Source organism: Onychomys torridus, chromosome 3, assembly GCF_903995425.1.
Source record: "Onychomys torridus chromosome 3, mOncTor1.1, whole genome shotgun sequence".
NCBI classification, from domain to species: Eukaryota; Metazoa; Chordata; class Mammalia; order Rodentia; family Cricetidae; genus Onychomys; species Onychomys torridus.
Window position 1 is genome coordinate 5,844,569 of NC_050445.1, and position 144,179 is coordinate 5,988,747.

Sequence of the window (144,179 nt, forward strand, 5' to 3'; positions counted from 1 at the left end):
GCAGTTCTGCATCCATTTCTCACTCTCAAAAGAATGAGAGGTCTGTTTCCACGGCCTTCTTATCCATGGGACGGTGTGACTCTTCATTTGGTCAATAGGAGCATGTATGGATAGGAATTTGACCTACCTCTTCCTGCGGCTTTTAGTCATTACGTATTTATTCAAACAATATTTGGGGCCCTGTTACTTAGCGCTGTTGCCAGTACAGCACTAAGCTTGAGGCTGGCAAGATGGTGAGAAACGTGCTTGTCATCACACCTGATGACTGAACTCAGTCAACCTCTTGAATCCTCACAGTAGAAGTAGAGAGCAGACTCTTGCAAATTGTCCACTTGTCCTTTGACTTTCACATATGTACACACACACACACACACACACACACGGGGAGGGGGGTAAAAGAAAATGGAGCTGGTGAAATGATTCAGCAGCTGAAAGGTAAAGGCTACTTGCAACCAAGAGTGATGACCTGAGTTTGATCCCTGGTATCCATATGGTGGAAGGGGAGAATCCACATTGACAAGTTGTGCTCTGACCTCCACAGGCACTCTATGGCACGTGCCTGCCTCTGCCCCCCACGGACACTAAATACATACAAATATAATACTTTATTTTTTATTAAAAAAGGGGGCTTGCCTCTCATGCTGTGCACATCTTTAATCCTAGCACTTGGGAAGCAGTGGAAGGAGAATCTCTGTGAGTTGTAGGCTAGCCAGGGCTGTACAATGAGGCCTTATTTTAAAAAACAAAACAAAACAACAACAACAACGAAGTAAACTAGACTAGAGAGATGGCTCATCAGTTAAGAGCACTTGTTGCAGAGGACCTGGGTTCAGTTTCCAGCACCCACATGGTAACCCAGTTTCAGGAGATCCAATGCCCTCTTCTGGCACTAGGCACACATGTGGTACACAGACACACATGCCAGCAAAATACTCATAACAGAAATAAGTCTTTTGAAGAAAAAACCAAAAAGATAGCGTTCTCGATCATGTGTGCATGGCATATACATTATATAAATGTGTATATTCTATATATTTGTCATGTATACACAATACACATACATTTGTATGCACAAAGAACATGTTATATGACATACATACTATTCATGTATAAGACATATATGTGGATATGATATTTATTTTCTATGCTATGGTATGTATTTATATACTTGTGTTTATCAGACTCTATGTATATGCATACTGTTTATGCTAATGTATGTGTATATACATATGTACATATATATCACGTGTACATGATATATATTTATGGTGCTTTGTATGATGTGTGTGTATATTTTATATTGTATATGGTGTAGATTCATCTGTATTGCTTTGTGTATAGTTATGTTTGTGTATATATAATAGTCTATGGTGTTTTTATACATGTGCATGCATATATTAGATATACATTAATGTATATAAGTGTATGGATATATGTTAGGGTATATTTATGTGTTATGTAAGTATCTATGATGGCTTATACATGCATTTATGTAATTAGATATTCATATATACATAGTGTGATGATGTATATTTGTGTATCTCTATGAGACTGTGATAACTTAAACATGTTTACGTGTTTATATGTATATTAGCTATATATTCATGCATGTGGTGTGGTATAACTTACGTGTGTTGGTATGCATTTATGTGTATCTGGATGTGCATGGTGTACATTTATGTGTCTGGTGTATGTTCACAAATACTTTTGTTCTTATATCATATATTATTCGTCTCTGGCTGGGTCATAGTGCAGATTCTCGGTGTTAGTAACTTGCTCCCGCACATCTAGCTTAAGGGCGGGTGCGGCCTCCTCCGCGGGGCTCTCAGTCTCCAGGAACGTGCGCGACCCCGTCGTTGTCGCTGGGGGGGGGCTCGGCCGGCGACGTGACGCACGTACGGAAGGGTGGTGCGCCCCCGCGGAGCCGCGCACGCAGGCAAGCCCAGAGGCTGCTGGGAAGAGCGCCGCGCTACTGATGGCCAGCGCCGGCGCTCGCGCTCGCGGGGGCTGCCGGGAAGAGCGCCGCACTGTCGATGACCGGGCCGCGCACGTTCACAAGGCCGCGCGCGCAGCGCGGGCGGTCACCATCTTGGTTCCGACGGCAGCGCGGTGCAGGCGCGAGTCGGGGCGCCCCTCGCTCGGCGGTGGCGCGCCGTGGATGAAGCAGCGCGGACGGGCCGGCCTCCAGCGTCGCCGCGCTCGCGCCCGCGGGCAGGGCGGAGAGCGCAGAGTCGCAGGCGGGGCGGCGCGGGACAGCGAGGCCGCGACCCTGCCGGGCCCCGCCCAGCCCGCCGGGCCCGCCCCCGGCCGCTCCGCCGCCTGCCGGGCCGCGCAGATGGGATAGGCGGCGAAGATGTTCAGCTTCGAAGGCGACTTCAAGACGAGGCCCAAGGTGTCTCTCGGTGGCGCGAGCAGGAAGGTGAGGCGGTGCGGCCCGAGGTGTTAACCGAACCCGGGCCAGAGGCGAACGCCGGCCTGTCAGCACCCGGGTGGTGTGTGCTCGGCAGGCCGCTGCGGAGCGAGCTCGGGCTGGGCGGTGCTGGGGCGCAGTCCTGACCCGGCTGTGAGGAGGCTCCTGAGGAGCGCTGTGGAGCCGCGGAGAGAGCGACAGGGTCATTCATCGCGACCTCGCCGCGCCTGTCCAGGGGCCGCAGTTTTGACCTGGAAATACACGTGCACCGGCAGTCTCCCGGTCGGGGCGTTACACGGTTAGCTCTCCAGCTGTGCGAGACATCCCCCACCCCCCGTCCTTTAAATAAGAACTATTACTTGACGTACCCGCTCATCACAAGCGTAGAGTGTCCACAGCCTAGGGAAGAGTCCCTCGTGCCTGTGAAGTGGCCGGGGGCAGGTAGGCAAGGTCTTCGTAGCCAGCGCCTCGCTTTAGCCTGTCCCACTCAGGGCATTGCAGAGTTGTGCCTGCCTGAGACCTGGGGCCCGGCCGCATCTGGACGTTCCCCCGTGAAGGTGGAATGAATGACACTTCTGGCATTCTGGGCAGTCTGAAGAGGAGGGCAGCCAGCCCCGACGCTCTAGGCCGAGTCCGGAATCCAGAATCCAGACAGGACCCCTAGAGTTAAGTTAAGAGGTTTTTTTTTTTTTTTAAAGCAAGTTTTTAAAGTTTTATTTAAAAACACTTTTATGGCTAGGCGGTGGTAGCGCATGCCTTTAATCCCAGCGCTCGGGAGGCAGAGATAAATGGATCTCTGTGAGTTCGAGGCCAGCCTGTACAGAACGAGTTCCAGGACAGGCTCCAAAACTACAGAGAAACCCAGTCTCACACCCCCCCCCCCCAACCCCTCATTTTTTATGTTTGCTGGCATATATGTATGTGCACCACATGCTTGTTTAATTCCAGTAGAGGTCAGAAGAGGGTTTCTGATCCCCTGGAATTGGAGTTAAGGACAATTGTGAGCTGCCATGTGGTTACTAGGAACTGAATTCAGGTCCTTTGTGAGAGCAGTAAGGATCTTAACTGCTCAGCCATCTCCTCAGCCCCTTAATGTAAATTCTTTTCAAAATTTATTATTATTGTGTATGAGCAGTGTGCTGGACCATTGCTGCAGCTCAAAGGATTTTTATGTGGACACACCCATATGTAAATGATCACCTCCTATTTCTCATAAAGAATATTCCTGGCATTCCAATCCATAGTTGTTCTTACTGGGAGGTGACTGCTTTTCTGACTTCTGTTAACCACAGGTCAGTTTTAACTGTTGAATTTGGTGCAGGTGAGGCCAAATGAAGTGGGTGCAGCTTGATCAGTCTTGCTTCTTCAGCTAGGTATTGTTTTTGATAGATCCTCTCATCCCACTGTGTCCCCATTGGTCCAGGACAACACAGTTAACCCAGGTTGGTTTTCATGGATGCTTGTTGCATTTGTCTTGTTGAATGTTGCTAGTGAGCTGGCTCATACCTTACACATGTTTTTCTGCTGGTGTTCATTGCCTGTTTGTGTCCCTAGCTGCTGTGCCCACTACCCTGCAGCCAGCAGAGTCATAGGGCACCAGTGGCTCACATCCTTGCCAACATATGGTATTGAGAGTCTTTGGAATTTTCACCATTCTGGGGGGTGTACTTTTTTCATGTTAAAATTTATTTGAAATCTTCCCCTTCTTGAGTTTAGTGGAAAATGGGAATTTTTTTTTTTATTGAATAGGTCTTTTCCTTTTTTAAAAATTAAATGAATATTTTTATGCTTATTATCTGTAAAGGGTTTTATGTTGGAAAAGTCCAAGACTTGATGAGTTTATAATAGTTTTGCTGGGGAGATAAGACATATTCTGAAAAGTTAAAGAATGGTATACTAATGACTGGTTTTTTATTTCCCTCAGGCTGATACAGAAATGCAGAATTGGTTGGCTTGGTCTAGAAAGGTGGGAAGAAGTAGGAGGGGGTTGAAGTAGGTGTGTGCTGGGTTCCACTGCTTCAATTCTACCATCTACTTATATTTTGTTATATTTGAGACAGGGCCTCACACTGTAACCCTGGCTGGCCCGGGACTCACTGTGTAGCCCAGCCTCAAGCTTACGTACAATCCTCCTGCCTCTGCCTTCCAAGTGCTGAAATCACAGACAGGAATGTAGCAACACTCACAGCTACAAGTCAGTGTTTCTGAAATCAGGATACATCCTTATGGCAAGGTTTATTTGGCAGGTGTGTGTGTGTGTGTGTGTGTGTGTGTATCTTAGCAGTCATTTGATTGCAAGTACACTGAAACTAAGTGCAGAAAAGCAAGCAAACAAACAAAACAACCCCTGAGAGGCATGATGCTATTTCATAGAATGTACAAGTCAAAAACTGGCCAGTTTCCATGCTGCCAGTACCATGGTAGTTTAGCTCAGCCATTCTCCTTGAGCTGCATTCTTGACTCTGTATATAGGTTCTGTTCATTTATTTCATTCTAGTCAGCCAGTGGCCATGTATGACTTCTTGGTTGAGTGCGTTGGTCTCCATTCCTGAATCTCTGGAGAGGAAATGCTTGACTGGGTCATGGTTTCCATTTGTGAGCTGAGTCCCAACTTCTGAGGAATATGGAGATGGGGTCTTTCAGCACAGATTATTCTAGGTGTGTGCCCAAGCCAGGAGAAGGCTACAGAACAGGGCTTGAGAAATGAATGCTGAAGTTCCTGTGGGGTTCAGGCATGTGTGCCCAGAGGAATCTGGATTGACATGCATGTATGGGGGATGTCAGTGAACTGGTGGCTTAGTTGCTGAATAAAGTTTGAGACAGGAAGGAATACAGATAAACCTTGGAGATCTAAGGAGACTGATGTCTGGGGAGTGGGTTTATAAGAGGGAATAGTGGGCCAGAGGTGCTGAATGCCGAATAGGTGCTTCCAGATAACATCATAATCTAGATTTGGAACTGGAAAACTTTGGTGACTGGAGAGTGTGCCCCTTAGGGTAACAGGAGCTGAAGTCCAGACTTGAGTTTGTGAGAGATGGAGGGAAGGGTGCATTGCCTCTCTATAAAAGACTAGAAGATTAGATGACAGGAAAAAAGAATTTGAAGTCTAAGGAAGGTTTGGGTGATGGGGTAATTTGACCAAGTTTTACAGAGTGAGACAAAGCAAGGAGAGGGGAGACAGGGCATAAAAAATACAGGGAAAAGACTGGATAAACCAGATGTATCTAGTTGGGAACTACTTTCCGATTGAAAATGAGAATAAGCTGAGCAGTGGTGGCGCATGCCTTTAATTCTAGCACTTAGGAGGCAGAGGCAGGTGGATCTTTATAAGTTCGAGGCCAGCCTGGTCTACAGAGTGAGTTCCAGGAAAGGTGCAAAGCTACACAGAGGAACCCTGTCCTCGAAAAACCAAAAAAGAAAAAAGAAAATGAGGATAGATGTGGATTTAGAAAAGTTGTAGGTGGGAGGAATGACTTTAACATCTTTGCAAGTTTCCATAGTTACTTAATCTAATAGTGGTAGTAAAATTATAATCACTTCAATGTTTGTTTGTTGCTTTATCCTTCAGAGCAGCTTTAGGCTTCAGTCAGTGGAGCAGGTTGTAGAGTACCTATGTGTTGATGAAGTTTTTCCTGTGTAGTATTGTCAACTGAAGTCCACAGTGTTCTGCACTGTGCATCTTGATTCTGCCAGTGACTACTATGATGACCTAATGCTAACCCTGTATCATACAGAATAGTTTCCATGGCCTTTGAACCCCATTGTTCTCTATGTAGCCACTGTCCTCCCTCTCCGTACGCCTAGCAACTGCTGATCTTTTCCTGTCTACATAGCGTTGCCTTTTCCAGAATGTCAGTGTTGGAATCGTATTTAAAAAAAAAAAAAAAAACACAGCCTTTCAGAATGACTTCTTTCACTTTTATATGCGTTTTAAGGTTCCTCTATATCTTTTCATGCCTTGCCTGCTATTTTAATTTTTAAATTATATTTATTTTATCTGTATGTGCATTTGTGTGGTTTTATGAGCACCATAGAACTCCTGTGGAGGTTAGAGGGCATCTTGTTGAAATCAGTCCTTTCCTTCCACATGTAGGTCCCAGAGATCAAACTCAGGGTGTTAGGTTCAGCTGCAAGTACCTTTACCCACCAGCCTGCATTTTATTTTGTATTAATTAATAGTATTTTATACACATATATAAAGTACATATTTTTTTAAGAGTGGTTTAAGGTTTATAGAAAATGGGTGGGAACATAAAGTTCTCAAATATCCCTTCTCACTTTTTACTATTTACTACAGGTTTTTTTTGTTTCTGTCATTGGTATTAAACATTTTCTATGGTTTGACTTTTGCATATTGTCTGGGTTTTTTGTTTGTTTGTTTGTTTTGGTTTTGGGGTTTTGTTTTTTTTCCCGAGACAAGGTTTCTCTGTCATTTTGGTTCCTGTCCTGGATCTTGCTCTGTAGACCAGGCTGGCCTCGAACTCAGAGATGTGTCTGACTCTGCCTCCCGAGTGCTGCAGTTAAAGGCATGCGCCACCACCGCCCGGCTTGTTTGTTTTGTTTTTAAGACAAGCTCTTCCTATGTAGCCCAGGCTTGCCTAAAGCAGTTCTCCTCCTTTAAGCTTCTCATGTGAGTCACCACACCTGGCCCTGCAAATGGACTTCTTGCCTTTAGCAATCTGCTTGTCTTTTGTATCTTGATAACTCTTCTCCTATTTAATATTTCATGGTATGTACCAGTTTGTCTTACTCAGCTGTATTGAGTGACTCATGATTGCTTCCAAATTCTGGGCAATTATGAGTAAAGCCACTATAAACATTTGTGTGTATATATGTTTTGAATTGGGGTAAATACCAATGAGTACCCTTTTTATTCTTACTGTGTTTCCTGCAATGTTGGGGACTGAACCCAGAGCCCTGTGCATAGTAGACTAACTAACTGTTCGACTGAACCATGTCTCCAGCCCCTGGTTTTTTTAAACAGCTTCTCGATATATAGCTCAGGCTGGCCTGGAACTCCTGATTACTCTGCTGGAATTACAAACAAGTGCTAGGATTGTAAGTGTGTGAAGTGTGCATCACCACACCTGGATGCCTGTATGGTTTTTTTTTGTTGTTGTTGTCATTGCCTGGAGGCAGTGGTAGGCGGATCTCTGAGTTCTAGGCCAGTCTGGTCTGCAGAGTAAGTTCCAGTACAGCCAGTGCTGTTATACAGAGAAACCCTTTTTTGAAAAACAAAACAAACGAACAAAAAAAAAAAAAAAAAAAAAAATCCCTAAAATTGTATTTTGGTTTTGTTTTGTTTTGTTGTTTGTTTGAGTGTATAGATTCTAAACATTAAGTCTTTGTCAGATATTTCTTTCTGTTCTGTAAGGTGTTGCCTCTTTTTGCTGGTTTCTTTTGCTGTACAGAATTGTTTTTATTTAAAAAATTTATTTATTTATTTTGTGTGTGTGTGTGTGTGTGTGTGTGTGTGTAGCAATATCCTAAATAAAATATTTCTGTTCTAGAGGGAGGGTCAGTAAGACATGGAAAATAAACAACTTGCAACTCTCTGAACCTTGTTAAGATTCACAAGATCCCTTCCTGTTTATATAAACAGTAAGGAGACTCTCTAACTTGTTGAGTGGTCAACATGTCCTGCAGAAAGCTCCAGGGATGCTACTTCTGTGAGGGTCTATAATGGGATGAGGGGCTTGGGGATTTAGCTCAATGGTAGAGCACTTGCCTAGCAAGCGCAAGGCCCTGGGTTCGATCCTCAGCTCTGGGGAAAAAAAAAGACAAAATACAATGGGATGAGGTTTTTTAGTGATACCTTTGAGCTGTCCATATTCTACAAAGAATCAAGTAAACTAGTTGGTTCATCAAGTTAGACTTTGGTGGAATGTTTCTTTGGTTTGTTGTTGGTGTCCAGTCTGCAGTGAATAGACATTTGTTTAGTCTCTCCAGGAAAAGTCACACAACAGAGTGTGTATTTAGGGGAATTGTGTATACCATGGTGGATGTGTGGAAATCAGAAGAGATATCTACCTTAGTTTGAGGCAGGGTCTCTCTTGTTTCTGCTACTGGGCTGTGTATTCCAGCCCCCCCTGTTTAGTTTTACATAATCTTGTTTGTCCACTATTTTTTAAAAGACTTTTAAAAATTGTATGTGTATAAGTGTTTTCCTGCATGTATGTTGTACGTGCATTATGTGTGTGCTTCATGCCTATGGAGGTTAGAAGACTTCAGATCCAATGGCACTGGAGTTATGCATGGCTGGGAAACAAGAAGGTGCTGAGAATGAGAACCAAACCTGGGTCCTCTTTGAGAACTTCCGAGTGCTTCCCCCCACCCCCTTTTTTGAATTTTTTTCAAGACAGGGTTTCTCTGTAGTCCTGGCTGTCCTGGAACCCACTCTGTAGACCAGGCTGGCTTTAAACTTAGAGAGATCACCTGTCAAGAACAAGTGCTCTTAATCACTGAATATCTTTCCAGCCCCAATATCTTTTCTTGTAAGGTCTATTGTCTGTTTTTTTTGTTTTGTTTTTAAGATTTATTTATTATGTATACAGTGTTCTGCCTGTGTGTGAGATCTTATTATAGATGGTTGTGAGCCACCATGTGGTAGCTGGGAATTGAACTCAGGACCTCGGGAAGAGCAGCTGGTGCTCTTAACCACTGAGCCATCTCTCCAGCCCTATTATCTGTTTTTATATTTTTAATTTTTATTAATTTTATTGCGTGTATGTTTTGCCTGCATGTATGTTTGTGCATACGAGCATGCTTAGTACCTGCAAAGAGGGAATTGGATCTCCTAGTGTTGGGGGAGCCTCAGGGCATTTTCTTTGGGGGTTGCTTACTTCTGTTTCCTTGTATATTGCACTAGACAACTGTTGCCCTCAGTTGTCTCTTCTGCTGGATGCTCTCTTTCATTGACTTTTCTGTGAAGCAGAGCTGTTAGTGTCCTATAGAGGAAGCAATTAAGGGTAATTAAGCAGAACCCACTATAAACTGGGATGCTTGAGCCCTGGTCTGCTCTCAGTCCACTATGGGACAGTACTGTGCAGCTTCCTTGCTGTGAGCACTGCTGTACCTGTGGTTGGATGTTCAGGACATAAGAAAGGAACATTTGGCTCTAAATCTGTCTGAATGTGATTTCCTTAAGTCTGGCAAATAGCTTGGTGCCTGTGTCATTTATGTGTTGTGGAACTATTTATTACAAAGGATGAAACTGTCAAAAGTACCCTGGGAACTGGTCTTTGGCTTAGTTGTGTGCTTTTTTGTTTGTTTGTTTTTTGTTTGAGACAGTCTCACTATGTAACCCTGGCTGATCTGGAACTTCTTACTTACCAGGCCTGCCTCTGTCTCCCAAGTGCTGGATCTGGAGACATAAATTGCCATGCCTGGCATGACAATATAAATTTTACATTTTACTTTATTTTATGTGACTGAATGTTTCACTTGTGTATGTCTGTTTACCACATGTGTGCCTGGTGCCACGAAGAAAATGTCAGATCCCCTGAAACTGGAGTTACAGATTATTGTGAGATGTGTGGGTGCTGAGAATTGAACCAGGGTCCTCTGGAAGAGTAACCAGTACTCTTAACCACTGAGCCTTTTCTCTAGTCCCTGAACCTGTAATTCTTGGTAATGAGGAAGTGGGCTTTCCTTGTTTTAATTAAACATTTCCAGGGCTAAGGAGATGGTTCAGGTAGTGGTAGGTAAAGTACCTACTGTACAAGTTTGAAAACCTGAGTTTGGATCCTTAGAACCAGTGTTAAAATTGGTTGTGGTGGTATATGTGCGGAGAACATGGACCTGTAACTGTAAGGCACTTGAGTAATTGGGATGTCCACATGATATTTGTCTTTTGAATGTGCTCAGTCTATTCATACAAACATTTCTTGTAATGTCATGCTAATATAAAAGTTAAACAGACATCAAGTGGGGACAGTTGTTTGGGTAGAAATGCTGCTGCAGGGTCCCGCTGGGGAATCTTTTTTGGTGAGAGTGCTTCGGAAACTTGCAGGCTGGATGCACGTTCTCTGAAAATCCTCCAGCTGTAGCAAGCTGGGAGGGTGGCACTGATAGAAGTCCTGTGTGGGCCTGGCCACAGTGCCAGAAGCTCAGTGGTAGCTGAGGCTAGGGCCACTCACAGAGTGTCAAGTCCTCTTGCTGATAGGTATCAGTATAGAGGCTAGAGAAGGCTAGAGACCATTACCAAGCCACACAAAATGACTTTTAAGTTACGTTCCTTACAGCATGCCTATAACTAACCCTAATAATGGAGGGAGAAAGGACAGGTGAATCCACAGGACTTGCTGGCTAGCCAGTCTATCAAAGCAGGGAGCTCTGTGTTCAGTGAGAGGCCCTGCCTCAAACAAAGACAGAAAACAAAAAACAAAAAGAGAGTGGTAGAGGAAGGTACCCAAAGTTGATCTGGCCTCCACATTTGCATGCATGTTCACAAATACAATATATACACATTTCCAATTTCTAGTCAATGGTCTTTGAAGTGTGTGAGTGTGTGCATGTTGTGGTATTTTTGAGGAATTCAGAGATCATCTTTTGGAAAGTGGTTCTGTTGAAAACGAAGATAATAACAAATTGAAGAGAGTAGTGAAGGCTAGGTATGGTGGTGCATGACAGCATTTGGTAGGTAGAGGCAAGACTATTTCTGTGAGTTAAAATAATAAATAGCAGGCAGATCTCTGTGAGCTTGAGGCCAGCTTGCTCTACAGAGTGAGTTCCAGGACAGTCAATGTTACACAGAGAAACTTTGTCTCGGTAAAAATAAATAGATAAATAAATAAGCAAGCAAATAAACAAATAAGTTCAATTAAAAAAGTAAAAAGTAAGAAAATAACTAGTTTACATGGGCAATAATTAAAACAGTGGGAATAAAATAGTCTGCTTATCTTTTTATTCTTCCTCCCCTTCCCTCCCAGGTATATATTTTAGACTTGACTTCTAGACTTTCCACAACCTCCCAGTGTTGTGCTCTCTGTGTTTAATCATGTAGGTATCCACGTTCCTCTCCTTTTTTACAACATAGTCTGAAGCTCCTTGAGCCGTTCTGCCTGACTCTTCCACCTAATCCAGCTGGGAAAGGAAAGGCAGGCAGGTCCACTGCATTCTTCTTCTGAGTGGCTCTGGGACTGGCTGCAGTGAATGTTGCCACTGCTGATGGTTTAAATGGCCATTAAAGTTGCTTTCAAGATTAATTAGATTAGTTGATTAGTTTAGGGGTGTGTGTGTGTGTGTGTGTGTGTGTGTGTGTGTGTGTGTGTATGTGTGTATTTTAATTGTTGATTAGTCAAACTTGCTGTGTATAGATCCAGATTGTCTGAAATTTATAGCCACCTTCCTGTCACTACTTTTTAAATGCTGACATTATAGGCCTGTACTACCATACCTGGCAGAATTTTTCATCTTCTCTCTAATTCAAATAACATTTCAAGGAGTATTTTTGTGACTCATTACTGTCTGTAGACTAAATTCCTCGAAGTGAAACTTCTAAGTACAAGGCTTTGGATTGAATAGGTATTTCTAAGTTATCTCTGAGGAAGTTATGCCAGTATATAAAAGAGCCTGTTCTTCCTATCTGCCCTGCACATTGCATTAGTTAACTTTATATAATCACAAACACGTTAGAAATAAGTTCAGGATCGCAAAGAAAGAGACTGCTAAGCTGGACAGATGGCTCAGGGGTTAGGAGGTCCTGAGTTCAATTCATTACAACCATTACAACCATCCATAATGAGATCTGGTGCCCTCTTCTGGTGTGCAGATATACATACACACATAACACTGTATACGTGATAAATAAATCTTTAAAAAAAGAGACAGACTTTACTCCTGCTCTCTGGGAGAGCAAACATACACCAAGACAGGAAGTGCATTTGGTTTTTATACTAAAGAAGGTGGTGACTGTGCCTTTTCCCAGTTGGCTGAAGTCGGACCTTACTATCTTATTCAGTTGACTAGTCTAAAAGAATTGGTGCATAGGAAAAGGAGGAAGGGGGAAAGGAGTCATTTCTTCTAGGAGAAAAGGATCAGACAAAAAGATCTTAATTCCTTGTCCTACACGTAAGTTTTATGGTATTAGAAAAGACCCATATTTGATATTTCTTTATAATTTTTCACTTTTTTTCTTAAAATAAGTGAAGTTGAAGTTCTTATGCTTAAGATTTTTGATGGGTCGTGGTGGCACACACCTTATTCCCAGCACTCAGGAGGCAGAGGCAGGTGCATCTCTGAGATCGGTGCCAGCCTGATCTACAGATCGAGTTCCAGGACAGCCAGGGCTGTTACATAGAGAAACACTGTCCCAAACAACAACAACAACAACAACAACAACAACAACAACAACAACAAAAGATTTACTTTCTATTTGGTGCATATACTTTTTGCTGATTTCTCTCTTTGGTTATTGCTTTTCATGTTATTTCTGAGTGAGTTACATTTGTGCTGTTACACATATTTGTTCCTGCCTTGTCACTTGTCTTGAATTTTGGTTATGGTTTGCTTTGTGAAAAATCTGAATTCTATGATCAGATTTACCATTCAAAGCTAAGCTTTGCAGCTGTTGTAGAGAATGTTATCCTCCATATTGAGATTTTTAACATTCAGTAGCAGTGGTTTGTGATGCGGCCACAGGATGGAGCTGCATAGCCCATATTACTTTGTGATTGGAATTTCTGTCTGCCTTGTTTCAGGCTGGTTCATTTTCAGCAACATGGTGAAATTGCACTTTTACTAGTATGAGTCATATTGGAGATTAGGGTCATGCCTGTGCTTGACTAGTTAGATATTACAGGAAAATAGATCTTTTTAAAGTTTGAAGGTGAAGATGGTTATGTAAACACAGGTATTGATTATAACTAGGAGTGTTGTGTGTCTTTATCACATTTCTGACTCTTGGAGGCATCTTTTAGTCTTTGTTGTAAACTTGCCATCTACAAAGGAAAAACACAAGTCAACAAGCAGATTGAGCTTTTTGAGTGTTTTGGGTTTTGTGTATGTGTGTATGTATGTGTGGTGAGTGATAGAATGAACTTGTCCTTTTATGTACCCCAATTCCAGGGGAGGCCACCTACATAGGTCTTATTGTGCAGCCATTTCAAAACCTCTATTGGATCCTGCTGAGCTGTAAAGGTTATGGCTGCAAAATTGTTAAGTGGATAGCTTGCTGCCTAAGTTAGGATTGGAAGTGATGACTAGTGACAAAGCAAATAAGATGGCCAATGAGAGTCCTCTCTGATGACACAGTTGCCATCTATGTGATAGACAGGACCAGATTGTGGAGCCATTGTTCTTCAATGCAGACAGTTGATCTGTTCTCTGGGAAGGAGCAGCCTGTGATAAGCTGCATCAGTGGCTCCTTTACTGAATAACCACAGCTGTGAAGACTTTTCTAATCCCTAAACTAGAGGAAATCCTTTTCAGTTTATTGATGACGCATGACCAGAGCATGCTGTGTGTTGGCTAAACTAGAGGGCACGGTTTGGTTTGTTCCAGTACTGGAAACTATCCAAAACTAAATCTGCTTCCTTCTGTAGGCAGCATCTCTGATCTTGATGTGCAGGAACATTTTAAATTATAACAGTGTCAGTGCATGGCATGTCCACTCTGGTTAAATGCAGATGACAGCTCCAGACTTGTGAATACAGGCCCCTGCTTCTCTCTCACACTGGAGCTGTTAGAGAGCTCTCCTTTGTTCAGGAAGATGCCAGATTTCTGATGTGTAGGGTTTGTCTGATTTGTATTGTTTTTTGTTTGTTTAGGGGTTTGTTTTAGTTTTATTCCTAATCTTTCGTCTATCTTCAAAGTGCTGGTATTACAGTTCTTTATTTTAAAAAAAATCATTTTGGAGCTGGAGTGGGAAGAAACAGCTTAGTTGGAAAAGTGCTTCTCATGTAAGAATGAGGGTCTGAATGTAATCCTCAGTCATGGTAGCAGTGAATGAACTTGCAGTCCTAGTGCTGGGGAGGTGGACCTGCTGGCCACACAGTTTAGCCAAATCAAGGAGCTCCAGTTCCTAGTGGGAGACCTTGAATCTCCAGAGGCAGATAGATTGCTGTGAATTCAAGACTACCCTGGTCTACATAGTGAGACCCTGTCTCAAAACAAAATAAGGAAACAACCAAAAACCCCAAGGTGGACACCTCGTGTGGGATAACACTTTATATAACCCTTAAAATTAAATTTAAAAATTGCCCAGCTGTGGTGGTACTCACCTTTTATCTCAGCACTTGGGAGGCAGAGGCAGGTTGATCTCTGAGTTCAAAGCCAGGCTTGTCTACAGAATGAGTTCCAGGACAGCCAGGGATACATAGAGAAGCCTTGTCTTGAAACCCTCCTCCCCCAATAATAATAATTTTAAAATTATTTTGCAAAATATGGTGATGTGTACCTTTGATCCCAGCAGGTGGATCTCTGTGAGTTGGAGGTCAGCCAGGGCTACATAGAGGGAACCCCTGCTTCAAAAAGTCAATAAAAATAAATAGATAAATAAATAAATATAAATATCTGAGTTGCTTGTGCTAGTACTAGAGTTTGAACTGGAGGCTTCGTACAAGTTAGAAAGGCATTAAGATATATCTCTCCAGATGCCTTTACCAAACTTTTTTTTTTAAAGATCTCACTAAGTAATTCAGGCTGCTCTTGAACTCACCCTCCTAAATAGCTGTGATTATGGGCCTTTGTCTGGTTTAAGATGTAATTTTAAAGGTAATGTATTTTGTTCATGTGTTTATTACAAGTGTTGTATGTACATTTTCTGCCATAGAGATGTAAGATTTTTTTCTTCAAATAAATGCATATACTTAGTTTTTGGTGAGATTATAAGAACAGTCACATTGTGTCCTCTGTTCTAAGCTGGAGTTGATGGCCTCTGAGGTTTTATTTGAGTAATGCTTCTCTGACTCCTGGGTTGGTGTTTACAGGGTTTCTTTGTGGGAGGCCTGCTCCCACCTTTTACAGGGTTCCTATGAAGAGGAGAGAGAAATAAGGAATTAGCAGATAGAAAGATAGCAGAGATGAGACAGACAGAAACACAGGATAGCTTTGGGACGACCTGGATCAAAATCCACTGGCCCCTTCTGTCTTTTCAAAAGGGCGTTTTATAACAATGCCAAGGGGCAAGGGAAAAGATCTCCCCCTTGTTAGATCAAAGCAAACCACACAGCTCAAGTGCAGACCCTTCCACACATGGTACCCATGCACCTGGTCAATCCATCCCCTTATGCAGTCCTACTGGGTAAATGGGCCCCACATTTCTTCCTTGTGATTTGCCATCTTTCCCTTGGTAATTATGAATATCATGAGATTGAGGCCAGGGAAACCCTTGTTCTTAAGCTTTGGGTCACTGGTATCAGCATGCTTCAGTGGGTCTTAGCTGCAGCAGTTACTGCCTGGTATTTAAGACTGTTTATTGACTAGTTGTAGTGAGGATGAGATTGGTTTTTTTGGTTTTTTTGGTTTGTTTTGTTTAAAGATTTATTTATTTATTATGTATACAGTGTTCTGCCTACAGGCCGGAAGAGGGCACCAGATCTCATTATAAATGGTTGTAAGCCACCATGTGGTTGCTGGGTATTGAACTCAGGACCTTTGGAAGAGCAGTCAGTACTCTTAACCGCTAAGCCATCTCTCCAGACCTTGTTTTGTTTTTGAGACATGGTTTATCTGTGTAACCCTGGATGTCCTAGAACTTGCTCTGTAGACTAGGCTGGCCTTGAACTCACAGAGATCCATCTGCCTCTGCCTCCCTGAGTATTGGGATTAAAGGTATGTAGTACCACTGCCTGGCAAGGACAAGATTTCCCCCCCCTGTATTTATTTTATTTTATTTTATTTTTGGTTTTTCGAGACAGGGTTTCTCTGTAGCTTTGGAGCCTGTCCTGGACTAGCTCTGTAGACCAGGCTAGCCTTGAACTCACAGAGATCTACCTGCCTCTGTCTCCCGAGTGCTAGGATTGCAGGCGTGCACCACCACCACCCGGCATCACCCTGTATTTATTCAGTTATTTGTGTAAGTATGGAGTCATGGAGATAGACCTGATCCTATGGATTAAAACAAAATAACTATCATTATTGGGTAATGTCACTTGAATCATGAGAAAATGTTGGAAACCAAAGCAGGTAGACAGGGTCAAGACATAAATTCAAGACAGGAACTGTTATGGATGAGTGTTGGGGTGCAATTAAGTGCTTTGTGAGATGTTGAGAGGGCTTTGGGATCAGGTGAAGTCCATTGGTAGAAAGCTTACATAGTTAATGTTGTACCTGAGTTAGTTTCCTGTTGATAGTCTGGTTGTATAGGGACGTGGAGAAGGACTATACAGACAAGGGAAGCTCAATTTGAAAAAGGACAAGTTTTGATAGCTTTTGTAGCTTTTCTTTGTCTAAGGAGTTGAAAAGGCCAATTTCAAGAACAACTTTTAGTGACAATGGGGAATCCTTTAATAAGTTTAAAGCAAATTGTGTGTCCTTTGGACATGTGTTGATAAAGGCTTTTATTTGAAGTTATCTATGATGAAACTGTAGGTTTTCTTTAGCTTTGCATATTGGTGGAGAAGCTCGGTTCTATATATTATGTGTTTCATATCAATATATGCTGATTTCACAGTACTCATTTGTATATGTGATTCTTCATGTGTCAGAAAAAGCTGGGAGTCTTAACTTTAAGTAGATCTTTGGGAATCCCTTTTGGGTCAGAACATTCTGTAATCTTTGTATTATAATGTTTCAGGCTTGAAATTATAGTCCTAATCTTGTGTCTTTGGATTTAGGAAGAAAAGGCTTCTCTTTTACATCGGACTCAGGAAGAAAGACGGAAGAGAGAGGTAATGGTTTTGACTTGTCTGTAGAATACTCTTTACAAACCTTTTTCTGCAGCTTTTTTTTTTTTTTTAAAGCTTTGCTTTACAAGTGCATGTATGTATGTTATGTGTGATTAACTTCTGCAACAGTTTTGGATTGTGTTAAATTTTGCAGTAAGCTTTTCATTCTGGAACCACTGTAGGAAAAGATAAGATAGATTTAAAGGTTGAGTTCTAGCTGGAGAGAAATGTTGGGGGGTGTTTAGTTGGCCTTTTTGCTTATATGTATAGTGTTCGTATTTCTCCATATAATGCGAAAACTCAACTTTAAGGTATTTGTCTTAGCTGCTTATGAAAAAGATAAAAGGAGCTAATGCCATTCTGTTCTTTTTTTTTTTTTTTTAATGCCTGTTTCCTGCCAGCCTAGCTATGCCAGACTGGTTTCAAATACCATTTTCCTGCCTCCTGGATCGCTGGAATTACAGTTGTGTGCTGTTATATCTGGCTTTGATGTTACACCTTTTGGGGATAGTTACTTCAAACAATTTTGGTGGTTTTATCATAATTCGAGGCCTGCTTTTCTAGATAAGAATTTTGAGTCTTGGTATTTTATTTGTTTGTTTATTATTTATTTATTGGTTTTTTTGAGACAAGGTTTCTCTGTGTAGTTTTTGTGCCTGTCCTGAATCTCACTCTGTAGACCAGGCTGGCCTCAAACTCACAGAGATCCGTCCAGCGCTGCCTCCCAAGTGCTGGGATTAAAGGCGTACACCACCACTGCCCATTTGTTTGTTTATTATTTGATTTTTTTGAAACAGAGTCTCTTTATGTAGTCCTGGCATGGGTTTTGTTATTTCTGTGTAGCCTTGGCTGTCCTGGAACTTGCTATGTATACCAGGCTGGCCTCAAACTCCTAGGTCCACCTGTCTACATCACTGCCCTGGGTCTTTGTAGAGGCCCACAAAGGTTTCCTAGTGAGATCTGAGCTTGCTTCACCCATCAGGGCTGCATTAGAGGATTGCCTGATCATGTGTATGGTTACTAGGTAATTGGAAGGGTTTGCACTTGATTGTGCTAGGGGGAGGGCTTTGATCCATTTCTGGACATTATTATAAAAAAGCCCTTTAGAAGAGACAGAAGGGGCCGGTGGATAATGATCCAGGCCCTCCCAAGGCTATCCTGTGTTTCTATCTGTCTCTCTTCCCTCTATATTTCTATCTAAATCTCTTATGCCTCAATCCTCAAGAGTACACTGGGGAAAAATATGGGAGATGGTCTCCCACAGGTCTTGTTATTTCAACAACTCATTCCTGTATTTAATAGATGTCTGGGAGCTTGTGGTTTTGTCAGGTACTGTTGTGCTTGCTGGAGATACAGATAGTAAACAAGACAGATAAGGACCCTGCTCTGTGGTGGTTACTCACGGGTAACAGCCGAGGACTAAGATGGTATTGAGAGCTGTTAAGACAGGAGACTCATGGCTACTCACTGAGGAGGCTGAGATAGATGGGCACTGGAGGTAGGTTCCTGAGAAAAAGGCAGAGTGGGTGATACTGAAGGTCTAGAGGAGGCTGCTGTTCAGTATCTCCTGCCTGGGGAATGGTGCCACCCACATGGTATGGATCTTTGTACATCTACACAACATAACCCACAGACCAACCTGAGCTACATAATTCATCATTAAGATTCTTCCCAGGTGATTCTAATTGTGTCAAGTTGGCAGTTAAAATTAACTAACACATGAACTAACATCATTTTTGGTTAACTAAATTACTAGAACTGATTCAGCTTAAAATTTTAGGGATTTAAAAATTAAATTTAGGGCAGTGGTGTCTCATGCTTTTAATCCCAGCACTCGGGAGGCAGAGGCAGGCAGAGCTCTGAGTTTGAGGCCAGCCTTGGCTACAGAGTGAGTTCCAGGAAAGGTACAAAGCTACACAGAGAAACCCTGTTTCGAAAAAACAAAAAATAAAAATAAAAATAAAAATAAATAAATAAATTTAAATTTAAAATTTAAAAATCCTAGCATTTTAAAAGATAAAGCCTTTCTGTATGCATTCCTAGTAAGGGGACATAACAATAGCAGAAACTCATTTCCAGCCTCATCACTGTTGACATTCTGGCTAGGACATTCAGTTATGAGGACTGCTGTCAGAGCAGCATTTCTTCCCTCCAGTTAGGACAGATCACAGGTTACACAGGTAAAGTAGCCCTCAGTTGAGATTCAAATGCTCAGTCAGGAAAGGTGTTTACTTGTTGATGTTTTCCACTGTCTGAGGAAGTTCTATAGTGTGTTCTTTTCTCTGTATTTATTCTTTGATATGTCTATGATGGGATTATAAAATGGTTATAACCATTTTAGAAAACCTGGTCACAGAAATGTTAATTTACTCCTAGGTTTATAGTCAAGAAATGCAAGCCTATGTCCTTCAAAAAAGGTAGACATAAATTTTTATAGCAGGATTGTTCATAATAGCCCACAGTGGAAACAGGGCAATTGCTGACCAGCTGATGTGCAGATAAACAGAATATGAGATATGTATATAGTGAAAATTCATTTGGCCGTAAAAAGGAATGATGTATTAACACATACTACAGTGTATATGAACCTTGAAAACACCATGCCAAGTGAAAAAGGCCAGAGAGAAGACTACAGATTGAATGATTCCATTGTATTAGCTGCTCAGGCTAGGAAAATACATTGAGAAAAGTGTATAAGTAATGGCTTGGAGGTCCAGGCAAGGAATGAGGGGTGCCCCTTGAAATAGGTAAGGGGTTTCTTTTGGGGAATGATAAAATGCTCTCAAATAAGACAATGGCACATGCCTTTAATCCCAGCACTCAGAAGGCAAAGGCTGGAAGATCTCTTAAGTTCAAGGCCAGCCTGGTCTAGAGTTTCAGAACAGCCAGAGAAACCTGTCTCAAAAAAAAAAAACCACACACACACACAAAAATAAATAAAAAATAAAAAATAAAAAAAAAATTAAAAAAAAGATAGTGGTAATGACTACACAACTCTCGGCACATTAGGAACATGTTCAGTGATGGGATTGGAATGATGGCGCAGTGTCCAAAACACATAGTACTTTTCAGAGGACCCAAGTTCAATTCCAGTAGCCGTGTTGGGCAGCTTACAACCACTTGTAACCACAACTCCAAGGGATCCAATGCCTCTGGCTTCTAGGGGGCACCTGCACTCACAGGCACAGACAGTAACTTAAAGTAATAAAAATGCTGGGAGTGGTGACACACATCTTTAATCTTAGCAGTTGGGAGGCAAAGGCAAGATGATCTCTGTGAGTTTGAGGACATAAAGAGACCCTGTCTCAAAAAAACAAAACAACAAAAGTAAAAATAAAATGAATTATGAAAAACAAACAAAATAATAATAATGATTAATCATTAAAATACATGTTCAGAGAGTAGTACATTTAAAGGAATGAATTATATGGTTTTTGGATTATATAGCTAATTACCAAAAAAAAACTTTATTAAATGTCATTTTCACCAATTCTAACCAATTGTTACTTCTTTCCTTCCTCCATTCAGGAAGAAAGGCGAAGATTGAAAAACGCAATAATAATCCAGTCATTTATTCGAGGCTATAGAGACAGAAAACAACAAGTAAGTTTGTTCTTAAAACAGAGGTGGCGTACGCCTGTAATCCCAGCACTCGGGAGTCAGAGGCAGGTGGATCTCTGTGAGTTTGAGGCCAGCCTGGTCTACAGAGCTAGTCCAGAACAGCCTCCAAAGCTACAGAGAAACCCTGTCTCGAAAAACCAAAAACAAAAACTGAGAGGTGGGTACTTGTGGCCCAGCCTGACAACCTGAGTTCAATCTCCACAACTCACATGGTAGGAGACAACCAGCTACTTCAACCTCCACAAAACATGTCATCACAAGCATACCCACACATATACATAAAAATCAATAAATATAGTATAAAAATTAAGAAAAATGAACCAGGACTGGAGAAATGGCTCAGAGGTTAAAAGCACTGGCTACTCTTCCAGAGGTCCTGAGTTCAGTTCCAACAACCACATAGTGGCTCACAACATCTATAATGGGATCTAGTGTCCTCTAATGGCATGAGGGATACATGCAGGCAGAACACTGCATACTTAATAAATAAAAAAAATTTTTTTTCTTCAAGACAGGGTTTCTGTGTGTAGCTTTTGGAGCCTGTCCTGGAACTCATTTTGTAGACCAGGCTGGCCTCAAACTCACAGAGATTCACCTGGCTCTGCCTCCCGAGTGCTGGAATTAAAGGTGTGCACCACCACCGCCCTGGCAAATTTTTAAAAGAAGTAAAACATATAAATGTATACAACCATACCCTTAAGGAAAAAAAGAAAAATGAACCAGGTGTGGAGCATACCTCTAGTCTCAGCATTGAGGAGGCAGAGGCAAGCAGATCTCTGAGTTCAAGGCTATCCTGGCATACATAGTGAGTTCCAGGACAGCCAGGGCTATGTAGAGACCCTGTCTCAAAACAACAACAGATGAACAAACAAAAAAAGAAGAAAAAACAGGATTTATTTGAAGAAGAAAAAAAAAAAAACTGAGAGAGAAATAGAAGGCTGTATGAGAAGTTATTTTAGATATAGTATTGTTTGTATAAGTAGAATCTGTCCAGTCGGATCTCTGAGTTCGAGACTAGCCTGGTCTACAGAGCAAGTTCCAGAACTTATGCAGAGAAACCCTGTCTCGAAAAACAAACAAACAAAGTAGCATCTGTCTTGTATGAATTTTGTATGCCTACTTTATAAAATTTAGTGTTAATAAATAGTATTTTTCCTAATAAATAATTGTACTTGTTTTACTTGAAGATTTATGAATAGGTGAATTTTTGGGAAATTTTAAGTAAGACAACTGGTAATTACAGAGAAGAAAGGAGTGGGTGGTCCTGTTAGTAGACATTTTGGATTTCCTCTGCATCCCAAGTTAGGAAATTTTGTTTCTGGATTATTTTTCACTTTATTTTAGAACATCACTGTCTTCAATTTAATACACACATATAATGTATGGTGATTGCATCCCACCTTACTTTTTTAAATGAACATATTTGCAATTGTAACCATTTTTAAGTTCACAATTCAATGGCATGAATTACACTTAAGATATTAATTACACTTATGATATTCATTAATTACACTCATGATACTAAATTACATTTGTGGTATTCATTGATTACATTCACAGTATTCATTCAATAACTATATTTATGATATTCATTAATTACATTAATTATATTGACTTATTACATTCATGATATTATGTCCTGATACTACTGTCTGTTTGTGGGGTTTTTCCATCACACAAAACAGAAATTCTGTACTTAGGAAACCATTGTTCTATATTCCTTTCTTCTCCATCTTGAGATAATTTGAGTCTAATCTTTCTGTCTCTATGAATTTGTATATTCTGTGTATTTCGTGTAATGAATTCTATAGTATTTATCCTTTTTTTAATGTAAAGACATTTTATGTACAACTGTAGGAGAAATAATACACAGATAGCTTGAACATAAAAACAGGTTATAATTCAAAAGTCCAGGGTTATTTGAAACTGGAAAATATTTTCTCTGTAGAAAATAGTAAAAATAATATTTCCTAATAAGCCCTTTTAAGCCAAATAATAGCTGAATTATACATATAAATATTGATTAAATTCTAGGATACAGAAGAAACCTATCTTCATCTGTTCAGAGAGTTACATTTTACTTAAGTTGTGTGAGATTCCTATTCATCTTCTCCTTCACTATTTGATTTACAGCACACATTTTTCTATAGGCTAATCCACAATCTAAAAGATTTTAGCCTCCCCTGGAAGTACAGCCAGTATATCCTTTAATCAGCTAGATACGGTACAAATTCTTATCCTAATAGTGTTTTTTTTTTTTAAATCTTTAACTGATGGTCCAGTAACTACTTCTTAGTTGTTGATCACCATACCTATAAAACACTCAGTGCTTATTTCCATCATGACAACTATGGATTAGTATGTTGATACATGGCTTCCTGTACTTACAGTATTCCATCCAAAGAAGTGCATTTGACCGATATGCTGACTCAGCTCAGCCTGGTGGCACCTTCTGCCTTGCTGATGGTCCCAACCTTACCCTCTTGGTAAGGCAGCTTCTATTCTTTTACAAACAGAGTGAAGACTCCAAACGTTTGGTGAGTATAGACACATTTTCACTTAGGTTTGTTTACCTATTTTTCCATCTCCTTTTTGGGGTGTGTGTGTGTGTGTGTGTGTGTGTGTGTGTGTGTGTGTGGGAGAGAGAGAGAGAGAGAGAGAGAGTGTGAGAGAGAGAGTGAGAGAGAGAGAGAGAGAGAGAGAGAGAGAGAGAGAGAGAGAGAGAGAGAGAGAAAGAAAGTGGTACGTGTCTGATGATCAGGAAGCCAGATGACCCCTCCCTGAGTTTATGCCTTTTTTTTTTTTTTTTTTAAATCCAGGTGACCTCTGTGTTAGTGTATTTTACTTTTAAAAGTCAATGTACAAGCCAGGCAGTGGTGGTGCATGACTTTAATCCCAGCACTTGGGAGGCAGAACCAGGCAGATCTCTATGCGTTCGAGGCCAGCCTGGTCTAGAGAGGGAGATCCAGGACAGGCACTAAAACTACACAGAGAAACCCTGTCTCGAAAAACCAAAAAAAAAAAAAAGAAAGAAAGAAAGAAAGAAAGTCATTGGATGTTTATTCTTTTCTTTAGTTTCTTGAGACAGGGTTTCTCTGTGTAACCACTGTGGCTGTCCTGGAACTCAATTTGTAGACAGACCAAGCTGGCCTTGAATTCATGGAAATCTGCCTGCCTCTGCCTCCACAGCCCAGAGACATATATTATGTATATATTAAAGGCATATACACACATAAAATAAATAAATAAATAAAATGGGGGGAAGCGGTGGGGGGGGCACAGTAGTCCACCATTCTGGACTTTGCTTCTGGGCAGCTGTCTGGAATCCTGTCTGAAGTCCAGGAGAAGAGGAATAAAAGAGTAGCAGGCATCTAACTTTGCCTCTCAACAGACTGGACTTAGGGTTTCCTATTCCTGGAAACATGTAGGTGTTGTGAGTGTCTCCAGAGCACCTTGGTGTATGAGAGCTCATTTGTGATCTGGTTCTAAAGAGGCATGCACAGATGTGCTTCAGAAGCTGGACCTTGGGGTGAAGTGGAGGCTTTGACCCCAGCCCAGGCACATGAAAAGCAAATAGTTCATGTGCAGATTGTGAAATCCTAAGTAGAGCAAAATGTCATCAAACACAGTTCATACAAGGAAAGAGTTTAGGGACTGGAAAGATAGCTCAGTGATTAAAAGCACTGGCTGTTCTTCCAGAGAAGTGGGTTCAATTCCCAGCACCCACATGGTGGCTCACAACTGTCTGTAATTCCAGTTCCAGGGTACCTGACACACATGGCAAAACACCATGCACATAAAATAAAAATAAATAATTTTTTTTAAAAAAAATACCTGCAATTAAAAAAAGAAAAGTGAGTTTAAACAGATGTGATGGTGAATGCCTATGATCCCAGCACTAGGGATTGTGACAAGTTCTGACTGACTGAGCTACAACTGAGACTCATTATCAAAAATAAATAAATCAGGAAGTTCAGAAGAGATCCTGAATATTTTCAATTTGCTAACAAAAGTGCAAGAAGTTTTCCTGTGGCAAAAGTCACCACATTAGTTCCTCAATTCCCACTTAGAAACAAGCAAGATGCCACCTTGGGTAATTGTTTAATGATACTAAATTCAGAGTTAATGTTTACATCTACCCTTAACCCTTTATCTATCTCTCTCTCCTTCTCCCTCTCCCACTCCCTCTCTCTTTCTCTCAGCATGCTCCCAAGATAGGGTTTATAGCTCTGGCTGTCCTGGAACTTGGGACCAGGCTGGCCTCTGTCTGAGATCCACCTGCCTCTGCCTCTGCCTCTGCCTCCCAAGCACTGAGATTAAAGGTATATACCACAACTACAGCACAACTATATTTCTTACTATGACTTTAATATGGTCCTCTGTCAAGACAGTAATATGCTATGATTGTGGTTTTTTTTTCCTGTATGTAGCGTACTTTTAACTTTTCTTAAGTTAATATGTGCCTCACTTTTTAATTAAGTGATTTTCTTTGAATCTCTTAATCTCTTCCGCCTGGCAACAGTTCTATGCTCCATTTTTGGTGCAACTTTTCATAAGACTTGGGCTGTTCCTGTCTTCATGCTATTCTTCCTAGCACTCTCTAGGCCTGCAGTTGTCCTGAGAAAGCTTTTGTTTTGCTTCTCCTGATTTCTCTTTGTCTTTCTACTCTTCTTGTTTGTTTTTTATGTTACTGATACTTATTCATCTTTGGTTGACTCTTAAGACAAGATATGTAAGGACAGTATGGGGCTCTGAATTGGTAGAATACTTACCTCGAATGTGTGAAACCATCCTTTCTTAGGATTTCTATTGTTTTGATGAAACATCTTGGGAGGAAAGAATTTATTTCAGTTATACTTCCATATCACAGTTCATCATTAAAGGAAATCAAACAGGGCAGGAACCTGGAAGCAGGAATGATGCAGAGGCCATGAAGAGGTTGCTAATTGGTTTGCTCTTTATGATTTGCTCACCCTGCTTTCTTATAGAAACCAGGACTACCAGCCCAGGGATGACTCTACCCATCTGAGCCATCCCACATCAATCACCAATTAAGGAAATGCCTTATAGGCTTACCTGCAGGATCTTTTGGGGGCATTTTCTCAGTTGAGGTTCGTGTCAGATTACTAGCATACAAACTACCAGCACTACAGAAACAATCACAAACAAAAAAGCAAAATAGTATTAAATACTCATGTGCCTTTATTAAAGAAATATTAAGCAAAACAGATGTTTAATTAGTGCAGTTTTTTTAGATAATAACGTCACTTGTCAAATTCAGGGTATGGCAAAATGGCTTAGCAGGTTAAAGGTACTTGTGCCCAAGCCTGATGACCTGAGTTGGATTCTTAGGACCAACTTGGTAGAAGGAAAGAACTGACTCCTGCAGGTCATTCTAAACTGTATACACATGCCATGGTATATACTCACATACCTACAACACGTAAATAAAAATGAAAGAAAATAATTTTAGAAAAGATTGCCAAATGTAGAACAGAAACTAATTCAGAAAGTGTTGAAGATAGTATAGTTTTCTTACTTTGAGATTTTTAAATTCACTTCAGATACTTGGTTAATAAAGTAAAACTTTATTCTTGGAGTTCCTACAACTATCCTCTAGCTTTTTTTGGGGGGGTGGGGTGGCATTTTGAGACAGGGTTTCTCTGTGTTGCTTTGCGCCTTTCCTGGAACTCGTTTTGTAGACCAGGCTGGCCTCAAACTCACAGAGATCCGCCTGCCTCTGCCTCCCGAGTGCTGGGATTAAAGACACGCGCCACCACTGCCCGGCATGTCCTCTAGCTTTTTATCATGCTTAGTTTTTGTATGTCTAGTTTTTGTTAATAGGAGCCACAAAATTTAAGATAAGCCCTGTGTCAGGTAGTATAAAAAAGTTTATATCATGTTGGTTCCCATGAAAATGGACAATGTGGCCCCAGATCAGAGTGATCTTCTATACTTTCAGACAGTATTAAATAGACCTTATGATTTGAAAGCAGAATATAAGTCTATTTTATAAAAATATAGTGGAGAAAATAGAAGAGAGTTCTTGTTAGGTATTGAAGTTTCAGAGTCATTTCAGAATCAGCCACATACATGCTGTTTACAGCCAAACCTTGTGAACACAAGGGACAGACTCTGACATTCCACTTTACTGAACTCACAGGCCAGTCATCATTGTGTCCAAAAGAGTGGACTCCTCTGACCAGCCCAGTTATGTGATTGTCCTTGGCCTGAGAACCATGTGATTGCCTTCCTGTGAGGAGTGTGTAGGAGAAATTTCTCTTTAGTAAATCTCTGTGTGTAACATAAAAACAACAACAAAAAACCCTTAAATGGTGCATGGAGTTAGGGAAAGGAAACAGAAAGAAAGGATGCTGAAGGAGACTGCACACCTAAACACAAGAAGGGCAGAGTTGTTCATGCAACTTAAGGGTAGTGCTCTATTTCCTGTGTGGTGTTCTGGTATATTGCTTCCTTTTGCTTATGAATTGTTGTTTCAAGTAGAATGAGCTTTATGTATTCTTTGTTTAGAGACTAGTGTAGTAATGTAAATTAACATTGATGTTATTAAGATAGAGAATACAAGTCTTTTTTTTTTTTTTTTTTTTTTTTTTTTTTAAGCTGAGGACCGAACCCAGGGCCTTGTGCTTGCTAGGCAAGCACTCTACCACTGAGCTAAATCCTCTACCCAGAAGAATACAAGTCTTGTTAAGAAAATCCTGACTTAAAGCCTTACTCTTTATCAAGTTTTGATTAAAGTGTGGAAACCATGTAAAGATTTTTTTTTTTAATATTATCTAAATAAGCGAGCAAATTTTATGGGTTAAACGCTGTATTTTTATGTTTCACTCTTACAGATATGGCTGTATCAGAACTTAATTAAACACAGCTCTCTGTTTGTCAAGCAATTGGATGGATCAGAGAGACTCACATGCTTATTTCAAATAAAGAGGTTGATGAGCCTCTGTTGCAGGTAAGTTTTTAATCATAGTTGGAAACTTAGAAAATGTGTGAGATATCTATAGGGGCTAAGTGCTTTGGGAAGCAGCTTTGTTTTGTTTTATTGGTTTACTGTTTTGTTTTGTTTTTCTTAATGTGTATGGATGTTTTGTGTAGTTGCTTGTTTTTGCTCTTTTGGGGGACCTGCCACCCAGCAAATAAATCACATGGAGGCTTATTATTACTTATAAATGCCTGGCCTTAGCTTGTCTTGTTTCTTGCCAGCTTGCCTTAACTTAAATTATCCTGTCTACCTTTTGCCTCTGAGCTTTTACCTTTTTCTTACTTCTGTCTACCTTTTACTTTTCCTCCACGGCTGGCAGTGTGCTGGGTGGCTGGCTCCTAGCATCCTCATCTCCTTGTTCTCTTGCTCTTTTCTTTCTTTCTCCCAGATTTCTCCTTCTGTTTATTCTCTCTGCCTGCCAGCTCCATCTATCTTTTCTCCTGCCTCTCTATTGGCCATTCAGTGCTTTATTAGACCATCAGGTGTTTTAGACAGGCACAGTAACAAAGCTTCACAGAGTTAAACAAATGCATCATAAACAGAAGTAATACATCTTAAAATAATATTCTGCAGTTTTGCTATGTATAATTCTATGCACCATGTGCATGCCTGGTACACACAGATACTAGAAAAGTGTGTGAGATCCCCTGAACCTGGATTTACAGAGGTGAGCCACTTTATAGTACTTGGAACTGAACCCCAGTCCTCTGGATGAACATCCAGCACTCTTAACCACTGAGCCATCTTTCTAGACCTATGGATTTCTGGGTTTGTTTGTTTGTTTGTTTGTTTGTTTGTTTAAGATAGGATCTTGTTTTTCAGCTCATACTGGCCTTGAATCAAAAGTAATCTTCCCTGCTTTGGCCTCTCAAGAGCTGTAGTAAAAATATAGATACCTTTATAGGAAGACATAGATGTTAGTAAGTACTGACGGGATTAAAAAGGAAAAGAGAGGATATGAGGTACCTATTGGGAAGGTCTTTGTAATGAGATCAGTTAGAGGTGGGGATGGCTCTTGATGTGCTAGGTCAGAATCAGCCTGTAGGGGAGAGCATCTTGGCTTTGTATGAGCAAGTAGGGAGCCAAAGGAAACTTTTGGCCAGGGTCTCACAGCCTGAATTTTCTCCTAAATTTTTCAACCTAAAAAAAAAAAAAAAGGTTCCCCAAGTGCTCATTGCCTACTGTCTTGAGTCAGCAGTTCCTTTTTGTTTGCCTGTTTGTTTGCTTGTTGGTTTGTTTGTTTGAAACTGACTATGTAGACCAGGCTGTCCTTGGGATTTACACCACCACACCCAGCATGGAGTCAGTACTTACTGCAGTCAACCAGTTGAATGTTTTGCTGAACCATTGTAATTTCTTTCTCATAGTGGCACTCTACTCCCCAGGTACTTCCACATCTAGTTCTAGAAAGAAGGGTCCTTCCTTCTACAAACCCCAATATCATGATCAGTCTGAAAAGGACTTGAGATTAATGTTGCCTGATCGCATCTGGGTTGACAGGCCCATTTGTAACAGCTGAAAGGCCCATTTCACTCAGCAATAGGCATTGGGTGAAATGCTCAGTCCATTCTCAGGTTCCTGAGTTATCATCACAGACGGAATCTGTGATTACATAATACCACTGATACCTGTATCCAGACCTGCACCCTCCAACATGTTCCTCCAGGTAATGCTTCAAAAATGTGTTGGAAATGACTGGAGAGTAGAGATAGCTGAATCTGATGGGTATGGGCTATAGGATATAGCCAAAACAGGTAGTAGTGAAGCCTGGGGCTCTGATGAAGGTGAGTTCAAGATACATGTGAATTTTCAGTGGAGCTATTTGAAGTGAAGGGTTTTAGAGACTACGGGAACATCAAACTGGATAGGGCTCAATGGATTGTGAGAAAGATAACAAAAGACTGGTCCTTTGGGGACTGCTGAAAAGAGCAGAAGGAACCAGCTGATTGAAACTGAGGTGGAGAGGGGGGATAGGTCAAAATGAACACTTTCATCTGACCCTCAATGAGGTTAAAGCCCGATTCTCAGATGAATCAGTCTGAGTCAGGTCTTAGTGTTCTAATGTAAGGCAGGTTGGATGCTATAGTGGACTCAAATACACTTTCTCTTCCTGAATGAAACCTTTGCTTTGTGCAGCCTATTTAGCTCTTGGTGGGAGCCATGGTTCTGTTCTCAGGTATCTGCCAAGTAAAGAAGCAGCCTGTATGAGCTGGGCAGGATGCTCAGGAGCCTGTTTGGAGCTGTTTCAGTTATTCATTTTTCCTTCAGCAGTACCCTTGGTCTGATGCAGCAGTGCAATGTGGAGTGGCAGAAGCATCCACAGAGAGAAATAACAAGGAACGGATTGAGGGTAGTAGTTGGGGAAAAATCATACTTGGTCTTTTGAGGAGTTAGCCTTGATGGTACAGAAGGAAGAATTGCCAAATTAAGAAAAAAGAATATTATATAGCTCCAGGGCCATGCATGACATATGTCCTTGGAAAGGTGAAAAGGCAGTTTATCCATACTGTCAAGAGGCAAACAGGGAGAAATAGGCAACAGGTGTGAGCCTCACTTTGAAAACAAAACCTCTCTCTGAGTTGGATCAGCACACACTTGAAAGTACTATCAGTATTAGAGAAATAGAAATCCATGTTGTGATACATACTCATAGACTCAAGAGTTGAATTCTAATGCTTCCTACCAAGTGCTAGGATATGGTGCAGTGGGGACCTCTCACAGTGTCTGTGGGAACCTGGTGGCTTCACGTGCAATTTAGACCCATTTAGGATCCAGTAGTTGTGTACATAGAAAATACCCTGAGGTTGGGTTTAGCACAGTGGTAGAGCGCTTGCTTGCAAGGCCCTGGGTTTGGTCCTCAGCTCTGAAAAAAAAAGAAAGAAAGAAAGAAAGAAAAGAAAGCAAAGAAAATACCCAAAAGAGATGAGGCATAGTATATACACTGGAGCTTATCCTTAAACACCAGTACCAGCCTCACTCTGAGACACAATTTCCCAACCCCAGATACAACATTTTCACATGGGAGACAATAGTAGCAAGAGGAGAGGCTTCAGTCAAGATAGTACAGAACCAAAGAGAACATGTCTATACTGTTGGGAACCGTAGATCTGAACAGACCCAATGTCACTGGTTGCAGAGGCACTTTTCCTAGAAGCCTTACCTTCTTGTGTTCAGGTGTGCAGTCTCCTTCAGCATCCTTTCTGTTTCCTTTCCCTAATTCTATGCACCATTTAAGGGTTTTTTGTTGTTGTTTTTGTTTTTATGTTACACCCAGAGATTTACTAAAGAGAAATTTCTCCTACACACTCCTCACAACTTCTCTTGCAACAGTCCATGAGTTATGATTTTCTGCCACTGTTTGCAATCTTTGGTCCTCTGTTGTCTCTCCCTCTGAGATTGTATATTTTTCATGTCTACCTGATAAAGGATACTATTAACACGTAATAAAAGACTCAGGAAGTCTGAACATTGTTGCTTGAGCCCTGCCTGTTTTCAGAGACCCTGGCAGTGGTGCAGTGGCTCACGTACTCATTACAGGAACTGGAGGAATCAGGGAAACTTGCGGCCCTGGCTTTTTAATCAGTGTGTGAATTTGTTTTTACAGGTTGCTGCAAAACTGTAGTGATGACAGTTTGAATGTTGCACTTCCAATGCGAATGCTTGAGGTGTTTTCATCTGAGAATACATACTTGCCTGTTTTACAAGATTCCAGCTATGTGGTGTCAGTGATTGAACAAGTTTTGCACTACATGGTTCATAGTGGTAAGTGGCTGGGGCAGACCTGTAGAGGTGGACATTGTTGTAGAGGCATGCATTGGCTTGTGTGTTATTGAGGGATGGTACTGCTCTGAACAGCACACTGTGATCTTCAGAATAGAAGCTATGTGAGCCTTCTGGGAGAGTGACAGCAGCCACAGTCTAGTGTTGTTACCAGCCTCTGGAAATGCAGAAGCCTTTTTTTCACTGTCTGTACTTAATTATTCCAGTTCCTCTGGTTAATCATAAAAGGAGCTGGTTTGAGGCCAGGCGTGGTGGTGCATTTCTTTAATCCCAGCACTTGGGAGGCGGAGGCAGCTGGATTTCTGTGAATTTAAAGCCAGCCTGGTCTACAAAGAGTTCTAAGACAACCAGAGTTGTTAGAGAAACCCTGTCTCGGAAAAAAAAAAAATATATATATATATATATATATATATATATGGGAGCTGGTTGTTGGTTGTTCTTGAAAGTCATAAGTTAAAGAACTTGCTTGTTTTATTGAAGTATTAACCTATATAGATTAATTCTAGCTGATTAGATTAAAGCCACAAAGATTAATGTCTCATGCATTTTCACTGTAGAACTTAGTAAGTGTAAAAAACTTAAAACTTTGTTAAAAATCTCAGAAAAGTAGTGACTTAGTTAAAATCACAGTGAAATTTATAGAGTTTGATTTTCTAAGAAAAAGATTAATGATGGCAGTGAACTTAAGTGAACTGGAGTACTGTATATACTTAATTCAGGCTAAGCATTTGATGAGAATTTTATCTTTCCCATTTTCTAAAACTGTTTGGAAGATAATCATGAGCTGTACCTTCTTTGAACTGTTTCTAAAAATAAAAAATGATTGAAAATCTTCCATCAAAATTGCTGCTTCTGTTGTCTGCAGTGACACAGCTGTTTTTCACTTGTTTTAATGAATTATTTTGTGGCGTTACTGTTGTATGTATAACCTGTCTTCAAGTCACTGAGTCCAGGTTGTAGTCTTTAAGTATGTTGTTTCCTCTAAAAGAAATTCGGAAGCCCCTACAGACAAGCAGGTCATGGTCAGGCTAGCAAAGTGAGACAGGAGACATTCCCTCCATCAGAGCAAACTGCCACCAGCAGCCACTGGATAGCATGAAGGTCTTGAGGAAGACATCTACTGTCAACTCAAGCATATGAATGTGTCTGGACCCATGAATTCATTGTAACACTAAGGGAGCCCACAACATTAATTCCATACTGAGGTGTTTGGGAGAGGGATCACAAGGTCATATTATGGACCTTACTGGGATTATGGGACTAGGAGTTAAGCCTGTTGATTAAATTAATAACACCAGACAGTTGGCAGTTTTATTACTTAGTAGCTATTTGTGATATTAAGAAGTGTTAATTCACTTTTAGCTTTGATAATGGTCCTCTTAAAATATTTAATCTTGCCAGTATGTGGTGGCGCACATGGTAATCCCAGCACTCAGAGGCAGAGGCAAGCGGAACTCTGAGTTCAAAGGCCAGCCTGGTCTACAAATCGAGTTCCAGGCCAGTCAGAGCTGTTACACAACGAAACCCTGTCTTGAAAAAAAAACAATTAATCTTTATCTTTTCATGATATACTGAAGTAATTATGTCTTAGGTTTGCTTCTGAATGAGTGGGCAACAGTGGGTCAAGACTGGCATAGTAGGCATTGTTGGTGCTAGCTAAGCACTGGATGTGAGTCTATGTGCTATTCAATCTTAGCAAAATGAATGTAGCCAGATGTCATGGCTCACCTGTTACCATAGCTCTTGGGAGACTGAGGGAGGAGGATTGCTGTGAGTTTGGTACCAGACTGAACTAAAGAGTGAGACTTGCTGGGCGGTGGTGGCACACACCTTTAATCCCAGCACTTGGGAGGCAGAGGAGGCCAGCCTGGGCCACAGAGTGAGCTCCAGGACAGGCTCCAAAGCTACACAGAGAAACCCTGTCTTGAAAAACCTTTAGAGAGAGAGACAGAGACAGAGAGAGAGACAGACTCTCTTCTTCCCCTTTCTACCCATATAGCTTTGTAAAGACGTTTAAAAATTGATGATGGCAAGTGAGATAGCTCAGTGACTAAAGGCACTTTCTGCCGAAAACTTGATGATCCGAGTTCAGTTCCTGGGTTCATCAAGGTAGACGAAGAGAACAAATTCCTCTAAGTTGTCCTCCGAAAGTTCCCAAAATAAATGTATTTTAAAAAATTTTAAAATATTTCTCTATTGTTGTAAAAAATGGCACTAAATATAAATGTATTCCTCCCCCTTTTTTAGGGTATTATAGATCTCTCTACTTGTTGATTAATAGCAAGCTTCCATCAAGTATTGAATATTCCGATTTATCGAGAGTTCCTATAGCAAAAATTTTGCTGGAGAATGTCCTAAAACCATTGCACTTTACATACAGCTCCTGTCCTGAAGGTGCAAGGTGGGTGAGTGGAGACAGTCACATGTTTTCTTTATTAGTTTGTCATGGTTCACAGGGAAGTGTGCAGTGTACTCGTCTCTGTCTTGCTTGTGCCTAACATAAATTTGTAATTCTGATGATCTGGCTTTTTATTTCCTGCTCTTTAGTACCCATCATGAACAAAATTATCTTAATAGAAAAGATAAAAATCAAATTCTAGTCTCTACTTTAGAATATAGATTGTTTACTTAGGAGGACATTTGGGGAAGTGATTTTAATCTGTGATTTGATGGATAGAATGTTTTGATTCTTTTAAATTCCTCTTCCTTTCCAGACATCAAGTTTTCTCAGCCTTCACAGAGGAGTTTCTGGCAGCACCTTTTACTGATCAAATTTTTCATTTCGTCATTCCGGCGTTAGCAGATGCACAAACCGTGTTCCCTTATGAGCCCTTTCTGAGTGCATTATTGTTACTAGAGAGTCGAAGTTCAAAACGGAGTAGCGGAGTGCCATGGCTCTTCTATTTTGTTTTAACTGTTGGCGAGAACTATTTGGGTATGAAATGCAAGATGTATTTTTCTTAACTCCTGTATAGGTAGCTGGGCAGATGAGTCAGGAGGAGATTGCAGTGACATTTTAGCATGCATTTCACAGATCGTTGTAAATCTGGAAATCCAGGCTGTTTTCCTAGTCTATGTGCCACATCTTGGACCCTCAGCACTTTAGTTCTGATACTGGACTTGAAGAGAGGGTCAGACCCCACAAGTCAGGCTTAGTCCTGTGAGCCTGCCTGCACTTCAGACCCCGTTGCACAAAATGTGGTGACCAAGTAATAAAAACTGGGGTTCCTGCAACCCCTTCCTTAAACCTCATAGTTTACTAGAGTCTGAGAATCATGTTGACTAATGTATTATAATGGTTACAACTGAGCAGCCAATAGAGGTCTGTGGGGAGGGTATGGGGCTTGAACATTTATCTGGTATGTTCAGGGGCTCAGAACCTTGTTCCAGTTTCAGTAGCCCTTCTCCTGATTGCTTCTCCTTAGAAGCTGGGATTGGGCTTAAAATTAAAACTCTGGCCTGTTTATCACTTTACCTGTCTAGGTATTAGCACACCTTTAGACTGTTTAAGCCTTCAGTAACCTCTAGCAAGAACTCAGTGGGTGTGGCCAGAAGGGGCTTACAGGAGTAACCTTGCTGGTACTCGGGTCAAAACCAAATACATTGCATAATATGTGGCAGTTTGAATTTAATTAAACCAGTAAGGCCCGTTCAGAAGTACCTCTCTGGATGAAGAAAATGATGGCCAAACGTCTGAAGTAACTCTTAGTAACTCGTGTGCTGATTGTCTGTCTCTCCAAGGAGCACTCTCTGAGGACGGCCTGCTGGTTTACCTACGAGTGCTCCAAACCTTCCTCTCTCAGCTACCTGCTTCACCCACCGGTGCAGGCCGTCCTGACTCCACCAGCGACTCTGAGGATGATAGTGAGGAGACTGACCAGCCTACCAGCCCTGTAAGCCACTATACTAGAAGTATTCTTCTAGCTTCTTACCTTCAGTTCTACAGCCAGGGGAGCAGGCAGCTCTGTTAAGATAAACTGGTCAGTCTTCTCTCCTGTATGCCCTTATTTAAAGTAATCCCAACCCCAGAATCAACTTGATGTCTCAGGTTGCCAGTAGAAATGAAAGAAGTAAATGCTGTGCTTACAGCTCAAGCAGCTTCCTCAGCATTGCATGAGCACCATCAGCTCCCTCTGAGAGAGGCTGGGGAAGTAAAGTTGTATACAGTCTGTTTCCTATCTATGCTAAGATGTGGCATAGGCTTTGTTACAGAAAGCTCTTCCTTCCTGTGAGCAGAGCTGGTTTAGGAACAGAAGCATGTATTAGCCCCTGCCTGATTACGTTTGGTTACTGCTTCCATCTATAGAAAATATTACTCCACTTGCAGACATCCCCTTCCCATTGTTCATAATTGTTTTAGGGGATCTCTTATACAGTTTTGTGTTTTAATTCCCTTTTTCTTCTTCCTTGGAGATTATTCTTTAGGGTGAGAACTAATTATCCAATTACAAATAAGCCAAGAACTACTCATTTCTGGGGCAGGTGCCATGGCTCACTACTATAATAATGGGAAACTGAGGCAGGAGGATCTTAAACTTGATCTCAAGACCACCTTGTGCTACCTATTAAGTTTGAGGGCAGCATGAACTATATAGGAAGACCATGTCACAAACCCTCCCCACCAAAAACATTCATACTCAACTCTTTTTGACTTTTAGATTGCAAAATTATATGTATCAAAAACAGCAGTACTAGCAAAATGTTCTCAAGGTTCAAGTTTAATGGCTGGAATTTAAGGCTTTTACTCTGAGAGTGTTAGATTTGGTAAATTACTATAAATTGAATATTCAAGTTTTCAGATAGTCAGTAGTACTGTCACAGATAATCTCATTTATACACATACATTTTCATGTACATACATCAGGAAAAGGCGTATATCTTCACTTAATACTCTAAATTAGTAAACCACATGGCATAGGTTTTATTCAGTAAATTAAACCTAGAGGAAACTAATTTATTATGTGTTTTACAAAACTTTTGAATTTTTTTGTTGTCTCATAATCTAAAGTAAAATGTCATGAGATAATAGTCTCATTGGGTTTGGTTTCTTAGTACAGCTAAGAACAATGATCATGGAATGAATTTTTCGTAAGCTATAAATGCTGTAAGTAAGACCTGAGCATTCATAGTTGCTGTGTTTCTGTGGAGAACAAAGTGGATGCATGATAGTGACTGTTACTCGAGGAGTTGGATTACCTCAATGGGTATGTTAGCAAAACTATTGGGAGGTAATGGGATGTGGCTCGTTGTTAGGGGAGGCTTGTGTTTCCTCTTCAGAAAGATGTAAAGTGATTGCACTCAACTCACTTAGACTCATTTCTCTGTTGTGTTTAGGAAGATGGCAGGGTCTCAGCCCCATACATAACCGAAGAATGTCTGAGAAAGCTGGATACGAAGCAGCAGACCAACACTCTGTTGAACCTGGTGTGGAGGGACTCAGCTAGTGAGGAGGTCTTCACGAGGATGGCTTCCATCTGCCACACACTGATGGTGCAGCACCGTATGATGGTGCCCAAAGTCAGGCAGGTCTCTTTGGGTTGGTGTGCACAGGTTGGGGGAGTGTGCCATCTCCCTGTGAATCATGGAGTGTAAACTGTGACCTGTTTGTCTGTTTTCTGATAAAAGAGGACAGAGGATACTGGATTCTCCAAACCATTTCTAAAAATGAGAGTCTGTTTTCCTTTTTGGAACCATTTATTATTATGTGTCCTTCCTGGCCCTGAGTATGGTATAGTAACAAATTCGTTAAGCTAGCTTTGCTTGCGTATGTCTTGCATATGAGTGTCTTGCATATGAATGTTTAGGCCTCAACATCCATTTTTAAAATTACAGCTCATAGCTATGTGCCAGTATGCTGATTTCTTTTTAGGTTTTCTTCATGGTGCCTTATTTTGTTTTGTTTTGTTTTTTGGGGGTTTTTGTCAGAAGGGTTTCTCTGTAGCTCTTGGTGCCTGTACTGGATCTCATTCTGTAGACCAGGCCAGCCTTGAACTCAAAGAGATCCTCCTGGCTCTGCCTCCCAAGTGCTGGGATTAAAGATGTGCACCACTGCCACCCGGCTCATGGTTCCTTTTAGTTTATGTTACCTGTAGTCAGTAAAAATGAATGAATGAATGAATGAATGAATGAATGAATGGAAGGAAGGAAAGAAGGCAAGAAGGAAGGGAGGAAGAGAGATGTTTTAACCAGGTGGTGGTGGTGCACACCTTTAATCCCAGCACTTGGGAGGCAGAGGCAGGTGGATCTCTAATTGTAGTCAGCAAAAAGGAATGAATGAACAGATAAGTAAACAAACAAACAAACAGATAGATAGGTAGGTAAATGAAAATGTAAGCTATGAAAGAAACTTTTGACTGGGCAGTGGTGGTGCACACCTTTAATCCCAGCACTTGGGAGGCAGATCTCTTAAATTTGAGGCCAGCCTGGCCAAGTTCCAGTACAGTCAAGGGTACACAGTGGAACCCTGTTTCAAAAACAGGAAGGAAGGAAGTGAGGGAGGGAGGGAGGGAGGGAGGGAGGAAAGGAAGGGAGGAAGGGAGGAAAGAAATTTTTGGAACAAAACAAACAAAATGTGTTAGTTTTTAAATGCAACCTGTCACCTGGGCTCTGTGCTCTAATGAGCTGTTCACCCCTTGTAGTCAATTGCAGTAGAGCAGGTGTGAGACCCGAAGGCTCTTCACCTTGATAGGTACACATGATCTATAATAGGAAGGAATCCCTTGCTTTGGATGATAGTTTTTGGACATACAAGCATTGCTGCCTTGGTCGTGCTTAATTCCAAAGGTGTTTAAAGAATAAAGCAACTTTCTATGTTGGCTTAATTTTATGAGTACAGCCCTGTTCCCTCTCAGAGCAACTTATCCAGGATTTTTATTTATGTTCTAAATATAGTAGGTTTTAAAATTTAGGCTGGGTGTTTGTTTGTTTGTTTTTGCAGCTCATGAAACAGCAAATGGACTTAAGGCTTTAACTGCTTTCAGTCTGTTTTTTGAGTATTTTCTATTTTTAGAGCTGAGATTGGTGGGTTTAGTTTATCTTTAGCGTTGACTATCAGAATTATAAAGGGTGTGGTAGTCTTTTTTTTATATGATAGAGATTTCTAAGACAAGCATGGGTGTGCAGAAAAGAGACAGAGAACTCTGTATGGGAGGATACAGTTCTGCATAAAATTTTAAAAAAGGATGATAGTGTATTATTCTGTGGTTGTATAAAGAAAAATTGGTTGCATCTACAAAAACTCAGAAAAGTATTAGCTAGTTGGAATGTTCCAGAGATGGGGAGAACTCTTTTAACTGCTGTTTTATGTTGAGTTTGCCATCAAGTCACCTAATATTATCTGATTAAATTATAAAGGTGGCAGAAGTACCGTTGTGTCCAGAGATCTGAAGTTAGGGAGGGAGTATCAGCAGAAACATGAGGTGCTCCAGCCTTCCATTTCTAGCAGCACTGAATGGATCTGTGCAAGTTTGCAGATGTGCTGCACTGTTGGCCTTTGACTATCACTGCCTACCCAGTCTGCATAGCTGCTTCTCTTGATATGTCCATATGGTCAACCCGGGCCCCCATTAGCTCACTCCCAGGTTTGCCTGCCTTTCTCAACAAACTGTACCATTTGTGATGGGCTTAGTGTGTATGTCTTGAGGAGATATATAGGAAGTATCTGTCTGCTTCTGAATCAGGCTAGTGCTCATAAACTAGAAAATTACTCTAACCAGGCTAACTTGATGAATAAATGAGCTGATTAGGGAAGGCCTACACAGCTATGGACAGCATGCAGGCAGCTATATTCACTAGTTACAAGCCCAACCCATGCTCGTTTATAGAGCCCGGCGTTTAAGTAGCACCTACCAGAAGGCAGAAACAAACCAGATTTAGAAGAGCTACATGCTGTTATGAGGTTATCCTTATTCTTAGAGTTCATTAAAGGTCTCAGTGAATGCTAGCATTGGGAGGTTTGTTTGTGTTCTGCTGCAGTCTGGCTCATAGTCTCAGTGTGTGAAACAACTGAACAGTGGCCTCCTGCAAAACAGCAATGCTTTTACTGGAACTCAAAAGACTGTTCCCCCTACATTGTCCTGACCTCTTTTATGGGCTCCCTTTCATAGAGAACTATATTTTCATTCTTTGTAGTGGTGGCTGGTGGTAGTTTATTTTTTAAATAGTTGTGGGCTTCACCTGCTTAGTTTCCCTCATGGGTTCTTTTTTTCTGACTCTTTTTACTAAACTTCACTTTTTCTATTTACCTTTATAGTTCTTCTCTTTCAGCTGGTAGTACTCTTGACCCCCCTTTTTTGGGGGGGGCAGGTTTTTTTTTCTAAGACAAGGTTTCTCTGTGTATCTTTACACCTTTCCTGGAACTCACTTGGTAGACCAGGCTGGCCTCGAACTCACAGAGATCCTCCTGGCTCTGCCTTCTGAGTGCTGGGATTAAAGGCGTGTGCCACCACTGCCCAGCTTTTTTTTTTTTCTCCATAATATATTTCTTTTCTTTTTTTTTTTTTTTTTTTTTTTGAAGATTTATTTATTTATTATATATACAGAAGAGGGTGCCAGATTTCATTACAGATGGTTATGAGCCACCATGTGGGTGCTGGGAATTGAACTTAGGACCTCTGGAAGAACAATCGGTGCTCTTAACCTCTGAGCCATATCTCCAGCCCATGCGGGGGTGGGGGGTGGGGTGGGGTGGTTTAAGACAGGGTTTCTCTGTGTAGCTTTGCACCTTTCCCGGAACTTACTCTGTAGCCCAGGCTGGCCTGGAACTCACAAAGATCCGCCTGCCTCTGCCTCTTGAGTGCTGGGATTAAAGGCACACGCCACCTCTACCCAGCAGTACTCTGGCTCTTAAATTTCATCATTCATTTAATGACTTCCTAGGGTTCCAGAATCTTGTTGAACTGCTAGAGCTGTGTCATGTGGGACTTAGACATGCTCTCCACCAGGAATCCCCCATCTCCCAGAAACTTCCTTCCTTCTTCATCCCAGTAAAACTGAGCTCATCTTTTACTTCTCCGTGCCCCGACATTGAACTACTATCCCCTACACAGTATAAGTATTATAAAAATATTCAAATCCTCAGTCACATTAGTCAGTGTGGTTGGGGATCACTGCATAGACAGCAGATTAGAAAAGCCCTTCCTGGAAGCCCATTGGACACACTGTCCTAGTTTAAGCTGGATCTGTCTTCCTCAGTGAGCCCCATGCATGTTGAGTCAACATACTTTGTCAGAACTTCATTCTTCAGGCCATGTTTTGACAGATAGATGGGTTAACAAAACCAGAAATAGTTTCATAATCTGAAGGCTCATCTGTGGATCCCCTTTGCTTTCAGAACAATTTCACATTCTTTGCATTGTTGCCTTACAGGGTCATGTCTTCAAGCATTATCAGTTACCATCCTAACTTTACTTTTGGCTACAGAATGCCTTTGCCTAAACACCCTTAATCACTTGCTTTCTTTTTTTTTTGATCCTGGTACTCTGTGCACGTGATCTCTGAATGCCTCTTCTTTCTTTTACCTTAAATGGGGCTACCATGCTCTTCATGCTCTTGGAGACTTGGCTTTTTGCTCTCTTGACTGAGCTCAAAAGCTGGGAGTAAAGTTTTGGATGTGTGCAGTAGTCAGTAAGGTTGCCTGTAGTTTCAACATTTAAAATGTCTATGAGGCACCCAAGTTAGTTAGTCTCAACATAAACTTAATTTTTCTCTAAAAACTAACAGACTGAGCCAACTTAATTGTGGGAATTCACTCTTCCAATGAACTTGGGTTATCTGGCTCAGAGGCGTTGTTTTCTGGGTACGAGACTGCTTAAAACTGAGGAGACGGTGTCTGCACTCGCTTGCGTTTCTCTCTCTCTCTCTCTCTCTCTCTCTCTCTGTCTTCAGGGACTTGGACGGCTGGTTCCATTCACCCCCTGGGCAGAACCAGGGTGACAATGGCTGTTTATTTTGTTCTGTATCCATGAGTGTATTTCTCTCCATTTTATATCTTATAAAACTTTGATACCCTTTGAGAGACTCTTGTGGATTTGCCTACCACTTAATTGGATCTTTTGTTTATTCATCATTGTAACTCAGACAACTGTGTACCATGTGTCTTCTCAGTGCTCTCAACATGCCATGGTAATGACTACTCTTTAGCTCTTGGGCCACAGGTTCATGTCTTGACCTTTCATAATGTAAGGTAAATGGTTATACTGGTGTACAGTTTGTGTTAGGTTGTGTGTTAGCTATTATATAATGTGTATGTGGTTTATAAACATTTCTATAATGCTTTAAAGAAAACAGTAAGGAGACAAATTTTATTCTTTGCCTATAATTTTGTGTCTTCTAAATTATATTGTCAGACTATAGCCATAGATTTAATAAACTCTTTACTCTTTAAAATTTGAGTCCTACTTCATGAGTGAAGATCATATAAAACTAATAAACTTAAACTTTTTTTTTTTTTTTTTTTTTTTTGGTTTTTCGAGACAGGGTTTCTCTGTGTAGTTTTGCGCCTTTCCTGGATCTCCCTCTGTAGACCAAGCTAGCTTGGAACTCATAAAGATCCGCCTGCCTCTGCCTCCCGAGTGCTGGGATTAAAGGCGTGCGCCGCCACCACCACCATCCGGCAAACTTAAAGCATTTTACCAATTCTATTTTGGATTCTTATCAATTTTAAGCTAATTTCATGTAGTTTATTGTTAAACACAATAGAAATAGGACTGTTTTGTCAAGGTTAGCACCACAGTAATGTATTATAAGTTTTGAAAACTACCAAGTAGTCTTTAAATATTTGTGAGAATGAATTCTCAAGGCATAATTTACTGCTGATGTGGTAGCATATACATATAGTGCTGGCACTAGAGAGGTTGAGGGAGGAAGATCAAGAATTCAAGACATCTTTGGCTATATGAGACCCTGCTTTCAATATAAAAAGAAGAGGGAAAGACATATGTAAATATGGAAGAACTGTACACCAGAGTCATTTTAGAACCCCATCCCTTTAAAGATTTCATTTAGTAGTGTTAAAGAATAGTAAAGAGTGGCAGCATCAGACAGCACCCTGAGTGGTGAACACTACCTCTCAACTAAAACAGGTTTATGTGCTGGGTCTAGATGTGTGTTTTGATATGTTGTTTGAGACGGGGTCTTTTTATGGCCCCCCCCCCCCATTTATATATTTTTTTTAATTATGGGATAGGGGATACCCATGGAGGCCAGAAAGAGTTAGAAGTGGTTATAGGCCACTAGTGTAGCTGCTAGGATCTGAACTTAGGTTCTCAGCAAGTGCTTTTAACCTTTGTGCCATCTTTTTAAGCCCTTAGGTTTTGCTCTCAACACAGGCTTGCAGATTCCCATGTAGCCCAGGTTGGCCTGGAACTCCCAATAACACTTAGGACATTTGGGATTTATTTTTAATCTTGCATATCTCAGAAGTGAATTGTTATATATCTTATTTTAATACTTCTTTGTCAAGAAGTGATACCTTCAGCAGCAAAATGCAAAGTGTGGCATACTTTTTTTTTGTTTTTGTTTTTCAAGACAGGGTTTCTCTGTAGTTTTGGATCCTGTCCTGGACTAGCTGTGTAGACCAGATTGGCCTCGAACTCACAGAGATCCACCTGCCTCTGCCTCCCGAGTGCTGGGATTACAGGCGTGCACCCCCACTGCCCGGCAAAGTGTGGCATTTCTACTCACATGCTAGAAGAACTGCAGATGTCTAGCTGTGTTTCTAAAACCTATAAGGCTACCCACTGAGGGTCTCAAGAGGCCAGGGATGTCTTGGATATGAGCCATGTCTCCACTGTGTTCACCTCTGGCTTCATATGCCCCAGAAGCACTGGCCTGAGTTTATAAAGTCATTCCTTCCCTAATTAACTTAGAGGGTTGTTACAGTGAATACAGTATGAGTGCTTTTAATCTCTCTCAGTACAGGGAAGGACAAGTCACTTCTTTACCTCTTGGAAATAGAGCCCCAAACTTAATTACCTTAGTAATTGAATTAGAAGGTCTAATAATTTTTTTTATTATTGCCCATTGAATAAATACAGATATTTCAAAATTAGCCTTAAGTACAACTTGAACTATGTGGCCATTAAAATGGTGTTTCAGAGCTGGCTGTGGTGGTATACACCTTTAAGGCAGATCTCTCGGAGTTTGAGTCTGAGGACAGCCAGGGCTACACAGAGAAACCCTGTTTTGAAAAACAACAACAACAGAAAAAGATGTTTCAGAAAGATCTTAATCTTAGTAGAATTGCCATAAGATGTTGTTTGAGAAGAACATCTAGTATGAAGTATACACAAGGGTATATATTAGAGAGGATTATTAGTTTTGAATATTTCTGAATGGATGAAGTGAAACACTGCTGTTTTGTTTGTTTGTTTGTTCTGTTTTGACTTTGCAGTTTCAGATAAAAGCTCAAAAGAAACATGCATTTTGAAAACATAAAATTACTATACATTTTTAAAATTTAATTTCTTGATGAGAAATAAAATAAGGAAATATGGACTATTAGGATGTTTTCATGTAGAAAGTTTATTTTTTTTCTTTTGTTTACTTATTTATTTATTTGCGGGAAGTGGCATTTGTGTGCCATGGAGTGCTTGTGGAAGTCAGAAGACAGAAAACCTTTGTCAGAGAATCAGATCTCTCCTTCTACCATGCGGGTCCTGGGGTTTAAGCTCAGTTTGTCAGGCTTGGTTGGCAAGTTCTTTTACTACTGAGCCATCTCATTACCCATTTAAGGAATAACACTCTTGTGTACATATACACAGATAAATACATTGAGTGTATAACTATTTTAAACATCTCAGATACAAGGTGTGTGTGTATATATATATAATTTTCAACAGAATGACCTCCCCCCTATTGGTGAAATTATTAAGGCCACTCCACGTAGTTAAAAGGGAGGTTTATTTTGTGGGGTAACTTACAAATGAAGGGGTAGGTTGCAGGGTCTGGCAAAGGTATAGGGTAGTCCGGCTGAACTCTGCTCGGTCCACCTCCAGCGTCCGGCGTCCCGGAACCAAGAGAGCCACCTCCTCCTGCTCCTCGGTCTTCCGCTCCCTCCTCTGCCCTGCCTTGTGGGCGTGATCATTACTGAAGCCTCAATGGAGGTTGGAACTTCCAGGCCAATGCTGGGATGGCTATCCACTACACCCCCCCCCCTTTTTTTTTGAAGGTAGTTCTATAGCTTGGGCTGGCTTAGAGCTCATTGTGAAGCGTAGACTGGTATCAAACTTGATGACAAGCCTTCTGCCCCAGTGTTAGGATTATAGACATGAGCCACCAGACCCAACCCCTTTTTAAAATTGTCTTTTTCTGTTTAGTACAGTCTTTCTGAAGTAGTTTTTCTTGGATAATAATGCCAGGAGCCTGTATGCTTAATTGGTCTCATGGGTTTTTTCAAATTTTTATTTTGTTTTGAGACAGGTTCTCACTATGTAGCTGTAGCTGGCCTAAAACTGTGTAGACCAGGCTGGCCTCAAATTTACAGAGACCCACTTGCTTCTGCCTCTTAAGTTCTGGGATTAAAAGAGTGCACTGCAATGCCTGGCAACATACACATTTTTAATATTTTTTCTTGCTTCCCTAGGATTCTTTAAAGGTTCCCAGTATAATTTTGAGTCTCATCCAGTTGTGTTTCAGTGTGGAGTTTCATTGTTGATACCACTTCATCATGGACCTTTGATAGACATTTTTATGTTTATAATACTTTTGAGATGGGTAAGAGTTGCCTTTCTGATACAGGCAGATTGTGAAAGACAGTTGTGCAAAATAATCTTTTTATAAAGATTTATTTATTTATGTACTTCATATTTAATATAGGTGTTTTATCTGCATATACATTTGTATACCAGAAGAGGACTTCGAATCCCATGAGATTACAGTTATAGATGATTGTGAGCCACCATGTGGGTGTTGGGAATTGAACCCATGTCCTCTGGAAGAGCAGCCAGTGCTTTTAACCACTGAGTCATCTCTCTCTCTCCAGCCTGCAAAATAATCTTTTTTTTTTTTTTTTTTTTTGAGTTGAGGATCGAACCCAGGGCTTTGCGCTTGCTAGGCAAGTGCTCTACTATAGAGCTAAATCCCCAACCCAAAATAATCTTAATAGAGCCTTGCCTGTTCAAGATTTTATGATTGCTCTGTGTGGGTGCACAGGCTTGAGATCCTGATTCTTAGGCAGCTGAGGTGGAGATCATGAATTCTGTTTTGTTTTGTTTTTTTCCAAATAATTTATTGTATTTTGTGTACATTCATGTTTGCCTACATATATGTCTGTGTGAGGTTGTCGAATCGCTTGGAAAAGAAATTACAGACGGTTGTGAACTGCTGTGTAGGTGCTAGGAATTGAACCCAGGTCCTCTGGAAGAGCAGCTACAGCAAGTGCTCTTAACCTCTGAGCCATCTCTCCAGCCCAAACAGGCATCTCCTCTCCTATTAGGGCTGGCCAAGGCAGCCCAGTAGGAGGAAAGGGTCCTAAAAGCGGGCAACAGTGGCAGCCTCTGCTCCTGTTGTTAGGAGTCCCACAAGAAGACCAAGCTACACAACTGTAACATATATGCAGAGGCCCTAGGTCAGTCCCATGCAGATTTTTTGGTTGTCAGTTCAGACTCAGTGATCCCTTATCAGCCCAGGTTAATTGATTCTGCCTTCCCTTTTTCCTATGATTATTCCCTTAAATCTCATTTTTTTTCTCTCCCATTCTCCCTCCCTCCCTCCCTCCCTCCCTCCCCCCTCCCCCCTCTCGATTTATTTATTTTATGTATGAGTGTCTTTATGAATGTATGTGTACCACATATGTGCCTTGTGCCTGAGGACAGAAGAAGGTATTAGATTCCCTGGAACTACAATTACAGGTGATTGTGAACTGCTATGTGGGTGCTGGGAATTGAACATCAGTCCTCTGCAAAAACAGCCAAATGCTCTTAATTGCTGAATAGCTCTCCAGCCCCTCTTAGGGCCATTCCTTATTTTTTAAAAAATAAAATTTAAAAAATAGTATTCATAGTTCTGATTGTGTACTCAGAAAGTGCTAATACCGAGTAGTATGTATGAAATACTGGATTAAATGCAGGATCTCCTCTGGAGACTAGGCTGGCCTTGAACTCACAGAGATCCACCAGCCTCTACCTTGCGAGTGATTAAAGGCTTGTGCCACCACGCCCGGCTGTACTTGGGATTTTTATGTTGAGATGCCTTGTATATCCAAGCCTTACTATTAATTTCCTTTTATGGGCTTTTAAATTAACACTCTTCTTGCAAAATGTAGTCAATTAAAACATCTTTCAATATTGTAAGTTGTGGTACTCACTACCTAGTATTTTTACTCATTCTCACTGCTGTTTCCAGGAACAAGGGGCATCTGAAAAGTGTGGGCCAGTGGTTTGGTTCTGAGACATTCCAGGCAGGATTAACTCTGGGCTTGCTCTGCCACAAACTGATGTGTGTGCTAGTTAGGCTCAGTGAATGACGGGAACAGAGGTATCATAAAAAGGATGTGTGAACTAACTGTGAGGAGGGACCTGCTTTGGGGAGTAGGGGAGGCCCAGGGAGTGGGGCAGGGGCTACATATCCCCTTGGGGATTCGCCATGGACACATCTCAACTGTGCAAGCTGCTCCCCGTTTCCCTGCTCCCTCACCAGAGCTCTTTGGGCCTGCTCAAGGGTAGGTGGGCACGGGTAGTAGGAGGGCTTTTTTTCACCCAGGGCTCTGGAAGGACACCCAACTGTTGCTTGCCTCCTTCCTGTCTTCTCCCTGCCTTTTGCAGTAGTCCCTGCCTGCCTGCTCCTGTCCTGCCAGGTCTCCGCCCACCCTCCCCTTCTTTCCTGGGGCTCCCTGCCCCTCCAGTGGCCTGGTGATCTATTTTGTTCCTTTTGTGTTTCTTTTTCTGTTTTGAGTGTCTGTCTTTGCAGGTTTCTGTAGCTGGAAGATCTCGCTCGCAGGGGCTCCAGTGTAAATTCCCCTTACCCCTGGGGAAATGCACTACTTTGTTTTGGGGAGTTTTGGGGTGTTTTTGTTTTTCAGGTGTTTTTGTTTTGTTCTATTTTTTTTCTGAACCTTTTTTTCCCTTTTATTTGGAGGGAATGGGAGGAAGTGGGAACAGGGAGGTGGGAGGTGGATTTTGTTGTTTTTTTTTTAACTCATTTCCAGGGAATGGGAATTTTTTTTAAAATAATGTCATGAATAAAATTGTTTATGAAAAAACAAAAAAAAAAAGGATGTGTGATTACTGTGTTGATATTTAAGATAGTCTTCCCTTGTGCTGACACATTCTTAATGTATCTTTATTCCATTGTGAAAATTGTTGTCTAGTTGCATTTACTTAACCAGTTGGTGTTTTCCTACTTTGTTTTAAAGTGTGTCTAGTAAATCACATTCCTGTTTTACAATTTTTCCATCATCATTAGCCTGTGTTTTGTTGGTTTCATCTCACATACAGGGGTTGATTTTTTTTTTTTTTTTTTTTTTTAAGTTTTAAATTCTTGGTTTTTTTGTTTTGTTTTGTTTTTGTTTCTGAGACAAGGTCTCATATAGCCCAGGCTGGTCTTGAACATATGTTATGTAGCCAAGACAGACCTTAAACACTTGGTCTTCCTTCTTCTGCTTCCTAACTGCTGGGATAAAAGTATATGCCACTGCATTAAGCAAATTTAAATTAATATTATTGTATTTTAGCAAGCCTTATTGTGGGGAGGTCGGCCTAAGCTTAAGTGAAAGCAGCCATGAATCCTTGGGGCTAATGGTTCTAGGAGTCAACCTCAGGGCAGTAACAGTAGTTGAGAGCCAGACCTTTGCAACTGGGCACGTGGTTTTTTTTCAGTTTCTTTACCAAGGGTCCTGTGTCAGATATATTTTATTTTATTTTATTTGTAGTATTAATATGTGTGTTCTAAATTGTATACTGTCTTTTTTTTTTAAGTTTTCAGAGCTTTATTAGGAAGGAAAGAGGGGGAGGGGAAAGAGGAAGAGGGCCAGGCCTGGAAAGAGAGATGAGGGGTGGGAGTGGGGGAGCAGAGCGGAGAGAGAACAGAATGAATTTGTGTATTGTCTTTACTGCATAGTTGTATAGCTTTTTTTTTTTTTTTAAGTTATGATTTGAATGAATAATTTCTTACTTTTTCTGTTTCTCTGCAGGCTTCTCTACAGTTTAGCCTTTAACGCCAGATTTTTGAGGCACCTCTGGTTTCTCATCTCTTCAATGACAACACAGATGATTACAGGGTATGTGCTACACAGGTTTACAGATTGAGCTTAAGGGCATGAAAAGTGGCAGTTTAAAGAAAGTGTTGTAAGAGTATTTTAAATTGGGGATTTAGCTCAGTGGTAGAGCACTGTTGGGTTCGATCCTTAGCTCCAAAAAAAAAAAAAAAAAAGGCATTTTAAATTACTGCTTACACTTGTTCTGTCATGTTAGAAAATTGTATTCTGAATGGCCTCAGTTACATACACACACACACACACACAGAGAGAGAGAGAGAGAGAGAGAAATCAGTGCCTAATTCTACAATTACCTTATTTCAATCACCTTATTTGTAAACTTTATTAGAATGTGGCTTTATCTGAAGAGAAATTTGTTTTTTGTTTTTTGGAGCTGAGAATTGAACCCCGGGCCTTGAGCTTGCTAGGCAAGCTCTCTACCAATGAGCTAAATCCCCACCCCCTAAGAAATTTCTTTTTAAGATCTCAGACATTGGGGTTTTTCTCTGAAATTTTTATTTCATTTTGTATGGGGATGTTTTACCTGCATGTACATCTGTATACTACATGTGTGGTTGGTGCCTGTGGAGGTCAGAAGCGGGTGTTGAATCCCCTGAGACTGGACTAGTGGTTGTTAGCTGCCATGTGAGTGCTGGGAATCGAACCCCAGTTTTCTGGAAAAGCAGACAGTGCTCTTAACTGCTGAACCATCTCTCCAATTCCTGCTCTGCTCCTGTTTTTGGTTTTTTGTTTTATTTTATTTTGTTTTGTTTTGTTTTAACTTAAAGCAAGAAACTAATCAAGTCTCACTGTGCAGCTAGCCTGGCTTGGAATTTACCTGTCCTGCCTCAGCTTCTGGAGTACATCCAGAAAACCTCTTCTTAGTGGTAGGGAAACTTCCTTTCATGTGTACCATTACACTCTGAACTACTTGGATGTTTTTCATTGACTCTTAATGATTCTTACATGAATAGAGTTTTTCTCAGCCCACTATGATTGGTGACTGTCATGAAGGCCGAGTGATTTATCTGGAATCAACAGATGAGAGAAACCTAGAATAGATTCATACTTAGAAAATTGAATATAAAAGGTTTGGATGCATTTTAATACCCTGATGTGACCTTGACTTTCGAGAACAACAGTTTACTTAGGGCAAGAGGAGATTGGAGATCATTAGGACAGGAAATTACCATTGACCTGTAAGTATCCCAGCTTAGCAACATAGATAATGCTATGGTCTGCTTGATAAATTGCCTGTTTGTTTATGATGTTTGTCTTTTGGTGAGGAAATGGAGTCATGATGTGTGAAAGAAAAATGATAATGTTGATTATATTAAATTACTAATACTATTTTACAATGGATAAAGCTATATGGGTTTTTTAAAAGCAATTTTGAAAGGTAGTTGAGAATTTGGAGTTTCTTGTTACTTGTTTACTTTATTAAATTTCAGGAACATAAACAATGTATTAATATAGTCCTACTTAACATCTCATCATACTACTTTTGGGAATAAAATTAAAAATGAAACATCTAATTTTTCTGAAAATAACAGTGAATTTAGTTGGAGAATAGTCTCACAGCAAGACTAGGTCAGCAGGGAGCCCTGGGTCAGACCTGGGAGCCTGTCTCTGTCTCATCAGGTAACCAGGAGGTTCCAGGCCCAACTGAGATGCACCCCAGGCCAACAAGTTTAGGAGTGGGGGTGGGTAGATATTTTGCAAGGCTTAGGTGTTTTGTTTTTTTTTGAGACTTGGTTTCTCTGTGTAGCCTTGGCTGTCCTGGAACTCACTTTGTAGCCTAGGCTGGCCTTGAACTCAGAGATCCACCTGCCTCAGCCTCCTAGTGCTGGGATTAAAGGTGTGCACCACCACCACTTGTCTCAAGACTTGTTTTTATTCCAGTGTGTTCTTTCCACTATTTCCCATTGAAACGAGACAGTTTAGTTTCTGACTTACTAAAGCTAAAGCAACCGACAGCCAGCAAATAGCAACTCTGCCAATGGCTACTCTTCTTGTGGTCACTGCACTGTCCATGGAGGCCCCCAGGACATCCTTAGACAGGAGCCCATTCAGCAGGAAAAGTTGAAAACTCTTCAATGGGGGGGGGGGGGAGTAGTCTCCACAGAGAGGTGCAAATCCTTATTCTGAGGGTGGATACAGATGGCAGGGATTCATCTGAAGTCTGTAATCCAACCAGCTTTCGATGTCCTACCCGTCACATTAAATTATAGATTTTTTATTTGCTTCCATGTCTCTTGAGATTAACCTAATTTCAGAAGGATCATTGAGTTTGTGTTTATAACAGTAAGAATGGCCTGTTTTCATTTGTCCCTGGCCTGAGAGTCCACTGGTGCACTGGTGACTCTTACTTTCAAGTTCCATTTTCCATCATTCAGGTGAGAGTAATTAACTTCTTTTGCTCACCTCATGGAATTAAGGAGAGAACAAATACGTTAATATAGCTTAGTCAACTGCCTGAGTGGTCCTGCTTATGGTAGTATCAGGACCAGGATTCACAGCAGGAGTGACTCTTCAGTGCTGTCTCAGCACTGCTTAAATGTAGGAACCATTGGCTATTCAGCAACTGTTAACACTTGCTGGGCCTTGTTCCCTTAAAAATTATATGCTCCTTGGTTTGATGTGATTTTTGTGGCTATGCATTGATGGGCTAGTGAGCTAAAGGGTAGTGACCATTATCTTTACTTGTATCAACAAAATATATGGCAGTGAATTAATTACTTTTGTGTATGTCAGGAAAATTTTTGTGGGTGGCCTTGTGGCACAATAAGGACTCTCTCTCTCTCTCTCTCTCTCTCTCTCTCTTAGAAAGTGGAGTTTAGGACCTGTTCTCATGGGACTGGGCAAGGGAAGAAACCACTATTGTGCATGTTTAAGTCAGTCTCCAGCTTTCCTGACTGGTAGTGAAGTTGGACAGTATCTCTGTCTGCATGGGTGCAATGCCCAAGGAGGCTGAAAGAGGGCATCAGATCCCCTGTGACTAGAATTAACTAGATTGTTATGACCTACCTGCATAGAGTTCCTGTTCTCATTCCAGATCCCCTGAAGGCAGTACCATGCAGATTCAGAGTCCCATCTTCATCTGCCTCACCCCCCAAGTTACACACCTCCAACCCCACCCCTTGTAAGAAATAGAAGGCTTCTACTCTGCATCATGCATGTGTGATGTCTGTTTCTTGGTCTTCACTCCTGCTCCTGTCTCTAAAATGTATCTTTTAGGGGCTGGGTATGGTGGGGCACACCTTTGATCCCAGCACTCAGGAGCCAGAAGCAGGGGGATATCAGTGAGTTTGAGACCAGCCTAGTCTACAAAGTGAGTTCCAGTACTATCAGGGGTGTCACACAGAGAAACCCTGTCTTAAAAAACAAACAAAAAGAACTTTTGTGGAAAAGATCCCCAGAGAGGCAAGAAGGTCTCCATTAGAAGGGACATGATGCTTCCTTGTTTGGAAAGAACTAGTCGCGTTTTTCACATGACAGACTTCTATTAGAAAGAAAGGAACAGATCACAGCTTGTAATAGGTAGTAGAGGCACAGTTTTCTACAGACCCATTCATGTGACATGCAAGGAAGCCACTTATAAACATGGACAGAAGCAACAAGGTACCCGGAGGAGCAGAAGCTATAATTCCTGAAGGTTCTAATTTGGCTTCAATGTAGAACTGTTATAACCCTTCCTGAAAGCAGGTGACTAGGTAAAATGTTCTGTGCTGCCACTGACATTGGCCTTTGTTAAGTGGAAGTTTGGGAAGAGAGGGTAGTTCTCTATGTAGGAACCAAATCTTCAGCCAAAACTCTCCAGGACTTTGGCTGGGGACTATGTCTGCCCTCAGTAGCTGCCTAGTCCAGTGGGCAGAAACAGGGACCCATCAAACATGTTCATCTGGTGGACTCTCTTGTCATTTCTGGTACCAGTTACTAACTTGTGTTGTCTCAGGGGGGAGACGTTTCTTTCCTTTAAGTAGTTTGATTGTTGATGTAAATTTCTTTTCATTGAATATGTTTATCTGCTATCTTAATTCCTAAGCTAAAACTCACCCTGAAATATCATTTTGTTTCTGCTTTAGGTCTATGGTGCCGTTGCTTCAGGTGATATCAAGGGGTTCACCCATGTCTTTTGAAGACTCTAGTCGGATCATCCCACTCTTCTATCTCTTCAGCTCCTTGTTCAGTCATTCACTGATTTCAATACATGACAATGAATTTTTTGGTGATCCCATAGAAGGTGAGAGTTTTGAAAAATGGGTTTGCTGCTGGTGTCAGTGCCTGTCAGTTTGAAAGAGGCTTTTCTTTTTTTTCCCCCTTGCTGTGTATATTGATTTAAAAAACAAACCAAAAAACCTGGTGGAAAATTGGGTTGTTTCAGTTGTAGGTCAGAGACAATCATCCATGATGCCTTTCACTCTGGAGGAGCTAATCCTGCTGTCTCGCTGCCTTCGGGATGCCTGCTTGGGGATCATCAAGCTAGCATATCCGGAAACAAAGCCAGAAGTTCGGGAAGAATATGTCACCGCATTTCAGAGTATTGGGGTCACTACTAATTCTGAGATGCAACAGTGCATACAAATGGAGCAGAAGCGATGGGTTCAGTTGTTCAAGGTATGTGGCGTGTGGGAGAATGAGTCTAGCACAGACTTGTTTGGAGGTTGATTTCAGGCGTAATTTTAACTTATAAAACTTTTAAAGAAAAGCCGTGTCTTTATTTTGTATCTGCTTTAAGACTTTGCTTTTGGGCTGGTGAAGTGGCTCAGTAGGTAAAGGCTTTCTGCCAAGCCTTGAGACCTGAGCTGAGTCCTGAATCACACACAGTAAAAAGAGGAAGCTGACTCCCAAACATTGTCTTCTACCTTACACATAAGTGCTACAGCACAAGATGGAAAAGGGGGAGGAAGGGAGGTGAGAAGAGAGGAGGGAGGGGAAACTACAGTTGGTATGTAAAATAAATGAAAAAGTTGTTATTTAAATAAAAATTTAAAGAGGAAAATGGGAAAAAAGATAAGTAAAAACCTTGCTTTCACAGTTAATACATGTGTAAAATGTCTTAAGACTTCCTTTGACAGGCTAAAGTAGTAATAAAAAATTTAAATATTTCCATTTTTATTTTTCACTAAAAGATCTTTTTTTGGTAGTAAAAATTATTTTTGAATCTTTTGTAAAATGGAATCATAAAGGTAGAATTCGTCTTAGTTCTTGATGCATACTGTATATAAATTACTCTAAATGTGTTGGTTTCTCACCACGGAGAAAAAGAAGTGCTGGGGTACTGTGGATGGCATGCTGGCAGGAGACCGCTACTGACTTGGAGTGGGGAAAAAAGAGCAGGAAAAGGGTGCTTGACTCTGACCCCCATGCAATTTCTGCTGCAAACACATCTAGTCAGCTAAAATTGCTCGTTAAAGAGTGAGAGCAGAAGAAATGCATCTTCCAAATTGAATGCTAGATTTACAGGCCCTTTAGTGCCAGCGACCTCTCGCACACTAATGTTCCATGAGAGTCATCAGCTGTCCCTTCAGGTCTTTTATCACGGCTTTTGTCAAGCTATCTATTTAATTGAAAGAAGTTAATTGAATGAAAATGATCAACTAAGCTTGTATTAATATTGCTAATGGAACTTTCTTCTTGGCCATGTTTGGAGAAAGATGTCAAGCTAGACTTTAGGAAAGACCCATTAATGCTTGCACTTAACCTGATGGGCTAATTAAGGACTGCTTATTCATCCTACAAGTCCATGAGAGTCTCTCTGTAGCCCATTCTGCCTGATTTTACAACACATTTCACTTAGAAGCATCAGCATTAGCAGCAGTGAAAGTAACTGATAATGTTTTGATTGCGTGAATACAGGGCTAATGCATCATTGAATTCATAATTTGTGCAGATTGATGTAATACATGTTTGCACAATTTATTTTAATCACCTCTCTGTACGTTTGTAAGTAAACTTTAAAAGTTGCCTGCTGTGCCCTCCCTTGAACGTGGGATATTTTGTACCTTTTCTTGGTTATAAATAAGCTATCTCACCTACTTCAAACTTGGAATGCTTGTATGAGCGTTCATGGATTTGGGCCATATGGTACCATATATGTTTTCTTGTCTATGTAATTAATTAAGCTCTGGGATCTTTGCTAGTAACCCTTCTGTGGGACACTGGGTTTTGTGTACACTGGAAGATAACTTCACTGTTTTACAGTTTCTACTGGGTGTTTTATAATTTCATGTGATAGTCTTATCATTGGGGCTAAGGAATATCTGAATTTAATAATGCTCCATGAGATATTTTTCACTCTGACCCTATTTTGTTTTGCTTAAACATTAAATAAAAATTTTGTGGTGCCAAGTGTAGTGATGCATGCTAGTAATCCCAGATCTTAAGTTGCTGAGGCAGAGTGATTACAAGCAAGGGCCAGCCTGGGTTATATTGAATTCAAGGTAAATTAAGCAAGACCCTGTCTCAAACACACTCCCCTCAAATTTAGGTCAGTGTTCACTCTGTGTACTTGGACCTAACCCCATAAAGAGAAACAAAATCCTGCTTGATATGTCTTTGTGTCTGGCTACCACATTTAATAGGCCTTATCAAAGGCAGTGTGTCAGGGAGGCAGGCACATCTGTATGCGTTGCCACAAAGAGAGCAGAGAGTGCTGTGGTAGATGATTTTGCTTTCTTGATGTATGTGTAAGTGAAAGAGAGAATGAACCCAGGGCTTTGTACATGCTAGGTAAGCATTCTACCACTGAGCTACATACAACATCTTAATAGTTTGCTTTTCTTTTTGATATGGGATTGGTTTAGATTTGAAATTGTGTTTTAACAAAGACCTTTGGCCTTAAATAGAATTAAATAGGGAGTTGCCATGCTAATGATTCTGTGTGGGAGATGTTAAATGTTGTCCCTTTGCAGAGCCATGTTCTCCTGAAAGTACCAAAATAAAATGTCAGCACCATTTATGTATATTACTATACCAAGTTAGAGTTGAAATATTCGTAATAAAACCAACCAAAGGAGGTGAAAGCATTTGCCATTGATTTCTGGCTCTGTTGACTGACAGAATTGTAAGCACTGGGCTTTGTCCTTCAGTGCATCCATTTTCATTCTTCAGTCAGAGATGATCCTCTTGAATTAATTTGAGTGAGAGGCTCTGTTGGCTGGTCACAGAACATAGAATTTAAGTGCTTAGAGTCATCTTTATTTGTCACTGTAGGAACTGAGGTTGGTTCCCAAGTTCTGCATCAACATTGTTAAAATAGATCATGCATTTATCAACTTTATGTAAACCTCTTTTTGAAGTGTAATTTATGGTTATAATCACTTTAACCCTGTGAAGAGGCAGTAAATCGTGCTTGATATGTCTTTGTAGCTAGCTACCACATTTAATAGGCCTTATCAAAGGCAGTGTATCTGGGAGGTAGGCACATCTGTATGCATTTCCACAAAGAGCAGAGAGTGCTATGGTAGATGATTCTCTCTTGATTGTCAGTTTCTATTTTCCACTTGAAAGAAAAACCTACACTGGGTGTGGTGGTGAACCAGGTACATCCCAGCACTCAGGAGAGAAGGCTAGCTTGCTCACAGGACATAGAAAAACAAAACTGAAAAACTTGTCTATTAGCTTCCTTTCTGCTGACTAGTCCTCATACTGTAGACCAAGTCTAAAGCCCATGTCTAAGGAAATCTTATGCCATAGTGGAGAAGCTACTGTTGTTCTTTGCTAACTGAACATGATGTACCTACCTATCATGTTACCTTCTAAATATATGCCTATAGAATAGTGCTGCTGTCAGCTTTGGTCAGTGATGAACGATTACTGCAGAGACTCATAACTGGCCAAATTACTGAGAATAAATGACCCATAAATGGGACATCCATATCTGTCTTAGGGTTTCTATTGCTGTGAAGAGATACTATGACCACAGCATCTCTTATAAAGGAAACCATTTAATTGGGGGCTGACTTATAGTTCAGAGGTTTAATCAGTCCATTATTGCCATGGTGGGCAGCATGGCAGCATGCAAGCAGACATGGTGCTGGAGAAGTAACTGAGAGTTCTATGTCTGGATCTGAATGCAGTAGGAAAAGAGATTGACACTGGGCCTGGCTTGAGCATTTGAAGCCTCAAAGCCTTCCCACAGTGACACACTCCCTCCAATAAGGCTACACCTCCTAATAATGCCACTCTCTATGGGCCTATGTTCATTCAAATCACTACAATATCCAAGGCTATGGAACATAATGGAAGAATGGTCAGAAAGAATACAAGAATTAGAGGAAGGGAATAATAGGTGTGGAATACTGATTTCCGGGCATGACATGGCTACTGCACTCTTGAACTCACAGCAGGTGTGCTTGTCTTTATAGTGTTAGGTCCTTCAATAGCCTATCATTGAAATCTGAGGAGCTCCTGAAATGTGATTTTAGATGTGCAGTTAATGAAAGAAAGAGTAGGAGAAATGTTCTTCAATAATATAGTCACTGGTAAGGTGCTCAGGATTCTGTAATCAAACTCACCTGTGCTCCTGATAACAACTATAGCAGATCTTATTGGTGTTATGCCCAGATCACGGAGACCCCCAAAAGACCACCATGGAAACCAAATCCTGTATGTAAAAGCAAAGAGCCTCTATTTTCAAGCTCGGAGCTTGGACTCTCTGTCCAACACAGCAGTGAGCAGAGAGCCCAGAGCCCAGGCAGGGTGGGCTTTTTATCATAGCAGAGGTTGGGTGAGGGGGTATAGGGAATGTTTGGAATGTCAGCTATTTCCTCTTAGATGAAGGCCACACTGGGTGGGGTCAGCTTATGGCTTTTCCTGGGTCCAGGTGGTGCCTGCCAGAAGCTGTATCTGGGTCTCTAAGCCTGTCATGGCAATTGTGTGGTCAAGCTGTTTTGGTCCCCTCCCCCCTTCCCTCCACATGTACAACTAGGATGCTTACATGAGAAAATGTGAAAGGAGTAGGGATAAGGAAAAGTAATTGGGGTGGGGGGGAGATTAAGGAGATGAATGTGCTTGAAGTATTATGTGTATTATGAAATGTCATAAATAAAACGCAGTTTTAGCCAGGCAGTGGTGGCGCATGCCTTTAATCCCAGCACTTGGGAGGCAGAGCCATGCGGATCTCTGTGAGTTCGAGGCCAGCTTGGTCTACAGAGCGAGATCCAGGACAGGCACCAAAACTACACAGAGAAACCCTGCCTCAAAAAAACAACAAAAAACCCAGTTTTGCAGGGCATGGTGGTGCAAGCCTTTAATCCCAGCACCCGAGATGCAGAGGCAGGTGGATCTCCGTGAGTTCAAGGCCAGCCTAGTCTACAGAGAGAGTTCCCAGGACAGGCTCCAAAGCTACACCAAGAAACCCTGTCTCAAAAACCAACAAACAAAACTCAACAACCCAGTTTTATTTGAATTAATGCATACTAACTTCAGAAACATTATGAAGATGTGGCTTAGCAAGTAGAACGTAGGCCTAGCATGGACAAGCTTTGGTTCTGTCCCCAGTACCAAAGAAAAAAGATAGGAAGCAACAACCCAAATTTTTAACAAAGTAAATGGATGCAACACAGTGTCCTGGCTGCAATCCTGATGTGCACTTTTCACCAGGAGTCCCAGGGTGGTATACCTGTGTTCTGTTCTTTCAAAGCTAGGCCTGTTCTTATAATTGAGGGTTGGCTTGGTGACTAATTGAAATGAATACTTAAGGAAACAATTTTGTGGTATTTCAGACATGTAACAAAGTTGTGACTCTCAAAATACACCATCTTTAACAAGTGATAGCTGAGGGCTATGTAAAACAGGGTCATTAGTAGGGCAGCTCACACCTAGCATTCCAAGCCTTGGCCGTTGATTCTTTTTGGTTTTTTTGAGGCAGGGTTTCTCTATGGCTTTGGAGGCTGTCCTGAACTAGCTCTGTAGACTAGGCTGGCCTCGAATTCACAGAGATCCACCTGCCTCTTCCTCCTGAGTGTGCCACCACTGCCCGGCTCACCATTGATTCTTTTTTAAGATTTATTTATTATGTATACAGAAGAGGGCACCAGATCTCATTACAGATGGTTGTGAGCCACCATGTGGTTGCTGGGAATTGAACTCAGGACCTCTGGAAGAGTAGTCAGTGCTCTTAACCTCTGAGCCATCTCTCCAGCTGGGTTTAAGAAACCCCATGCTGACTGCCCTGTGCTAGAGAACAAAAGATGAACTCTGTCTGGGCCCTGGGATTATGATTGTGTAGTGATGGCTTTCAGTAAACTCTTTGGGTTCTTCCCATTCCCTGTAGGAGAACCTCTTCTGTCTGGTGATGCTCCTATAGCTGCTTGCCACTAGTGTTCTCACATTCCTGTGAATAGGTCCTTAATCTGAAAATCAAATCTTTAAGAAGTTCTCCTATCGTGTGTTTATCAACATTGTACGTTTGTCCCCTTTGGTACCTAGAAGTTTTTTTTTTTTTTTTTTTTTTTCTGGACTACCAAGGGAGTTGGACTACCAAGATCCTCCTAGGCAACTTACTAAGACCCTGTTTCAAAAAGTACAAAGAGAACTGGGAATGTAGTTCGATGACACAGCCCTTTTCTAGAAAGCATGAGGCTCTAGATTAAATTCTATCATCAAAAAATGAATTAGCTATGCTGTTTGGTTTTAATTAATAATTATAGTTTCATCTTGGAGTTGCTTTTCAAAATAGGGTACACACATACCTTCTTATTTATTTTTTAGTTTTTCGAGACAGGGTTCTTCTATGTAACAGTCCTGGCTGTCCAGGAACTCGCTCTGTAGACCAGGCTGTCCTTGAACTCACAGAGGTCTGCTTGCCTCTGCCTCCTGAGTGCCAGGATTAAAGGCGTGCGCCACCACCCGGCACTGTGCTTTCTATGGCTACCTTTGCAGACTTCTCCTTCCTTTTTGCTAAAGGTTGCATTGCAGTTGGATGTTCAGTGGATGAGAGTGTGGACAGAAGCAGTGTGAGAATCCAGTCATATTCTCATGGTTTCATAAAATGTATATTTTTCTTTACGTCTCAGAAGAAAAGTAGCTTATATAGAGGAGAGTTGTGCCATATAAAAATACAGATTATCGCCGGGCGGTGGTGGTGCACACCTGTAATCCCAGCACTCGGGAGGCAGAGGCAGGTGGATCTCTGTGAGTTCGAGGCCAGCCTGGTCTACAGAGCTAGTCCAAGACAGGCTCCAAAGCTACAGAGAAACCCTGTCTCGAAAAAAAAAAAAAAAAAAAAAAAAAAAAAAAAAAAAAAGCTTTTTTATCTGGTTCATTTGAATTTCTGCTAAATCACGAATACTTTAATAAAAGGTAAGTTTGCCTCTTAAAATTTTGGACAAACTAATTCTACTTATATTTTTTCCCAAAATTTTATTTTTAATTATGTCTAAGTGTCTGGATATGTGCATATGAGTGCATGTTACATCAGAAATAGAGAAAAAGATGTTAGATCCCTTGGAGCTAGAGTAACACGCAGCTGTGAGTCATCCCACTAGTGTGGACGTTAGGAACTGAACTCAGGTCCTCTGGAAGAACAGTATGCAGTCTTAACTGCTGAGCTATCTCTCCAGCTCCTCTACTTATCTTTTTAAAATATTAAATTGGTACTAGAAGATTTTATAGATAATATATGTTTACACATATTTATTTGGTGGGTGTACCTGCTACAGTGTATGTATGAAGGTTATTATACAACCTGTGAGAATCAGTTCTCTTCATAATGTGGTTCCTGGGGATTTAAACTTTGTTGTCAGTATTGGTAATAAACATTGTTGTTCAAATCTTAGATGGTCTTTTAATTAAAAAACAAAACAAAACAAAAAAGAAAACAACAACAACAACAACAAAAAAAACCCAGAACCAGATAATGGGATGAAAGCTGAAAGATCAGAGAAGCAGAGCAAGCCACAGCCAACCTCACCTCGCCAGATCTTGTTTCCTCAGACTGAAAGCCTCTGAGGACCCAAAAGGATCTCAGCTGAACTGCTTTAGTTCCTGTTTCCTCACACTTTATATACCTTTCTCTGCCCTGCTGACACTTCCTGAGATTAAAGGCTAGTGTGCTTCCCAGTACTGGGATTAAAGGTGTGAGCCACCACTGCCTGACTCTGTTTTCAGTGTGGCCTTGAACTCACAGAGATCCAGAGAATCTCTGCCTCTCCAGTAATAGGTTTAAAGGTGTGTGCTGCCACTCTCTGTCCTCCTATGTCTAATCTAGTGGCTGGCTCTGTCCTGTCATCCTCATGCAAGTTTATTAGGGTACCTAATATATCACCACAAAGCATCTTTATCCACTGAGCAGTTTTGCCAGCTCTACAAAGTGCATTTCTAGGTAGTATAGAGAGTAGACCTTTTTTAGATAGTACTGCTAGATTTCTTTAATCCTATCAAATAACTTTTGATCCCAGATTTGTAACTGAATACCAGTAGGTGCCTAGATAATTTGTTGGGCTCTCTTCTCAAGGAGCTCATAGCATAGCCAAAACAGAGCTCCAAGAACATGCAAAGGACACATATAGCTGTGATGTTGCAGTTGAGCAATGTGGCCAGCTTGGGAGTTATACCAAGATAAAAGACTGGAAAATTGATCAGAGGCATAGGCAAAGTGTGTGGGGAAAATAAAGATTTAGGATACTATTTCACCCACATCCCTCGTGTGATATTTCTCACAAAAAGTAGAAAAAAAATTCTGAATAGTGGTAGAAATGAGCTTCATTACAGTCCAGGTAGCTATTGCACTGCCAGAGTTGTGTCTTAGAAGCTCTAACCAAGAGGTGGCGCACGCCTTTAATCCCAGCACTCAGGAGGCAGAGGCAGGCGATCTCTGAATTCCAGGCCAGCCTGGGCTACAGAGTGAGTCCCAGGACAGGCTCCAAAGCTACACAGAGAAACCCTGTCTCAAAAAATGGAGGGAAAAAAAAGAAAGAAAGAAAAGGAAAGAATTCCAAACAAAGTGTTGTGATGCAATGCCTGTAATTACTGGCACTTGGGAATTAGAAGCAGGAGGATTTGGAATTCAAGAAGATGTAGACTGAGCTGTATGAGACCTTTTTTGCAAAAAGAAGAAATAAATAGCAATTTTACCCACTTGATTGTGTTGCGGGGACACATTTAAAATGTGTGTATGTGACATGTGTAGAAGGTCTAGATATCCTGGAGCTAGAATTACAAGTGTTTGTGAGCTACCTGATATGAGTGCTGTGAACTGAACTTGGATCCTTTATAAGAGAGGGAAGCCATTCTTAATTGAGCCATCTCTTCAGTCCCCTGGACTCATTTTTAAAGAGCACTTTGGTGTGCACTTGTGTTGCTTTTTTGTTTGGCAGACAACTGATTTACTCCTCTAGCATGTTCTTGTGGTCCCTGAAGGAGGTTTTTTGTAAGCTTGGGAAGTCCACATCCATTTTATCAGGTGGAAAAGCACCTGTGTCGGTGTCTACTAGCATCTGGTTGGTGATGCTGGCTCTGTCCCTGAGTTGTTTGTGTGACAATGCCCTGTTCTTCCTCTTCAGGTTATCACCAACCTAGTGAAAATGCTGAAGTCTAGAGACACGAGGAGAAACTTCTGTCCTCCAAACCACTGGCTGTCAGACCAAGAGGATATCAAAGCAGATAAAGTTAGTGGAAAATCTCCCTAATAGTTTTCATTAAAGGTGGTTTTTCAGCTTTTGTATTTCTGGGGAGAGTAAGTCTTTTAAAATTGTTTAATTCTTCACTTAACTTTTGAATAGTGTTGTCTGAATTGCTAACTCTTGGTCAGAGGGAAAGATATGTAGCAACAACATTAGCCTAGACTGATTATCTTTATCTGATTGTTTTTTGTTTTGTTTTGTTTTTACCTCTAGCCCAATAATTATCTGTTAGTTTAAAACAATTTCACTTTTAGTAATGCTGCTAAATGAGTAATTTTTAGTAATGAAAAAGTATTTTCATTAGTTAAAAGAGATGGGCTTTATCCTAGGTTTTCTGAGAGGGCAGACGTAATAGAACATTGCTAAGATTGTAACCTAAAGCAGACCACATCTTTCAGACCATCAGAAAGAGAGTATATAGCAGAGGGCATCAGGTACTCCCAGAGAAAGTCTTGACTCAAGCATTTTAGTCTTTGAGAGTGGAGAGCTAGAGGAGAAACAGGGATATGAGTGCAGCTAGAAACCAACACAGGAGTGTGGCAGGACAGTGGAGGTATGACTGGGTCCTTGGGGAAAAGTTATCTTCAAGTTGAGCCTGAGGCTTCCAGCTCTGCCCATTGGCAGAGTCTGCAGATGGGCAGATTTTGCAAAGTGAACAGCTCCAGGGCCCAGCTAGGTGACTCTAAGGAACTTTTCCCACCAACACAAAATGTTTTATTTAGCCCAGTAGTAGTTCTAGATTTGAGGTGTGGTGACCTGTCATAAGTAGAAGCTGCTGGAGTATGAAGAAAAGTTGGGGACTCCTGGGAACCCTGAGCAACACTGAAACTAGCTGCATGGATTGGTCTCATAAATTCATAAATTCTCCACAAATTCACAGTGGCACTACAGAGAAAAAGACCTCCATCCGTCAGTTTCATAGAGTGGGAAGGAACCATCTCATTATTTTGTAGAAAGAAGTAGTAAACATTTGACCTGCCTCTCTAAGACTATCTAGATAGCATTGATGCCTTCCTGTGGTATGTCTTCCAGATAATGGGTATCCTGTCTTGTGGGTTCAGGGAGAGTACATACTGGGCCCGCTGCTCTAAGCTTCTCCAGGTACCTCTGTGAGTAGAGAGTATGATCTAGACTAAAAGCAGAGCTTGTGCCTTCATTTAACAACAACAACAAAAATTTACAAAGTCCAAAACTACAGGATGAGAAAAACTTATAGATTAAAGCAGAACTTAAGAGAAAATAGCATCTGTTTATCTTACTTAAATACTAATTCAACCAAATTAATTGGAAAAGAAAAGCTTGAGGTAGGTAAGTTTAATGGTTGTTATTTTTTTAAATGTGATATGCTTTGTTTTGTAATTATATCATTATGTTAATTTACTCTGCCCAGATACTTATCAATTTACTTTTAAAGTACTCAAGGCTAGGGGCTGGAGAGATGGCTCAGAGGTTAAGAGCACTGGCTGCTCTTCCATAGGTCCTGAGTTCAATTCCCAGCAACCACATGGTGGCTCACAACCATCTGTAATGAGATCTGGTGCCCTCTTCTGGCGTGCAAACATACATGCCGACAGAACACTGTACACATAATAAATAAATCTTAAAAAAAAAAAAAAAAAATTCAAACTAGAATATGAGGACATGAGAGGCACCCAGCACTGGATAGGGATAGACAGCCCGCTCCTGGCAGAATTGTAGGCCATGCTTCTGTTCAGATGCCATCAGGCAGTACTGGGCAGAGGCAGATGCTGACAGTAGTTGGTCCCACAGGTCACCCAGCTCTATGTGCCTGCATCTAGACATGTGTGGCGGTTCCGGAGGATGGGCAGGATTGGCCCACTGCAGTCTACCCTGGAGGGTAAGTTCTTCTCAGTTGGAACTCCTTTTCACAAGGGTGAATACGCTGCAACATTCACTCCTTCTACTGTTAGCTCTGTGATTTTTGCTGAACACTACACAGTATTTTCATCATCCCAATAAAACTTAGCTTAGGTACCTGAAAGGTGGAGCTGCAGGGCAAGCAGCAAGAAACAGTAGGGTTAAGTGGATCATAGCTGTTTCTTTTGATCACTCCATAGGATTTCACTGAGTAATTATGCCATAAAAAAGATATTTTGTTGTTTTGTCAGTTTGGTGGTTATGTATGTAGCTAGTATTATTATCAGTGTACAAGTATTTGTATGAACATAAATACTAGAAGAATCCTAAGTCACTGCAAGCATGTGCTTAACTTTATAAGAAACTACAGAACTGTTTTCTGAAGTAACTATATGACCTTACATTCAGGCCAGAGATGTATGATTTATGCTCTGGTACTTTGCCATCCCAGTCAGTACTTAGGGTTGTCATGTTTTGTTTTGGTTGGTTGGTTTTTGCTTCTTTGACACAGTCTCACTATGTAGCCTTAGCTGGTGTAGAGATCTCCCAAATACTGGGATTAAAGGTGCACCCCACCATGTCCTCCTGGGATTGTTGTTTTAAAAAGAAATTATCTTATGGGTATGGCTGGCCATTTCAGTAATGAATAGTAGTTGTGGTTGCCTGGCCCTTCAGCATACTACCGGCATCGATGAGGGAGGAACTCATGGGGCTTCACAACTTCCTGAGGAGCTGTTAGCGCTTAATGTTTGGTGAGAGAGTGGGAGTCATTTTCTTTAGTAATATAACCTGTGACAGGTTGCCATGCTCCAGAAAAGATGAGAATTGGGAGACTAGTTGTGAGGAAAGTGGTCAGCAGGAGTGGGAGGAAGATAAGAGAGGATAATGGACTATGAATATCATCACCGTGTATTGTGTACATTTGTAAAATTGTCACAACTTTTTAAAAAGAAATGAAAATTAACTATTTAAAAGTTCATGTTAGCCGGGCGGTGGTGACGCACGCCTGTAATCCCAGCACTCGGGAGTCAGAGGCAGGTGGATCTCTGAGTTTGAGGCCAGCCTGGTCTACACAGAGCTAGTCCAGGACAGGCTCCAAAGCTACAGAGAAACCCTGTCTCGGGAGAAAAAAAAAGTTCGTGTTAGACTAGAGATGTAGTACAGTGGTAGAACACTTGCTTAACTGGATCAAACCCTGTATTTCATCCCTAGCTCCACCAAAGAGTAAGTGAGAAATACAGTGGTATCTCATTGTGATTTTTAATCTTCATTTCCCAACCGGCTAATGGTATTGAGTGTATGTTCAGGCAGGTTTTTTGGTTTTGGTTTATTTATTTATTTATTTTGCATTTATAGGCTTTAAAATATGTTATAGAGGGCTGGAGAGATGGTTCAAAGGTTAAGAGCACCAACTGTTCTCCCAGAGGTCCTGAGTTCAATTTCTAGTACCCACATGGTGGCTCACAACCATCCGTAATGAGCACTCTCTTCTGTGTACATAATAATAAATAAATCTTTTTAAAAAATATGTTATAGATATAATTTTTTCTGTTTGTCTTTTTTTTTTTTTTTGAAACAGGGTCTCTTTGTAGTTGTGGCTGTCCTGGGACTCAATATGTAGACTGGACTTACCTCCAACTCAGAGATGCCTCTGCCTCCCAAGTGCTGAATTAAAGGCGTGAGCCACTACTGCCCAGTTAAAAGTTATCCACATTTTTATTCTCATTCAAATGAGTTTAAGATTTTCATTGTGCCAGGCTGTTTTCTCACTATTGGGAAAGAGCAGGCAGGGTCTAAGTTTTCTAGTGAAGTACTAGTATAGGCCCACTGGACATACCACCTTCTCCTAGGCAACTAACTGTACAGGGACCTCCCACGTTAGCACTGACATCCTGAGCCTCACTGTGAGTGCTGGCTGTGTTTGTAGGGTGAGCAGACAAGTGAAGACAGTGCCTCTATCACTCACCTGGCAGGAATAACCTCGCAGGAATAACCTCAGAGATTTCAGATTGGGCCTGGAGGGTGTGTTCGTGGAACTAGAAAGAGATGGAATCACTAGGTTGTTTTTTAGAGTCTTTTTTTTTCCCAGAGCTGAGGACTGAACCCAGGGCCTTGCGCTTGCTAGGCAAGCACTCTACCACTGAGCTGAATCCCCAACCTGTTTTAGAGTCTTAAAATGATTTTATAAATCCTGATTTTAGTAGCTGGCAGTGAATTATGAATTACGGACTAATGAGTTTTAACATGTATTGCAGTGGGTCTGGAGTCCCCACCCCTGTCTGTGTCTGAGGAGCGACAGCTTGCCATTCTGACAGAACTGCCTTTTGTGGTTCCATTTGAGGAGCGAGTGAAGGTATGCCATTCCGACCCTGTGATGCTAACTTAACACAGTTAAAAAGTTAACACCGTAAGTAAAAAATCTCCAGTTTAATACTTAAAATCCAGCCAGACACTTCTTGTATTTAGCTGAGCAGCCTATTAGACTGGAGATTTCTGATAGTTGGGCCTGCAGAAGGTTGTTTAAACTGTCAAAAGTTTGCATTGTTACTAAAAATGCCAGTTTTTTTGTAAAGGTACTTTGTGTACCTTCGTTTAAAAGTTACTATGACCATCACTGCTTTGAAAAAATTAGCTCTTTGCCAGATGACTTTGACAAATGTATAAAAGATTGCATATTTGTTTCCAATTTAATTTCTCTGTATAGTTTTGGTGCCTGTCCTGGATCTCGCTCTGTAGACCAGGCTGGCCTCAAAGTCAGAGATGTGCCTGACTCTGCCTCCTGAGTGCTGCAATTAAAGGCATGCGCCATCACTGCCTGGCTTGGACTTTTTTTTAATATTAGAAATTTTCTAGAAATTGCTAGGTCCTCGGTATTTTTCAGGCCTACATTTTTTTGTTCAGGACAAGCACAAAAAAAAAAAAAAAAAAAAAAGGAGGCCTGGAGAGATGCTGTTCTTCCAAAGGTCCTGAGTCAATTCCCAGCAACCACATGGTGGTTTATAACCATCTGTAATGAAATCTGGTGCCCTCTTCTGGCCTTCAGGCAAAGCATGCAGGCAGAACACTGTATGCATAATAAATAAATGAATATATTAAAAAAAATAATGGACTGACCAACCTAGAGGCTCTCAGATAGTAACCCTTTAATACAGGTCCTCATGTTGTGGTGACCTTCAACCATAAAATTATTTCATTGCTACTTCATAGCTATAATTTTGCTACTGTTATGAATCTTAATGTAAATATTTTTGGTGATAGAGGTTTGCCAAAGGGGTCATGACTCCACAGGTTGAGAACTGCTGCTCTGGTGTTCATAAAAATGCCAACATACCATAGCATCCAACTCCTGAGCTCCCTCTACTGGTGTTTCGGCATCATAGACATTTGAATTTTATTCTTGGGGAAAATATTCTAAGATTAGCATACTGCTTTAAGAACTTTACTTCCCTCCTAAATAATATTTCAACAGTGGATATATGTGCGTGTGCATTCTACAGAGCCCATGTGGAGGCTGGGGAACAACTTTTAGGAGTCTGTTATCTCCTATCATTCAGGTCCCGGATCAAACTCAGGTCATAACTCTTTGGTTTTTGGAGACAGAGTTTCTCTGTATAGATTTTGGAGCCCATCATGGAACTCGCTCTGTAGACCAGGCTGGCCTCAAACTCACAGAGATCCACTTGGCTCTGCCTCCCAAGTGCTGGGATTAAAGGCATGTGCCACCACTGCCCAGCTGATCATAACTCTTAACAGAAAATGTATTACCCACTGGGTCATCTCAGTACCCCTGTCTGTCTGAATTTTAAGAAGTACTTAATAATGAATACATACCATGGCATGGGTCTTTCAAAAGACTGTAAATGTAAATGCAGGGGAAACAGCTTTAGAGATACTTAAATACTCATTTCTTGTAAAAGTTAATATTTGATACCTTGTATATATAAAAACCAATGCCAGAATTTATAGAGATACAAAGTTAAAACATGTAACAGTTTTATTTAGATTGTGCTTTTAACAGCATATCTGTTGTTTCTAATAACCTTAACAACTTTACCTTTTTGTTAGATCTTTCAAAGGTTGATTTATGCAGATAAACAGGAAGTTCAAGGAGATGGACCATTTCTGGATGGGATCAATGTCACAATAAGAAGAAATTATATTTATGAAGATGCTTATGACAAACTTTCTCCAGAAAATGGTATGTGTGTGTACATATACATATACATATACATATACATATACATATATAGTGTTCTCTGTGTGCCTGCATTTATCAGGGGAAGTGGGGAATTACTGTAGAAAAAATTGTTGCTGGGCATAGTGATGCACACCCTTAACCCTGGTACTAGTACTGGAGAGGAGAGGCAGGTGGATCTCTGAGTTTGAGGTCACTCTGGTCTGCATACTGAGTTCCAGGACAGCCAGGAATATGTAAGTATGTAGTGAGACCCTCTCTTAAGAAAACAGATAAAGAAAATAGTAAAAAAACAATTCTGTTGAACCCTAGCACTGGGAACCAGGGCTGCATAGGGATAGATACATTCATTCCCTGGGAGGAAGGTTTTTTTCTGTTCATAATTTGTTGTGTTATGACTTTGTTTATTTGTTTGTTTGTTCATTTTGTACTAAGGAGGGAACCCAAGTAAATGTTTTACCACTGGGCTGGACTCCCACCCCTCTGTATGACTTTTTAAAACTGAAATGTAGATAAAATTTAGTAAATGTGAACTACCAAATAATATTACTAAAATTGATAAGTACCCCACAAGCATTTTAGATTACCAATTTTTGTTTTGAAGACAACCCCTTGCCCTCATTACCATGTTATGTATTGTATCTTGTTCATATTGCTGCCTATAATTCCAAAGTGCAGGTGGCACTCATTTCATTATGTTTATTTTGTTGTTCTTGAGACAGGAACTCCCTATGTAGTCAGGCTTGTCTTGGGATTTATTTTTTAAAAAAGTGCTTCAGTAACAATACTGTAAAGAAAATTGCACTTCAGCAATCTTTATCTTTATCTTGCTTTAATACTTGACAGTCAGTGTTAAATGCTGTAATAGGAACAATTTAAACTCTAGTATATCATGCCTGTGTTCCTGCATACAATCAGTGTTCGATCAGTACAATGTACTCAGAATAAAAGCTCTGTCACCTTTGGTCCATGGTAGAGAGTTTGATGGGAAATCATACTTGCTTCTCTTTGAGGGAGCTATTTAATTTTTCTAAGGAAAACTAAGCCTTCGGCTTGTAATAATTTTCACTGCCCAGTTGAAGAGTAAATGTCAATATGGTGATAGCAGAAGAAAACTGGTGCCAGCTGGAGATGTGGTTTTGCATAACTTATATTTGTCATTTGAGCAATGCAGTGTTCTCTCAAGCCTTGTGTGTTGAACTGTTTCAGTTCAAGTCTGAGGTCAGAAATTGAAATCCGCACCAGGATAGGTTTCTCTTGCCTCTGGATTTGTTTCCACATATTGTGGGTTAGGGAGTTGAACACAGGTACCTAGAGTCTAGAGGAGCATGCTCTCCAAAACCTAAGTGTCTCTTCTTTGGAATCCTATAGCAGCTCATAAGTCAGCCCTCATTCGTACTTTATTATCCAATTCCATGCTTGTCTCTCCCATTTACCAGATGTACCCTTTGCTAAATGCACTCAGCAGATGTTTAGGCAGTCAGTGCCTGTTGAAGTTGTAGTTGAACCCTGGAAAAAAATATGATTAGATAGGACAACATGAGAAGTGTGAATGATTATCTTGGCAGGAAGGCTGGAGGACTTTCTGAAGAGGTGGAACTGAAACCATAATGTTTGGGAAAAGTTGACACATGGGGTATGGGCCTACATCTAACCTCTGCCTCCTGAGTGCTGGGATTAAAGGCATGTATCACCATGCCCAGCTTGTTTTTCAGACATTTTGATTTGGGGAAATGAAGTTTCCTGAAACTTAACAAATAATTTTTTTTGTTTGCTTGTTTTGTGTTTTGGAGATATGGTCTCCTTATATAGTCCTGGCTGTCTAGGAACTCTTTGTAGACCAGGCTAACCTTCAACTCATTGAGATCATCCTACCTCTGCCTCCTGAGTTCTGTCACCACACCCAGCAACAAATACTTTTTTTTTTTTTAATTAAAAACTTTCAACACAGAAGTAGTGACATGAAATTTAGTTCTTTTGAAAAGAGACACTTGTCATCTCAAAGCGTGATCCTCTTGTATGATAGAAACATCCTTAACACAACTTACAATTTTCTGTGTCACAAACCAGTTCACTCCTTAGAGAATTTCTCAAGGCCACTGTTGCCTGCAAACTTGTGAAGTGCATGTTTCAGCTGTCAGAGCCATAAACATACTTGGGTTTCACAGAGCTGCCTAGTGTGCATGTCTTTGTGGTGACTAAATCCCAGCAGATGGGCAGTGAAAGGCTCCACTCATTCTCAGACTAAAGCATGGAAGTAAAAATTTCTTCCTTTTGCACTTACATGTTTAGAAGTCAGGATATTGGTATAGAAATAAACAGCTATGTATCTATTTCCACCACAGACGAAACAGGGTGGAACAAAAGATATCAGTTTGCTTCCTTCTTCAGATACTTTACTAGCTTGCTGTGAGTCTTCATTCATAGTAAATATTTAACTCTAGAAAACTGGCTTGGGTTCTTTCAGATAAGTAAGACAGTATATTAAAGCCGGGCAGTGGTGGCACATGCCTTTAATCCCAGCACTTGGGAGGCAGAGGCAGGCAGATCTCTGTTAGTGGGCCAGCCTGGTCTACAGAGCAAGTTCCAGGACAGGCTCCAGAGCTATACAGAGAAAAAAGGACAATATCTTTAGCTTGTATTTAGGCTTGTCTTTGTTTGATTGGAACTGCTTTGTGAATCATTTCAGTGATGAGCTCTATGACAAGGTTGTTAAGACTATTCACTATTACCTATTAGTCTTGTCACCACAGACCTCTATCTCTTTAGAAAAAAATCTTTCCCCCTGCCCACCATAGACATCTAGTTCAGTTGCCTAACTTTCATCTTCAAAGATAGCAGGTTGTTCTGAATTAGAATCTTTCTCCCACTGGCCCACTAACCAACTATCTCCTGTGTGATATATTTACAGAAAAAGACTTTCCTTGTTGGCCCTGGGAAAATTTCCTATCAGTTTTATTGGTTGCTAATATTTTTAATGGAACCTTCTACATAAAAGTTGATATTTCTAGGTTATGTTTATTTTGTTGATTTGCATTTTAAGTAACTTTGATGTCATTGTCTCTTTAGTATTGCTGCTTTGTTGAACCATAAATATTAAATGCTCCTAATTGATAATCTCAGTGCCTTTACATAATGCTTCCTGTAATACTGTTTATTTTATTGCTCTTTTATTAACAGAACCTGATTTGAAAAAACGGATTCGTGTGCACTTGCTCAATGCCCATGGCCTGGATGAAGCTGGCATCGATGGTGGTGGTATTTTCAGAGAGTTTTTAAATGAACTACTGAAATCCGGATTTAACCCCAACCAGGGGTTCTTTAAAACTACTAATGAAGGGCTTCTCTACCCCAACCCAGCTGCTCAGATGCTTGTGGGAGATTCTTTTGCAAGGCATTACTACTTCCTTGGCAGAATGCTTGGAAAGGTAAACTTTATATAAAAATAAGGCTCAAAACAAAAGATGTCATTTCATTGTTTTTATAGAGTTGTGGTCTAAATTTCATTGATTATTATTATTCAAAATTGTTAAAAGTCATTTTGGTGATACCTAGCTAGTACTTATTTATATAGCAACTACAGTTCATCATCATATTGCATGGGCAGTAGTTAGACTAAAAAAGTAATTGGTATAGTACAAAAACAGAAAGTACTATTTAAAAAAGTACTGTAAAAGAGGTTTTATAATAGCTACCTATATTTATTTTTGTTTAATTTCTGTGTGTGTGCATGGCCATAGTTTGACATTGGGTGTCTTCCTCATTTGCTGCCTGTCTTCCTTATTCTTTGAGATAGTGTCTCTAGTTGAACCTAGAGCTAGATGGTTCTGTTAACTGACCACCAAGCCTTCGCTTTCCCTGCCTACCCAGCACTGGAAATAGATGCATGCTGCCATGCCTGGCTGTTTGTGATTTTGTTTTCTTAATGTGTATGCTAGGATTGGAACTCCTTCTGTTTGCATGGCATACATTTGACCTCCTTAGCCATCATCCCAGCCCCAAAAGTAACAGTTTTAAATATGTTCAATGTGGTTTAGACATGTTACATGAAAGGGGAATATGGAACTAATGCAGACTTAAGGTTTAGTGGTGAAATGTGCAAAGTGTTCCCTCTCATTCAAGTCATAAACAAGACAAGGGTACAGTGGACCCTGGGAGATCTGCATTGTAATTGCTTCCCATAAGTAACCAACAAAATATAGTTGTAATATTTATTGGCTACTAATGTTTTTATTTTTTTCAGAGCTGAGGACTGAACCCTTACGCTTGCTAGGCAAGTGCTCTACCACTGAGCTAAATCCCCAGCCCCTTACTAATGTTTTTAAATGTGGAGCTTTTACATACAAGCATATATTTCTAGAATACATTTATTTTGTTTGCTTATTTGCATTTTAAGTAAAAATGTTGGTTACTGCTAATTATGGAAGAATGTGTCTAGCAAGCTGTTCCAGTAAAATCAGGAGCTGAAATTCATGCCTATTGTGTCTTAAATAAGTGTATATTTGAGCTTTAATTTGATCCCAAGGGACATATATAGTTTCTAGTGGAAGGCATGGTGCATGTGAGGTATGTACAGTGGATCTCTGCTACCAGGCTCAATATTTTTTTCAAGATGTATTTTTATTTTTAATTATGTGTCTCTGTATGAATATCTGTATGTGAGTGCAGGTGCCCTTGGAGGCCGGAGGCATTGGATCTCTCGGAAGCTGGAGTTACAGACAGTTGTGAGCTGACTGACATGGGCTCTGTGAACTGAACTCAGGTCCTCTATAAAAACAGCATGTTCCTCTTTGTCACTGAGCCATCTCTCTAGCCCTGCCTTCAGGCTCTTAACTACTCAGTTCTGATTAGTATGATATAGGAAAGGGTCACACCAACCTCTTACTCAGAACTGGTTTGAGTCCTTGCAGCTTGAGGAACAAAGATACTACAGAGTACCCAGCCAGTTGTAGCAGGGCAGCTGAGGACTCAACCTAGCTGAGGGAAGAGGTGGTTCATCTGCCCTCCCTTCTTCTTCTGGCCCACTTTCAGTTTAAGTTATGCCCCCAGGCCTTTCCCCTTTTTTTGGAGACAGGGTCCCTCTACCTAGCCTTTGTGTCTTGGCGCTTACTATGTAGACCATAGACTTGGCCTCAAACTCACAGAGAACTGCCTGCTTCTCCTCCTAAGTGTTGGGATCAAAGACATGAGCCGTCATGCCCAGCCTGAGTTACAGGTTTTAGAATATAGAAGAAAGATGTAGCATATTTGGTAATATAAAGTAACATTATAGTGTACACAAAATATACCCACTAATGACATTTATCACCAAGCCTGATGACCTGAGTTTGATCTTTGTAATCAACATGGTAAAAGAAGAAAACCAACTCCAGTAAATTGTCCCTAACTTCCATATGCATGCCATGGTGTATGCCTCCTCCCTAAATGTAATGAAAGATGAATGTGTAAAACTCTAGTACTTTATCTGTCAGACAAATGCAAACTAAAAAAAATACCATCTCTCCCAGTTAGAATAGCTACTATTAAGAGACCTAGGCAGACATGGTGGCTCATGCCTATAATTCCAGTATTTGGAATGCAGGAGGATTATGTTAAGTTCCCACTAGCCTGGACTGTGGGTGAAATGCTTATGAGAGAAGGAGAAAAAGAATTTTGATACCTAATTAGTGAGGATGTGTAAATGGACTCTAGCATAGTTTCTCAAAGAATAAGTAGAGCCCTTAGATCTAGAGGCTCAATCTTATAAAGCCTAATATATTTCCAGAAAAAAATTAAGTCGGCATGTCAAGTCCTTGTTGCCCATATTCATAGCTACACTAATCATAATAGCTAAGATGTGAAATTTATGTAGGTGCTCAAGAGTGGAACAGATAAAGAAATTGTAGTATATGTACATGATGGAATAATATTCAGCTATAAAGAATGAAGTCTTGCTGTTTTCAGCAAAATAAATGGAACTCCTTTAATCCCAGCATTTGGGAGGCAGAGGCATTTGGATCTCTGTGAGTTCAAGGCCAGCCTGGTCTACAGAGCTAGTTCCAGGACAGCCATAGTTACACAAAGAAACCCTGTCTTGGAAGAAAAAAAAAAAGCAGAACTAAACGACATTGTATTGAGTGAAGTAGTTGAGACACAGAAAGACAAATACCACATGTGCACTCTGGTATGTGAAAGCTAAAATCCAGTTGTCCCAAATGTAGAATAATGGTGAATAGAGGTTAAGAAGAAAAGAGGGTAGATAAGGGAGGTTGGGAAATGTTCATACTCTGAACCCCATTCATTTTAGAGTGTGATAGCACATGCTTTCATTTCAGCACCTAGGAGGCTAAGGCAAGAAGATTGTGAGTTCAAGGCCAACCTGAACAAGTCCTTGTCTCAAAAAGCAAGGACTGGGGTTGGGGATTTAGCTCAGTGGTAGAGCCTTGCCTAGCAAGTGCAAGGCCCTAGGTTTGATCCTCAGCTCAAAAAAAAAAAAAAAAAAAAAAAAGCAAGGACTGGGCATTATAGCTCAGTGATAGAGTGCTTGTACACATTGTTTAACCCCCAAGACTGCAGAATAAAAATAGAAGTGAATTAATTAAATTATTTTTAGAGCTACCTCCTTGAGAATAGTGGTTGATTTAGTTCCACAGAGTTTTCTGCATGGGAATTCCTAAGGGGTTTCTGAATTATCTGTTTACCATCTGATTGTAAGTGGTTAACTTTGCATCAGCATGTCTGTGTCCAGATGAATGTACCCATACAGCACTAATAGTGTGCACCTGAACATTAAATCTGCAAGAGAAGAAAACTATCTATTGATTGATTATGGTATTTATTGGGTCATAATATATTTAAATTTTCTTAATGCATATGTTAGTGATTGTTTACTGTGATAAAGTGCACAAAGGTCTTCCGAGCAGCTTTGCACAGGAAGAATTACCTCCCGTCACTGGTCACTTCTCAGTTAAAAGTTCCATTAGCAGATGGTTCCTGCCTGGGCTGTGGGTCATGGCTGCACTTTGTTGCCTGTAAATCAGGCTCTAGACAGGGATAAGTAAACAGGCTGGGATGTGGTCATGTCATGTTGGACTTTTTTACAGACAGAAGCACCTTAGTCCATTTAAGCCAATTAAGTTCAGAATATTTATTGGAACAAATCCTTTATCGTATTTGAATCCTACTTGAAAATTTTCCCCTTGATTCAGAATATTGATTTAATTGGAACAGAATGCCTATAAATCAGATTATTTGGTAATACCATGGTCATATATTTGAAAATTTTAATTAGCAGATTGTATAACTCCAACATGCTTTATAATTGTGTATTTCAGTAGAGTAAGTATGCAGTTAATGTATCATAAAGTGTGATGTTGACAGTTAGCAGTTGATCTTGACCTTTCTGGAAGCTGAAAGAATTTATTCTTATATGTCATTAGTGTCCCTTTTGAAAATGCTCTCTGGATTCCAAGGTTTAAATCTGGAAAGCTTGAGGTAAACATTTAGGACCCTTGCTTGCCTCATTCTTCACATGACACAGCTCCTCTCCTCTGTAGTCATCTCTGAGCCCTAAGCTAGCTTAGTACATGGTGTTCCCTGCCTCCACCGTTGCCATCAGACCAAGGCTAGCTTAGTACCTGGTGTTCCCTGCCTCCTCCATTGCCATCAGACCAAGGCTAGCTTAGTACATGGTGTTCCCTGCCTCCACCATTGCCATCAGACCAAGGCTCTTGTCTGCCTTAGACTTGTGGGCTTGACAGCAGTAGCACATGCTTCCTAAAACTGAAACAGAGCCTTTTACACAAATACTCATTTAAATTTAGTGACTGTGCCAGACATGATTGTGCATATCTTTAACCCTAGAACTAGGGAGGCAGAAGCAGGAGGATCTCTGAGTTGAAGGTTAGTCTGGTCTACATAAGCAAATTCCAGAACAGCCAGGACTAAATAGTGAGACCCTGTTTGAAAAACAACAACAATTTAATGACCATGACTAGATGCACATGTGTTTTGTTCTTAAACAAGATCAGCTTCTAAGGCAGTGATAAGTAGGTAAGCCCAATCTCTGGGGTGATTTAGACCAGGTAAGGAAGTCCTGATCTTGATTGCATGACCTGAAATGTCTTTAGCTTTGATGTTATAAATAGGTAGAGCAAGCACTTGAATAGGAAGGCTTGGTAGAGATTGGTGACAGTGCATTTCAGCCCTGGTAATGTAGAGCTGAAAAGGAGTTTGTGCAAGGGCATTATTGATGAATCGGGGGTAAAAGGAAGAGGAGAACAGAAGGGTGGAAGTGGTATTAGCTAAGCTAGGGAAGGTTAGATCAGGATAAGCAGTTATTCAGTTTAGATACCTGAGACATGCCTAAGTACTATAGGCAGGCACTGTATTGAAGAACAAGGTCTGGACTGAGGTGCAGGCTAGAGAGGATATATACAGAGGGTGGAGCTTGGGAGCCAAGGTCCATGGAGCAGCAGAATTCCACAAAGGAAAGAAAAAACAAGGAGCATGCAGTGTCTCAGAAGCCTAATAAAGACTGTCTTGGGAAAGGATAATTACTATGTAATTGTTACTGATGAGGTGGCCTTATTACTTCTCATTGTGGACATCATTTTGGAATAGAAGCAAAGCCTTAGCATATGGTCAAGGACAGTAGCATCACTGCAGCTAAGGCACATTCTGTGCTCTGCACCTGTGACTGTCATCTGGGAACTGTTATGGCCATTCAATCTAACAAGCAGTAAAATGAAGGACATTTTCATGAGTGATAGACAAGTAAACTGCTGCTCTTATTCTCAGACCTGATGCTTTGAGGAAAGTGTTCTCTGCAGGATCCCATTGAGGTGTATTTAGTTCAGGTAGAGCTAAGTGGTATTCGGAAGCATGACTGGAGGTCTGTGGCTGGAAGAAGACAGAAGGGCAGCCAGGGTGCTAATGATTCTCAATGCTTCTTCCAGAGCGTGTTCACATGTACACGCAGAACAACCTCGGTGAAGTCATGGGAGATGTATGCTTCAAAGGGTACTAAGATGAGTGAATAGAGCCTGGATGGGAAAGAGACTGGTATTCTCCAAGGATGACCCAGGAATAGCAGCTTTAGCTGGGACTTAATTGAAATCTATGTGTCCCTTGGGCTAGCTAGCTAGCCAGCCTGTCAGCTGCATTCTGCCAGTCCTCACAACGTTTTCTGGGCTTACCATGAGAGCAACTTCCCAGAGAAACATGGGTTGTCAGTTAACTGAGGTCTGAGTTAGAGTGAGCCAAAGTGGCCCCTAACTATAAAGAGGCAAGAAAGGGGAGCTGGGCCAGATGTGGCGTCACCTATAAGCACTTGGGAGGTAGAGGCAGGAGAATTGGGAGTTCAAGGCAGCCTGGGCTGTGAGACTCTGTGTCAGGAGACTAAAGAACAAGAAATGAACTGGGTGCAAACAAACTACAAGCCCAGACAGTGATTACAAGATCCCATTCTACAGTCTGGACTGTGTAGAAAGGAAATCAGGAGGCTAGAGAGGTGGTTCAGCAGTTCAGAGCACCTACTGCTCTTGCAGAGGACCTAGGTTTGGTTCTCAGCACCCACATGGTGGTTCACAACTCTCCAAAACTCCATTTCTAGGGGATCTGACTCTTCCTTCTGATACCTAAGAGCACCAGGCATGCATGTGGTACACACATTCAGGCAAAACACTTAGACATGTTAAAAAATAAGACATGAAGGAAGGAAGGAAATCAGTCTGTGAGTGGAGACCGGAAGGGAAGAACAGGTGAAAAGGAGAAAAAAGGGCCAGCGTTAGGGTAAGACAAGGAGTCGGACAGGGTTAGCTGGGCTGTCAAACCCAGAGGGTGAAGCAGCGGCTCTGGGTGAGAGTCAGTGCACGGTGGAATAGACTTAAAGGTCATGGTAAACTAGTGAAGGTGGCAAGAACTGAGTAGCTAGAATTAGATCACGGCCATCTGGGTCCCTGAAGTCACCACAGATTGTCACAAGACTATTGAAGTAAAAAGTTTTTGCTTTTTCATTTTATCATCCTTAGTTACTTTTGTTATGTATAATGTGAAGGTAGTCATGTACCACAATGCACTTTTGGAGATCAGAAGCCAACTGTGAAAGTCAGTTCTTTCCACTACAGGTTTTGGAAATGGGTCTTGGGTTCTCAGGCTTGCATAGGATTCGCTTTACGTGCTGAGCCCAGGAGTGAAAATCTTGAATTAAAGAGGGCCTGACAGTGCTGGCAAGGTGCCGTGGGTCTGGCCAGTGCAGACATCACAAGGAGAGTATGTGCTCTGCAAGCAGCAGTGCCAAAGGGACTGCCTTAAATCTGACCTCGGGTTGAGATGTGAAGAAGATATCAAGCACCAGATACCTTTTTGGCAGGGACAGAGCAGTGCAGCCCAAGCTGTCCACTGCTAAGAAGACCAGCACTCGGGGTTTGGGGAGGGGGGTGGCACACGCCTTTAATCCCAGCACTCGGGAGGCAGAGCCAGGCGGATCTCTGTGAGTTCGAGGTCAGCCTGGTCTATAGAGTGAGATCCAGGAAAGGCACAAAGCTACACAGAGAAACCCTGTCTGGGAAAAACCAAGAGTGAGAGAGAAGACTAGCACTGGATGTGCATCAGAGTCCCCAGCGATCCTTGAACCTTAGATGTGAAATCAAAACAGTCCACAAAAGGAAAAAGTCAGGCCTGGAGAGAGAATGCAGTGGTTGTTAAGAGTGCTTACTACTCTTGCACTTGCCAGCACCCATGTCAGGTAGCTGACAAACACCTGTAACTACATTGGAGTGGGAGGTTTGTGCCCTGTTCTGGCCTCCAAGAGTATCAAACTCACATGCACAAACCCATATTCTTAGATCATACATCTACACAAGACCTGAGTAGATTAATGTTTTTTAATCAGTTGATTTAATCAAAACTTAAAGCAGTTGTACCTCTAAGAATATCAGTAAAGATCGCAAACTGTTAACACTGAGTAACAGAACAGCCAGGCCGTGTTTAGTTGCTACTCTAGTTACACATCCGCTGGGTCACTACTGAGCAATTGCATTCATTGAAGCTAACATTCACACAGGCAATAAAGCAGGACTCTGGTGGATTAGACATGGTTGGGGACCCAGTCCCAGCTCTAATGTAGTGTCAGGTAACTGTGTGGGCCTAAATGCTACAGGAGTTGGCTATGACTGAAACCAAAGGTTTTTTTTTTTTTCAGAGCTAAGAACTGAACCCAGGGCCTTGCGCTCTACCACTGAGCTAAATCCCCAACCCTGAAAACCAAAGATTTTAAATGAATCTTTTCATTGTTGTTTTGTTTTTTGTTTTTTGAGACAGGGTTTCTTTGTGTATCCTTGACTGTCTTGGAACTCTCTCTGTAGAGACTGGCCTAGGACTCAACAGAGATCTGCCTGCCTCTGCCTCCCGGGTGCTGGGATCAATGGTATGTGCCACCACCACCGGCTTAAATGAGGCTTGATGGAATGCACAATTGTAGGTAACCTGAAAGGGTCAAAAAAGGACAAGTGGTTTTACAACCAAGCTCATAGACGTAGCCCTGGCTGTAAAATGTTGTCTGACATAGTTGGCAACTAATAAGTGTTTTAATGGATGTTGCTATTGGTTCTACTTGGGCCCCTATATCAAAGACTAGGTGTGTGTCCTGCAGAGTAGGAGCTTATGGCTCCAGATCCTCATGGGCTGGCCAGTCCAATTCCTACTTCTAAAGCTCAGTTCTAGGGTGTGTTACTCTGGGTATACATACTTAATTCAGAGTTCTGTTTTGTTTTTTAAGCTATGTGGTTAGCATGATTGGAAATAATTAAAATTATTATCTGCTTGATCATTTAGGATGACTTTAAAGCAAGACATCATCTCCTATAGTTTTTAGATTAAGTTATAAATGTTCACTTTAGAACTACCTGAAGATTGATAGAGATGCATTTGAAAAGCATTATTTTTTTTATTGATTCTTAATGTAGTAAATTACCAAAGTTATTTGGCAGCAAACAGAAGTGGCCTGTGCTATGGCTCACATTTTTTCTCCTGATAGAGCCACAATTTGCATTAATTACGTTGAGACTGCACTCACTTATATTAAAAGGCTTCTACTATAATTAATCCTTTTCATTTCAAACCGTTTTGGCACAATTTCTGGCTATAAACACTCATAAAGGACAGATAGCTGGAAAACACAGCACGGGGTTTTCTGTATACCTATCTTTTTTTCCTGTGACAGGTAGTTATTGATACGTTTCTAGGAACAAGTGTGGTGCAATGGGATGGAAAATGCTAAGTGGATTATTTTGCATAAAAAATAGACAGTTTTAGAGTAGTATAACTAACCTGTATTTAGAAAATACCTTGATTTATGCTTACATTTGTATCTCAGTTGCATACATTATGGAAATTTAATTTATAATCCATTTAGCTGATGCAGTCATAGTTTTCAGTGCTATCATTTATTAGTGCTTGTATATTAAATGCTCTAAAGGTTTAAACCTGCCTTATGTAAAAAATTATACCTATGCATTTACATTTTATGAGTCACAGTGGGATTTCTGCTTAAAATTCAGGTAGCCCTGATATATTTAACGAATTTCTCTGGTTTATTGTTACTAATGCAGAAATGGCAAACAATGACCTTCCATATTGAACATCCAATGATTTACATTCCAGCTTACTTTCAAAGTCCACTGTGTAAATGAGGGCTTTTTCTCAACACCTGGGATCAATCATGCAGCTTTATGCAGAATGCTCTCCTTGGCTTTGAACTCATCTTTCATTTAGAAGTAATGGTGCTTATAAGTACTCCAGGTTAATTGTGTTAACCGTTTTTCGTTGGTTGGTTGGTTGGTTGGTTGAGTTTCTTGTTTGTTTTTGTTGTTGGGGATGTTTGTTTGTTTGAGACAAGGTCTCACTATGTAGCTCTGGCTGTCCTGGAACTCACTATGTAGGCCAGATTGGCCTTGAACTCAAAAAGATTTTGTTGGGTTGTATGTTGTTTTTTGTCTTATTTTGTTTTTCTTTTTCTTTTTTTAGACAGGGTTTCTCTGTGTAGCCCTGGCTGTCCTGGAACTCTATAGACCAGGCTGGCCTCAAACTCAGAGACCCACCTGTCTCTGCCTCCAAGTGCTGAGATTAAAGGTGTGTCCCACCACTGCCCATGTATTAACCATTCTTTTTTTGGGGGGTGGGGGAGGCTGAGGATCGAACTCAGGGCCTTGAGCTTGCTAGGCAAGTGCTCTACCACTGAGCTAAATCCCCAACCATATTAACCATTCTTATCTTGAGTGAGCTGTGACTTTTTGGAACAAGTTCTTTATATTATCAGTAAATACTATGTAGGTAGTTGCAGTTCTCTCATGTTCTGTGTTGTCAACTTTTTAAAAATTGATTGGAAATGATTCTTCAGATTGGCCATATATCACAAGGTCATACACCTTGTTTTCCCTAGCTAAGGCTGACAAGGTCTTCCTAGGGGGTAACCTCTGGAGAGGTGCATTTTAGACTGTCTGGTAGTAGCCTTCTGAAGCAAAACACCGGTGACATTCAAACTGTTTACTTTGGGGGATATGTCTCCAACCATTTTCTAGTGTCTATCAATCCTCTGAGCCAGTAAGTTTTCAAATTGTGATCCTCTCCCAATATCTGAGCACACTCTGTATCTAGGCTTCATTAATGTGTGTTTGAGAGCTAATGACATCATAGTGCACAGTATGAAACAGCTGTGGCTATATAGGGAATTGAGAGTGGGTGAAGGATGACTTACCTCTTAATGTCTTACCATTGGGTCTCATATGAAGTGTATGATGTGGCTGGTGATGGCCCCTTGGCTAGGAGAGCTGGGTAAGGGATTGCTGTAGAACGTAATTGCCCATGGAGGAAATTGTTTTTTATTTGGGCATTGCCTGGACATGCAACTGCCCTGGGAGGTGAAGAAGGAGCACAGATTCACCATGAACACTGATCTCTGGGTTAGACATATCCCAATAGAAAAAACACTAGTTAAGGAACTCAGATTTCTGTGGCTCCATAGGAGTCAGTTTCTTTTTCTTGGTTTTTGGTTTTTGGGGGTTGTTTGGTTGGTTGGTTTTGATTTTGTTTTTTCAAAACAAGGTTTCTCTGTGTAGCTTTGGCATCTTTCCTGGAAAACTCTATCCCAAGCTGGCCTCAGACTCACCTGCCTCTGCCTCCCACCTGCCTCTGCCTCCCAAGGGCTGGGATTAAAGGCATATGCCACCACTGCCTGGCAGAAGTCAGTTTCTTAGCACGTTAGGTCTTGGGGAAATGAGTCTGTCATAACCTGCTCAATGTGATGCTTGAGTTTTTACAAGTGTTCAAGAGTAGGCCCGGGCGCCGGTGTGGTGCACACCTTTAATCCCAGCACTCGGGAGGCAGAGCCAGGCAGATCTCTGAGTTGGAAGCTAGCCTGGTCTACAGAACGAGATCTAGGACAGGCACCAAGAAACTACACAGAAAAAAACCTATCTTGGTGTGGGGAGAAAATAGTGTTTAAGAGCAGCAGCCAAGTTGTTTACTAGAAGACTTGACAAAGATTAGTTAAAGTTTCCAAGTTTGCCTGTCAAAATAAGACACTAAGAATGGGGGGGGGGTGTATTTTTGTTTGTTTTTTGTTTTAATTTTATTTTTGTGCTTTTGTGTGTGTTCATCTACCATGTGGTCCCAAAGATCAGGCTTGGCAGCAAGAGCTTTCACCCTCTGAGCTACCTTGCCACCAACTTGAAAAATGTTCTTTTAAATCCACAACAACTGTGGGCCATTGGAATATTTACTGTGTGGCATGAATCTCTGACCTGATATTAGAAACCTTTACATAATTTTACTTTCCATCTCTGCTAGGGAATCTCTGGAGATCTACATAGTAACTCACTAACACTAATTAATCAATAGTTTTCAGCTTCCAGCCACAGTGAAATGCTCCATTGCTTCAACCACCAGGGCCAAGATTAGAAAGTTGGCAGTACTGACAGGTGGGAGCATGAAGGCCAGCAGGAGTCTTCACACATCACTGGTAGAGGAAAAGCGCTAGCATTTTAGAACTTTTGGGGCAATGTCTTCCTTGTGCTAGCCACCTCTGCTGTTTTCTGCTCCTAAGTGTGATGATGTATTTATGTATGCCTGAGGATCAGAAGACAGAGCGAGCCACTAGATTAGACATAGAGGTCAAGCAGTGGTGGCACACATCTTTAATCCTGGGAAGTAATATGGCAGGACAGAGAAAGGTATATAAAGTGTGAAGAAACAGGAACTTGCTCTCTTTAGGCTGAGGATGTCATAGAGGTAAGAACTAGTGGTTGGCTGATCTTTCAGCTTTCACCCTGTTACCTGGCTCTAGGTTTTTTATTAAAAGACTAAGATTTGCCAGGCCGTGGTGGCCTCATGCCTTTAATCCCAGCACTTGGGAGGCAGAGGCAGGTGGATCTTTGTGAGTTCAAGGCTAGCCTGGTCTACAGAGCAAGATCCAGGAAAGGCGCAAAGCTACACAGAGAAACCCTGTCTCGAAAAACCAAAAAAAAAAAAAGACTAAGATTCGAACAACAGCTAGGTATATGTTCATGAAAGTTCAGAAATGAAAACACTGCATATGTCCCTCACCAAGTAAATAGGTGAACCTATCACACCTCAGTAAATGAAAGAATCTCCAAAACCTGATATGTGCTATCTTATAAGAAGTCTTAGATTTGGTGAAACTCACTGTAGGAGAGAGCAGACCAAGGGTAGATCTGTGGAGGGGGTTCCCTGAAGTTACTTAGGTATAACCAAGTAAGAAATTTATCAAATAGTCATGCAAGGTTTGTCTATCAGTTATACTGCAATGCAAATAATTTTAAAAAACGTTAAAGAGAATAAAGGTAGGAATGACCTGCAGTGAAGACGTATTTCTTATTTCTCTTTTTTCTTTTTTTAGGGGTATGTATGTGTATGTGTGTATCTGTGTGAACATATGCCATATGTATTCAAGAGCTCACAGAGACCAGAAGAGTATATTATATATTAGATCCTCTGGAGCCAGAGTTACAGGTAGTTGTGAGCCATCTGATGTGGGTGCTGGGAATTGAACTCAGGTCCTCTGGAAGAACAGCAGTCTTCTGAACTACAGAAATAGAGTGAGCAGTTGTGGCTGATGTGACCAGGTCTGTAACCTCCAGAGAGCTGTATTCAAGCTTTATTTAGTACACCTTGTCTGTGAATGTGCCCTCATTTGGAAATACATAGTCAAGTTAAAATTTGAAGTCATGCTGAATTAGAAGAGGTCCCAAAATCCAATGACCAGTATCTTTCAAAGATAAAGGAAAGATGTAACACAAAGAAGACACACAGTGAAGACAGCAGGTGCAGAGGCAGGAAGTAGATGCCACTGAAGCCATGGATGGTAAGGGTGTCTAGAGCTGCCAGGAGCTTGAAGGATCCATCTGTAGAGTTGCGAGACAGTACTCTGGTGTGTTTGCGTTTCCTGTTTGTGGTCATTTGGTGCCTAACATACTATAAACCCTAGAGCACTCATGTCTGGCTCTTTTTGGAAAATATTTACTTACTTCCCTACTTATTGTGGCATAAAGGACTTGGCTTTTGGAAGTCCCATTTGGTATTAGCACTCTGGTTTCAGCACTGGCCTGGCACATGGTAAATACATTGGCTTCACTTATGATTGTCTCATTATCATGGAGACAGACTCTACTTCTCAGGACCTCTGTCACTGTTGAATCAGCCTATGTTAGAGGAAGCATGAGAATAATGTTGAATGTTAATCCCTGTCTGTTCTCTGGTCTATCTGAAGGCTCTGTATGAAAACATGCTGGTGGAGCTACCCTTTGCTGGCTTTTTCCTGTCTAAGCTACTGGGAACCAGTGCAGATGTGGATATCCACCATCTGGCCTCATTAGATCCTGAAGTCTACAAGAACTTGCTTTTCCTCAAGAGCTACGAAGAAGATGTGGAGGAACTGGGACTGAACTTTACGGTTGTAAACAATGACCTGGGGGAAGCACAGGTGAGCTGGGGCTCATTTCATCCGTCAGTGGGACAGTATTCCTCCTACCGCCGTCACCATGGCAGTGTCCTCAATTGGAAAAGACTTTGGGTGAGGGCTTGGCAGCCACAGCAGCTCAAGTGTTCTGGCTCACTCCTGTTCTCAACATCTTTGCAGGGACAGCATGCCCTGCCTGGCAGTCCTTCCTTCTCTAAATTGTACCTTCTAGCTGTGCTGAAGCTGGGACTTCTCATTTCCATACTGGGGAGTGACTGCCAAACCTACCTTCCCTCACATCTGCAGGGTTGCTCCTGCTACTTTCATCCTATTGGGGAAAACAAAAGGCCTATATTAGTGTCAGCCTAGGTTTTAGTGTTGTTTTTGGTTTGTTGGGCTTTTGTTGTTTGGTGTGTGTGCACTTTTGTGTGTATATGTATTTTTTGTGAGACAGTTTCTCTATGTAGATGAAGCTGGCTGGTCTCAAACACACAGATCTGCTTACTTCTGTCTCCTAAGTGCTAGGAATAAAGATGTGTCACCTCATGCCAGGCCCAAACTCACTTTTCTTTCCTTTTTTGGGAGGGTAGTGGTGAGACAAGGTCTCACTGCATAGCTCTAGGTGTCCTGGAAACCATTATGTAAACCAGGGTGGCCTCTACCTTGGATCCACTGGCTTCTGTCTGTCTAGTGCTAAATGTGAAGTTGTAAACCATCACACCTAGCTTCAGACCAGTTTTTTGTTTTGTTTTGTAGTTTTTTTTGAGACAGCGTTTATCTGTGTAGCCCTAGCCCTGTCCTAGAACTCACTCTGTAGACCAGACAGGAACTCACAGTGTAGCTCTAGAAATCATTATGTAGACCAGGCTGGCCTTAAACTCATCTACCTGCCTCTGCCTCCCAAATACTGGGCTTAAAGGCAGGAGCCACCGTCACCACCTGGCATCCAAACTAGTTTTCTTGATACCAGCTCTATCATTATAGAAGTCACATTTCATGAAATTCACTCCCTTGGAGTAAGTAGATTCAGAGTTGGTAGGCATCACTGTAGCTAATTGCGGGATATTATGTTTTCCTAGGAAGAACATAGTTTGTTTTTTTTTTTTGCCCAATCTTGGCATAACAGCATACTATCCTGTCTTTTGTAGTATGTGTTAAGTGTTTCCAAAACTTAGCAAACTCCTTAAAATGCTTACAAAGCTGTATGTTACTGGTGAGTGCAGTAGTCCCAGCATCTGAGACAATGAGGCAGCAGAATAACAAGTTCTAAGACAGATTGGGCTATATCGAGAATTAGTCTCAACAAAGAGCAGAAAAACATACATCATCTTCATGAGTGGATCATTACTAGTCCCCAAACTAGTTGTGAGCTAAAGAAGCACAGATTATAAAGTATGAAGTATTAATAAGCATGACTTATAAGTTGTAGGTGGAAAAATTAGAACTGGAACCCAGGCATGTGCTTGGTAGACACTGTGCCTCCAAACAGCATTGTTAGTCCTTGGTGTACAGCAGAAATCTTTTTCTGGGGTTGGGGATTTAGCACAGTGGTAGAGTGCTTGCCTAGCAAGCGCAAGGCCCTGGGTTCTATCCTCAGCTTAAAAAAAAAAAGAAAAGAAATCTTTTTCTGATTTCAGTAATTGGGTTAGTAGCTACTTTAAATTTTGTTGTTTTTGTTGTTGTTGTTTGTTTTGTTCTGTTTTGTTTTTTCAAGACAGGGTCTCACTATGTAGCTCTTGCTGTTCTAGAACTCACTATGTAGACAGGCTAGCCTCGAACTCAGGGATCCACCTACCTCTGTCTCCTAAGTGCTGGGATCAAAGGCATACACCACTACATATAGCAAATTTTTTTTAATTTACATTGATACCTGTTTCTAATGTAGATTTCTCAAAGGTCATCAGTGCATGAAATACAAGTAAAGTTCTGGAGTATATTCACATAGTAAGGTGACTATAGAGAATTAGTCACTATGTTTTAAACATCTAGAAGAAAGGAATCTGGTTGCTTTTATCATTGAAAAAAAATGAGAAATGTTAGTGGATATGTGTTTAACCTGATTTAAATATAATGCAGCATACATCATGACATCACATCACATAGGGAGGCAGAGCAGGCAGATCTCTGTGAGTTCGAGGCCAACCTGGTCTACAGAGTGAGATCCAGGACAGGCTCCAAAGCTACACAGAGAAATCCTGTCTAATTTATGCAAGCTTACTGGAGGAAAAAGCCAAGGGTGTAACTAGACCATAAGTAATCATGAACAGTTGGGCTGGAGTCATAAGACTTGATTGGAGTCCTCGATTTTCTTCTTGGCTATGTGGCCTTAAATAAGTCACAGGACCTTCCCTGTTGGAGGAGCAGCTGTGATGTCACAGCTGACCCTCAGAAGTGCCAGAGGGAAATAACCTACAAGGAGAGCTTCCCTGTGCTGTCTTTTTATTATACTGCTGGGGGTGGAACCCATGGTCTCATGATGCTGATCATTTCCTCTACCACTAAGCTATGCCCACAACCTTCCTGTTCAGTCTTCAAAGGATGTCTTAATGTGCCTGTCAAACCTAGAATTGAGGCACATTTGGGTGACTTTTAAATAAGCATTGATATTTAGATGTAGTCTAAGAGGGGATTTTAAATTATTAAGTTACTAGAAATTCCACTATTGTCTTATTAGGCAAGATAATTGGTGGTCTTGAAAGTACCTTTAACTGAAAACTTGATTGTTTCTTTGTCTTCACATCATAAAATCACATCATCTATTACCTCCCTTAATCCATTTAAAGGAAGCAGTGTTTTTATATATGGAAATATAATAGCCAGCCTCAGGAGGCCTGGTTAACAGATGAACTGTCAGCTGAGTACAAGCAGAGGAATTAAGGTAATGAGCAGTCTTCACTCAGCCCAAAGACAATGGCTTGAAAGCCCATTGTGAGATTTGATGGGTCCCAAACTGAGAAAGCAAATTAGTAAGAAAGATTGAATGTCTAAAATGTGAAATATTGCAGGAAGGAATCAGCCAAGTTTAGCACTCAAGTTTAAAGCTGCATAACTTTCATAAAATGGGAATTAGCAGACTACCCTGCCTGCACTCCAGTAAGTACCAAATACAGGTTGATTTAAGTAAAAGCTATTCACCTCACACTGAAATACTCTTTATGTAAAGTGGTAAACTCGGGGGTATAAAAGCCACTACTCAGCTCATAGTATGTTCTTGTTATGCTGGACATTTAAAGGAGCCATGAAAAAAAGTAGAGCTGGGGTGGTGGTGGTATTAATAGTTCTGTGATCTACATTATAAGCAGCCCTATAGCCAAAGCTTGCCGCCTGCTTCCCCAGACACTGAGCCCATTTTAAACCATCACTCTTAGTTCACTAGCAGAAGTGCCCTTGTTAATGTGGACACACAAAAATGTTTTTGCTCTTTTATTGTGTGCGACACCCCTGCACTGCCAGTATGTGGCCCAGGCTGGCCTTGAATTAGCCTTTGGCTTTCCAAGTGCTGGGATTGTGTGTGCAGCCCTATACTTGACTATTGTATGTGCTTTATCCACGGCATAGGTAACTTCCACTAACCCCGAATTTTTCTTTCTTTTTTTTTCTTTTTTGGTTTTTTTGAGACAGGGTTTCTCTGTGTAGCTTTGCGCCTTTCCTGGCTCTCACTCCATAGACCAGGCTGGCCTCAAACTCAGAGAGATCCGCCTGCCTCTGCCTCCCGAGTGATGGGATTAAAGGTGTGCACCACCACCGCCCAGCTGCATTTCTTTTATATTATTATAAACAAGGCATTTCAGAGCATGCTCTTGTAGCTGATTTTACTGCATCTCTGGTGACCTGTGGTGGTCTTTTCTGTATGTGAAAGTTCACACGATCTCAGCACCTACTGCTAAGGACTCACTTGAAGATGAGAGCTGCATTTTCACTGCTCTGCTTTCATACTGGCCCTGCTGTGACAATTACAGAACTCTTCCTCAGATTCATTCTAAACTTAGAAACATGGTGTAGCTGTACTGGGGGGGGGGGTGCATTTTGTTTTGTCTTTTTCTTTATTTTTTGATTTGTTTTAAATTTTGTTTTTAACAGAGTTTTCACTGTGTAACTCAGGATAGACCAGAAATCTTCCTGCCTCAGCCTTCCAAGTGATGGGCTTATAGGCATGTCAATTTATCTTATTCCCTTCCCCTCAAAAATCATTTACCACTGTCCTTAAACATTTTATAGTAGAGACAACATTCTAAAGATGTGAAGGGACGTATGATGAGTGTTTATTCCCCAAAAGACTACCTTGTTCTCTCTGGGACTAAAATGATCCTCTGATTCATAAGTTTGCCCTTAATGACTCTACTTTTTTTAGATGAAGTTGTTGTAATTCCATTACTGCATGATTCCTTAGTGCTGGGAGAGGACAGGATGCTTAATGAGGAGAAAGACAGAGGGGCTGCCTGTTGCCGGGGCTGGCCTGGGAGCTGGTGCTGCTGTTGTGTGTTGGGTTCCTGTGTCTGGAACTTTGGTCTCCCCGTTGTCACACCATGTCTAGAACCCTGTGCTTTCTGTTCACAGGTGGTTGAACTAAAGTTTGGTGGCAAAGATATCCCAGTAACTGGGGCCAACCGCATTGCCTACATCCACCTGGTGGCTGACTATCGGCTGAATAAGCAGATCCGACCGCACTGCCTAGCTTTCCGCCAGGGCCTGGCCAACGTTGTTAGCCTAGAGTGGCTCCGAATGTTTGACCAACAGGAAATTCAGGTGCCGTGGCTACTACTTTCAAAGACCATTATCTCAGGAAGTAAAACACTTTATTTCTGAGAACTCTCCCTTTGAGTTTACAATTTAACCTTTCCCCTCCCCAGGTATTAATTTCTGGTGCACAAGTTCCTGTAAGTCTGGAGGATCTAAAATCCTTTACAAACTATTCAGGTATGTGATACCACATTCGAGTATACCTTCCCCATAGGTCAGCTGTCACTATGACCTCTTATATGGGTGGTGTGCTGAGAGACACAGGACACTGCTCCATCCCTATCTGTCTACCTTACTGTTAAAAACTCTTCTCAGGGCCGGGCAGTGGTAGTGCATACCTTTAATCAATCCCAGCACTTGGGAGGCAGAGGCAGGCGGATCTCTGTGAGTTCAGGGCCAACCTGGTCTACAAAACAAGTTCCAAGACAGGCTCCAAAGTTACACAAAGAAACCCTGTTGGGGGGGGGGGGGGCACGGGACACTCTTCAGTCATTTGCAGAGCTACCAGCAAGTACAAGTGTGAGCCTGTTCTAATTTTTATACTGTTCTGTACCTTGTATATTTTCTTCTTTATGACCTACATTTTTAAATTTCTACTCATAGACATTTGGTTGCTCCCAGTCTTGCTTTTAAAGGGGATGATGTGCTGGGAATGGTGGTGCATGCCTTTAATCTCAGCACTTAAGAGGCATAAGCAGGGGGACCTCTATGAGCACTAGGCCAGCACAGATCCTATATAGTTATTGAGTTCCCAGACAGCCAGGGCTGTTACTCAAGAAAACCTGTCTCAAGGGGAAAAAAGGAATTGATCATTCCACTGACAGCATCAAAAAATATAGACCACAAATGAACCCAGTAATGGAAGCACGAGGCATAGATAAAACTGCAAAAAGAGTTGTGAGGAACTAAGGGAGATCTAGCAGGGCACACCTTCAAACCCAGCACTCAGAAGGCAGGTAGGTGGATCTCTAAATTGAGTTCATGGCCAGCCTGGTCTACTGAGTTCTAGGATAGCCGGGGCTACACAAAGAAACTCTAAAACAAAACAAAAGGGGGTGGGGATTAAAGGAAATGTAAATAAATGGAGAAACTATTTTCTTTGACTGGAAAACTTATATTGTTAAAATGGTAATTATCTCCAAATTGACCTATAAGTTCAATCTAATTGTATTATTTTATGTGTGTTTTGCTTGCAATTTATGTCTGTGCATCATGTGCATCCCTGGTGCTCACAGAAGCCAAAAACATTAGATTCCCTGGAGTGAGAGTTAGCTGTTGGACTGGAGAGATGGCTTGGTGGTTAAGACACTGGCTGCTCCTCCAGAGGACATGGGTTCATTTCCCAGCACCCACATGGCAGTTCACAATTGTAACTCCAGTTCCAGGATTCCCCCTTCTGGTGTCCATGGGCACTGTATGCACATGGTATGTTGACATACCTATAAGCAAAGCATTCATATACATAAAATGGAGTCACCAGCTGTTGTGAACCACCATGTGGGTGCTGGGAACCAAATCTGGGTCATCTGCAAAAGCAGCCAGTGCTCTAACTGTTCAGCTATCTCTTCAGCCCCCAAAACAGTTTTAAAGAAGAAAATAGTTTGCCTGATTTAAAAATTAGGAAATGCCAGGTGGTGGTGGCGCACGCCTTTAATCCCAGCACTCGGGAGGCATTGCCAGGCGGATCTCTGTGAGTTCAAGGCCAGCCTGGGCTACCAAGTGAGTTCCAGGACAGGCACAAAGCTACACAGAGAAACCCTGTCTCGAGAAAAAAAAAATTTTTTTAATTTAAAAAAAAAAAAAGGTAAAAATTAGGAAATGCCACAGTAGCAGTGAGTCAGTTGGCATGGAGACATGCACTCACTAACCAGAGTTCACAACACATCCTGGTGTTCAAGGTTGGCTACTTTCCCAACAAGCACCAAGACAGTTCTGATAGCTTGGGGGCCATCTTGTCATGAGGGTAAATGAGCTGACTTTACACCATTTCCCAGTAGTAACACAGAATGGAATGCCCTATGGACATGAGTAAAATCTGTGAAACTTAAAATGAGCAAGAAGGACAAAGTCTTCATGTCTTTGGGCTAGTGAAAGTTTCAGTTAGAACACAGGAAACTGGATAGATTGGACTAACTCAAAGTTGTAAACTTTGGTAAAGATACTGTTAAGAAAATGAAGTAACCAAGCAGTGATGGCACATGCCTTTAATCCCAGCACTTAGGTGCCAGAGCAAGTAGATCTCTGAGTTTGAGGTCAGCCATGGCTACACAGAAACCCTGTCTCAAAAAGTTTTATTTGCACCACTTAGTATCATATCCCCTGGAACAGGAGTTATAGGCAGTTTTAAACAGCCATGAAGGATGCTAAGAATCCAACCAGGATCCTGGAGGAGTAGCTAGTGCTCTTAATTGCCATATAATCTCTCCAGCCCCCTCTTTTTAAAAATTTTTATGATGCGTGTGTGTATGCTCTTGTTCACACATGCATGCACAGAAGTGCAACAGCATTTTTGTGGTGGTCAGAGAACAACTTGTAGAAGTCAGTTCTGTTCTAATATGTGGGACCCAGGAATCAAACTCAGATCATCAGGTTTGCTGGTAAGTGCCTAGACCCACTGAGCTAACATACAGGCCCCAACAGGAATGAATCTTGAGCTCATAGACTAGACCAAAAGGATAGTTGAATCATACTGGATGATTCAACTTTTGTTTTGTTTTGTTTTGTTTTTTTCTAGATAGAGTTTCTCTGTATAGTTTTGGAGCCTGTCCTGGATCTCGCTTTGTAGACCAGGCTGGCCTCCAACTCACAGAGATCCGCCTGGCTCTGCCTCCCAAGTGCTGGGATTAAAGGCTTACAGACTCATAAAGGAGCCTGAACTTGAGATAACTAATGAGAAGGAGGTAGGGTAGGGGTCCTGTAAGAGATGAGAGTGATAGCTGCATGGAAAGGTGAATGTAATCAGTACGCTTGAACTGTCACATAAAAGTGGTTTAAGGGGTTGGGGATTTAGCTCGGTGGTAGAGCGCTTGCCTAGCAAACGCAAGACCCTGGGCTCGGTCCTCAGCTCAAAAAAAAAGGAAGAGAAAGGAAAGGAGGAAAAGAAAAACCCAACTCGGGTTCCTTTGTTGCGTTAAATGACATTTTGTATACACCATCTGTGGAGTTAGAAGTCAGAGATGGCTGTAGGATCTTTGTGAGAAAATAGAAATGGTCTAAATCTAGATGTGTTGGTGATTCTAAAGTTACTAGAAATCATTTAAATTTACATCTATATTTATGTGCATTTCTCTTCTATAGTTGCTGTTGCTTTAAACCTGAACTTTAATTTCACATAAAATAATGCTAAAAGTCAGTGTCTGCACTCTCAAGTCATATGTTTAAGAAAATGCCATTGTTCTGACCTTTCTTTGCCAAGAACTTGCCCAAGGTTGTTTGACCTTCCTTGACTTGCACTGAGAGCTTATACCTTTAAGGATCTCAGCTATTCCAGTAAATAGATTTAAAATATTACCATAGTCATTTTGGTGCCAATTAATGCACTTAAGATACCTTATTGATGTTATTTCTATAGTGGATTAACAATGAGGGAACAATATATAGCAATTATTTTAGTTTTAGGAAGCACTTAATGAGATTAAAAGCTGTAAGTAGCAGATAGTACATTTTAGAATTGTGTCTAATCACAGGCAGGGCTGGTTGTCAGCCGTAGTCAGAACCTTATTATCAGAAGGAGAGGCAATAAAATTATCAAGACGAGATCACATTGGCCAAATGCCTAGCTCTCTGAGACATAAGATATATCTGCCATTTTAGATATGTAGCCAAGTGTCAGTTTCTACTCAAGAAGGGTCTACTCTGCCTGTTGTTGGTTCTAGCATTTGCTAGGCATCATTTCATGCCCTCATGCCTATTCTGACTCAGAGTTGCTTCATTATGGATGGTCACATCTGCCTTCCGCCAAGGACCAGAGGCAAGTGTCTTAGTGTGGGTTTCTGTTGCTGTGAAGAGACACCATGACCATGACAACTCTTATAAAGGAAACATTTAATTGGGGTGGCTTGCTTACAGTTTCGGGGGTTCAGTCCATTATCATCATGGATGACAGCATGCGCTTCTGGCTGCATCTTGGCCTACAGGGAATAGGAAGTGGACCGACACACTAAGCACCATTCCTCAAAGCCCGCCCCCACAGTCACACTCTTCCTCCAACAAGGCCACACCTCCTAGTGCCACCCCTGCGATCATGGGGGCCAATGACATTCACACTACACAGCAAGTGTCTTCCAGTGTGGCTCTTAGAAAACCCACTCCCTTTCTGACAGGCCCTTAAAAACATGGGTGTCGTACTCCCAAGTTTGTTGCTCCTGCTTCTACATTTGGTTTTATTTTTAATGCATAATGTGTTCATTTTGTTATAGGGGGCTATTCTGCCGATCATCCTGTAATTAAAATCTTTTGGAGAGTTGTAGAAGGTTTCACTGATGAAGAAAAGCGCAAGTTACTCAAGTTTGTAACAAGTTGCTCTCGCCCCCCTCTCCTGGGGTTCAAGGTATGCATCTTTCATGCCATTTATTTTAAACCATACAGACCTGGCCACTGTATGTTTTCTTTTTGTCCCATTCTGAATTCTAGTTGTATTTTGGCTTGTAGTATCTAAAGAGCCTGTGTCCAGATAGGCTGCCTGGAGTTGAAATCAGCCTCAGTCCATAGTGATCCTTTTCCACTCAAAATTGAAGAATACACAACCTAAAAATGTTGGTGCAGTGGGGATGAGCAGTAGGTTTTTGGTAATGGTTGTTATTACCACTTGCTTTACATTATCCTAGCCTTGTTTGATTACTTCTGAAAATTAGTATTAAACTCATATAACTTGGCCTACCTGTCACTTTTAGTAAAGTTATTGGGGGTTTGGGAAAATAGTTCAGATAACTAGTAAATACTTGCCATGCAAGCAGGAGGAGCTAAATTTGTTATCAGTACCTGCCAGGCGAGGCGTTGCATGCCTTTAATCCCAGTACTCAGATGGATAGGACTCTGATCTCTGTGGGTTGGAGACCAGTCTGGTCTACATATTGAATTCCAAGCCAGTCAAAACCAGTGAGACCGTGCTGTCTCCAAAACAAAGTAAACAAACAGATACCCAGTACTCAGTTGAAAAACACTGGGCCTGTAATCTCAGCACTAGAAAAGTGGAGATGGGAGAACTTTTGGAGCCTGCTGGCCAGCCAGTCAAGCTTAATTCAGCAAGCTTGAGGTTGAGTGGAAGACCTGCCTCAAAACATGAGTGAAGAGCCAGCAAGATGGCTTAGCAGGTGAAGTCACCTTCCCTGCCAGTTTGACTACCTGAGTCTAATCCTGGTTCAATACCGTGCATCAATAATGCTAACACTCCCATAGTACGTTGGGAATTGGAGACTGGAAGCTTTCATGTAGCTAGCCTAGATTATGCAACGCAACAGAAATGAGACATTCTGCTTTGAAAGAAAGGAGAGAATATACTACTTAAAGTTGTCCTGTGACCTCATTATAACACTATACTACACATACACATAACATACATATTTTTTTAAATCAGGTGGAAGACAATTGAGGAAGTCACCCAACCTCTTGCTTCCACATACACACTCATACCCACCCACACAAACACACCACACACAAAAAAAGGTTGCTTGAAAGACATTTAATGATATTTTCTATATTCATTATAAAATAAGATGAAGCAGCATTCATGCTTAAAGAGTGTACATAGTGGAGCCAGCAAGATGTCCCAACATATGCTGATGAGATAGCTCACTGAGAAAAGGCACTTGCTGCCAAAACTGACAACCTGTGCTCAATCCCCAAAACCCATGTGATGGAAGGAAAAGAACAAACTCCTGAAAGTTATCCTCTGACATCATACCCTTGCTCACACACATATGTCATGCAGACACACAATAAATAGGTATAATGAAAATTTAGGTGGACATGGTGGTGTGCACCTTTGATCACAGTATTTGGGGAGGCAGAGGCAGGTCAATTTCCAGGCTAGCCAGAATTATATGGTGAGATCCTGTTTCAAAAGCAAAGATGGCTGTGTGTGTGTGTGTGTGTGTGTGTGTGTGTGTGTGTGTGTGTGTACACATATGTATGTACGTACGTACATATGTGGAACCAGCAGAATTACTCAGTGATTAAACTACTGCTAAGCCTGGCAGACTGAGTTCAATCCCTAGGACCCACATGGAGAAAGGAGAAACTTTGTCCCACAAGTTGTCCTCAGACTTCCACATGCTTGCTCATTGAGTGGGTGTGTGGGTGGGTGGGTGAGTGAGTGAGTGAGGTAATTTTAAAAAGTAGTATACTTAATGAGCAAAAGAGAGACCCCTGATTTCAAACAAGGTAGAAAGCTAGAACTAATGCCCAAAGCTGTCCTCTGCCCCCACACATGTGCTGGAGCAAAACTGGAAGGCTTTCTTTGCCCACTTTAACCACTGACCTGGCCATGTTTACTCCATAGTTCTGAGTCATTTCAGAGCAGATTTAGGGCATTTCTCTTTCCCTCTTGTTGGATATTGTAATTCACATTTCCCTAAAATAGAGATATTCCTGTAAGTCACCACAATTCAGGGATCAACAATAGAGGCATTTGCCCATGGTGTACTGACACCATGGTTAGAGTCTGACTATTTGGTCTACAGCTCTAGCAACATTGGATAGCTTGATAGAAACAGACATTTGTAGGCCTTTGGGACCAGCTGCCTCATACTGCTGTGTGGAGCTAGGCAGCCATGTTTTTAACCTGTTCTAGGTATCTGAGGCTTGGTGAAGTGATGTCACTTGTCCTTTAATGTCCCCTGTAGAATTTGTCTTCTAGGGAAGGGTCCAGTGTGCTTCCATACAGAGTATGCATGGGCATGATTTTTGCTTTTTGTTTTATTTGCAGACAATACTTACTACTCTGTGGCTCTCTAGTTCTAGCTTCCCTTGAATTCACTATTTAGCCTAGTCTGGCTTCAAACTCTTTAGTCCTGCTGCTTTGGTCTCTTGAGTGCTGGGATTTGGGGCCTGTGTTACCTTACTAGGTTAGGAATGCTCTTTAGTTTCTTTCCATCTATGTGTCCTGGACAGTTTGGATAGGTATAATCAGATTCTTTTGAGAGTGTTTTGGGGTATCATCTCAAGAAGTGTCCTCAGGACAGATGACGGCATTTGTTATGATGGCCCAACCTGGAAGAAGGCTGAGGGTCATCTGGTAATAGACACCATGAACTGGAGATACTCAGAAATTTAAAAGAAGCAAATTACTCTAGTATGAAACAGCAAGTGTAAGAATTGACATCTTGCTGTGACTTCTACCACATGAAATACTCTTAAAGGTACAGCTCTAAAAGTAGGTGTAGGTCTGAAAGCAGAACCCATTGAGGCTAGTGGGAATAGTAGCACAGATCTAGCTATTGCTGGATTACTGAATCATAAATGTAATGGCTAACTCCTAAAATAGGCCAGTTAGAGTTTACTTAAGCTGTTTTTTTAAAAAAAATGGACAGTGGTAGGTTAATAAAGCCTCTCAGTTAGTACTCGGGTAAAGATTAGAGGAGGATCTGCACAACTGCCAGGAGCTCGTTCTTCACAGGAAGCAGCTGTCCACTGCTGGGTTTGGGGATAGTGAGTAATAAGAAAGATCTAAGCTGGGCGGTGGTGGCGCACGCCTTTAATCCCAGCACTCAGGAGGCAGAGCCAGGTGGATCTCTGAGTTCGAGGACAGCCTGGTCTACATAATGAGTTTCAGAACAGCCGGGCTACACAGGGAACCTCTTGAAACAAAAGAAAAGGAAAGAAAGATCTGTTCATGGAACAAGTAGACCAGTAATCATGGGACTCTTGCAAGTTACTGGAGCAAGGTAAACAACCACTTATATTGGCAGGAGTAGAGAGTAAAGAATGTCGAGTAAGCTGGAGAGGTGGCTCGGCAGTTAGAGCACCGGCTACTCTTGGGACAGCCCACAATCATCTCTGTAACTCTAGTTCTCACCTCTGCAGGCACCAGGCAATGTGGTGCACAAGCATAATGCAGACAAGATACCTACACACCTAAAATTAAAATAAATCTTTTTTAATTATTTATTTATTATGTATAGTGTTCTGTCTGCATATTTGCCTGCAGCCCGGAAGAGGGTGAGCCACCATGAGGTTGCTGGGACTTGAACTCAGGACCTCTGGAAAAGCAGCCAGATGCTCTTAGCCACTAAGCCATCTCTCCAGCCCCAAATCTTTTATTTTTTTAATGTCAAGATTGAAGGTTAGCGTGGTCTACAGAGTGAGTTCCAGCCTGGGTTACACACAGAAACCTTGTGTCAAAAAACAACAACAAAATATTTTCAAGAATCACAAAGTAAGCCAGACAGTGGTGGCGCACACCTTTTATTCCAGCACTTAGGAGGCAGAGGCAGGTGGATCTCTGTGAGTTCGAGGCCAGCCTGGTCTACAGAGCGAGATCCAGGACAGGTACCAAAACTACACAGAGAAACCCTGTCTCAAAAAATAAAAAACAACAACAAAAAAGAATCGTGAGGTAGAAAATCTAAAAACAAGAAAAACATGACCTGTTGAATAAAGAATGTACCGAGGTTGAACTGAACTCAACTCTGAAAGGAAAAGCCATATGGTAACACATGCCTGTAATTCAGCACTTTGTAAAGCTGAGGCAGAGCTAGTAGTTCCAAGCCACTCCATAATGCATAGCAAGACCCTGTCTTCCAAAAAAGAAAAGAGTTCCATATTAGTTTTTACAGTTGTCATGTCAGACATCAGAGTTGAAAAAGCACATTGACCTGATGGCTTCTCAGAGGTGCCTGTGAGTAAGTGCTCCAGAGCAGACACAGAGCGGAGGAAGGGCATAGAGCTAATGTGCTACAGATAGCAAGAAACTCACAGGAACACCTCAACATTTGCTAAAGCTAATTAGAACTTGGTATGTTTAATAAATGGGATTGTTGCAGACCAAAAAAAAAAAAAAAAATCATTAAATGCTGTAGAAAAATTGTTAAGTTACCATCAGGCCACACAGTAAATTGATTTTTTTTCTCTCTGAATTAATGCAAATTTCCATTGTATTGTATTTAATTATGTATAAAGTGGTGCCCTTGACTCAGATTTCAATAAAGAACTTCATTTTTTCACTTTTAAGACTCTTAAGTAGGAAACTCAATTAGCATTATGAAAGAAATAATAAAATATGGAATTTGCTTGTCAGTGGTGGTGCACACCTTTAATCCCAGCACTAAGGAGGCAGAAGCAGTCAGATCTCTGAGTGTGAGGCCAGCCTGGCTACTTAGTGAGTTCCAGGACAGCCAGGGCTACACAGAAAAACCCTGTCTCCAGAGACCAAACAAGAAAGAAAGTGCCAGGCGGTGTTGGCGCACGCCTTTAATCCCAGCACTCGGGAGACAGAGCCAGGTGGATCTCTGTGACTTCGAGGCCAGCCTGGGCTACAGAGTGAGTTCCAGGAAAGGCGCAAAGCTACACAGAGAAACCCTGTCTTGAAAAATCAAAAAAAAAAGAAAGAGAAAGGAAGGAAGGAAGGAAGGAAGGAAGGAAGGAAGGAAGGAAGGAAGGAAGGAAGGAAGGAAGGAAGAAAACAAAAACACAGCGTTTATGTTTCACTGTGGAGTATATCTAGAGCTTCCATTTACAAAGGAACTGCTGACCCTGCCATCAAATCTTTCTATCTTGTTTGTGGTAGGTTTGTTTTGTTGTTGCTGCTTTGGTTTGGTTTGTGGGTTTGGTTTGTATTTTTTTTTTTTTTTTTTTTTTTTTTTTTTGTAAGTTTTTGTTTTGTTTTCCAAGACAGGGTTTCTCTGTGTAACAGTCTTAACTGTCCTGGAACTCACTGAGATCCTCCTGCTTCTGCTTCTGCCTCCATAGTCCTGGGAGTAAAGGTGTGTGCCAGCACCAACCAGCAAGGTTTGGGTGCTTTTATTTTTGTTTCTAGTGTGCATGAGAAGCTGGCTGCCCCTGTGTACTCAGAACTGCATATGGAATGGAATGCTGCTTGGTTCTCCTTTGCTTCCTATTCCTCATGAGAGATTCAGAGTGGCATAATATGTTGTGATTAGGGATAAAAAGAAAGTGCTTTGTTCTTGTTTGTGGTTTGTTTTTGAGACAGGCTATTGTTAGTGTATGTCAGCCAGCTTCTGTTTCACCAGAACAGAACTTCAAGTTGTCCAGGCTGGCCTAGGATTCACATCAGACCTCCTGCCTCAGCCTTGTGTGCAGTGCCATACTCACACCCCAATTAAATGCCAAACGTAGTTCATTTAGGTCTTGTTTGTTTGAGACAGGATCTCTATTATGTAGCTCAGCCTCTCAAGTGCTTGGACTAAAGACGTACCACCACACCAGGCCCTTTCCAGGTTGTGCTCTTTCAGTGAGGAAAACATAAAACACGTTGAGTTCAAGAGGAACATGCAATAGTCTGCTGAAGTGGCAGTTCCAGACAACTGAATGTCTCGTGCCTTGGGCCTGGTTCCTGCAGGGGCTACTGTTAAAACGGGGATCTTGTTTAAATTTTGTTCTCTGTTCTGTAATGGCTGTAAGATAATTACTATTTTTTTACATTGTTGGATGTTTTTCCTTCTAACAAAATCTGTGTTTTCAACATAGCAAATGGGAAGCAGTGGTTAGGTAGAAGAAGAAGAAAAAACATCTGTTCTTTCCCATTTTGGCCACTGTTAGGATTTGTTTATTCACTGTCATAGCTGCTGCTTTTATTCAGCATTATCTTGGGCTGAAGATACAGTTTATGTGTAAGGCACTTACTTAGCATGTCTAAGACCTGACTTAGATCCCTAGTACCACCTCAAAAAAAAAAAAAAAAAAAGGACCTTTTTTGTTTGTTTTTTTGAGACAGGGTTTCTCTGTGTAGCTTTGGAGCTCTCACTAAGTAGCCTAGGCTGGCCTCGAACTCACAGAGATCCGCCTGCCTCTGCCTCCTGAGTGCTGGGATTACGGGCGTGTGCCACCACAGCCCAGCAGGACCATTTTTTTCATGTGTTAAGTATTCTTTTAATTTGGAAGAGGGAAGATGTCTTAGTCGGGATTACTATTGCTGTGATAAAACACCATGACCAAAAGCAAACTGAAGAGGAAAGAGTTTCTCTGGCTTACATTTCCACATCAGTGTTCATTGAAGAAGTCAGGACTGGAACTCACACTGGGCAGGAACCCGAAAGCAGGAACTGGTGCAGAGGCCAACATAGAGTGCTGCTTGCTCAGCCTGCTCTCTTACGGAACCAGGAACACCAGCCCAGGGTGACACCACCCACAATGGGTTGGGCCCTCCATCAATCACAAATTAAGAAAATGCTCTGAAGCCAGGAGATGGTGGTACATACCTTTAATCCAAGCACTCTAGAAACAGAGACAGGTGGATCTCTGTGAGTTCTTTGCCAGCCTGGTCTACAGAGTGAGTTCCCAGACAGCCAGGGCTACATACAGAGACACTCTGTCTCTGAAAGAAAAAAGAAAATGCTCTACAGCAGTGGTTCTCTACCTTCCTAATGCTGCAACCCTTTAAGATACTCCCTCCTCTTGTGGTGACCCCCAACCATAAAGTTATTTTCGTTGCTACTTTGTAACTGTAATTTTGCTTCGTGTTTCATGAATCCTAAATGGTCTTACAATAAAAACCCAGAGCCAAATATTGTGGTAAATGCTGAAAGATCAGAGGAAACAAACCACTGCCACTTCTCACCTCGCCAACTCCTCAACAGTCCTGTCTCCACAAATCCTTAGACTCAATGCCTCTGAATCCTCAGCTGAGAAAGCTCTAGTTCCTGTCTCCATCCAGCTATTTCTCTTCTGTCTCAGCCTCCTACTGCTAAGATGAGTGGCGTGTGTGCTTTCCAAATAGTGGGGTTAAGGATGTGTGCCATCACTGCCTGGCTCTGTTTCTCTCCTAGACTGGATCAATCTCATGTAACCCAGTGTGGTCTTGAACTCACAGAGATTCAGATGAATCTCTGCCTCCTGAGTGCTAGGATTAAAGGTGCATACTGAAAGAAAGCTCCCCACAGGGGACCTTTCCTCAAGAGAGACCCCGAACCCAAGGAACACACCGAGACCACGGATCAGATGCAAACAGCAAGAGGGTTTATTTAGATGTGCAGGTACCTGGGCGACATAGTCTCTGGGAAGACTTGCGCGCCTTCCTAGGGGAAGGGGGACTTCTTATAGAGTCCTGGGGGCAGAAGCACAGTTACAGAAGCGAGAAACATAGTTACAGGGTCCCCATTGGTTAATTCAAATTATGCCAGGGTGAACTTGGGGGCTATCTTTAATTTTCAGGAATGTGCAGCTGTCTGTTCTCCAAGGCCAGGTAGCCAATTATAGATATCTTGTTCTGACTCAAGTTTTGTTCCTCCCAAGACCGGGTGTTCGATATCTCCTGCCTTGACTCAAGGTTACTTTCCCAATTATCTTTCTCAAGGCTGTTTCTTAGGCTAAGTTACTGAGACGGGGGGGGGGGGGGGGGGGCATTTCATTCCCCCATTTTCTTTTGTCGTAAATGGAATCTTTCATTTTAGGATGGAGAATAAGGAGTCAGCTCCATCTCTGGTTGTCGGAGCCTCTGATATTGCTGGGTTAGGACCAAAGCCTGGACAACAGAAATCCTATCCTTAACAAATTGTACCAATCTATTGAAGATACATGGCCCAAATAATAAAATGAGCAGGAGGATGATTAGGGGGCCCATGATGGTGGAAATAAGGGTGGTAAACCAGGGTGACCTTTGGAACCATCCTTCAAACCATCCCTGTTGTGACTCGAATAGTTGTTGTCTCTGTTTTAATCTTTCTCTTAATTTAGCCATGTTATCCCTGACTACTCCAGTATGATCTGCATAGAAGCAACATTCTTCTTTAATGGCCGCACATAGGCCACCTTCTTGTAGGAAGAGGATGTCTAACCCCCTCCTGTTTTGTAAAACAACCTCAGATAGCGATGTAAGGGATTTTTCCAGGGCACTTATGGATTCCTCTAGGGCCTGGATGTCAGTGTGCATAGCCATCTGTAGTTGTTTGAATTGTGCAGTTTCCATGAGCGCCACAGTGCCAGTTCCTATACCTGCGGCCATACCCCCGACAGTTAATCCCCCCAGCAGTAAGGCCATGGTCATAGTCATTGGCTCTCGAGGGAACCTGTATCGTTCCTCATAATAGGTAAATACATATTCGGGGTTATGATAGATAATTTTGGGCCATAATTCTATCAGTATACAATAATCAGAGGTCAGATTAAGTATTGCCATAGAAATACATGGAGTCAACCCAGTGCTGCACGCCCAATAGGTTCCAGTGGGGGCTAGCAGGTAGTAAGAGCCCCCGGTCATTTGTTGGGTGGTATTGCATAGGAACTGGTGAGACCTGGGCATCTTTCCTATACATAATCCTTGTCCCGCAACTTCAGATAGGGTCAACTTATGTTGAGGGGTGCGGGTGCATTCTGTGGATGGGGTAGTATGGTTAGTAAATTTCCCCGTAACAGCAACCCCTTCATAGTAAGGGGGACTTGAAATTAGGCAAAGCCAGCAGCTTCTGGTTTTGTTTGGGGCAGTAAGGTTGAGGGTTAGATATGCTCCTTGGATTAATTCTAGGAGCCTATCTCCAGTGCCCGGTATTACAAGGGAAGCAGTGGTGGACAGGCTAACTGTAGGAGACATTGTAGTAGACAGGTGGGGGAGCTGGGCTGGGGCCCTCTCCGGTTGCGAGGGTGACTTCTGTTCTGGGAGAACAGGGTTGGGGCCCACATGAACGTTAACTGATTCTATTTTTTGCTTTATTTGGAAAGTAAATCCCTTGTCTGCTCCTGTCATATAGAACCTAACTCCCCAAGATCGGCCATCAGTCCATGAAGAGAACTTTGTGCCCTTCGGGGTGAAGGAAATGTTTAGTGAATCTTCTCCCTTCCGGCTTCGTCCCACCCTGATGAGATCCCAACTGGAACTAGGCTCCCAGTATGCGTCCCCGGTCGTTTCGCATCCCCATTTTGCACAATACAGAGATTCTAGTCCCCCACATTTGTAAGCCGTATTCCAATCCCTTCCGTCCCTAGGGCATACATACAGCTGGGTCTGCTGCAGCTTTCTATAGGCTGACTGTGTTCGACAGCCAGGCGAGTCGGCTATATAGTGCCCTTGGGTTCTATCCCCGGTCTGTATGGCCCGCTTCTTCCGGAACATAATATTGTTGTGGTCTGAATCTAGGACAGAGGGCCTATTAATGTGGGTGTATTCGGGGATATCCCAGGTATCAAGCCTAGCGACTAGATCACATATTTTGGGAGTCAAGAAGGGCCACCATGTGTTAGGGGCGTGTTGAGCAGTCGTGGACCAGACCATGTCTCCAGTCTGGGAAATGACCTGCCAGGTAATTTTCTTAACCAGGTGGGGGCTCTCTGGTGATGCCCCTCCTAACGTTAGGAGGGCTATCAGGGGAATTAGGGGGACCCACGGGTAAGTCTTATCTTTAGTGGGTTTGGAGAACATTGAATTTTCCATGTAGACGTCTTGGTGCTCTCGGCTTCGTCGGGTTCTTTGGCGGCCTTCATATGTGACGCGTGGACCCACGCTGCTATCCCGTCAACCTTGAGTGCAGTGGGAGTAGTTAGCAAGACAGTGTATGGTCCTTTCCACCTCGGCTCTAGGTTCTTGGATTGGTGGCGTCGGACCCAGACAGAGTCCCCAATCTTGAATGGGTGAGGCACCACCGGGCGATTCAGTTGCTCCCGGTAGGCATCGGCCAGGGGTTTCCACACCGTCTTTTGTACCAGTTGGAGGGCTTGAAGGTGCGCCTCCAGGGTAGGGCTAGTGGCAAAAGAGGAGATATCAGGGTGAAGGAAGTTTATTATTGGTGGGGGGGTCCCATATAAAATCTCAAACGGGGTTAGGCCGTGAGGCCCAGGAGTATTCCGGGCTCGGTAAAGGGCTAGTGGGAGTAGGAGCACCCAATCTCTAGTGCCAGTTGCAAGCGTTAATTTGGTTAAAGTCTCCTTAATGGTTCTATTCATGCGTTCTACCTGTCCTGAGCTCTGGGGGCGGTATGCACAATGAAGTTTCCAATTGATCCCCAATAGCCTGGCCACCTTCTGACTTACCTGGGAGATGAAGGCGGGCCCATTGTCTGACCCCAATATCTGGGGCATTCCATACCTGGGAAAGATGTCATCCAGGAGTTTCTTGGTTACCACGGTAGCAGTTTCTTTCTTAGTAGGAAAAGCCTCCGTCCATCCTGAAAAAGTGTCTACAAAAACCAGAAGGTATCTGTATCCATATAGCCCGGGTTTTACCTCAGTGAAGTCAAGTTCCCAATGGACTCCGGGGCGGTGGCCTCGCAGGCGGCTTCCTCTGTTCAGATGGGTTTTTCCTGGGTTGACTTGGGCACAAGCAGGGCAGCTGGAAGTCACCTGTTGGAGGACCTGTTCCTGATTTAATAATACAGTGTTCGAGGCCTCATCAGCCAGAAGGGCCTTCATCTTGTTTTTGCTTAAGTGGGTTAGCGCGTGGAGGAATTTGAGCATGTATTTTGTGTGGGAAGTTGGCATAACCAATTTGTCATCTATGATGTAAGCTTGTCGTTCGGGGCTCCATTTCGCCCCCATTTTCTTTGCTAGTTCCTGGTCCTCCGGGCTGTAGGGCATGGGGTCTCTGCTTGGCTGTTGGTTGTCCTGCAAGACCAGCAGCTCGTCGCCCCTGGGGGGTTGTAAGGCCACTGTCCGGGCCGTCAGATCGGCCAGCCGATTTCCCCGTGCTATTATAGAGTCATCCTTCTGGTGCCCGGGACAGTGTATAATGCTGAGCTGATGTGGGAGGAACAAAGCCCTTAAGAGGTCTAAAATTTTTTTTTTGTTTTTAATTTCCTTGCCCTCTGAGGTCAGGAGGCCTCTCCTCCGGTATATTTCTCCATGTACATGGGCAGTAGCGAAGGCATATCTGCTATCGGTATAGACCGTGAGTCTCTTACCTTCCGCCATCCGGAGGGCCTGGGTCAGCGCGACCAGCTCTGCCCTTTGGGCCGATGTTCCGGGTGGCAGCGGCGAGGCCCAAATTACCTCTGTTGCGGTAGTGACTGCTGCTCCAGCCCTCCGTTCTCCTTCTTGAAGAAAGCTGCTCCCATCCGTGAACCAGATGAAATCTGGGTTCGACAGCGGTTGATCTGTTAGGTCGGAGCGGGTACCATGGGCCTCTGCCAGAATCTGGAGGGAATTGTGCTCCTCTGACGGATCTGGCAAGGGCAGCAGGGTGGCGGGATTGAGGGAGACAACTGGTCCGAACACCACTCGGTCTGTGTCTAACAACAGAGCCTGGTAGTGGGTCATCCTGGAATTTGAGAGCCATTTATCTGGAGGCTGCCGGACCAGAGCTTCCACCGCATGGGAGGCTAACACAGTTAATGGCTGTCCCAAAGTCAGTTTCCCTGCATCCTTGAGCAAGACAGCGATGGCGGCTACCATGCGCAGACAAGGGGGCCAACCTGCAGCCACTGGGTCCAATTTCTTGGAGAGATAAGCTATAGGTCTCTTCCATGGCCCCAGTCTCTGTACCAGTACTCCTTTTGCAAAGCCTGAGTTCTCGTCCACGAATAGTTCAAAAGGCTTAGTCAGATCTGGCAAGCCAAGAGCTGGTGACTCGAGTAAAGTCCTCTTAATTTGTTGAAAGGCCTGCTGTTGCTCCTCTCCCCAGTGGAACATGACATCGGGCTTGGTGAGAGGATATAATGGGGCAGCCATCTCGGCAAAACCTGGGATCCAGAGGCGGCAGTAGCCGGCTGTACCTAAGAACTCTCGCACCTGGCGGGGGTTCCTTGGAGGGGGTATGGAGATTATGGCCTCCTTCCTTGCTTTCGTGAGCCATCTCTGTCCTCCCTCCAGGGTGTAACCCAGGTAAATGACCTTGCTTTGGCAAATCTGGGCCTCTTGGCCGAAGCCCGATAGCCCTTCTGTCCCAGTTTAGTCAAAAGGGCCCGAGTGCCTCTTAAACATTCCGCTTGGGTTCTGGCTGCTAGGAGGAGGTCATCCACATATTGGAGCAAGATTAAGGCCGGGTGTTCGACCCGGAACTCGGCCAAGTCTGAATGTAGGGCCTCATCAAAGAGGGTCGGGCTGTTCTTAAACCCCTGGGGGAGCCGAGTCCAGGTCAACTGTCCTGAAAGTCCCATTTCTGGGTCTCTCCATTCAAAAGCGAATAGCAACTGGCTCTGGGGATGCAATCTCAAACAGAAGAAGGCATCCTTTAAGTCCAATACCGTGTACCAAATATGGGTTGGTGGAAGAGTGCTGAGGAGGTTATAAGGGTTTGGCACTGTGGGGTGTATATCCTCAACCCGTTTATTAACCTCCCTCAGGTCTTGAACTGGTCTGTAATCCCCTGTCCCGGGTTTTTTTTACTGGCAGGAGGGGGGTATTCCAAGGGGATCGACAGGGCACGAGTACCCCCTGGTCCAGGAGCCTCTGGATGTGTGGCTTAATACCCTCGTGGGCTTCCCGGGGCATGGGATATTGTTTGATTGAAACATGAGTGGCGGAGGCTTTTAATTGAATAACAAGGGGGGGTTGGTCGTGAGCCAGCCCCAAGCCGCCGGTCTCGGCCCATGCTGAGGGAAATTCTCTCAACCAGCCCTGTATCCCTTCCGGTGGCTCCTTAGAGGACTCGGATTCAAAGAGGCGGTATTCCTCTTCCAGTCTTAGGGCTAGGACTTGTAGGGGGGTCCCTTTGGGCCCCGTAACGGTTGACCCCTTGTCATCAAAGTAGATCTGAGCCTTGAGTTTAGTCAATAGGTCTCGGCCCAATAATGGGTGAGGGCAATCAGGTATATGCAAAAAAGAGTGGGTTACCTGTCCAGATGCCAGCTGAACCTTTCTTTCGGTGGTCCATCGATATCTCCTGCTACCTGTGGCCCCCTGGACCAAAGCTGTGCGGTCACTGAGGGAGCCTCCGGTATGGGTCAGGACTGAATGTTGAGCTCCGGTGTCCACCAGGAAGGTCACTGGCTGCCACCCGATCTTGAGAGTTATCCTAGGCTCAGGGGGGGGCTCCTGGCCTTGACCTCCCTAATCTTCCAGATTGAGGAGGTTCGTGGCTCCTGTCTTAGTTTTTTCAGGCCCTCGAGGTTTCTTTGGGCAGTCACGAGCCCAATGTCCTCTCGCTTTGCAGTAGGCGCATTGGTCTTTGTCAAGGGGTATCCTTCTTTGATCTCCCTTCCTAACTCCCTCCCTGACCTGTCCCTGAGACACTACAGCGGCCAGGACTTTAGTTATTTCCCTATGACGTTTCTTATCTCTTTCTTCCTGTCTCTGCCATATTCTCTCCTTCCGCTCTTCGGGAGTTTCTCTTTTATTAAAAGCTTTTTCTGCTTCTTTTAATAAATCTGACAAATTGAACGAATTCAATCCCTCTAGTCTCTGTAACTTGGCCCTTATATCTGGACTTGACTGATAGATGAAAGACAAGATGACGCTCGGCGCCTGTCCTGGATCTTCCGGATCATATGGGGTATACATTCTATAGGCCTCTTTAAGTCTTTCCAGGAATGCTGCCGGCGTCTCATCCTTTCCCTGGACCACATTTCTAACCTGAGCCAAATTGGTGGGGCGCCTAGCAGCCCCCCGGAGACCCGCTAAGAGCAACTGGCGAAAGAGACGTAGGTGCTCCCTACCTTCTGGGGTCATGAAGTCCCAGTTCGGGCGGGTGAGGGGAAAGGCTGCATCAATAACATTAGGCAGTTGGGTGGGTCTTCCATCATCTCCAGGAACCTGCTTCCGGGCCTCCAAGAAGACTCGCTGCTTCTCCTCCACTATCAGGAGGGTTTGCAGTAACTGCTGACAGTCATCCCATGTAGGCTGGTGGGTCACTAAAATGGACTCAATCAAGTTAGTCAAGGCAACAGGGTCCTTAGAGAATGGAGGATTATGCTGTTTCCAATTGTAGAGATCAGAGGCCGAAAACGGCCAGTACTGAAGCTGGTGACTGGGGCCTTCCCTGAGGGGAAAGGCCCTGGATACTTTGGCTGGTTCATCGCGCTTTCCTCGTAGGCGACCAGCAATTGGAGAGGGCTGTCCCTGTAAAGGATATTCGGGGACTTCCGCCGCCGCCGTTGCCGCCGCCGCTGGCGCAGCGGGCCCTTGAACCGCCTGCACTCCCCCCTGCACTCCCACCGCCGCCGCCGCTGGCGCGGCTGGCACAGCGGGCCCGTGAACCGCCTGCACTCCCCCCTGCACTCCCGCCGCCGCCGCCGCTGGCGCGGCTGGCGCAGCGGGCCCGTGAACCGCCTGCACTCCCCCCTGCACTCCCGCCGCCGCCGCCGCTGGCGCGGCTGGCGCAGCGGGCCCGTGAACCGCCGCTTCCCGCGCTCGATTCCCCGGGTACGGCGGTGGGTCCTCTGTCAAAAGGTCAATAAGGGGTGAATTGGAGTCCGCAGGAAGGACAGGGGTCTTAGGGGGATCCTTTCGTGGGAGAATAGGGTAAAGGGAGGAGGTAGGAGGGGCAAGAGGGGGCAGCGGTGCTGTGGGGGGGAAGGCCGGGGGCGCTGGCAGGAAGAGAAACGGCTTAACCCATGGGGGGGAGTTGGTCGCTAGGAGTTTCCAGATAGCGATGTATGGAACCTGGTCCGGGTGGCCATGGGGGGCCGGAGCGAAGACTTTTCCCTCCACCTGTAAAATTAGACTGAGATTAAAAGTTCCCTCGCAAGGCCATCCTACATTCATTGTGACCCAGTCAGCCTCGCAAAGGGTGATCCATTTTTTCTTCTTAATTACAAGTCCCTCGTTGCTGGCTCGTGCTTTCACGTCTGACCAGTGGCCAAGCGTGAGGCTCAAGGGTGTGGTGACAGTCTGTCCCATAGCTGTTTCTAGGAAGAGAGCGCTCAGACAGTAAATAACAAACGGCAGACAAACGCAAACAAGACTGACATACGCTGCGCGGCTCTGGCTCCAAACCGAGAGCAGAAACTCAGACGGAGAGTGCTGTGAGGGTCCGGATCCCTCCTCTCCAACAGACACCACGTATCTATGGATACGTGAGTGTAAAACCGTGCCCCAAAGGGGACTTCAGACACCCATGGAACGTCTTCCAGGGTTGGTGAGCGAAGTCCGGGCTCGTCAGCCCCTTCAGCCTCACCCCGATACAGAACACTAGGGGAGATACCCTAGTGCGGGACTCAGGCGGCCCGGCCTCACGGCAAGTCTGCCTGCCTCCTCTCCCGGCACTACAATCAGGCGGCCCGGCCTCACGGCAGACCTTGCCCGCCTCCTTTCCTGGTCCCTCCAGACGCTGCGCAGGAACAGAGCTCAAACATAGAAACAGACAGCACAGAGACAAAACGGACACAGGACGGCTCGAGCTTAAACATAAATACCGAGGCCGGCCGGCTTACCTCCTGATGGTGGGTCGGTGGTCCTGGGGAGGGGTCTCAATCTCGGTGGGACCTCCAATGAAAGAAAGCTCCCCACAGGGGACCTTTCCTCAAGAGAGACCCCGAACCCAAGGAACACACCGAGACCACGGATCAGATGCAAACAGCAAGAGGGTTTATTTAGATGTGCAGGTACCTGGGCGACATAGTCTCTGGGAAGACTTGCGCGCCTTCCTAGGGGAAGGGGGACTTCTTATGGAGTCCTGGGGGCAGAAGCACAGTTACAGAAGCGAGAAACATAGTTACAGGGTCCCCATTGGTTAATTCAAATTATGCCAGGGTGAACTTGGGGGCTATCTTTAATTTTCAGGAATGTGCAGCTGTCTGTTCTCCAAGGCCAGGTAGCCAATTATAGATATCTTGTTCTGACTCAAGGTTTGTTCCTCCCAAGACCGGGTGTTCGATATCTCCTGCCTTGACTCAAGGTTACTTTCCCAATTATCTTTCTCAAGGCTGTTTCTTAGGCTAAGTTACTGAGACGGGGGGGCATTTCAATACCACCACTGACTGACCTCATAACTTTGTGGCTGGCTCTGATCTTCAGACAAGCTTTATTTCTTAGATTATAAATACCACCACATGTCCACTTTTTTGTCTAAAATAATAAAGGTTATAACTAATATAAGAAAAACTATGTGCAATAAGTACAATAACTATATACAGTATATACAGTCAAGAATTACATTAACAATGTCCAGTCCATTAACATTTGACAGATTCAGAGAAAATACTCCATTATTTATCATATTTTGTTGAGCCCAAAGTGTTGTACCTAATTCATTTTCTTTTTCGTTTTTTTTTTTGGGGGGGGGCTGGGGGAGCAGGAGTTGAGACAGGGTTACTCTGTGTAGTTTTGGTGCCTGTCCTGGATCTTGCTCTGTAGACCAGGCTGGCCTCGAACTCACAGAGATCCGCCTGCCTCTGCCTCCCGAGTATTGGATTACAGGCATGCGCCACCACTGCCTGGCCACCTGAATATACTCTGAAAAGAAAAAAGGGAGAATATGAATATAAGATAAAAAGGGAGATTATTGAGTCTACTTTTAAAAAAGTAACTACTAGCTTTAAATATTTTACAATGGATTCGATTTTTGTATATCGTATACAAATTGTGTATATTGATACAAAGTTGATATTATTTTTGTTGGATCATACTGTACATATATTTCTACTTTTGTTCAAGGTATTGTACCTACACAGCTCATTTAACAATGGAATGCAATTTGCTAGTCCTTGAAAGTTATTATTACAAACTAATTAGGATATAAAGAAATGCAGGGTTGGGGGATTTAGCTCAGTGGTAGAGAGCTTGCCTAGCCCTGGGTTTGGTCCTCAGCTCTGGAAGAAAACAGAAACAAACAAAACAATAGTTCGGATTCCCAGAACCCATAATATTTAGAATGTGGAGATGGCTCAGAGGTTAAGAGTAACCACATGGTGGCTCACAGATCATCTGTAGTGATATCTGGTGCCCTCTTTCTGGTCTGCAGGCATACATGCAGATAGAACACTGTATACATTTAAAAAAAAAAAAAAAAAAGAAAGAAATGCAGGTTAGTTGATAGTCACCTATTACAATGGAACTTGCCAGGTTGGGTATGTTTTCAAGGTCAAAAAGATATATTTAAAATAGACAAGTTGTCTTCAAATACTTTAGAGATCTACAGCATATGGCATTTAAGATGTTTTAATAACATAGGTTCTTTTTTTTTTTTTAATGACAATGAGACATGTCTGCTCCAATGTACTTCAGAGAAGATGATAGGCATCAAAGAAACTCCATATGGAGTTTATTTTCTTTGTGGCAAGTTAGCCACTGGGCAAGAAAATGCCCTTGCCTAGACAGCTGACAGTATGCTGTCCAAAATGGACAAGCAGGACACAAAAGAAAGGACCGCTGAATTTTGCCAAGACAAGGTAGGAAGACCCTTCATAATATCCTGCTTCACAGATAAGTATGTCAGATATACCAGGCCTGTAGGCAGAAGATGGATGCTCCAACGCTGCAGAGAAACCTCGGGTGACTATCCAGGCAGCCAGCTGTTTCTGCCATTTCTCACATTTTTAAGAAGTCTTTTGCCTGCACTTACTGTTTACTTAGGTAATATTATTTCCTTCTCAGGTCTCTGAGTGGAAGACTAGTTAGTCATAGTTATAGTTTTCCTTGTTAACAAATTCAGAAAAGAAACTCACTAAAGAGGTATAAAGTGAATAAGTCTGAAAGACATCAAAAGATAGTTTTCGGTTGGTAATACAAGTTCAGATAGATAGAAAGTGAATTAGGCCAGGTGGTGGTGGCGCATGCCTTTAATCCCAGCACTCGGAAGGCAGAGCCAGGAAGACCTCTGTGAGTTTGAGGCCAGCCTGGTCTACAAAGCAAGTTCCAGGACAGCCTCCAAAGCTACAGAGAAACCCTGTCTCAAAAAACCAAAAAATAAAATAAAATAAATAAATAAAAATAAAACATTTAAAAAAAAAAAAGAAGAAGAAAAGAGCAAATAGGACATTTACTTAGAATTTCCTTGGCTTGTTTCCAGGTTATGGAAAAATTCTTTTTCAAACCCTTACTATTTGACATGATGTTTTTATGAAATTCTGAGACCTCCAGCACATCTCCTGTCTATCAATAGTTGATCAATCTCGTCATTACGTTGTGCTAGAAGGCCTGGCAGACCTGTATGGGATCAGACGTGTGTTATATATAAGGAATGATTCCTATTCCTGATTATTTCTTGTAAATGAATAAATAAAGTTATTCTGACTCATCAGGGATAAATTCAGCAGTTTCAGTGTGTAAAACAACTCTTTCTGCATACTAAGAGTCAGTAACTATGTTAAGAGTTTCCGTAAAATCCATTAATACCATCAGAATGGCATATAATTCTGACTTTTGGATAGAATTATCTAGGAAATAAAGCTTGCCTGAAGATCAGAGCCACAGAGTTAAACAGAGGTCAAGCTATGGTGGCACACACCTTTAATCCTAGCACTCAGGAGGCTGAGATTTCATCTGAATCTCTGTGAGTTCAAGGCCATGAGATTGATCCAGTCTGGGAGAGAAACAGAGCCAGAAAGTGGTGGCACACACCTTTAGCCCTGGAATTTGAAAAGCAAGCGCGCACGCACACACACTCGGGCACACACACAGCCAGGCAGTGGTGGCGCGCGCCCTTAATCCCAGCACTGGGAGGCAGAGCCAGGTGGATCTCTGTGGGTTGGAGGCCAGCCTGGTCTCCAAAGCGAGTTCCAGGAAAGGCGCAAAGCTACACAGAGAAACCCTATCTCGAAAAACAAACGAACAAACAAACAAAAAGAACAATCTGATCTTATGGAGACTTTCTCCTCAACTGAGTCTCCTTCCTCTCTGCTGACTCCAGCTGTGTCAGTTGACATAAAACTTAGCACAGAAGGCTAAGGTTTTTCAAGTGCTGGGATGACAGACACAGCTTGAAATACTTTCAGTGAACATCATAGTGTCCCATCATGTGGCCTTAATTTGCCTTCATTCCAGACACAGCACCTGAAGAGTAGACCTCCAAACCCCAGTCACCAGCCAGATGTTCAGGTACCATTTTGCTCCCCAGGGCCTCATCTCATTGACATTTACAATGAGGGATCAAGTAGGTAGGCATCTGAAATCTGTACCAGTCAGTTGAGAGAGTAAGCCAGTTCAGGGCAGTCTCTGCTTTGTTCTGTGTTGGAGAAGAACAGTCACATCTCAGGTATGAGATGGTAGCTGATGGTGCTCATGGGTAAAAATGAGGTGTCGCTGTTGGTTACTTGGTACCATCTTTCCTTTTCTTTCTTTAGACCTCATTTACTGGTCTGCAGTTACCATCAGCATCTAACAGATATATAGTCTTTTTTTTTTTTTTTTTTTTTTTTTTTGAGCTGAGGATCGAACCCAGGGCCCTGCGCTTGCTAGGCAAGCACTCTACCACTGAGCTAAATCCCCAGCCTGTAACAGATATGTATTTAGCCTACAGACAAGTGTAATTGTGAACGTAATCACAATTCTTACTAAATGTAGAGATACACCTGTCATCCATCCTAGCTCCTGGGTGGTAGAGGCAGGAGAATCTGGAGTTAAGTCATCCTTTACTGCGTAGTTCAAGGTCAGCCCAGAATATACAAATAAGTCTCAAGCTAAAAAGTAGTTTTCACGGTCTTGTTATTTATGCAGTGTTGAAACTGCATGTGTGCCTCTCAGCAGTTTGTGTGCTCCTATGTAGTGGGAACACTGTGCTACTCAGTTGTAAGACATGGTAACAAAAAGAAAAAAAAAGGGCACAGAGTGGGGGCTATGATGTGCTGATACAGAATGAGAGAAGAAAACATATTTTCTTCTTTGTATTAAATGTCTGTGGACACACCTGAGGGGTCTAGGTACCTGCACATACAAATGAGGGGTTTCATGTAGTACATTAAAAATAACCACCTGGTAGTCAGGTGGTAGTGGCGAACGCCTTTAATCCCAGCACTCGGGAGGCAGAGCCAGGCGGATCTCTGTGAGTTCGAGGCCAGCCTGGGCTCCAAAGTGAGTTCCAGGAAAGGCGCAAAGCTACACAGAGAAACCCTGTCTGGAAAAAAGCAAAGTAATAATAATAGTAAAATAACCAACATGGAGCTGGAAAGATGACTCATCGAACGACTAGAGGACCTGGTTTCTGTTCCCAACACTCACGTGGTACTCACAACCATCTTTTAACTCCAGTTCCAGAGGATCCAACTCTGAGGGTACCACATATGCATTTGGTGCACATACATATACATACAGGCAGGCAAAATAGTCATGCATATAAGATAAAAATAAATGAATCTTTAAAAACAATAATAACCAGCATGCACAGTCACATTTTTACATAGCATTCATTGGCACCATCCTGTCCATATACCCATTAGCATGTACTCAATACTGCTATAAACAAGCTGCATGCTCTTGGCTCATCTTTATGTTCTGTCTGTAACATGATAAAATACGAGAAACATTAGAAACAACAGATTTGCTCAGTTTTTAGGTTTGAATTTTCCCTTTTCGGCAGCAGCACTGCACAGATGTAGCCATTTCCTCAGATCTGTTTGGAGGCAAGGTGGGAGACTCATCCCTGTGCTGGGCCTAGCACTTGAGTTACCTTTAACTGATTCTAGTGGCCACCTGTGACTGTGACCATATTCAAAGTCTATATCATTTTATTACCAACTGAAAGTTTCTAGAAAGAACTTTTCTGGTCAGCTGTTAGGTTACATCAAGAAATGATTTGTACAAAAAAAAGCTCAAGTCCTCAGAACTGTCCCTTTCATTGAATACCATCTCTGAAGGGACCATGTATTGCTCATTAATACCTGGAAGCCATCCACTCTTGTCCTTCATCACACAAGTGCAGATTGGTATTGCCAGTTCAAAGCAAAATAAAAACATCTGGGGCTGGTGAGATGGCTGAGCAGGTACCTGCCACCAAACCTAATGACCTGAGTTTGATTCCTGGGTCCCACATAGTTGAAAGCAGGAACTAATTCCAGCAAGTTGTCTTCTGACCTCCATATGCGTGTCATGGTGTGTTTGCATGCGCATACACATTAATTCAGTGTAATTTTTTGTTTGTTTGTTTGTTTTCCGAGACAAAGTTTCTCTTTGTAGCCTTGGCTGTCCTGGAACTCACTGTGTGTAGACCAGGCTGCCTCGAGCTCAGTTATCCTTCTGGCTCTGCCTCCCAAGTGCTGGGATTAAAAGCGTGTGCTAGGGGTTGGGAATTTAGCTCAGTGGTAGAGTACTTGCCTAGCAAGCACAAGGCCCTGGGTTTGATCCTCAGCTTTGGGGGGGGGGGGATTTGTAAAAGCGTGTGCTACCACTACTCCTTAGCTCATTTTCAGTTTCTTTAGTGACTTGAAGTCATGCTGGCTGTGTGGCTGACCTCCAGTGAATAGTCCTTTAGTGACTTACTCTCTGTGTAGACATTGCGCTTTGCTCCCATTTCTGTCAGGTTCCCTGTTGATGTGTGTTGTGGATGCATCTTCATGGATTCTAAGCACAGTGTGTATAACGCAGCTCGTTTGAAGTGTCCGCCTGATACCCTGCCTTCCTCTCCCCTAAGTTTTCTCCTCTTGAGTGTGCGCGTTCTCTGCCTCCTCCATCTTTCCCTTCCTCTCTAGCGTGGCCTGACACATCAGTTCAGAACCCAGTCCTAGTCCTGCCTTAGCCTCTCGAGTACTTGACAGGAGATGTGGGCCAGGGCCTGAAGAAATGAATGACTCACTGCTAAGACCAGTGAGTGGCCTTTTTTTTTTTTTTTTTTTTTTTTTTTTATGAATTAATTTTTTCCTGAGACAGGGTTTCTACATGTGGTTTTGGTCCCTTTCTGGGATCTCGCTCTGTAGACCAGGCAGGCCTCGAACTCACAGAGATCTGCCTGCCTCTGCCTCTGCCTCTGCCTCTGCCTCCCAAGTGCTGAGATTAAAGGCGTGTGCCACTGCCCGGCATTTTTTTTTTTTCTTTTAGTGAGTGTTCTTAATACCCACATGGTACCTTACAGCTGTCTATAACTATAGTTCTGCTGATCTGATGTCCCCTTCTGACCTCTTTAGGCATCAGGTACGCATATGGTTCACATACATAGGTGCAGGCAAAATGCTCATACACATAAAACAAAAATAAATGAATGCAGTTTTTTTTGTTGTTGTTTTGTTTTGTTTTTTTTATCTTTTTTAAGGGGGGTGGGTAGCCAGGCTGGTAGCACTCGCCTTTAATCCCAGCACTCAGGAGGCAGAGCAGGCAGATCTCTGAGTTTGAGGTCAGCCTGGGCTACAGAGCCAGTTCCAGGACAGTCAGGACTGTTTCACAGAGAAACCCTGTCTTGAAAAACAAAAACAAAAAGTAACATAAAGAAAGAAGTAGCTTGGTGATTAAGAACCCATGCTGTTCTTTTAGAGGACCCAAGTTAAGTTCTCAACATCCATGTCAAGCAGCTTACAAAATCACCTATAACCTGAGCTTCAAGAGTATTCCCAACACCTCTGGTTTCTGGGTGCCTGCACTTAACATACACAGACACAAGTATATGTACATATATAATTTAAAATAAAACCTTTTTTAAAAGAAAGAAAGGCAGATGCCAGAGCAGCAGTACCTCTCTGGGAGAGCAAGCTCAGACTATGCCTGAGCCCTCTAACCATGTCCTGTACCCTGTCTTCCAGGAGCTGTACCCTGCGTTTTGCATTCACAATGGAGGCTCAGACCTTGAGCGGCTACCTACAGCCAGCACCTGCATGAATCTGCTGAAGCTCCCAGAATTTTATGATGAAGCCCTGCTGCGAAGCAAACTGCTTTATGCCATCGAGTGTGCTGCTGGCTTTGAGCTGAGCTGAGTTGAGCCCAGGGAACTTTATCTGACCCAAAGGCAGCCAGCACCTGCCAGACCCCCGAGAGCACTCAGGCGGGACCCGCGGCTCTCCTCAGGCCTTCTTTCTGGCATTCCTCCTTTTCTGATTTTTTTTTTTAAGATAATTTTATTGTGACACAGTCACTTATATAGATGGACATTGCTGTTCACATAACTTAAGCATTGTTATGTGCCATGTGGCTGGTTTAGTAATTTTTGCCAAGAAGAGCACAGGTTTTAGACTAGTGGCAACTCAGTGAAATTAACCAAAGATGAAGCTTTGGCCTTGCTGACCTAGTTCATATCCCCTCTGGGTCAGGCACCATATCTGCAGACGGAATCTGGGGCTGATATGCAGAGCCCTGAGCCACTGCTTCTCATGTGGTTGATTGTTTACAAGCCTAATTATAAAAACTGAAGGCATTTTTCCTGCTGCCTTTTCCCAAAGTGATTAGGTTTGGAAAATGGATAACGCTAGTATTATTTTATTTGTGCTTTGTAAGCCATGTCCCCCAGGTGGGACTCGCATGCTTGTCTTCAGACTCCTACTGACCTGCATCATGAGGTTTGGACATGGCTGTGTGGGTGTGAGGTGGCTGCTGCCTTCATTGCTCTTTTCCTGTCTCTGCTCTGTACCTGGAGAGCTTTCCGGGGAGGCGGAGGAGGAGGGTCCCTTGCACTTCCTGAGGTACTGTGTCACCTACAGTGAGTTGGCGACTGGGGGGTGTGAGCACTGCAGCTTTTATTAAAGTCATTTGAACCAAAGTGGCGGGCTGCGTCTCTCCGTGATCCACGCGCCCTCCTGGCCCACAGTACTGCCCATCATCTTAGGCATCTTTGGGGGGACTTGCCAGGCCTTAGCACCTCTGCTTCCTGCTGGTGCTTTGATAAGAAGACAGCATCCCTGGAGTGTGTCAGGGAAGAACATCAGGCCAGGTGATTCTCACTTAGGCACTTTTTTCAGGGTCCAACTTGTTGCCAGGTGACCACAGCCTCTGCAAACAGGAATCAGGGAAGCATCTAGGAGGCCAGCATGCAAGGACCAACATGGAGCTGGTTGAGGACTCCAGACCCTGCATCTCTGCCAAGTCCAGCATCTTTGTGCCTGGAGGCTCTTTGTGCTGTTGGGTTAGGTGACCAGAATTAGCAATATACTTTTAAATGTGGGAAAACTGAATGACACTTTTAAGACAATGACCATTATCAGACAAAATGTATAATTTCTTAATTTGAATAATAAAGTGTTTAAATGCTATTTGTAGTCTTGATACATAAGGAGAAATAGCATTTATCCTTGATTTTATTTTTTGTTTGGGGGTGTTTATGTTGAATGTCCTATTATCTTTTTATTAGTTAATTTGTGTATTAGTATTTTAGAAGTGAAGTATCTGAGACTGGAGATAAATTGGCAGTTAACATATTTGTGGTTTTTTTTTTTTTTTTCCTGTCGGCTCTTCTGAGCCTGTTTATTTATTTGTACATCCTAATGGATAAATATTTACATTAAATCTTTTCCCCCAAGATCGTGTTGGAGTGCTACCCCAGGTCACTGGTCAGTTGTGTTCTGCTATAGTAGAGAGGTCACATATGTGTGCAATATAGAAAGCAATGCAGCCTGTGATCCCTTGCATTCAGCCATTTGGGGCCAGCATCAGCCCTGGAATATCCGCTAGGAGTACGAGGTACCCATTCTCAATGGGCCTTACATTAAATTGCTGAGAAAAAAAATCTTCCTAAAGGAAGATTCTCATGTCCCCCATCCCCTCCCTCAGCTGAGGACCCAATACAGGGCGCTCTCCCACTGAGCTTAATCCCCAACCTGTAGGTGCCTTTGTGTTTGGTCCTATTTTTGCTTACTTGGGGTGACTTTTTTCTGAGACTTAAACATTGGGCTGGTAGTTGGTTATTATAGGTGTTTCTCACAGGCTCTTACATGCTCAGAGAACTTTGCTTTGGTGTCTGTGGGTAGGCTCACCACATAAGTGTTCTCCCATCAAATCATAAGCGCCAAGTGTGTGCTGTCACTAAGTGCGCACAAGTATGTGGAATCACCCAGCGTGAGCTGTGGTGCACTGAGATGCTAGTGTTTGTGTGCATGCTCAAGAGTGCTTGTTGTAGAGTTAATCCTTGCAAAGGTTCCCTGAAAACAGCATAAGCTTAAAACTTGATAATTACTCAAATGGAAATTAAGAAAGCAGGGTGACAGTGGTGCACACCTTTAATCTCTGTTAGTTTGAGGCCAGCCTGGTGACAAAGCCAAGTTTTTGGGTTTTTTTTTCTTAAGATTTATTTATTTATTATGTATGCAGAAGAGGGCACCAGATCTCATTATGATGGTTATGAGCCACCATGCAGGTGCTGGGAATTGAACTCAGGACCTCTGGAAGAGCAGTCAGTGCTCTTAACCTCTGAGCCATCCCTCCAGCCCGACAAAGCCAAGTTTTAAAACAACCAGAGCTGTTACGCAAAGAAACCCTGTCTGCAGTGGGGGTGGGGGGAGGGCTGCTGCTCTTTCACTCACATCTATCCAGATGCGCTACAGGAAACAAACTGTCTATTGTACACTAGTGTCACTACCTCCAGGGCATACTTACCACCCACCCACCCCAAGGGCCACAGGCCTCCAGAAAGAAGATCTCCATGGTACCCCAGACATCACTTCAATTGAACAGGCCTGGCTGGCCTCAAGTTTTGGGGTTGGATAGTGACCTAAACAGACTGGAGCCCCAGGAGTCCAGTGCAAAAGATCACTGAACACATGGAAGCCTCTGTTCCAGAAACTTGAGGGTTGGGTGACTCTGGGTTCCAGCATACTCTACTGAGCACACTTCACGGGTGCCACACTTCCTGCAGGCTATACATAGCAAGTCTTGAATGTGGGCCCTTGATGTCTTCAAACGTACTGTACCATTGTTACCCTGTAATGATCAACAGTTGGTTACTCCTGTAAGAAACTGTTTTGCTTTGGGCAGGTGGTGGTGCATGCCTTTAATCCCAGCATTCAGGAGGCAGAGGCAGGTGCATCTCTTTGCGTTTGAGGTCAGCCTGGTCTACAGAACCCTGGACAGCCAGGACTTCACAGAGAAACCCTGTGGGGTCGGTGGGGAGAGGAAGAAGAAAAAAAGGAAGAAGAAAAGAGCCAAGCAGTGGTGGTGAACACCGTTAATCCAAGCACTCTGGAGGCACAAGTAGTTTGATCGTGGGTTCAAGGCCATCCTGGTCTACAGAACGAGTTCCAGGACAACCAGAGCTACACAGATCCTGGTTTGGAAAAAGGAAAAAAAAAAAAAAAAAACATTGTTTTGTAACATCACAGGCTGAACCCAGATAAGATAGTGAGCTTCATGTGTAAATATCATTCTGGCTACTAACAATGATCTACATGTCCCTCTCATTAAGTGCTCTGTCCCCCCAAATACAGCCATGTTGATGTCAGTCCAGTTAAATGAGTCTACAGTAGCCTCTGCATAGGAAGTAAAAGGAAGAGTTGCTTCTTTCACCCAAGAGACAGGGATATGCCACAGTGGAAGAGCACTGTCACATGAGTGAGAACCTGTATTTGTACCTCAGCAGCTTAAAAATCGCAAAAACAAGAAATGTGAAGGTTTAGTGAAGATCTGTTAAACATTACAGTGAGGGTCAACTGGTTTCACACACCTATCATCTCAGTACTGGGGTACTGAGAGCAAAATGCTAAAAGTCCAAGGCTAGTCTAGATGGTATAGTATCAGACTAGCTAGGGCTACCTACACAAACCATGTCTCAAAGGGAAAAAAGAAAACTGAGGCTGAAAGCAAGGCCTCCTGTGCATTATTTAAGTTGCAACTGGGGGAAAGCTGAAGGAACTGAAGGGCTGATCTGGCTTCTCTGACATGTGCAAATTAAGAGAAGGCAGCAGGGCCTTGCTGAAGAGAAAGTCTGAGCAGGGTAAACCACACCAGCTACATCCTGGCCAGAGGAATGACTAAGGCCTTAGGAATGAGATTGTTGGTGCAAAAACAAAAACAAAAACAAACAAAAAAACCTTATCCTAAAGGAAATATGGAGCTGCTTTATTCTAGAGCCATTTTGAGTGACCATAGCCTAGGAACACAGATTTAGGTTGCCCCAAATTCTATCATTGAGCTATCTATACCTCCAGCCCTTTCTAATTTGAAAGTTTCACTATGTAACCCGGGCTGACCCCAGACTCACAATCCTCCTACTTTAGCATCTCACAAGCTGTGTTTACATATGTAACTACCATGCCTGAGTATTTGTGTCATTCTGTTCATTTATTTTCTGTATAAGTGTATGAGCACATGTACCACAACCATGTATGGAGATCAGAGGACAACTTGTAGAAGTCAATCCTCTACCACTGGAGGTCCCAGAGATTGAATTTAGGTTGTCAGGCTTGGCAGCAAGTGCATTTACCCACTAAGCCATCTTGCCTGTTTTTGTTCTTCTGTTTTGTTCTGTTTGATTGTAACAGCAGTCCTGGCTATCCTGGAACTCATTCTGTAGACCAGACTGACCTTGAAATTTCCATGTGCTGGGATTAAATGCATGCACCACCACCTCCCAGCACCTGTTTTTGTTTGTTTGTTTTTCATATTTCTTTTAAGGTTTAATTATTTATTATGTATAGGGTGGTCTGCCTGCAGGCCAGAAGAGGGCACCAGATCTCATTACAAATGGTTGTGAGCCACCATGTGGTTTCTGGGAATTGAACTCAGGACCTTTAGAAGATCAGCCAGTGCTCTTTAACCACTGATCCATCCCTCCAGCCCCCATTTTTTCTTTTCTTAAAAGGTAATACACATTGTGGTTCAGAGATGACTCCCCAGGTCTGAACACACATCACCTGCCTACTTCCAGATGTCATGGGTGGATTGATCATCCTTAGCTGATCAGTGACTGACAAATGTCCATCATCCAGGAAGTTTAAATCTAATAATGGTGTGAGCCTCCTCAGATAAGAGCTCCTTCCCCACCTGCCTGATCCATACCAACCCGCCAGGCTGGGCAAACAGAAGACCATAGTATAATGCAGCAAGTAGACCTGGTGCTAGCGGCCAACACACCAGAAGTCACTAGGCCATCCTCAACCACAGAGTGAGTTCAAAGTTAGCCTAAGCTATATGAGAGTCTGTCTCGAAAGAAAGAAAGCTATTCTCTCATGCTTTTAGAGACAAATGTGAGGCTTAGGTGTCTATGGGCTACACTCCCTCTGTGACTCTGGGAAGAGTCCCCATTTTGTTAGCTTCTAGTAGGTACTGTATCCCTACACTTGAGGCCACATCACTCCAATACCTGCCTCCATGACCTCTGTGTGTGGTGTGTGTGTGTGTGTGTGTGTGTGTGTGTGAGAGAGAGAGAGAGAGAGAGCGCTCCTTCTTCACCTGCCTTTTCTTCCCATAAACTAGCTTGATAGACATGCACCTCCATGCCTGGCCTCTCTTAATAGGCATTCACTAGAATTAGCCCTCCCACCCAAATTATAATCCAGAATTATCTCATCTCAAGGTCTTCAATTACATATGCAAAGATCCTTCCACCAAATAAAGCCTCCTTTGTTGGGCTTAAGATGTAGGGTCCCAAAAATAAAAAAGAAGATGTGGGGTCCCACAGGTGGCCACCATTCAGGCCACCAGGTATTTCCTGCTATGGTATGAGGTGGCCTTAAACTTCATCTGAAAATCAAAGCAAGTGGCTCCTGGGATCTGAAAGCTTGGTCCCAAGCTTGGAATTGTCCATTTGGCCTGGAGCAAGGCAAAGGAGCCAAAAAGAAAAGGTGAGTCTAAGGGAGAATTTCCCAGCTCAGAGTTTCCAGTGTCCTCGATAACCCTACCTAGGTAATTTCTAGAAAATGTATTTCTTTCTAAACTGAGTATGGTGGTATATACCTATTATCCCAGCTCCTGGGGAGACTGAAGCAGAATTATTTGTATCTAGAAGTCTGAACCCAACCTGGGCAAGACTACATCTCAAAAAGAAAAAAAAAAAAATCACTGCTACAACCTTCTAAGGTAGAGCTGCAAAGTGTCCCAAACTGAGGGACTAGAATAGATTGTCAGCCACCTTCCAGGTCAGATACCCTCCAGGGTCTTGGAGGGTAGCAGGGTGCAGGCTCTCATGCCGTGGCCTGAGCTGCACCCTGCCAGCAAACACAAGTGCCTGCCCAGCCCTCCTGGTATTTTCTAGGCAGCGGCTCATCCTTGGGCCATCCTCGCCTTCCATCTGAGTTCCCTTTCTCATTGCTGTGACCAAATCCCTGCCAGAATCAAAGGGAAGAAGGATTTGGTTTGGGCCATCCTCGCCTTCCATCTGAGTTCCCTTTCTCATTGCTGTGACCAAATCCCTGCCAGAATCAAAGGGAAGAAGGATTTGGTTTGGGCCATCCTCGCCTTCCATCTGAGTTCCCTTTCTCATTGCTGTGACCAAATCCCTACCAGAATCAAAGGGAAGAAGGATTTGGTTTGGGCCATCCTCGCCTTCCATCTGAGTTCCCTTTCTCATTGCTGTGACCAAATCCCTGCCAGAATCAAAGGGAAGAAGGATTTGGTTTGGGCCATCCTCGCCTTCCATCTGAGTTCCCTTTCTCGTTGCTGTGACCAAATCCCTGCCAGAATCAAAGGGAAGAAGGATTTGGTTTGGCTCCTATTTTTAAAGAGTTCAGTCTATAATCACTTGCCCCATGCATGTGGGCAGACCATCATTGTAGAATATACAGCCATGAAGAACTCATCTCAGGACAGGCAGCAAGGGGCCAAGACAGGATTGCCCCCCAAGGACTGCTTCCTTGAACTGGACCCCAGCTCATTTTCCCATTCTCAATAGGAGTCCATCCAAGTATTAATCCATTCACAGGTCAGAGCCCTGCATCTAACTGGCCCCTGAAACATCCTCACAAAGTTGTACTCCACTAGTCCAGAGTCACACTCCAGTTCACCGTCACAATCTTCAGCTCCAGATCATTATGTTGAGGACCCTGTGCCCTGCCGTCTCCTGTTTGCACCCTGACCTGGGACTGCAAGAGACAAAGGGTTCTGTGCCCTGCCTTTGCCCCCACCTACCCTGGGAAGTCCTCTCCCCGTGAGACAGAATTTCTCTGTGTAGCTTTGGCTGTCCTGGAACTTGCTCTATAGACCAGGCTATTCACCTGCCTTTGCTTCCCAAGTGCTGGGACCAAAGGTGAGTGCCATCACCACTCAGCTTGGGAAGTCCTCTTGATGTCTTCTGTCTCATCCAGAACTGAGGTGAGGTGTACAAATAGCACCAGGAGTGACCTTTTGTTTGTCTGAGACAAACTCACTACATAAACTGGGCCCACAAATGTTAAGTTTCATTACTGTATCTGTTTATTACATTGCCGAGTTCTCAGCACCTGGAGTAATACCTCGTGCACTGTAGGTGCTCAGAAATATTTGGTGAGTGATGGATCTGCTCAAAGAAGAAAGGCTTTGCTGGGCCCTCTAAATGGCTCAGGTGCTGTCTATGTGCAGACTTTCCCACCTGAGTTGGATTCCTGGATCCCACAAGGTGGCAGAAGAGAATCAACTTCTGAGAATGTTCTCTGACCTCCGTGTGCTAATCATGGCACATGCACACCTACACACACACAACTACACACCAAGTTTACGGAAAGGCTTTGCTGAGCTCATTTCAAGTGAAGACCTACATGCGTTCTTATTCTCACTGACGGTGCTGTTTTCCACCCAGCCCCAAGAGTGTGCCTCTGGTGCTGGCCTGCACTGATGAATGCAGGAAGTGGTTGTATGCCACAGGAGTTCTTCCTAAATCAATTGCCACTTGCAAGGGCTGTCTAAACAGGGAGATTGTGCCACCTAGTGGCCAAGGTCATTCAGGCTCAGCCTCAACAACGAGCGTGCACCACCTAGTGGCCAATGAAAGTCTGCAGCCGGAAAGGCACAATACCCACTCTCCAAAAGAGGTCCCTGCTGCTGGGCTGTGGTGGCTCACACCTTTAATCCCAGCACTTGGGAGGCAGATGGATCTCTGTGAGTTTGAGGCCAGTCTGGTCTATAAAGCAAGTTCCAGAACTGTTACACAGAGAAACCCTGTCTTAACGAAACAAAACGAGGTCCCTGCAGCCCCCTATCAGCTACTGCTGGCAGCAACTGACAAGTCACAGCATTTTAATCTAGTTACAGGCTGAGCAGACTTGTCTCCCTTGCATCTCTCCATCACGAGGTGACCACCAGATGGTAGGAATGCAAGCCCTCCTTTTCTGGTGCCTAAAAGTACTGCCAGAGCAGCTTTCCTGGACAGCAGTTCCACTTAGGCAAGATGTGGGAACCTGTGTCCGCACATGATAGCACACCGGTGTCCTCAGCCTTCGTCACATTAGCCAAGGGTTGCACCCAGGTGAGCCATGAGGGTAGCACCGAGTAGAAAGCAATAGTGCCAGCCAACAAATCCTGGCAGATTCCCTTCAGTGAGATGTGCAGGGTGGCAGACACATGGAGATGATGAAGGTAAGTGGCTTGATGTGGCTAGGTGGTTTTAGGGCTGGGGGAGAGTGACAAGGAGTGACAAAATGTCAGGAAGTTCTGGAATTGGGTAGTGATGCAGTTTGTACAATCGTGTAAACACATCAAACACAAAAATGATTTACTTTTTATTTTTAATTAATTTATATTGACTTGTGGGGACAAGGGAAGGTGTTGCATCTGTGGAGGTCAGAGGACAACTTCTGGAGTCGGTTCTCTCCTTCCACTGTGTGGGCTTCAGGGATCCAACTCTGGTCGTCAGTCTTGGTGGCCAGCACCTTTAGCAGTGAACCATCTCATCCTTAAAGTTTGTTTCATTTTGTTTTGTTTAAAGAGAGGGTCTTAGGACTGGAGACATGGCCCAGTAGTTCAGAGTATTCACGGCACTTTGGAAGGTCCTGAATTCAGTTCCCAACACCCACATGGCAGCTCACAACTGTTGGGTATACGGATGTACATGCAAACAAAGTATCCATATACATACTTGGCAGCCCTTTAAATTTTTTTTTTTTTTTTTTTTTTTTTTTTTTTTTTTTGTTAGCCAGGCGGTGGTGGCACATGCCTTTAGTCCCAGCACTCAGGGAGGCAGAGCCAGGCAGATCTTTATGAGTTCGAGGCCAGCCTGGTCTACAGAGTGAGATCCAGGAAAGGCTCAAAGCTACACAGAGAAACCCTGACTCAAAAAATAAAAATTAATTAATTAATTAAATACATAAATAAATACATAAAGGAAAAAAAGAAAGAAAAAGATTTATTTATTATGTATTCAGTGTTCTGCCTGCATGTATCCCTGCAGGCCAGAAGAGGGCACCAGATCTCATTACAGATGGTTGTGAGGCACCATGTGGTTGCTGGAAATTGAACTCTGGGCCTCTGGAAGAGCAGCCAGGGCTCTTAACCCCTGAGCCATCTCTCCAGCCTATGTCTATGGTTTTTAAAAGATGCTTCAAATGTCATCATGGTGGTGTACACCCATCCGTGCTTGGAAATCAGAGGAAGGGAGGATCAGCAGATTCAAGGTCATCCTGAGCTACATAGTGAGTTTCAGGCCAGCCCAGGCTACATGAGACCCTAACATATGATAAAAACATATACAAAGGTACTTGGGGATAAAAACAGAACTAGATCTTACCAGGGGTGAGGGGAGGGGTGTCCACATCATACACATCTAACCAGAGCAGTAGGAACCAAGCTTTTAGGAACTTTGACTCAGGCCCAACCTGCAATGATGGGAAATCCCTCTACACCAGCTAGTCAGTGGTGCCAAGCTAAGTTTTGTTAGCGGTATTTTCATGTGGTCTCAAACGTGAGGGCTAACTAACACAGTCAGGTACACAGGGGAAAGGAAGATGCCCCGTGGTAGCATCATGTGCTTCCCAGTTGTCTTATGCATTAGTCCCACGCCCACCCTTCTGATGATTCTCAGGTTACATCTCAGGAGATTGCTAAGGAATTTCTTCCCTCCTTCTCCTACTCTTCCTCCTTTTTACCCCCTTCCTCCCCTTTTCCCTTCCCCAACATGCCTCAGACGGAATTATAATCTGTTAACAGAAGCCACTAGGTTTCTGGCGACAGCCCCAGAAACTTGCAGGTTTGCACCTAGAAGAAAGAAGGGCCTAGAACAGTCAACAATTGTGCTGGAATTCTTGCTCAGCTTCTGGTGAAGGGCTTCTCTTCTTTCTAATGTCACCAAGTTTTTCCCTACCCTTCTCAGTCTCAGGGCTCACAGGCACTTCCCTAAGGCCACAGTCTAGGTAGCTGGTCGGAGAAGGTAGCCATTGTCATTGCGGCTCAGAGGGATGATGGGTGGCCAGCCAGACCTCACTTGTTCATGTCCCCTGAGTGGCAGGAATGAGATTCCAAGAACCCAGCTCTGCCTTCTCAGCAGATTCAGGAGAGGACATCAGCATTTCCCTCACCTCCTCAGTGGGCTGGGGTTCTCTGAGGCTTAGGCTCAGAGCTGGGCAAGAGTAGAGGGTTGCCAGGTAGGCTTGTGAAGGCTGTCACACCGGAAATGGGGAGGCCCCTCACTCCAGCCATGTAATTACTCAAATATATAATGTGTGTATGCACATTGTGTTGGGATTCTGCCGAGCTCCGGCTGCATGATCGCACATGCACAGTTCAGGAGCTAGACAAGGGGTCTTTCATCTTAAGTCACACACGTGGCATGGTCACACAATCTGTGCGTGCGTGGCGTAGCTCCATAAGTCTACCTGCACCTTAAAGAGCCAGACACAGTGCACGTGCTCCTTCCCCAAGCCTGGTTCTCTTGTTCCCCACCTTCGTCCTCCTAATAAAGCTCTGATACTGATACTGGGTTTTGTCGTGACCATGACCTTTCTGCACGGTAACCAGCGCCGCTTATCATTCTTACACATTGTATATGTATGGAGGTCAGAGGACAACTTTCAGAGTCAGTTCTTTCCTTCTACCATGTGGGTTCTGTCAGATCCAAAGGCAACTCCAATTCCTCAAACCCCAAAAGGCAGTCCAACTATCCAGAAATGAGATCAGCCTGGAGTATAGGAGGATTTCTGGTAGATAAAAGCCAGCATTCAGGAAGTTGGGAAACTAGTTTCCCTCTACCAAAAGTAGTCACTTCCCTTACCTCTGGCAAAGGGAACATACGACTAGCTACCTATGACACCTATCGGCATATCAAAGCACATTCTGGAATTAGAAGTGCCTGTTACATATTTCAAAGTCCATGAACAGTTAGCATCCTGGTTCTTCTCACCTCCTCCCCTACCTTAAACTGCCTCCAGCTCCCAGGCCTCCCTCCCCCCAGCTACTCACTCTCCTATAGCCCTGCTATTCTGGCCGTGTTCTCTTTCTGCTCTGCTCCTGCTTCTCTGCTTTCTCTAGTCTCTGCTCTTCTCCTCTCTCACAGATGCTGGCCAGGTCCAGTCTGCTGGCCATGTTCAGTCTACTTCTTTCTCTCTCTGCTCTGGACTCTTCCAGATGCCTCTGGCTGTTCTCTCTCCCACTTGGGGCTGGAGGTATAGCTCAGCTGTTGAGAGCACTAGCTGATCTTACAGAGGACCCAGGTTCAGTTCCCAGCACCTATACAGTAGCTCACAACCATCTGTTACTCCACCAGTTCCAAGTATGTGATGCCCTCTTCTGACCTCCAAGGGCTTTTGCATGCACATAGCACACAGACATACACAATGCACACACACACACACACACACACACACACACACACACACACACACAAAACCCACAAAACAAAACAAAACCAAAAATGCAGCAACTTCCTCTTAACCACCCATGGGGTGGTCATTTTATCAGTTTATACAGGTTCCAGAGATCAAACATCAGTCTTGGCAACAGGTTTTTTTCCCCTCACTCACCTTGTCTGCCCACAATACTCTTCTTAAATTTAAGAACAACTGAAATTTTAAAAGATGAAAGATGAGGCCAGGCGGTGGTGGCACACGCCTTTAATCCCAGCACTCGGGAGGCAGAGTCAGGCGGATCTCTGAGTTCAAGGCCAGCCTGGTCCACAGAATGAGATCCAGGACAGGCACCAAAACTACACAGAGAAACCCTGTCTTGAAAAACCAAAAAAAAAAAGAAAAGAAAGAAAGAAAGAAAAAAGAAGCAGAGATAAAGCCAAAACCTTTAATGCTGGAAGGCAGAGGCAGGTAGATCTATGTAAGTTTAATGCAGAGAGAGCTCCAGCACAGTCTAAGGCTACACAGAGAAACCCTGTCTCGAAAAACAAAAATAAACAAACAAAACAGAAAACAAAAGAATTAAGAGATAAGACAGGCTTGATGGCACACACCTTTTTAATCCCAGTGCTTCTGAGGTAGAGGCAGACAGATCTCTCTAAGGAGTTAGGGGACAGCTAAGGCTACATAGAGAGACTCCGTCTCAAAAGAGAGAGAAGAATTAGCCATACTTGCCCCAGAGGTAAGAGGAAATAGGGAGAGGCCAGAGGGAGAAGGGAAGGCCAGCAGCAGCCCCACCTTGCATTTCTTCACCTGGTTCCAGGCAAGGAAAACAAGGAAGCTGTGTCCTGGCAGAGCTTCTGGCAGGGTTCCTTCCCGGCAGTCTTGGTATCCAGGGCCCTGCCACACCGCAGGGTTCCGAGGAAAAGGAACTAGGTTGCTTGGAAGCCATTCAATAGTGCCGAGCTGCCCCTGACTCCGGACCTGTTCATCTTGTTTTGCTTTGTGCTTCTTCACATGAGTCTCCTCAGAAACTGTGGGGCTGGCATTCTTGGCCTCCCTTGTGTCTCCGTATTGGAGCCCTCACACTTCCTTTCCGAGGCTCCTACCTCACCTCTCTGCTAGAGGTAATAAGACAGGATGGAGCAAGACCCCACAATCCCAGCCTATGGTCCTCACAGCTGCTTATCACAACCAGCCTTGCTGCTGCCATGTTCCTGGAGGCCACCACAGGTAGCACTGGGAATTTGGGCTCCTGCCCAGGCCGGAACTTCAGACAGACAGGGAGGACTCCGAAGAATGAAACACACCCCATGTGGCTTTGAACAGACTACCTGTTCCTTGATCCCTTGAATGTGGAGTGTCCCTGTCAGCCTCCCAGGCTGCCACTCCTCCCAGGATGTCTGCCTTCCCTTTAAGACTAAGCTTCCTCACCAGCTCCCAGTTCCCATCAGGCATGGGACTTGCTCTGAAACCCACAAGGCTATTGCTTGGCTTCCAGATCCTGACAGGGTCAATGACCTCAGACCCTATAGACATATAGATGGTATATGCTATGCGCCAGCTCTTTACAGTGGCCGTCTGTGTATGAGCCTTGACCTACCTGCATGATGGGTTGATGTTATTTCCCCATTTGTGTGTCATCCAGCAAATATTTACTAAGCCTGAGTCCTGTAAGAGGACATATTCTGCCGGCTGGCGGTGGCGCACGCCTTTAATCCCAGCACCCGGGAGGAAGAGGCAGGCAGATCTCTGTGAGTTCAAGGCCAGCCTGGGCTACAGAGTGAGTTCCAGGAAAGGCGCAAAGCTACAAAGAGAAACCCTGTCTCGAAAAACCAAAAGAAAACAAAACAAACAAAAAAAAGGACATATTCTAATGCTGAGCCTCTTCACAAGCTCAGGATTCCATCAGGGAAGTCAAGTGCAGCTCTACCTCAGCGTAATGAGCACCCAAAGGAAGGAGATTGGTGAGCATGGAGCACAGGGTTAGCCATGTGAAAGAAGAGGAAGGTGAAGATAAAGGCGGCTGTCTTAGGGTTTATTGCTGTGAAGAGACACCGTGACCGCTGCAACTCTTCTTCTTTTATTTATTTATTTATTTATTCGTTTATTCGTTTATTCGTTTATTTATTTGCTCTTCTCTGTTCCGTCTCTTGCATTCGGTTGGTCATGCTTGCATCTGTAGTTCCTGTTCGTCTAGTCAGGGTTTCTATTTCCAGCATTCCCTCAGTTTGTGTCTTCTTTATTGTCTTGGTTTCAATTTTCAAATCTTGAATTGTTTCCTTCATCTGCTTAATTACTTTTTCTTGGCTTTCTTTGATTTCTTCCAATTTTTTTGTTTGTTTTTTTCTTCCATTTCTTTAAGGGAGTTTTTCATTTCCTCTTTAAGGGCCTCTATCATCTTTGTAAAGTCATTTTTAGGATTGAATTCTTCTGCTGCTTCTGCCTTGGGATGTTCAGGTCTTGCAGGTGTAGAATCACTAGGTTCTGATGCTATCATATTGGTCTTTATGTTGTTGCCTGAATTTTTGCACAGGTGTCTACTCATCTCTTCCTCTGCTCGGTGCAGGTGGCGTCTGTGTCTGAAGGTGCCTCTCTTGTTCCAATTGATAGTCTTGGTCCACTAGGAGTTCCTGGTCAAATTGGTGCTGTTGGGCTCTGTTTCTCTAGGAACAGTTTAGTCCAATCTGTGTTAGTGGGTTCTGTTTCAGGGAGCAGTTGTTCCCAACTGGTGCAGGGTGAGCTTATGGCTCCAGTGGTTGGGATTTTTTTGGTGAGGGAGCAGGGGAAGGTAGCTGCCTGGGCCCTGGGACTCCAAGGCCAGTCTGGAGATGGGACCTTACTTGTTCCCAGTTGGTGTAGGGTAGGCTTATGATTCTGGTGATCTGGTTCGGTGGCTGGATGGCTCCTTCTCTTGCATTCTCGGGTCGCTTGCCAACTCCTCAGCTGATCGTTTCCTCAGACTGCAGGCTTCCAAAACCTCTCCCAAATGGGTCTCAGCTGAGCAGGTTGTTTAGTAGGGCAATCTCACCAACGCCTCCAAGTTGTTGGGCTTCGCACGATCGGCAGCTGGGCCCCGCAATGGCCTCGGGCAGAATGTTTGGTCCGTTCTGGTCGAGTCCCACGGAGAAGGCTCCTTTCCTGAGTGCTGGGATTAAAGGTGTCACTGCTCCAAACTCTTAATCTCCATGTTCTCACCAACTCCTCAGTGCAGCGCTTCTCTTTGCCTCAGTTTTCCCAACTGGAACTGGAATGATGTAGATGTAACAGTCTTATTAAATAAGAAACACAGAGCCAAATGCAGAGTTAAAAGCCCAAGAGGTCAGAGCAGTAGTTAAGAGCTCAGACTAAAACCCGCCTTCTTACCACTCGTTGCCGCTGCTGTCCTTCCCCTGAGAAAGAGACCTACTTCTGTGTATCTGTGCTTTTATTGACTTTCTGTTCTGCTGTCTCATTGGTTGTAAACCCAACCACATGACCTCCTTGTCACTGCCTGTCTATACAGACCTCCAGGTCTTCTGTGGTTGGTATTGAGATTAAAGATGTGTGTCTGGGGTTGGGGATTTAGGTCAGTGGTAGAGCGCTTATCTAGCAAGTGCAAGGCCCTGGGTTCGATCCTCAGCTCCATTTAAAAAAAAAAAAATCCCAGCACTTGGGAGGCAGAGGCAGGTGGATCTCTGTGAATTCGAGGCCAGCCTGGTCTACAGAGCGAGATCCAGGAAAGGCTCCAAAGCTACAGAGAAACCCTGTCTTAAAAAAAAAAAAAAAAAAAAAACCAACCTGTGTCTCCATGCTGGTGGTGTCCTTGAACACACAGAGATCTGCCTGTCATGTGATTGGAGTAAGGGCATGTGCTATCACTGGCAGACTTCTGCTGTGGCTTGCTATTAGCTCTGATAATTTATTTTTTTATTAACTTTATTAACATACAAATAAAATTACATTTCAGCACAAATAAAATATCACCATAGGATGAGGAGGCGTGGCTTGTGAGGTTTGGTGAAGTGCCCCCAGCTCCAGGTTTCCTTGCAGACCTAGCTCTTTTCACACAGCCGTGGGTGTGCACTGGGCTTCTTGGGGCCCAGTCAAAGCAGATAGGAGGACTTCCTCACCACACCAGTTCCTCAGCTGATCTTGTTTCCTCAAACCAGAAGCCTGTGTCCTCATCTGAATGGATCTCAGCTGCACTGCTGCTGAAAAGCCTAAAAGCTGTGGTTCTGTTACAGGAAGATCCCTAGTTCAAGGTCAGCATGTATATGGCAAGACCTAGTCTCTCCTCAGTACCATATGTCCAACTTCCTCTACATCTGGCTGGTGAATCCTGTTTTTTATTTTTTTATTTTATTTGGTCTGGTTTTTCAAGACAGAGTTTCTCTGTATAGCAGCTCTAGCTGTCTAGGAACTTACCCTGTAGGCCAGGCTGGCCTCAAACCCAGAGATTCTGCCACCTCTGCTCCCCAAGTGCTGGGATCAAAAGCATGCACCACCACCTGGCTTTAAGGAAAACATTTAACTGGGGCTGGCTTATAGTTCAGAGGTTTAGTCTATTATCATCATGACAGGAAGCATGGTGGCATGCAGGTAGACATGGTATTGGAGAGGTAGCTGAGAGTTCTACATCTGGATCAGCAGGCAGCAGGAAGTAGTAGTGCCACCAGGCCTGGTTTGGGCTTCTCAGGCCTCAAAGCCCACCCCCGTAGTGATGCACTTCCTTCAACAAAGCTATATCAACTCCAACAAGACCACACCTCCTAATAATGCCTATGGACCAATGGGGGCCATTTTTACTCAAACTGCCACAGTAGTTTTGCAAAGACTTCTGGGAATTATTCAGGGAGGCCTGAGAGCTATTGAAGGGCTAGGAGAGGGATAGAGCTTCCTCGGTCAGGTGTGCATTTACAGTGCAGGCTGGAAGAGGTTAGAGGTGCAGAGTAGCCTCAGGAGGCACACACCCCAGGGCATGGAAGTCCTAGGCCAAGCTCTGGGTGTAACAGGAATGACTCAGGGAGCCCAGCCCCAAGAGGCAGGGACTGCTTGGTTCAGTGTGGACAGATGAGCAGAGCTGAGTAGCTGGCCAGGCTACTCCTACCTTCAAGGAATTCAAAGCACCCAAGGATGGGAACTGTTTCCACAGCACCACTCAGGGTTAGCTCAGCTGCTAGCCCCACCCAGGCCAAATGACATGGCCCAGCCCCGTCAGTCAGTGTTCTCATATAGGGAGGATCCAGGAGCTGTAAGCAGCAAAGGCCCTTCCCTCCGAGGTAGAGCTCCTAACCCAGGGGATGACTTTTTGTGTTTCCCTTCCTGGGGCACTATAACCAACCCACTGCTCACTCTTCTCTCTCCAGGGGCTACTGGCCATGTCTGGGGACAGCTGGATAAGGGTGTACAGTGGGGCATCTGGTAAGCAGAAGTCAGGTGGTTGGCAACAGCTCAAGACAAGGATATGTCAGCTTCAAGGCCCACAGCATGGCTGAAAGGATGTGCCCCAAGCGCTTCTGCTACGGGACACAGGATGGGGAATGGGAGACTGCAGCGTGGAAGAGGAGGAATACAGGATCCATGATGGAGGATACAGGGCACAAGACACAGGATGGAAAAAGGGGGATGCAGGATACAAGAGGCAAGATGCAGAGCAGAGGGAACAGGATGCAGGATACAGGACACAGGGAAGCATCAAGATAGAGGATGAAAAGCCCAGGATGAAGGACACAGGAGGTTGGATGGAAGACAAAGAACACAGAACCATGAGATGCAAGACAGAGGATGCGGGAAGGAGGGCTCAGCAAAGCAACAAATAGCCCTCCTGCCTGCAAGCTGCCACCTAACAGCCTTGGAATAAGAAACAAAATGTCCCTGATGACTGGTCCAAACCCTAAAAAGAGCAGTTCCCAGGCAGGACTGAGTCAGTCTGGGGGTCTGGGGCTTCCTGTGGAAGGTTGTGTACCTGAGGACAGCAGCACCTCCAGGCATTGCCCTGGAAAACCTCAGAGCTCCTGTCTGGGTGCCCTGCCCAGACCTGCTTTCCTGGAAACACCCAGATCCTCTCTGAAGCATGAACTTACTTCTCCCCTGAAAGGGCCTCTGTCTGTGAGATGGCAGGGTCAGCTTGTTCTGGCTACCATGTAAATTGACTGAATGACTAGGCTGCCCAAAGCAGAGGAGGACCCAAGAAGCCCACTATCATCAGGAGCATCAGAAGGACTTTCTCAGGGTTATTTAGGGAAAGTTTCTTAAGGGCGGAGGCTGCTGCCCAGTTCCGGCTTGTCCCAGAGGAGTGGATGGGAGGAATTAGGGGCTCTCCAGCAATGTAAGTCTGTAGGTGGAGGAGTGTGGACGGGAATGAGTCACAGGTGGGTAGAGCAGACAGGTCTGCCTGGCTGTGCTGGGAGGAGGCCCAGGAACAGGTGGTTGGGTGGCCTTGGAAGCCAAACCTGCTTGAAAGGGCTTCTGTCCTAGCTAGTCCCTCATCTGTCAGCCAGTGTCTGAAAACATGCACATCACACTGCATGCCTCATCAAAGGTCTTTCTTGGAGAAAGTGTCACATTCCAGGAGGGTGCACAGGCTATGTGGCTCATCTGAAACACCTATGACCAAAGAAGGGCTGTGTAGAGGCCACCACCAGAAGCAGGAGGGTAGAGAAAGAGGACATACCACCCGCTATAGCAGGGGCAGAGACAGGCAATCGGGAAGAGAGAGGATGTGACCATCATGGCCCCTGGGAGCCAACAGCAAGGACCTTGACCTACTGCTCTGAGCCAAGGATGCTATGAAGTGAGTAGTAGGCATTTCACAATCCTCAGGACAGCCCTGTCGGTGACGGGTACATGATTTCATCATAGGGTCGGTCAATTCCTTCCCCATCACAGCCCAGAGGTGACATCCCAGAAAAATGACTGGGGAGAACAGAATGGAAATAGACCTCCAGAACACCTAGCCTTGCCAAGGAAGAACATTCTGAGCAGGCTGTCTGCAGTGTGTCAAGTCCCAAGGAAACTCCAATTCCCTGAATCCCCAAAGACAGTCCAAATATCCAGAAATGGACTCACCTTGGACCATAGGGAGATTTCTGGCAGTTGGATAAAAGCCAGAATTCCTCAGGAATTATGAAGATGGTTCCTCACTAACAAAGAGTCATTTCCCTTACCTCTGGCTGAAGAGACATATGCCTGTGGTGCCTATTAGCATTTCAAAGCTCATGCTGGCCCCCAGGCTCCTTCAGGATCACCTGTACAGTTACACATTTCAAAATCAACGCTAGCATCCCAGCCCTTCTCACCTCCTCCCTACCCTAAACTCCCTCCAGCTCACAGCTTCCCTCCTGCAGCTAACTCATTCTCCTCATGCCCCTGCTATTCTCTCTCTCCCTCCCTCCCTCCCTCCCTCCCTCCCTCCCTCCCTCCCTCCCTCCCTCTGCTCCTTCCTTCACTATATTTTCTCCTCGATTATCTTCCCTATTCTCGGTTATGCTCCCCTTTCTCACAGATAGCCCCGGCCATGTTCAATGTATTAATTTCTCTCTCTGCTCTGGACTCTTCCAGATGCCTCTGGCTGTTCTCTCTTACATCTACAATAAAAACCTTCCCCTTAACTAGACCACAGAGCGCTCATGTCGTCCAGTTTACACACAGATAGGTCTGGAGCACCCTGCAGGAGGACAGTGCAGTGAGTCGGGCAGAGAGGACAGGTCCTAGAGGGGAAAAGTTAAGACCATAGTTTTATTGCCAGTTATGGTATCTCATGCCTATAATACCAGCCTCTCGTGGGTGACACTGACCCAGTAGAGAGAGGAGGGAGCAGCTGAGGCCTTTGGGAAAAGGGAGACAGTAAGTGTCTTTAGTAGAAAGATGCGCCCATGTGGGTGCTGAGAGATACCCAGATGGGTGTAGCAGGCCGGAACAAAAAGATGCCAGATGAGCACCCAGGCAGGTACCCTGAGGGCTTACAAGGCTCTAGGAGCTAAAGATACACTTAGTGGACGAGGAGGGCAGATGGAATGGAGAAGTAGCTGAGGAGGCAGACTCTAGAATCTGGAGTCTAATTGGGGGAACCGGGGGGGGGGGGGGGGGCAAAAGCCACCAGAAACAAATGATCCGTCCATACATTAAGAGAGTCAAGCCGGGCGGTGGTGGCGCACGCCTTTAATCCCAGCACTCAGGAGGCAGAGCCAGGCGGATCTCTGTGAGTTCGAGGCCAGCCTGGTCTCCAAAGTGAGTTCCAGGAAAGGCACAAAGCTATACAGAGAAACCCTGTCTTGGACAAAAAAAAAAAGAGAGAGAGAGAGAGAGAGAGAGAGTCAACTCAGCAGCTTGGGTTGAAGCAGCCAGTGTCTGGGAAGTGAACTCATTTATGCCATTCCTGTGGTTTTGGCACCAGATAAATGAAAGAATAAGCCCATGACCGCTCCAAGGTATGGTTGAGGAGAGGTTTATTGTAGATGTGAGGGAAAGAATTGCCAGAGGCATCTGGAAGGGTCCACACTGAACATGGCCATGAAGTTGGCAGGGGTGTGGGGGTGTGGGGGTGAGGACCACGGGACAGGACAGAGGGCAGGAGAGGGGACCAGGAGCCAAGAGGCCAGGAGACCAAGAGAGCAGTGTAGCCAAAATGGCTGGGTTACATAGGGAAGAAAAGCTGGGGAAAGGGGTCCAGCCCAGTCCCTGGACTGGAGAGTTTAGGGTAAGGGATGGCGGATGCCAAGCAGGATGACTCTGTAACAGGTACTGAGAGATGCTAGGAGAACTGGTGGCCAGAGTCCACTTTGACGTGTTAATCGGTACCTCAGGCAGCCATTGGTCTTAAGCATGAGACCTGACCCTAGGGAGTTAAAACAGGAAGAGTTTGAGGACCGCCTGGGCTGCACAGGTGAGTGAGGCGGTAGGAAAAGAGATGTCACCACCTGAGTTAAAACCAAATGCACTTCCTGGCTCGGTCCTCTCCTAAGCACACCCTCTTTCCTCGTCCAGACCTCCAGCTGGAGTGGTGCTCTTTCTTTGGGGCCTGGACTTCTTTGTAACGGACACACTCAGATGCCTATGTGCCTAGGTACACATTCACAACACTGCTCTCGTGCTGAAGGCCACCTTGAGGACCCACCGCACTCCACCAGAGGACAGAGAAGATGGCTGCTGGGGCTGGGCCGGAGGAGGAGGAGGAGGAGGAGGGAGGGTCTCTGAGTTCCAGGCCAGTCAGGGATACACCCTGAGACTATCTTTAAAAAAAAAAAAAAATGTTTTCTGATTGGGCCAATAACAAGCCCACAGTACGAGCTCAAGGAGACAAACAAGCTGTCCTTCCCCAGGGCAGCTGGTGCCCATCCCTCATCTGTCAGAAGCACCCCTCCCCCAACACACACAGCACACACGCACGCAAAAATGGATCTTTTCATGGAGCGTGGCAGACTGACGCGGCCATTTTACGTGACACCTGTTTGCTTCCTGTGTGCAAGGTGATGGTCCACTCATCCTGCCTGAAGTAGATATTGACGGAGGCCATTGCTTCCCTCACAGCTACCCCAGAACACTGGGGCTTGTGTCCCAGTGCCAGGGTAGACATGGTAGGCAAAGGGGTGGAAATGGACCTGGAGACAGAACTGTGGCATAGTTTAGTGGCTTTGGATCAGAAGTTCCCCTTTGAGCATGGGCTGCATTTGTTCCTGAGCACATGCTACACGGGTGCTGTGTAAGAACCCTTGCCAGTGGGCCAGGCCCTCCTCTCCTCCTCCTCATTTGCCAAGTGTGCCAACCTCCGTCCATCCTGGAGAGCCAGCCCTCCTGGTTCTCACCCTCGTCCATCCTGGGGAGCCAGCCCTCCTGGTTCTCACCCTGGTCCCTTAGGAGTGGTGTTGTCTACCAGGGTTTCCTTCACATTAAGAAAAAGATCTGACAGCCAGCTGGTGGTGGCCCACACCTTAAATCCCAGCACTTAGGAGGCAGAGGCAGAAGCAGCTCTGTGAGGTTGAGGACAGCCTGGTTTGGAAAAAAAAAAAAAAAAGAAAAAATCTATTACTATTCTATGCCCTAAAATCTCAGGACATGTTTTGTTACAATAAAAAAAATTAATAGAATCGTTTTCCTTTTTTTAAGATTTATTTTTTATGTAAACAGTGTTCTGCCTGCAAGTATGTCTTCACACCAAAAGAGGGTGCCAGATCTCATTACAGATGGTTGTGAGTCAGCACGTGGTTGCTGGGAATTGAACTTAGGACCTCTGGAAGAGCAGTCAGTGCTCTTAACCTCTGAGCCATCTCTCCAGTCCCTACAGTAAAAATGTAAAACATTTTATTTTGTGGATTTATGTTCATGCCAGTGTGTGTGTGTGTGTGTGTGTGTGTGTGTGTGTGAGAGAGAGAGAGAGAGAGAGAGAGAGAGAGAGAGAGAGAACAACTTATAGGAGTCAATAGTCAATTCTTCCCTACCATTTGGGTTCCAGGGATCACACTTGGCTCAGGCTTGGTGTCAACTGCCTCTATCTTGAGCCACCTTGAAGGACATGGAGTTTGTTGTTGTTGTTATTTTAATTTTAATTTTTTTGTTTATCCTAGACAAGGTTTCTCTGTGTAGCCCTGGCTGTCCTGGCTTACTTTGTAGAACAGGCTGGCCTCGAACTCACAGAGATCCACCTGGCTAGTTTGAAAAGAATGTGTGCACAGGAAATGAAGGGGGAAGGGATAGGGCTCACTGCTCCAGGCCGACAAATTCCTGGGTTATATCAGGGGCCTTTGGGTAAAGAAAGGTTTTACTGGGGAGGGGTGTAAATTTTGCTCCAAAGTCACAAGGTGGAGGAGATTTTAAGAAAGATTTGATTGCTTGTCTTAAACACAGGTTTTATAGCATTTGATAGAAAGACTCATATTTGAGATTTCTTATATGTGAGCATGTCAACAGGTGGATGTGCACAAGCACGAGTGTGTGTGTGTGTGTGTGTGTGTGTGTGTGTGTGTGAGAGAGAGAGAGAGAGAGAGAGAGAGAGAGAGAGAGAGAGAGAGAACGTGCGCGTGCGTGCGTGTGCAGGCATGACAGTGATATGCGTATGCACATGTATGTCCTGCTGTGGGTCCACAGGGCTCTACAGCACAGCTGACCAGTCCACACTTGGGAAAGCCATCTGCAGATCTCAGAGGGGCCTGAGGTTCACAAGTCCTGGAAGTAGTGCTCCCTCACTCTGCCCCTCTTAGGTCAATCCCCTGTCTTTCCAGGTGTCCTCAGAAAGGGGCCTGTGACAGCAGAGACAGCAAGGTCATGAGGAAGTGCTTAAGGCTTAGGATGGCTGCTGGGGACACAGCCTGTGGCTCACTGGGGCTGTGAGAGTCCGGGAAGTAGCCTTGTCTGGTGCAGAGTTGGTGCAGGCTTCTGCTCTGACTCAGCCTTCACAGGCAGGCAGGGTGTGGCTGCCCATGGGGATTCCCAGACCCAGCCCACAAAGCCAGCCCAGGCTGACTGAGGTGCCTCGGGGTATTTGCCTAGACTGACATCAGCCAAGATGACCATAAAGAGTGGCTCACTTCCAGGAAGGCCAAGGGCCTCGAGGTTGGCTCTTTCTCATGGGTTGTAGGTCCTAGAGCCTGCTATCCCTGATCAACCTTTTGTCTGCGAGCACACACACACACACACCATATTCTGACTAAGTGCACTGCATCAAGGCCAAGTGGGTTGTGGGGGTGGGGGAGGGGCTGCTGAGCAAAGGAAAACATGGTAACAAGTTCCCTTCTTGCCTGGCACTCTGTAGCTCATGTTTCACAGCTGTGTGTGATACCTCTTCACATAAGCACTGGTCCGGACTGACCCTCAGCCAGCTCAGAAATCTTCCAGGGAGACCTCCAATAGGAGAAGAAACATTTTTTTCCCCTGAGACAGGGTTTCTCTGTAGCTTTGGAGCCTGTCCTGGGTGGCCTCGAACTCACAGAGATCCACTTGTCTCTGCCTCCCAAGTACTAGGATTAAAGGCGTGCTCCATCACTGCCCAGCTGAGAAAAAAATAAGGATGCAGGGCTGCCTGGCATGGTGGCCCATGCCTTTAATCTCAGCACTGGGGAGGCAAAGCCAGGCAGATCTCCTAGTTCAAGACCAGCCTGGTGTACAGGGTGAGTTCCAGGACAGCCAGGGATACACAGAGAAACCCTGTCTTTAAAAAAAAACAAATATAGCCGGGCGGTGGTGGCGCACGCCTTTAATCCCAGCACTTGGGAGGCAGAAGCAGGTGGATCTCTGTGAGTTCAAGGCCAATCTGATCTACAGAGGAAGTTCCATGACTGCCAGGGCTACACAGAGAAACCTTGTCTCTAATTAACTAATTAATTAATTAGGAGCTGGAGAGATGGCTGAACAGTTAAGAGCACTGGCTGTTCTTCCACAGGATCTGGTTTGATTCCCAGCAACCACATGCCAGCCTACAATCACTGGTAACTCCAGTTCCAGGGGATCTGATGCCTTCTTTTGGCCTCCATGGGCACTGCATGGACATACATACAGGCAAAACACCCATGTACATAAAATAAAATAAATCTTAAAAATTAATAGAGCCAGGGTTGGGGATTTAGCTCAGTGGTAGAGCGCTTGCCTAGCAAGTGCAAGGCCCTGGGTTTGGTCGTCAGCTTAAAAAAATAATTAATAGAGCCAGTGTGGTGGTGCATGCCTTTAATCCTAGCATTTGGAAGACAGAAACTGATGGATCTCTCTGTGAGTTTGAAGCTAGTTTGGCCTACATTGTGAGTTCCAGGACAGCCAGGGTCACATAGACCCTGTCTCAAATGAATAAACAAACAAATATGATTTGGGGTAAACTCTAAAAATGGAGGGGAAGCTAACTAATGGGTGGTATAGACAGGAAGGGAGTCCCAGATGAAAGATAGCCTACCCAGAGGAGCCAATATACAGAAAGGAAGACTGGAGGCCTGTGCACCCCCGGAGGGTGACCAGGTGTCTGATTGCCTTGGTGTTCCGTGCCTGTCAAAGTGGAGTTCACAGTGTTTTAAGCTGGAGTTCTGTGGCTAGAGATATTGCTTGGTGGAGTGCTTGCCTGGCATACATGAACCATGGTGTCAGTCTCCAGCACTGCAGAAACCAGGCATAGTAGCTCAGACCTGTAATGTGGTACTGACCCTATCTCAGAAAAAGAAAGAAGAGACTAGAAAATCCAGGCCCTATCTTGCACGATGATAACAATGGGAATCCCTCGTTCAGAGCCCAGCTCCAGGCAAAGCCCACCCACACGACCATGGGCGGTGAGCCACATCCCAGACTTACAAAGGCAGAGGCCCATGAAACAGGAGCCTCCCACCTGGACGTGGCCAGCCAGGAATTGTCAGAGATCACGTGACCTTGTCTTTGGGGTGACAACTAGAACCAGCTCACCTCTCTAGCTTGGAAACCCAGGGTGAGTACTCAGATGTTAGCTCTCCTGTCCGCAGAAGAACCCTTGGCAGGAAACCTCCCCAGGCCGGATGGTTGGTTCCGAGTCACCAGGGCAAAGTCACTCTGGAGGCTGGTGTCACCCTAGTGCTGGCAAAGAACAATGGATACATGTATGAAGCGTTCACAGCTGAAGACCCCAGGTGAGGGGCTAGCTTGGGTTGTATTGTCACAGTGATGGGATGGGATCCAGGGTCTCCTGTATGCTAGAACCCTCCACCATGGAGCGGTCCTGACACTACTGTTGGTCACCCTTGAGAGAACCCTGGTGATGTGAGAGTCTTTTGATCCCCCCACTGAATGAGTTACTTACCATCAGGCTGCACTTGGCAGGGAGCCATGACAGCCCCATCTCCAACCTCCTTTTTGGCAGCAAGGCTTCTCCACCACCCTCCCTCCAGCCCCGACTCCCAGGGCCCAGCTTCGGACTCTCCAGTGATTTCAGAGGAGATTTGCTGGGCTGAAAACAGAGTGCCAATTCCTACAGAAAACCCCAATGGTTTGGCTGATGAGGATCTTCCCCATGGTCCCACTGTCGCAACAGGCAGCGGGATCCATTTTTCCAGCCTGCTAAGGTCTCCTTCAGATCCCAGGGCAAGGATAAGCTGCTGTCAGAATATACCTAGCCAGCAGAGGCCACATGGCAGGATTGGTGGCTACCTGTGGTCCCTGACCCAGTCAGCCTTGCTGGGGCGTTGATTCACAACTATTAGACAGTCTATGTAAACCCTCCATCATCCAAGTGTGAAAACGATGTTTAACATCTGTCCTGGTTAGCCTTGTAACTTGACACAGCCTAGAGTTATCTGAGAAAAGCCTCAACTGAAGACTTCCCCAGATCAGATTGGCCTGTGGCCATGTCTGTGGGGAACTGTCTTGATCAGTAAGTGATACAGGAGGACCCAGCTCAATGTGGGAGGCACCAACCCTGGGCAAGAGGTCTGGGCTATGGAAGAAAGTTAGCTAATCATTAGCCTGGGAGTGAACCAGTGATTAAGGCAGAAAGCTCTTCCTCCATGGTTTCTAATTCAGGTTTCTGCC

General features: G+C 43.3%; 1 protein-coding gene across 1 annotated transcript; it reads left to right on the forward strand.

Annotated features, from left to right (window-relative positions):
• Window positions 1–2,087: 2,087 nt before the first annotated feature.
• Ube3c (ubiquitin protein ligase E3C) lies at window positions 2,088–119,354 on the forward strand. The gene is made up of 23 exons (XM_036180679.1): window positions 2,088–2,419; window positions 17,188–17,241; window positions 20,767–20,841; window positions 23,250–23,396; window positions 27,717–27,832; window positions 31,467–31,624; window positions 33,890–34,043; window positions 34,357–34,577; window positions 35,384–35,535; window positions 36,977–37,164; window positions 48,771–48,857; window positions 52,919–53,076; window positions 53,218–53,450; window positions 62,342–62,446; window positions 64,232–64,319; window positions 66,595–66,692; window positions 68,405–68,537; window positions 71,715–71,962; window positions 85,300–85,512; window positions 90,046–90,234; window positions 90,339–90,405; window positions 94,647–94,777; window positions 117,867–119,354. The coding sequence occupies exons 1-23, from the start codon at window positions 2,354–2,356 to the stop codon at window positions 118,035–118,037; spliced, it is 3,252 nt and encodes a 1,083-aa protein (XP_036036572.1). The 5' UTR covers window positions 2,088–2,353; the 3' UTR covers window positions 118,038–119,354.
• The last annotated feature ends 24,825 nt before the right edge of the window (window positions 119,355–144,179 follow it).

Bases quoted from the DNA above. Each gene is read 5' to 3' on its own strand.
- Ube3c (XM_036180679.1), top strand. From the start codon at position 2,354: ATGTTCAGCTTCGAAGGCGACTTCAAGACGAGGCCCAAGGTGTCTCTC. The intron at 53,077-53,217 runs GTGAGAGTTTTG...GGGTTGTTTCAG, and splicing joins TTTTGGTGATCCCATAGAAG to TTGTAGGTCAGAGACAATCA. The intron at 64,320-66,594 runs GTAAGTTCTTCT...CATGTATTGCAG, and splicing joins ACTGCAGTCTACCCTGGAGG to TGGGTCTGGAGTCCCCACCC.